We start from the raw sequence: 135,488 nt of genomic DNA on the forward strand, positions 1-135,488 counted from the left end.
CCCAGCCTCGTGTGCAGCTAGTGGCTCCGCTGGGCGTCCTGGCCAGACAGGCGTAAGCACACGCACAGCGCGGGTTCTGACCGTGGGACGTGCGCTCGGCCGGATCCACGGCTGGTGGAGGTTGCTGGTGGCTTCGGGGAGGGCTGGCTCGCTCATTTGCCAGGCTAGAATTTAGTCAACCAGGATGCAGCTAAGCACCGCACCCGCACCCGGGCTGGCTCCTCTGTGTCGCTGGCTATGGAACAACTTGTCTTAGTCAAGGGGGCAGGCGTGGGCCGAGACCCCAGAGGCTTTGCTCTGTCTGACTCCTGAGCGCCTCTGGTTCTGCTTTGGCCCTGGCGTGCTCGCCTGGCACGCGCAGGGGGGACGGGAGGAGGAGCAGGAGGGCTCTGGGAACAGCCGTCAGCCGGAGCGTTTACCGGAGCCGCCTTTCTGTGCGTGAGTGAAACACCCCGGGCCAGACCTCCGGACCGGAGTGTCAATCGGCAAAGGCCCGCGACGGTCAGAGGAGCGGTGCGGATTGACACCCGCCGAGGGCTGGCCATGACCCGACCTGGGCCTGCAGGCTGCTCTCCCGTAGGGGGATGCGGAGACACAGGAACTGAGCCAGTGTACGGCAGAGGGGTGGGCCCGGGAATGGGCTCTGTGGCCGCTTGCGTCTGCAAACAGGGAAGACACGCTGGGCTTGGTAGCGCCAGTCTCACATCACAGCCATCCCCACGGGCACTGGGCTGCACAGCGCCCCGGCACGGCCAGCCCAGGGCCGGCTAGCTCAGGCGGGCGAAGGAGACACACAAAGATGCTGGCCCTGGCATTAACCTTCTTGGCTTCTCAGACTGGGCTCTGGCGTGTCCAGTGCCCCTGCCACCCACCGGCTCGTCCGTCCGGAACAGCCCTCCTGCTGCCCAGGCCGCCCCCGCCCTGGCTACCAAACCTCCTGCCAGAGGCTGCTGGGGCTGGCCGGGGTCCCCAAACGGGTCTGCTCCCTCGCGGAGCCGTCCCCTGGCATCCCCGGGAACCTCCTGCCTGCTGCCGAAGGGAGGGGCGAGCGGAGCTGGGCACCTGCCCTGGGTAGCCCTGCGCTCCTGCCGGGCCGGCCTCTGCTGAAGCCTCCGCCCTGGGTCCCTGCTCCAAAGCGGCGCGGGGTTCCCCAGTGGCCCGCCGTGCCAGCAAGGAGGTTCAGCTCTCCTGCTGGCCCTGGGATGGCGGGAGAGGCCGGCCTTCCTCCCCTCCCCTCCGCCTGCCTCCTCCTGCTTGTCTTTCCGTTTCGCACGCTCCGGGCTCCGCGGAGAGCCGGGGCCTTTGCAGCTGCTGCTGCCGGCGCTGGACTGGAGCGTCCTGGCTCGCTGGCGGCATGCTGGGCGCGGAGGGAGGGGAAGGCAGGGCCCCTAGCCTGGACTGGGCCCCCACAATGCCTGTGCCTCGCCAGGGCTCGAGCCGCACTGGGAGCAGGGACCCTCCGTCACCTGCTCCCGGAGCCGGGGCTGAGCAGGCGAGTCGGAGCGGGAGCCGGGCGCTGGCATCGCTCGAGGCTGGGGGCAGGGTCCAGCAAGGAGGCGAGGGCGAGCCCCGAGATGCGGGGTTCCCCAGTCTGCCTGCCCGCTCCGGCCAGGGCCCAGCTGCTGCGCTGGCTGGGGCAGGGTGCAGGGCAGAGGGGCTGGATGGCTGGTCCCAGGCAGGGGTGGGCACGGGGTGGATCCTGCTGCGGAGGGCCCCAGGCAGGGGCTGGGAGGCGGCTGCAGGGCCCAGGGTGCTGCAGAATTTCAGGTGTCCCCCGCACTCAGGCCGCTCTCTCTCTTCCAGGTCAGTGAATAATTTCCTGATGACCGGCCCCAAGGTAAGAGAAATCCCTTTGGTCTGCACGCGGGACCCACTCGGCCCTGCTCTCTCCTGGCCGCCCAGCCAGCCTGCCCCGGGCACGGGCCGCGGGGGCAGGGGGGCGGCAGCTTGTGCGGTGCCCATCGCTGCCGGCCTGCGCCCAGTTCTGCTGGGAACCCCGGCAGCCGTCCAGGGGCAGATCCGGTGCCTCTAGCTCCCCGTAACCCAGGTCGGCTGCCTGCTCCCCCAGCCCCCAGCAGCAGGGGGGCCCGCTTGCCCAGGGCTGCCCTGCAGAGCCCAAGGCCGTCAGGCACAGGCCCCGGCAGTCAGCAGGGGTGTGCACCAAGCAGGCGTGGAAGGGTCCCATGGGAGCTCTCCACTCACTGGGACAGGGGTAGCGTTTCACACTCCTTGTGCACGGACGTGCTAACACGAGGCTGTGGCACCAGCATGAGTTCGAGCCCGTGGGGACGGGCAGCGTGGTGATTTACACGTCTGCCACACGCCGCACGGCTGTCTTGTCACCCCCTTTGCACCTTGCAAGTTACAATAATACCTAGCTCTTTTCGTCTGCAGATCTCGAAGCACGTTACAAAGGAGGTCGGTATCATGATCCCCCATGTCCCACAGGGGGAAACTGAGGCACAGGGAGGGGACGTGACTTGCCCGAGATCATATAGCCCCTGCTGGGAATAGAAGCCTAGCCTTCCAAGTCTCTGTGCTTGCTCTAGCCACTAGGCCGCATGGCACTAGTGACTACACGTGCCGGCAGGCTGGCTTTCTAGGTATGTCTGCACTGCCACGTAAGCCCAGGGTTCAAACGCTACCCCCCCTCCCGTGCTGGACCAGGGCCCACGCCTGTGCCCTATTGCCGTGCAGTGTAGACGCAGCCCCCCGGACTGGTGGGAATGGGCCCCACAGGCCGACTCCCTTTGTGCACGGGGCCGTCGGGATTCCCCGCCTTGCGCTAGGAGCAAAGGGCCACGGTGGGAGGGGGGCGCTCGGACGGGGCCTGCACAGGCAAGGGAGAGGGTGGAGCCCAGCTCGGGAACCGGGTTCAAACAGGCGCTAACCTGGGGTCCCCGAGCAGCGTCGACCCTGGAGCCCTGCAGCCTGGGGGCTGCTCAGCTGAGCGGGGAGACCCCAGGGCCGCGCTGCCCTCTGCGCCTGCACCCGGGGAGGCGGGAGAGGCAGGTGCCTGTGGATCCCATTCGGGGGCCCATGGGGGACCGTCCCGGGCTGCTCAGGGACAACACCCCGCACCGCGCTGTGCGTGCAACTGAGCCGGTGCCAGGCAGAGCTCCTGGCCCCGGCAGCGCCCCTCGGAGAGCTGCGCCAGAGCCCGACCTGTGGGGGGGCAGGCCGGGGCGGGGGTGCCGCTGCGGGAGGGCGCGTGGTGACTCGCTGCCCTCCCGGCAGGCGTACCTCATCTACTCCAGCAGCGTGGCGGCCGGGGCCCAGAGCGGCATCGAGGAGTGCAAGTTCCAGTTCGCGTGGGACCGCTGGAACTGCCCCGAGCGAGCGCTGCAGCTCTCCAGCCACGGCGGCCTGCGCAGCGGTAAGGAAAGCCTGGGCCACGGCTCCTGGGACCCCTTCGCCACAGGTTAGCGCCCGCGGCCCAGCTCTGCCTGGCAGCCCTTCCCTTTCCTCTCTGGGCACACCTTCCCTGCACCTGCCCCAGGCCTGGCCCTGGCCCTGGCACGGCTCGGGGGCTGCATCCGGACCCTGGCCTGCGCCACGGCGTGGCAGCCGTCGCCCACGGGGCTGCGTCCGGACCACGGCCTGCGCCACGGCGTGGCAGCCGTCGCCCACGGGCTGCGTCCGGATCCGGGCCTGCGCCACGGCGTGGCAGCCGTCGCCCACGGGCTGCGTCCGGATCCGGGCCAGCGCCACAGCGTGGCAGCCGTCGCCCACGGGCTGCGTCCGGATCCGGGGTTGCGCCACGGCGTGGCAGCCGTCGCCCACGGGGCTGCGTCTGGACCCTGGCCTGCGCCACGGCGTGGCAGCCGTCACCCACGGGCTGCGTCCGGATCCGGGCCTGTGCCACGGCGTGGCAGCCGTTGCCCACGGGCTGCGTTCGGATCCGGGGTTGCGCCACGGCGTGGCAGCCGTCGCCCACGGGGCTGCGTCCGGACCACGGCCTGCGCCACGGCGTGGCAGCCGTCGCCCACGGGCTGCGTCCGGATCCGGGCCTGCCCCACGGCGTGGCAGCCGTTGCCCACGGGGCTGCGTCCGGACCACGGCCTGCACCGCTGTGTGCGGCTGAGTCCCCAGTGGCTCTGGGCACCTATGCACACGCCTGGGGCTGGAAGCCCGGCAGGAGGAGCTGGCTCTGCCCTTGGGACACGGCGGGGCGGGCGGGGACGAGAGAACGGGCTGACGAGACACGTCACCAGGGCTCTGCTCAGGCCAGTGGCCGCCAGGGGCTGAGGTGCTGTTGCTGCCCGGCCCTGCTCTCCTGCCGCTGCGTGTGGGCAGGGTGCTGGGGCCTGCCAGGGTGGGCGTGGATAGGGCTCCGCCCTCCCCCGGCAAGCAGCGGCAAGACTGGGCTCCCACGGCTACCCAGGCTCACTCCGGCCCAGGGGGCTGGGACGGGGCGGTCGAGCTGGCTCCAGGGGATTGGCGCTCGGTGCCAGGGCAGGGGAGGGGAGCTGGCAAAGAACTCGCAGGCCTTTCACCCCCCGCGGATCCAGCCCCGCTGGGCCCGGAGACCCCCACCGGCTAGCTCACAGCTGAGACACTGGCGAGGCCAGGGCCGAGACACCCCCAGCTGGCGCCCCTTTGTCCCCGCCCGGCCCGGCCCAACGCCCCTTTGTCCCCGCCCGGCCCGGAGCCCCTTTGTCCCCACGTGGCTCGGCCCAACGCCCCTTCTGTGCCCGCCCGGGCTGGATGGCATTTTGCCAGCTCTCCGCCCTCCGCGTGCGGTCGCCAGTGGCGGGGCGGGGCAGGGCAGGGCGGGGCGGGGGCTGGCTGTGCTCCCAGGCGCCCGGAGCGAGGCCCCTAGCGCTCTCCCCTGTGCTTTGCCTGGCAGCCAACCGGGAGGCGGCCTTTGTCCACGCCATCAGCTCGGCCGGCGTCATGTACACGCTGACGCGCAACTGCAGCCTCGGCGACTTCGACAACTGTGGCTGCGACGACTCCCGCAACGGGCAGCTGGGTGAGCGGCCGGGACGTCGCGCGGGCCCCGGGGCAAGCCCTGAGTGTGCAGCACTGCCCCGCCCGGGCTCAGGCGCCTCCCCCAGGGCTGGTGGGAGTCAGGCGTCCTGGGGGACCGGCGGCTGATCCCGAGCAGGATTGCGGGGCCCCGGGGGGTTCGACTGCTCACTGGGGTGAGTGTGGCTTTTGAAAAGCCAAAGAGCCACAAGGCAGCAGGCAGCCAGACCCCTCCCCCCCAGCGCCGCCACTGAGCTTAGCGGGGGGGTCTCCAGACTCCCACCCGGAGCTCCCACGCCCGGGAACTTTGTGGTCAGCCCCGGGTGGGGTCCAGACACGGCTAGCCCTGGGACAGCCCAAGGGGTGACCAACGCCTGCTGGCTAGTGCACTGAGCTGGCTCACCTAACTGCACCATGGCCCTTGCTGGGTGGACTCAGAACTGCCCACGTATGTGTCATAGCCCCAGCACTGCTAATGGCGATTCTCCCTTAGTCCAGGTGACGGGAGGGGCTGTGCTTTCGCATGACCCCACAGCGGCTCTTCCCTTGTTGCTCTAGGCCTGCCCAAGGCCAGGAACCCTGCAGGAGGCAGCTAAGGTGGCTCCTTCAGACGGGCCACTGTTAGCCTGGGCCTCTTCCTACCTCGAAGCGCAGGTGCTGCTTCCTGCCACCCGTGCTCCACGCGCCTTGCCTCCAGCTCCCAGCTGCCGGCTCCTTCCTTCCCTGCAGGCAGGCCAGCCGCCCGGGACTGCCTCTGTGCACCGGTCCCCGCGGGGCCATCTTCAGCCTGCCCGCGAGGCCCTGAGCCACCCGCCGCGCTCCGCTGGCTTCTGGCAGGGAGACGCTCCGGTGCCCCCAGCCCGGACCCCGCCGCACTCCGCTGGCTTCTGGCAGGGAGACGCTCCAGTGCCCCCAGCCTGGACCCCGCCCGCCGCGCTCCGCTGGCTTCTGGCAGGGAGACGCTCCAGTGCCCCCAGCCCGGACCCCGCCGCGCTCCGCTGGCTTCTGGCAGGGAGACGCTCCAGTGCCCCCAGTCTGGACCCCGCCCGCCGCGCTCCGCTGGCTTCTGGCAGGGAGACGCTCCAGTGCCCCCAGTCTGGACCCCGCCCGCCGCGCTCCGCTGGCTTCTGGCAGGGAGACGCTCCAGTGCCCCCAGCCCGGACCCCGCCGCGCTCCGCCGGCTTCTGGCAGGGAGACGCTCCAGTGCTCCCAGCCTGGACCCCGCCGCACTCCGCTGGCTTCTGGCAGGGAGACGCTCCAGTGCGCCCAGCCAGGACCCCGCCGCGCTCCGCTGGCTTCTGGCAGGGAGACGCTCCGGTGCCCCCAGCCCGGACCCCGCCGCGCTCCGCTGGCTTCTGGCAGGGAGACGCTCCAGTGCCCCCAGCCCGGACCCCGCCGCGCTCCGCTGGCTTCTGGCAGGGAGACGCTCCAGTGCCCCCAGCCCGGACCCCGCCGCGCTCCGCTGGCTTCTGGCAGGGAGACGCTCCAGTGCCCCCAGCCTGGACCCCTCCCGCCGCGCTCCGCTGGCTTCTGGCAGGGAGACGCTCCAGTGCCCCCAGCCTGGACCCCGCCGCGCTCTGCTGGCTTCTGGCAGGGAGACGCTCCAGTGCCCCCAGCCTGGACCCCGCCCGCCGCGCTCCGCCGGCTTCTGGCAGGGAGACGCTCCGGTGCCCCCAGCCTGGACCCCGCCGCGCTCCGCTGGCTTCTGGCAGGGAGACGCTCCAGTGCCCCCAGCCTGGACCCCGCCGCGCTCCGCCGGCTTCTGGCAGGGAGACGCTCCAGTGCTCCCAGCCTGGACCCCGCCGCACTCCGCTGGCTTCTGGCAGGGAGACGCTCCAGTGCCCCCAGCCCGGACCCCTCCCGCCGCGCTCCGCTGGCTTCTGGCAGGGAGACGCTCCAGTGCCCCCAGCCAGGACCCCGCCGCGCTCCGCTGGCTTCTGGCAGGGAGACGCTCCAGTGCCCCCAGCCAGGACCCCGCCGCGCTCCGCTGGCTTCTGGCAGGGAGACGCTCCAGTGCCCCCAGCCCGGACCCCGCCGCGCTCTGCTGGCTTCTGGCAGGGAGACGCTCCGGTGCCCCCAGCCCGGACCCCGCCGCGCTCCGCCGGCTTCTGGCAGGGAGACGCTCCGGTGCCCCCAGCCCGGACCCCGCCGCGCTCCGCCGGCTTCTGGCAGGGAGACGCTCCGGTGCCCCCAGCCCGGACCCCGCCGCGCTCCGCCGGCTTCTGGCAGGGAGACGCTCCGGTGCCCCCAGCCCGGACCCCGCCGCGCTCCGCTGGCTTCTGGCAGGGAGACGCTCCGGTGCCCCCAGCCAGGACCCCGCCGCGCTCCGCTGGCTTCTGGCAGGGAGACGCTCCGGTGCCCCCAGCCAGGACCCCGCCGCGCTCCGCTGGCTTCTGGCAGGGAGACGCTCCGGTGCCCCCAGCCCGGACCCCGCCGCGCTCCGCTGGCTTCTGGCAGGGAGACGCTCCGGTGCCCCCAGCCCGGACCCCGCCGCGCTCCGCTGGCTTCTGGCAGGGAGACGCTCCGGTGCCCCCAGCCCGGACCCCGCCGCGCTCCGCTGGCTTCTGGCAGGGAGACGCTCCGGTGCCCCCAGCCCGGACCCCGCCGCGCTCCGCTGGCTTCTGGCAGGGAGACGCTCCGGTGCCCCCAGCCCGGACCCCGCCGCGCTCCGCTGGCTTCTGGCAGGGAGACGCTCCGGTGCCCCCAGCCAGGACCCCGCCGCGCTCCGCCGGCTTCTGGCAGGGAGACGCTCCGGTGCCCCCAGCCTGGACCCCGCCGCGCTCCGCCGGCTTCTGGCAGGGAGACGCTCCAGTGCCCCCAGCCCGGACCCCGCCGCGCTCTGCCGGCTTCTGGCAGGGAGACGCTCCAGTGCCCCCAGCCAGGACCCCGCCGCGCTCCGCCGGCTTCTGGCAGGGAGACGCTCCAGTGCCCCCAGCCCGGACCCCGCCGCGCTCTGCCGGCTTCTGGCAGGGAGACGCTCCAGTGCCCCCAGCCCGGACCCCGCCGCGCTCTGCCGGCTTCTGGCAGGGAGACGCTCCAGTGCCCCCAGCCCGGACCCCGCCGCGCTCCGCTGGCTTCTGGCAGGGAGACGCTCCAGTGCCCCCAGCCCGGACCCCGCCGCGCTCCGCCGGCTTCTGGCAGGGAGACGCTCCGGTGCCCCCAGCCTGGACCCCGCCCGGGGCCGACTGACCCTGGCCCCGGACACCCGCGAGGAAAGGGGAGGAGGCGGAGCGCTCACGGGAGCCGTGCCCAAGCCGGTAGCAGCGTCCACTGCGCCCAGGGCCCCTACAGCAGAGCCCCTTGCCCAGGGACCGGGCTGCTGCGGGCGCCCCTGGCACTGCCCCTCTCGCGTCTCTCCGCAGGGGGCCAGGGCTGGCTGTGGGGCGGCTGCAGCGACAACGTGGGCTTTGGGGAGGCCATTTCCAAGCAGTTTGTGGATGCGCTGGAGACGGGGCAGGACGCCCGAGCCGCCATGAACCTGCACAACAACGAAGCTGGCCGGAAGGTGAGTCCCTCCTCGCCGGCGGGGAAAGGGGGGATTGGCCGCTCTGCCCGGCCCCGCCTCTCGCTGCGCTGGAGAATGGCAGGGGAGGAGGGGGGGCAGGGCTGGGCCCGAGGGCCACGAGGGCGGCGGGGGGGGGGACTGTGGGGCCGGGCCCGAGGGGCCACGAGGGCGGCGGGGGGGGGACTGTGGGGCCAGGCCCGAGGGGCCACGAGGGCGGCGGGGGGGGGACTGTGGGGCCAGGCCCGAGGGGCCACGAGGGCGGCGGGGGGGGGGACTGTGGGGCCGGGGCCGAGGGGCCATGAGGGCGGCGGGGGGGGGGGGACTGTGGGGCTGGGCCTGAGGGGCCACGAGGGCGGCGGGGGTGGTTGGACTGTGGAAATGGCTCTTGCTCAGCCCTCAGAGGCCAGGGCTCAAGGCCCCAGCGTCTCCCGGGCCCCCGTGCAGGGAGCCTCGCTGCCATTGCCGCCGCTGCCGGCTGGGCTGGGCTATTCCGGGAGGCAGACGGAGCCCCAGGGCGCCCCGGCTCTGCACCAAGCCACAGCCTGCACTGCGGGGTCCCTGGAGGTGCCGGCACCCCGGGCTCCCTTGGCGGCCCCCAGGGCAGATCTCTTGGCCGGCCTGGGCCTTGCTGCTCCTGGGAAATCCCGACCTCTGACGGGCCGGGTCTGGGCCCCGCTCAGGGCGAATCGCTCAGACCCGGGGCTCCGTACGGCCCCGACTGGAGACCTGCAAACAGGCCACAGCCCGTCCCACCGAACGCTCCAGCCGCCATTCCGGCCAGCCGGAACCTCCCGAGCAAACCCCCCAGCTCTCCCTGCGCCCCCATCAGCCCCAGGCCGAACAGGGGAGGGGTCACCTCCCAGCCCCAAAGAACCAGCCCCAGGTCCCAGTTAATTTACACTCTGCATCATCCCCACAAGAGCTCGGGCCAGTCCCTTCGAATCTGCACTCGAAAGGGTTATTAGCAAAAGCAAGAGTCGGGCTGTTGGGGAGAACACGTCCCATGCACCAGGCGCCCAGTTCTGGCCGCAGGCTCTCGGCAGAGATGCTCCAAGCTGCCCGCTTAGCAGCCTCCGGTGTCCATCCCGTCAGGACGGGTCGGCGACCCTCCCCGGCGCGCTGCCCCTCGCAAGGCTGCATCTGGGAGCAGCAGCAGAACTGGAGCCGCCTCATGGCACTTCTATTCCTCTGGGGTCTCCCAGACTGGAGCTGATCCCACGATTCACATGCCAGCAGCCAGGAGATATGACTGGTCTGCAGGTCTCCAGGTGTGAACTGGCCACCTGGAGCCATGGGCCCTGGGGCTCTGCTAGTTAGCAGAGTCATTGGCTGAACAACCCTTCTGTACAACAGGCGGCCCAGGCCCCGGCCCGGAGCCCGTACCCGTCCCTCCCCGCAGACAGCGCCCAGGCACACGAGTAGCGCACAGGTTACTTGACAACATAGAATCAGTAGGACAGAAGCTTCCATTTGACACCTCACGTGGCCCCTCCGTACAGACTTTGTGCCCTCCCCGTGGGCACAGCAGTGATGTGGCTGCTCCCCCTAAAATCCAATAACGTGACACCCCCCCACCGTCACCGTGGCAGGGTCAGGGCCCGGCCGAGCTGTGGCCACTGAAAACGGCCCCTGCTCCGGAGGGACGCCAGAGGGCGTTTCCTGCCTGCTGGAGCCGTCTCCTGCGCCTAGGAAGGGGCTGTGGGTGACTGAGACCCAGCCCGGAGTGGCGGGCGGGCGGGGTCCAACGCTGATCCATCCAGCAGGGCGCTGGGGTCCTACACGTGGCCCTGCGACCCGCCCTGGCGTGTGGGCCGGAGGGAGGCGCGGGCAGGCCGGACGGTCGCCACCCAACCGGCAGCAGCCCCGGCGACTGGCGCACTTGGTCTCACTCGCTGTGAGCCGGGTGGGGTGGGCTTGCACATGGACACGCGCACACACTCCCACGTGTGTTCACCGCACACCGCTGCAGTGAGACACTGGCCGGCCCCCGGGGGTGAGCGTGTCCCCTGGCGAGAGCCCCCAGCAGCCGCCTCTGGCCGCCAAGGCCCTGGGCCGGCGAGCGCCTGGCTGACCGGCTGCCCTTGCTTTGTCTCCCAGGCGGTGAAGGGGACCATGAAGCGGACCTGCAAGTGCCACGGCGTGTCAGGCAGCTGCACCACACAGACCTGCTGGCTGCAGCTGCCCGAGTTCCGGGAGGTGGGCGCCCACCTGAAGGAGAAGTACCACAAGGCCCTGAAGGTGGATCTGCTGCAGGGGGCCGGCAACAGCGCGGCCAGCCGGGGCGCCATCGCCGAGACCTTCAGCTCCATCTCCACCAAGGAGCTGGTGCACCTGGAGGACTCCCCCGACTACTGCCTGGAGAACAAGACGCTGGGGCTGCTGGGCACGGAGGGCCGGGAGTGCCTGCGGCGGGGCCCGGCGCTGAGCCGCTGGGAGAGGCGGAGCTGCCGGCGGCTGTGCGGGGGCTGCGGCCTGGCTGTGGAGGAGCGGCGGGCCGAGACGGTGTCCAGCTGCAACTGCAAGTTCCACTGGTGCTGCGCCGTGCGGTGCGAGCAGTGCCGCAAGCGGGTCACCAAGCACTTCTGCGTCCGCAAGGAGAAGCGGGAGCGCGCCGGGGCCACGCGCAAGCTCAGGCGGAAGCCCTGAGGCCTCCCCGGCAGCTCCCCCGGCTCAGCCCTGCCCTGGGGCTACCGGCAGGGCCTGTCTGTGCTGGCCGGCGCCCGGTCCCACCGACCCGTGGCCCACAGAGCTGCCCCTCCGGCCTGCGGCGTGGCGGGGTGACCCTGGATTGCATGGGCAGCCCCTGGGCCCCGGGGAGCACAGGGCCCGGCGCTGCTCGGGCAGGTGCAGTGAAAGCCGGGCCCAGCAGGCGAGGGCGGTGGAAAGCCCTGGGCCGAGAAGGGCTCAGTGAGCCGCCTGGCGAGAGCCCTCCAGCCCCCGCCCCCTGGCGCGTGCGGGACAGGGCGCCGCAGCGAGAGCAAGAGCCTTGGCCCCGGGGTGGGGGGGTGGGGTCCAGGTGCTGCTTCTCCTGCCTAATCTGCTGCGGTCTGGCTGCGCCCGCCAGGGGCCCTGCGACCCGCGCGCCTGCTCCTGCCGCACCCCTGGGCCAGCACATCAGGGCTCCGCGTCACGAGGGGCTGCCCCCGGGCTCCTTGACTGGCGCAGAGCGCCCGGGGTACGGACCGGGGGTAGGAGAGTTGAGCACTTTGATGTTTAATTTATTGCACAGGGGCGGGATGGAGCCACACCACTTTGCCTTGACACTGATTGTAGCTCGCGGCGGGCGCCCCCGGACCGGCCTCCGGCGCCATCCCCTGCAGCAGCCGCTGCCGCCCGCGCGCCGCCCTCTCTTGTAGCCGTGCTTGTGAATCACTCGTCATGCAATAAACCAGTAGCCAAGTGCTTGCAAAATGCTGGGGAGTGCGATACCGGGTCCTCTGTCCTTCGCGGCTTCGCACTGCCTGGGCGAGGGCAGCCGTGGGGAGCCAAGCCCCCGCCTGGCGCCGCCCAGCCCGTAACATGCGCAGACAAGCCCGGCGCCAAGGCTCCATGGCACAGGCCGTGACCGCTTGGCGCCAAGCCAGCCGAGGGCAGGTGTGTGCGAGGGGCTACCGGGAGCCGGGCTGAGCCCCGACAGCTCGTTGCATACGTGGGAGCCCTCGGACAGCTGCCTGAGGCGAGCCCTGCCCGTGTGTCTGCCCGCGGCTCCTTCGGGCTCCAGGGCCAGGCTCCCCTGCTGTGTGTGTGTGCCCGTGTGTGTGTGCGTGAGCTGTTGTGTGCCCCCGTGCCGGTGTGTGCGTGAGCCGTTGTGTGCGTGAGCTGTTGTGTGCCAGTGTGTGCGCGAGCCGGTGTGTGTCTGTGCCGTCGCGGGGGGCACAGAGCGGCCGAGCTGCAGCCAGGGCAGGTGATGCCGTGGGAACTGCCAGCCACAGCTGGGAGTCGGAGCCGTGTCCCGAGTGGCTGGGGGAGGGCGGGAGCCGGAGGCCTCGGCCGTCCTGGCGCCACAGCAAGGAGGACTGAGCCCTGGCGGCGGGCAGGGGTCGTGCAGCGCGGGGGACTCCCGAGTCGGCGGGGCCACTGCTGACCGTGTGGCCGCCCAGTGTGGGCAGCGAGACGGACAAGCTGCCCACCGGCTGGCCTGCCCCAGACGCTGGGCATGGCCCTGGGCAGCCAGCAACGGCCACTGCTGCAGCTTCTCCAAGCATGGATCTGAGTGGCCTCTGCCCGGCCCCCTTGCTCCGGGGCTGGGGACGCTCGGTGCCCTGGTAACCATCTCTGAAATGCAAACCCGGCTCGCCCACCGCAAGCCCATCCCCCAGCCGTCAGGCAACTCCGCAAACTGCTCCCCCGCACCCTGTTAGTGCCCAGAGAGAGCACACGGATCAGTGCGAGCACCTTGCACGGGACTCGCTCCCTCTCCCACGTGCACGGGACACTGAGTGTTGCTACCCCTGCACCGTGAGAATAGTGTCGGGAACACCCGGCAGAGCACAGCCACGGCCACAAGCAGGGCGCCCTCCTGACTCTGCCCAGACTCCCCGTGTGGCAAAGCGACCTCCCTCGGCTCCGGTGCCACCCAGGGGCCTGCTGGCCTGGCTCTCCAGCTGTCCCATCCCCGCTCCCGGGCTCAGCCCCTGCCTGGTGTCCCCCTCAGCTCCCTGCCACCAGCTGCGTGCCTGAGACAAGGACCCCTCAGGCCCGGCAGGGCAGCCGGAGCCCCGCGAGTCGTCTTTGGGCCCAGGCTGGGGGCTCGCTGCCTCTGAGGGCGCGGACGGGTGCAGGACCAGGCCGAGACCCTGCGGGCTGCTTCCCCCACACAGCCGGGAGCTCTCTCCTGGCTTCCTCTGCCCAGCGCGGGTCGTGGGGGGGCCCCGCCCCCCCCCCTGCCTTGGCGCGCACGAGGCCCCGGGCCTCTCTTTCACTGGTGCATTATTCCCTGCACAATCGGTGCCTCGGGAGGGGCCTCCAATCAGCAGTGACACCTGTGGGCGAGGGCCGCACACTGCCCCCGCCCCGCCCAGGCCGAGCAGGCGGCCCGCTGGGAGTGCCCCCGCCGGGGGGCCAGCCCCTCCGCCCGGCCTTTCTGTGCGAGGCCAGGCCGGCCCGGCAGCTGCACAGGGCACTGACCCCGCAGCAGGCCGGGGCCACGCCGGGCGCAGGCAGCCCTGCGGCGAGGGCGGCCGGCCATTGTGCTGCGGGATTGGACGCTTCCCCGTATTCATTGCGCTTTAATGAAGGCGCATTCCTGCGAGGAGAAATATTTACGTTCGGCTTCCCAGGTGGCCACCTCTGCCCGGCTGACACACAAACAGCTGCCTTCCAGGCCCGGCCTCGTCCCGGCAGGCTCAGACGGGAACCAAATGCTAATAACGCGCCAGCCAGCCCCTCGGCCGGAGTCAATGGGAAACCCATTTCACATGCTAATCCCCGCCGGCCTCCACACAACCCCTTTTCCGAAAGTGTTTGGGAAAAGTCCTTGTGGGGCGTTTTCAACTCCCCGTCGCGCGGATTCCTTCTTGTCTTAGGCCCCGGCCTCTGTGTGGGTCTCTCACTCCAGCCGGGCTGCTTACAAAAAATCCCAACAAAGACTTTGGAGTTCATCAGCCTCCCACTGAAATTCACAGCTGCTGAACAAACTAATCCCCTCTCCAGGCCTTTCTTCCTTTCAATGGGCTCTTGGCTTCAAAGGCACTTTGGGAACGGACTGTGCAAGGGCTCACACTGCTCCCTCAATAGAAGTTAGTGCAAGTATTATGCTGCGAGCAAGTGGCTTTACAAACAAACCCTGCCTGGCAATCTCGCCCCCCCGCCTCACACAAGCCTCGCCCGCGGCCTGGTCCCTGCTCTTCGGGGAGACGCTGCGGCACAGCCAGCGGCCTGGGCGCCCACCAGCAGCTGCCAGCCCTTGGCCCCTGCCCTGCCATCAGCCAGCCTTGTGGGGGAAGGGGAAGACTAGACTGGGACTAGTTTATGAGCGGCAGTGCAGCCCAGTGGCTAGAGCACACGGCTGGGATTCCAGAACACGGGGCTCTCATACTGGCCTGCTCGGCCTGACCCCTGGGATCCATGGGAGGAAGGGAAACGCTAAGCGTAATATGGGGGAATCCCTGAGCCTGGGGGTGCTGGGCTGGGGCCGAGCCTTCGCAGGAAGGCCCAGGCAGCTCAGAGAGCCCCCAGGTGCCTCATGCTACCCCAGGGAACCGCCAGGCAGGCCTTGGCCATCGTTTCAGAGCTGGGCAGGGCCCGGAGCCGCTGTGCGTGTTCAGGCACGGGGGGGCACTGGCCCCTGGGCGAGCCGAGCTGGGAGCTGAAATATTTGCATGGATGTAGGAGCCAGAGGCCTGGAGCCAGGGCCCCGGCGCACACGGAACCCCACCCACACGTGGGGAGAGGGGCCTGCGCTGAAGCGCATCCAGGCTGAGGCAGGCGTATTCTGGTGGCAGAGGGACTAAATGACTTGCCCAGGGTCACATGGGGCAGCGGCGCCAGAGCCAGCAATGGCCCCTAGCTCTCCCAGGTGCCGTCCCCACTTGGTGCCCCCTGCAGAACCCTCCTCCGTGGCCCGCGGGACAAGGGCAGACACACCAGCCGCACACAGCATGACGACAGACTGCAAACCCTGCCAGCCCTTTTCGGGCCCCAGGGGAGCCTGGCTCCCCCCGCCGAGAGGCAGAGGCCCGAAGCGCCGGGGGAAGCGTCCGTTTGCAGCGGTGCCGGCCGCAGAGGCTGGCTCTGCCCTTCGCCCCCGAGCGCTGCGGAGACGGCAGCTGCCCCCAGGCCCCCCCAGAGCCAGGGAGACACCGCAGCCAAGGAACGAGATGCCCGTTTCCCAAGAAGCATCTTTATTGAGGCACTTGGTGCTGAGAGACGCCCGAGGGGCCCGGCCAGCAGCCGTCTCCCGTGTGCCGGACCGGCAAGGTACACGTGCCCCGCAATACCCGCCTGCCACGCGCCGCCCCGGGGCTCCACTAGAGCCTGCCGGGCGCAGGGGAGACGTGGCCAGACGTGGCTGGGAGGGACGCTCAGGGCCTCCTGTGGCGACCCCCGGCCAGCTCGGAAATCCCAGCCCTGGCCGGGTGGGGTGGGGGGCAGCCCAACCCAGCAAAGGGAAGCAGGGCTGAGCAGAGGCCGGTGCCCCCGTTTACTGGTGGCCGCAGGGGTAGGGGGCAGAGCCAGGGGTCTCCCCCTTCCCAGAGGGAGCCCAGGAGGCCCCTCGCTTTGCCTGGTGCAGGTGCCGGGCTGGAGCGCAGCCGCCTCCTCTGGCGGCAGGATGGGGAGGAGCAGGCGCAGCTGCTCGGGGGTCTCAGTGCAGGCTGAGCGGCCCGGCCACACGCCGAGCGGGCCCCGAGCCACGGGACGGACGGCCAGTGCCTGCAGGGGCCCGGCCACACGCCGAGCGGGCCCCGAGCCACGGGACGGCCGGCCAGTGCCTGCAGGGGCCCAGCCACACGCCGAGCGGGCCCCGAGCCACGGGACGGCCGGCCAGTGCCTGCAGGGGCCCGGCCACACGCCGAGCGGGCCCCGAGCCACGGGACGGACGGCCAGTGCCTGCAGGGGCCCGGCCACACGCCGAGCGGGCCCCAAGCCACGGGACGGCCGGCCAGTGCCTGCAGGGGCCCGGCCACACGCCGAGCGGGCCCCGAGCCACGGGACGGCCGGCCAGTGCCTGCAGGGGCCCAGCCACACGCCGAGCGGGCCCCGAGCCACGGGACGGACGGCCAGTGCCTGCAGGGGCCCAGCCACACGCCGAGCGGGCCCCAAGCCACGGGACGGACGGCCAGTGCCTGCAGGGGCCCAGCCACACGCCGAGCGGGCCCCGAGCCACGGGACGGACGGCCAGTGCCTGCAGGGGCCCAGCCACACGCCGAGCGGGCCCCGAGCCACGGGACGGCCGGCCAGTGCCTGCAGGGGCCTGGCCACACGCCGAGCGGGCCCCGAGCCACGGGACGGACGGCCAGTGCCTGCAGGGGCCCGGCCACACGCCGAGCGGGCCCCGAGCCACGGGACGGACGGCCAGTGCCTGCAGGGGCCCAGCCACACGCCGAGCGGGCCCCGAGCCACGGGACGGCCGGCCAGTGCCTGCAGGGGCCTGGCCACACGCCGAGCGGGCCCCAAGCCACGGGACGGACGGCCAGTGCCTGCAGGGGCCCAGCCACACGCCGAGCGGGCCCCGAGCCACGGGACGGACGGCCAGTGCCTGCAGGGGCCCGGCCACACGCCGAGCGGGCCCCAAGCCACGGGACGGCCGGCCAGTGCCTGCAGGGGCCCAGCCACACGCCGAGCGGGCCCCGAGCCACGGGACGGACGGCCAGTGCCTGCAGGGGCCCGGCCCGGCCGGATTCACCGGCGCTCCCCCGCTAGACCCCCAGCCGGCTGGCGAGGGTCATGAGGACTTTCAGGATGGGCATGAAGCCAGACACCTCGCTGAAGCTGCTGTTGCCGACCACCTGGGTGTGCACCTGCAGGCCCTGCTGGTAGCGGCGCGCCTCCATGCAGCGCGCCATCTCGTGCAGCCCCGCCAGGATGGGAGGGGAGAGCTGTGGAGAGAGAGCAGGGCCGCTTTAGGCCCCCAGCGGCTCCCCAGCCTCCCCCGCCAGCTGCCTGACCCCCCCGCCCCTTTTACCGGCTGACGGACCCCCCGCTCCCCTCCCCCGAAACCCCCAACAGGCTGCCTGACCCCCGCCCCCCTCTGCCGGCTGATCCCCCCGCCCTCCCTCCACCGAACCCCCCGCCAGGCTGCCTGACCCCCGCCCCCCTCTGCCGGCTGACGAACCCCCCACCCTCCCTCCACCGAACCCCCCGCCAGGCTGCCTAACCCCCGCCCCCCTCTGCCGGCTGATCCCCCCGCCCTCCCTCCACCGAACCCCCCGCCACGCTGCCTGACCCCCCCCCATTCCCTCTGCCGGCTAACGAACCCCCCACCCTCCACCGAACCCCCCGCCACGCTGCCTGACCCCCCCCCATTCCCTCTGCCGGCTAACGAACCCCCCACCCTCCACTGAACCCCCGACAGGCTGCCTGACCCCGCCGCCCCCTCTGCTGGACCGAGGGTTGCCAGGGGTCCAGTACTGAACCGGACAGTCCAGTATTGGAACTTTCTGTTCTGGAAACAAATTGAGCCAATAGAACTGTTCGGTATTTTCCGATCAGACGCGATGTCGATTGCGCCGTAATGGCAAGCGTGTCCGGTATTTGTTGAAGCCGTCTGGCAACCCTAGCTGGCCCCCGTCTCCCCTGCCGGCTGCTGGCCCCCTCCCCGCCCTCTTGCCTGGCGGGTGCTGCCAGTGGCAGCAGGTGCTGCTCTGTGATGGGGCTGTCCCCACCCAGACCCCAGGGCCCAGCCTAGCGCACCCTGCAGGCAGTCTGCGTCCTGCCGGGAGGAGAGGGGCCCGCTGCCTCAGGCACGCCCGCTGGCCCCTCTCCTGCCGCACAGCGCCGGCCAGAGCTGGGAGGAGGGGAGCTCGGCTGGGCCCAGCTCTCAGCCAAGAGGGGCAGGGGCAGCTTCGCGCACTCACGGCCTGCTCCCGGAGCTTCTGGTACAAGCACTCCAGCCGCTGCCCCGCCTCCTCCAGCTTCCGCCTGGTTTTCTGGAAGGGAGAGCGCGTCTCAGCATGGGCCTCCCGGCGCCGCCGGCCTCAGCCCCGAGCGCTCCCGCCCCCGCCCAGCGCCCCGGGCGCATCCAGAGCGCTGCACCACGAGCCGGCCTGCCCCCCAGTGCCCCGGGCGCATCCAGAGAGCTGCACCACGAGCCGGCCTGCCCCCCAGCGCCCCGGCACATCCAGAGCGCTGCACCACGAGCCGGCCCGCGCCCCAGCGCCCCGGGCGCATCCAGAGCGCTGCACCACGAGCCAGCCCGCCCCCCAGCGCCCCGGCACATCCAGAGCACTGCACCACGAGCCGGCCCGCGCCCCAGCGCCCGAGGTACCACCCGGCCGGCCGGCCCGCCCCCAGCGCCCCAGGCACATCCAGAGCGCTGCACCACGAGCCGGCCCATGCCCCAGCGCCCGAGGTACCACCCGGCTGGCCCGCCCCCCAGCGCCCAGCTCCGGGGCCTGCGCGCTCGCTGCCAGGCCGGCCCAGGAGGAAAAGCAGCTGCGGAGACGACTCACGGGGTCGGTGGCGACGGCAGCGCAGCGCTGCACCAGCCCTTCGAAGCTGCTCTTCAGCCCCTGGTGCTGTGGGGGCAGCTCCTTCCTCTCCAGCCTCTCCGTGGGCAGCTGGCACCAAACGAAAAGCAGCCATGGAGCCGAGCCCAGGGCAGGTGAACTCCCGGCCCTGCACCCCAAGCAGCCCGAGCCTCCGCCTTTGGGCGCCACCACCCCGTAGCCCGGGGCGGGGCTCAGAACGCGCTACAGGCTGGCCGGGGCGTTTGGCGAGGTGGGGGCTCAAAGGCAGAATCCCCCCATTGCGCTCTGAAAGCATCCACCGCCAACCATGACTGGTGTAGAGAAAGGAGATCAGACAGTGCTATTTACTCAAACACAAGAACTAGGGGTGACCCAATAGGCAGCAGGTTTAAAACGAACCAAAGGAAATTTTTCTTCACACAGCGCAGTCAACCTGTGGAACTCCTCGCCAGAGGGTGTGGTGAAGGCCAGGACTTGACCAGGGTTCAAGAAGGAACGAGATACATTCAGGGAGCACCTTCTGTTAGCCAGGATGGGGGGGGGGGGGTGTCCCTGGCCTCTGTCAGGGGCTGGGAATGGGAGACAGGGGAGGGGTCACGTGAGGGTTCCCTGTTCTGTTCACTCCCCCGGGGCACCTGGCACCGGCCACCGTGGGCAGGAGCCTTGGTCTGACCCACTCTGGCCGGCCCGATGGCCTCCTGCCGTGCTCACACAACACGGCTCCCCCTCCTCCCCAAGGGCCTGCGGAGGGGCAGGCTGGGACGGGGCCATGCTACGCTGGGGAAGCGGCACCAGGGCGCCACCAGGCCAGCTTCCTCTCAGCCCTGCGAGGCGCCAGGGATGCCCCGGGTTACCTGCATGCTGCCTTCTCCGGGTGCTCCCGGCGGGGCCTGGCCGGGCTCCTGGGCTCTGGGACCCAGGGGAAGCGGGGCCTGCGGCTCTGTGCACAGACTCATTACCGGAGCTGTGATGGGAGCTGGAGGGGTGAACCTCTCTGCCGCCTGCCGGGGAAGAGAGCACAGCGACGCGGCGTCAGCGCTGCTACTGAGCAACCTCAGACCTGCACCTTCCCTGGCCAGTCAGCAGCCTCGCCGGCTCGGGAGCCCCGGCCCATCCCAGAGCAGGCACACTCGGGCCCGCGGCCGAGAGCCAGGCCACGGGGGGAAGCCCCGCGGCTCGGACACCGGTCACGTGGGCACCGCTGCCTCCCAGAAAGCCGGGGCGGCTCTGCCGCGGCACGGGGCCTGGATGCGGAGATGGCCCACGGGCGCACGGCTGGGGCCAAAGCGCCAGGGCGAGTCCCAGGGTGTGGGGAAGTGTCTCGGGCAAACCCTTCACCCGCCCCAGGCAGCCTGGACTCCAGACAGAGATCAAAGGGAGCGGCTTTAACGAGAGGCTAATCCCGCTGGAGTGAGCACGGCCTGGAGCAGGTTCCCAGCCAGGCTGCCAGACAGCGCCGGGGTCTGCTCTGCACAAGAGGGGCGGGGGAAGGGTGACAGAGGGCTGCCCATTGGCCTGGCTGGGAATGGGGGGGGCGCTGGGCCCAGGAGCGCACGGGTCCTCCAGCAGGGGGCGCTGCGGGGAACGGCACAGGCAGCTGTGGGGGCGCACGGCTCCTCCAGCAGGAGGCGCTGCGGGGAACGGCACAGGCAGCTGTGCGGGCGCACGGCTCCTCCAGCAGGGGGCGCTGCGGGGAACGGCACGGGCGGCTGTGGGAGCGCACGGCTCCTCCAGCAGGGGGCGCTGCGGGGAACGGCACGGGCAGCTGTGGGGGCGCACGGCTCCTCCAGCAGGGGGCGCTGCGGGGAACGGCACCGGCAGCTGTGGGAGTGCACGGCTCCTCCAGCAGGGGGCACTGCGGGGAACGGCACGGGCAGCTGTGGGGGCGCACGGCTCCTCCAGCAGGGGGCGCTGCGGGGAACGGCACGGGCGGCTGTGGGAGCGCACGGCTCCTCCAGCAGGGGGCGCTGTGGGGAACGGCACGGGCAGCTGTGGGGGCGCACGGCTCCTCCAGCAGGGGGCGCTGCGGGGAACGGCACCGGCAGCTGTGGGAGTGCACGGCTCCTCCAGCAGGGGGCACTGCGGGGAACGGCACGGGCAGCTGTGGGGGCGCACGGCTCCTCCAGCAGGGGGCGCTGCGGGGAACGGCACGGGCGGCTGTGGGGGCGCACGGCTCCTCCAGCAGGGGGCGCTGCAGGGATGGCGCCGGGGCACAGACACATGCATTTCAATCCGGCGGCGTGAGCAGGACCCCAGCCTGGTTTCTCTCCCTGCTGTGCGGGAGGAGGGCTCGGTCTGAAAACTGTTTTCACTGTGGCGCCACCCTCGGGGACAGAGCCCTGCTCCGTGGGCCGGGAGACGCGCTAGCAGCCCCCGGCGGTGCCAGCGGGGAGAGGGCCAGTGTGCGGGGTGGGGCCCCAGGTGCTGCGGTAGGGAAAGGCCACACACTGGGCCTGGCACGCCCACTGGCCATTCAGTCCCGCCAGCTCTGGCTGCTCCCTCCCAGCGACGGGGCCGCTCCGTGCTGGCTGGCGGCACAGCCGGGCTGCGCGCGGGCCAGCACTTACCGCTTTCCTCTGAAGGCCTCCCCGGAAAGCTGAGGGCTCGCTCCAGGACTCCTGGCCTGTGGGGGGAAGGGCAAGACAGAGGCGTGAGCCCTAGAGAACTCCAGGGCACTGGGCTCCATCTCTTACTAGGCCTGGGCCTAGCCCCACCCCCACTGTGTGGGTCAGTCCACACCACGGCCCTACATTGGCACACCGCCCCGCCGCAAACTTCTCCATCCAGACCCACCCGGCACACGAGGCTCCACGTGCTACACAAGTGCAGAGCACGGCTGCTGCAGCCCCAGAACCACCACTGGGGGGATGGGGACACGCACCTCTCTGTGCCCTGGAAGGACCCCCCGCAGCACGGCCGGAAGGGAGGCAGGCGGGGTGGGGGCCCCCCCGCAGCACGGCCGGAAGGGAGGCAGGCGGGGTGGGGGAAGAGACTCTCCCTTTGCCATAGCCGGCTCAGGCCCAGCCTCGGGGAAGTGCCCCCGTTCCCTTTCAATGCAGATTCCCCCCGGGCAGAGCCTCGTGCCAGCCCCCGTGTGGTTTTTACGTTACAGACTAGCACGGCCACTGCTGTGAAGTTCCCCGGGCGCCCCCGGCCTCCTGCAGCCGAGGACAGACGGGCCCTGGCAGGACGGTCTCCGGGCCCCTCCCCTGTTGCTCGCCACATGGAGGGCAGGCTCACGGCCTTGGCCTGGCGAGCAGGGAGCGTCACATGCTCAGGCAGGCCAGGCTGGGGGGAGCCAATGGAGCCCCCGGGCCAGACGTCGGGCTCAGGAGAGCGGGTGTGTACGTGGGCTGTGCACAGCCAGCCCCATCTTCCACCCAGCCCCGGGGCTTTCAGCCAGCAGATCTAAGGCAGCCACCCCAGGCCTGGCCTCCCTCCTTACTGGGCGCCCCAGGCTGGTCGTGCCTCTGCTCCTGGGCTGGCCGGACCCCAGAGCCCACACCCGGGTGCTGCTCCACTCCAGGGCGTGGCCCCTTTGGGTCCCAGGGCACCGGGCAGACCCGCTCCCCACGGCAAGGGAGCAGCCAAGGGCCCTGCTGTGCCACGGGGGCAGGGGCCACGGGGTGGCTCCCTGGAGAGCAAGCCCGTCGCTCCAGGCCTGCTCCAGGGCTGCCGGGGGCTGGCGACCCTGCACTGGGCTCTGAGTGCGGGGGGTGCCCACGGAAACGCAGCCCCTTCTATACATACTGCCACGGAAGCCACGGCCCCCAGCTCCTCCCACGGGCACGGGGGTTGGGTGGAACCACGGGGGCCGCCCTGAGTCAGTCTCCTTAACAGTGTTTCACCCAACCTGGGGGGGGGGAAGCGGGGAGGGCTCAGCCCTTTGACAACCCCCCCCCACAACGCCACGGCACGCGCTCCCTTTGCCCCCCCAGGCTGCCCCACAGCACTCACCGGTGGGAGGGGGAGGGGTGCTGGGTGCCCCAGGCCCCCCCTGGGGGTAGCCCAGTCCCGGGGGGCAGCTGAAGGGAGCGGAAGGGGGACGTGGGGGGGGCGGGCCGGCTGCAGGCGGCTGCGCAGGGACCAAGGCTGGTGGGAAGAAGGCTGAACCCAGCGGCGGGGGCCCTGGCTGGCAGGGGAAGGCAGCGGCTCTGGTGAGCCTGGCTCCTGGCAGGCTGAAGGCTGAAATGGAACCACAGAGAAGTGTCAGCTGGCGCCCCCCAGTCCCGGTGCACGTGGCCCTGCCACAGCAAGCCCCACGGCACTGACGTGGCCGAAGCGCGCCCGCCCCTGCCCTGTACTCACCGGGCCCTGGAGCTGTGGCCGGGGCCAAGCCAGCGGCGTACGGGCAGTAGGGGCGCCAGGCTTCCGCTCCGGGGTACAGGCCGGCAGGGGGGCCGGCGCTGGGCTGGGGAGGAGCCGTGGCCACCGCTGGCGCAGGCGGGACGGGCGAAGGCCTGGACACCGGCGGGTACGCGGGCTGCAACGACAGCCACCGCCTGCGGTGAGCCCCCGGCTGGCGGCCCCCTGGGCCCAGAGCAGCGCCCAGCCCCCAGCCCCGGGCCTGACGCAGCTCCACCGGGCCGGCGCCGTGCCCACTGGCCAGGAGTGGTTCCAGAGGGCCTGGCTGCCACGAGGTCGTATTTCCAGAGCCTCCCTGCTGCAGCCCCCCGGAGGCCACGGGGTGTGCAGGAAGGAGCCGTGGCAGCCGCAGCCGTGCATGCTGGGTGCACCCGGGGCCCTGTGCGCTGGTCACTCCGGTGCCCCGGAGGCGTGAGCCCTTCCCCAAACTCTTCATGGAGAGAGCAGCCCTGGGCTCACATGGCTCACACCCAGGTCATCGGCCAGCCCTGCCGCCTCCTGGCACCGTCTCTGCCCTCCCCGGATGTGTGGCTGCCCTGGGCACGGGCCCCCGGCTCCAAGACCTACCTGCTCTGGCCGCCAGGGACCTGGCCTGCCGGCTGAGCCTCCCGGAGCCGCGCTGCTCCTGCCTGCGGCAGGCGGCTGGCTGACGGGCCCCACGTGGACACGCGTGTAGGGGAAAGGAGGCGGCTCCTGATCACCCACGCGCTCCCCCAGGGCATGGAAGAGACGGTCTCGGAGCTGCTGGATCCGGAGCTGAAGAAGGGAGGCTCAAGGAAGTGCCTTGGGAACCGTGGACGGCAGGTTCCAGAGGGCTGGGGGTAACCCCGCCGCCCCGGCAGCACCCGAGCGCCAGCCCAGGGGCCCAACGGGAACGCGCCGGCTGCCACGACCCCAGCCTGAACCAGCTGTGCCCGCGACCCCCGACACTGGGACACCCCCATTCTGTCCCCTTCCCCCAAGGGGGGCAGACACGGCCACACGGACCCCCAGAGACCCGGCCTGCCGCAGCCCCACGGGGACGCCCTCCCCTCCCCCGGCCCCCAGCGGAGACGCGCAGGCCGAGGGTGCCCTGCAGGAGAACACAGAGCACCACTCGCCAGGCAAGGACCCAATGGACAGCGGCCTGGTGCACCTGGGTCTCCGCCCCCTGCCGAGGCGCCGGTCACCCACCTCCTCCGAGCTGCGGGGCAGGCAGGTCAGTGCCGCCGCCAGGCACCCCTGCGAGGCCAAGAGGCTGGCGTAGCGCGTGATCCGCCCCGCCAGGACTGGGCCCAGGGCCGGCCCGGCGCCACCGCGGAGCAGCTCCACGGACCTGCTCAGCACCATGGCCTTCTCCACCAGCGCCTGCCAGGGCGGGAGAGACAGGCTCAGCGCGCCCACGCCGGGCTCCGGCCACGCCAGCCCGTGGGAGACACGCAAGGAGCAGCCTCGGCCGAGCCCCCCCCCGCCCCCGGGTCCGGAGCCCCCCCCAGAGCAGCAGCACCAGGCTGGGCGTCAGACTGGGCTGGGAAGAGGAGCGGGCCTTTCCCCGGGGAGCCTCCCTGAGCCCGGCACTCCTGGCGGGAGGGGAAGGGTTGAGCTGGGCTGGGGGCCGACAGCGCGAGGGGCCTGGCTGGTTCTGGACAGGACCGGAGGTGGCATTGCAGACACGTGCACCATGGCCTGGGGCCGCGGCCGCCTCCCTGCGTGGCCCAAAGACGCCGGTGGGAAGGGCAGCGCAGGGGACGGGCACTGGGCTGGGGCGCAGGCCCGGGAAAGGGGGACAGCGCCCCCGCAGGGCGCGAGGAGGGTGAGCAGAGGGCGCAGACCTCGGCACAGCACACCCCAATCACGGCCCCTCGTGCCCACAGCAGGCTTAACGCCAAGCTCCTTCAGCTGTCCCAGCACGGAGGCGAGGGGAGCCCAGCCCCGCTGCGGCCTCTTGGGGGGCCTGCTGGCGGACCCCAGCTGACGGAGGCCCCTGCCCACGGCGAAGACACACCTGCAGGGCGAGGGGCGAGGCGGTCTCGTGGCTCTTCACCCAGCACCCAGCCAGCCTCTCCGCGTTGCCGGAGGAGACGTAGCACAGGCAGGCCTCGTGGGACAGCGCCGCCACGCCGGCCGCCTCCAGGCGGGCCCCCAGCACATCTACGGGGAGACGGAAGGGGGCAGTTCCCAGGCACTCCCCCGCGGGCAGCGTCTTCTCCCTGCCCGGCCCCGTGGGGCTACAGCTACACGGCCCAGCAGAGCAGACTCGCTGGGGCCAGAGCAGCTCCTCCGGCTGATAGCAGCTCTGGCTGCCTGCCGCCAAGGCCGGGCGCCCTCCCGGTGGGACCCCCAGGGCTCTGTGCGACGGAGCTGTGAGCGCACTACAGCGCGCTGGCATTCAGCTCCTGGGCCCCACCAGGGCCAAGCGCGGGAGGAGTGACAGCAGCAGGAAGAGCCGCTTGCAGGGGGGCCCCTCTCCAAGGAGCCCCGCCCCCTTCCCAGAGGAGCCCCGCCCCCTGCTTTGGGCTTAGCCCAGGCAGCAGCAGAAAGCGCTGGCCAAAGGGGACACCGGCACAGCCTTGCCCATCCCCGGGGACTGCCGCTCACAGGACGGCTCGGGAACGCCCTGGCCCGCTTTGCAAGCCGGCTCCCCGCAGACAGCCCTCCCGCCCCCAGCAGCAGCCCCCTACCGCAGAGCTGGGCATATTCCTCGGCCTTGCAGTAGGTTAGCAAGACGGCCAGCGCCTCCTTCCAGCTCTGCAGCTCGCAGGTGCCAGCCACGGCTCGCCAGTTCTGCTGCACGACGCAGGAGAGCAGCTGCAGGGGAGCAGTGCCCAGGCTCAGCGGCAGCGGGGGGCCGGCTGCGCTCGGGTTCACAGGGCCGCAGAGCGCCCACAGGCCCCGCCTCGCCACGTCAGCACAGGCTGGCACAAGCGCTCGCTGTGCGGCATCGGGCGCCGACTGGGCCGGAGACACGGAGCGCGCCCAGAGCTCTGCACGCGGGCCGGAAACGCCTTCCTGCAGCCTGCCCTCGGCAGAGAAACCTGCCTTTCCCTGTGCGCGGCGCGGCAACAGGCACACGGAGGGCTACGGCTCTGCCCTGGCTCCTGGCTCCTGTGTCTGGAGCAATAACCCTTCTACTCTGCTGGCCGGAGGAGAGTCCCCTCCGGCTGCAGCTGGGGGCTCCCTGACGCGCTGTCACGGGGGGGGGGGGGATCCGGGAGACCCCTAGCCCGAGGGCGCCCGGGCCAGAGGCGTGAGGAGCGCAGGGTACAGAGCCTCCGCCCAGCCGCACCGCCTACACACAGTGCCCCCGTCGGCCCGCTCCTGCCCCCCGCTCTGCCTGGACACAGACCCCGGCCACGCACCTGGGACACCTTGCTTTTCCGTGTGGCAAAGTACCGCGCCTGGGTCTCCCGCAGCAGCTGCTGCCCCCCGGCCACCGCCAGAAGGATGGCCTCGGCAAAGCGGCCGGCCCGCACGCACAGCTCCACGGCGCTGGCCAGGTCCCCCAGCAGCAGCGCCTGGCTGACCAGCCCGTCCGTGTCTGCCGAGGGGAAAGGAGCTGAGCTACCGGGGCTGTGAGGACCAGCGCTGGCAGCCAGCCGCCGCCCGGCACCACAGCCCTTCCCCGTGCGCCGGAGCCAGCACTCGGGCGCCGACGGCCGGGCCGCTCCCCGGGGCACCGTGCCGTACCTGGCGTGACCGGGATGGCCAGCGGGCTCGCGTCCTGGGGGAGGAGGCTGTCGAAGAAGGACGAGGCGGACGCTGCGCCCACTTGGGCCGTCTTGCTCCCGGAGCCCTGAGCAAACAGCAGACGTGAGCCCGGCCAGAAGCACGCGCCTGACTGGCGCATTCACACGCGGAGCTGGGCGAGGGCGCTGCAGCCGGCTGGGCGACTCCAGCAGGGGAGCTGCCGGCCGCCCCCCCCTCACCCTGCCGTACCGCCAGCAGCCACGCGGTGCCCACAGCCCATTCCCCTCCCCGCCGCCCAGCACGGCCTACCTCAGCAGGCGAGGCCGCCCGAGCCACACCGTCTGCCTCGGGCACGGGCTGGCTCTCTGGCAGGCCGTTCCCCAGAAGGGCCGTGACCTGCAAGCAAAGGGAGCCACGGCGTCAGGCCTGGTTACAAATGGCCAGAGCCGGCTCCTCTCCCCTGGCCTGCGCCCTGTTATCCCCAGACCGCCACCCCGGCCCCCCCTCGGCCAGCGCCGGCTCCTCTGCCCCTGGCCTGCGCCCTGCGTTATCCCCAGACCGCCACCCCGGCCCCCCTCGGCCAGAGCCGGCTCCTCTCCCCTGGCCTGCGCCCTGCGTTATCCCCAGACCGCCACCCCGGCCCCCCTCGGCCAGCGCCGGCTCCTCTGCCCTTGGCCTGCGCCCTGTTATCCCCAGACCGCCACCCCGGCCCCCCTCGGCCAGCGCCGGCTCCTCTGCCCCTGGCCTGCGCCCTGTTATCCCCAGACCACCACCCCGGCCCCCCTCGGCCAGCGCCGGCTCCTCTGCCCCTGGCCTGTGCCCTGCGTTATCCCCAGACCGCCACCCCGGCACCCCTCGGCCAGCGCTGGCTCCTCTGCCCCTGGCCTGCGCCCTGTTATCCCCAGACCGCCACCCCGGCTCCCCTCGGCCAGCGCCGGCTCCTCTGCCCTGGCCTGCGCCCTGTTATCCCCAGACCACCACCCCAGCCCCCCTCGGCCAGCGCCGGCTCCTCTGCCCCTGGCCTGCGCCCTGTTATCCCCAGACCGCCACCCCGGCTCCCCTCGGCCAGCGCCGGCTCCTCTCCCCTGGCCTGCGCCCTGTTATCCCCAGACCGCCACCCCGGCCCCCCTCGGCCAGCGCCGGCTCCTCTGCCCCTGGCCTGCGCCCTGCGTTATCCCCAGACCGCCACCCCGGCCCCCCTCGGCCAGCGCCGGCTCCTCTGCCCCTGGCCTGCGCCCTGCGTTATCCCCAGACCGCCACCCCGGCCCCCCTCGGCCAGCGCCGGCTCCTCTGCCCCTGGCCTGCGCCCTGCGTTATCCCCAGACCGCCACCCCGGCCCCCCTCGGCCAGCGCCGGCTCCTCTGCCCCTGGCCTGCGCCCTGCGTTATCCCCAGACCGCCACCCCGGCCCCCCTCGTCCAGCGCCGGCTCCTCTGCCCCTGGCCTGCGCCCTGCGTTATCCCCAGACCGCCACCCCGGCCCCCCTCGGCCAGCGCCGGCTCCTCTCCCCTGGCCTGCGCCCTGCGTTATCCCCAGACCACCACCCCGGCCCCCCTCGGCCAGCGCCGGCTCCTCTGCCCCGGCCTGCGCCCTGTTATCCCCAGACCGCCACCCCGGCCCCCCTCGGCCAGCGCCGGCTCCTCTGCCCCGGGCCTGCGCCCTGTTATCCCCAGACCACCACCCCGGCCCCCCTCGGCCAGCGCCGGCTCCTCTGCCCCTGGCCTGCGCCCTGTTATCCCCAGACCACCACCCCGGCCCCCCTCGGCCAGCGCCGGCTCCTCTCCCCCTGGCCTGCGCCCTGTTATCCCCAGACCACCACCCCGGCCCCCCTCGGCCAGCGCCGGCTCCTCTGCCCCAGGCCTGCGCCCTGCGTTAACCTGACTGCCCCTCGGCAGCTCACCCTGCACCCACTGGCCAAGAGCCCTCTGTGCTGCAGCTCTCGGTGCCACCTGGCGCCTATGACCCTACCCGACTCGCTCTCACTTTCGAGTGTTAACAGGAGCTACGAGCCCAGGGCTGGCCCAAGCCGCACTGCAGCGACGCCCCAGCTCCAGCATCTCCCTGTGAACGGCAGGCACCCCTCGGCACTGAGCTGCTGGCATTGCCAGAGGCCCTCGGTGCTCCCTGCGCGGGTCTCCTTCCGGGGGTGAAGGTGGGACCTGGTACTGCTGCTCCGGGGTGGCTGGGGCCGAGGGACGGACTCCACCCGCTCAGGCTCCCACCCAGCGGCTCCGTGGACTCCGGTATGAACCTTCTACCTGTGGAGACCAGCCCCCCCGTCTCGCTTGGGTCACCAGGGTGGTCTCGTGCCAGCTCCCCGGGAGAGCCGCCAGAGCCTCGTGCGGGCAGCCCGGCGTGGGGGGAGCTGCCCAGGAGTCGGAGGCAGGCAGGGGCGCTGGGAGAGCGAGAGGGCAGGGACTGAAGCCAGCTGGGAGGGGCCCCTGCCCTACGCCCTGCAGCAGGTACCGCGTTCCTGCGCTCCGCCTGTCCTCCAGCCAGGCCCGCGCTTACCTTCCTCTGCAGCTCCTCCGCGCTGTAGCCCAGGAGCCGGAGGAGCTGGGACCTGGACTCTGGCTCCATGTTGGCCTGGCCCCGCGGGGAGGGGAGACAAAGTCGCGTCAGGCCGGGCGCCTGCGGAGAACACCCAGCTGCCGATGCAGCGCCAGGCGCGGAGCTGGAACAAGCTGCCCTTTGGAAGATGGAGACTGAGCCTCTGCCAGCCTCTTGCGTCTACCCCAGCAGGGCCACGAGGCCTGGCCCCGGCGCGGTGTCACATGGACCGCACGCAGGGCCCCGCTTGCTGCAGCTCTGCAAGCTGCAGCGCGTCGGCCAGGTCCGTGCCCCCCAGCAGAGCGTACGGGGCTGGGGGTCGGGAGCGGTGTCGCTACACGTGGGCAAGTCTCTGCTCTGCCTGCCTCCGTCTGGCCACGTGGGCCCCACCGCTGGACAGCTCAGAGCGCGAAGGGCTGGCGCTGCTCACGGACGCCCCCGCAGCCTGGGCCACGGCGCCGCACTGCTCTCTGGCGGGAGCCTGGGGCTGCCTCGGGCCCAATGCAGGGTGCATGGGCGGGATGCCCAGGCCGGCCGCCCAGCTAAGCGGAGGCTAAAGCAAGCGGGCGACTCGGCCAGATTCCTGCGCGCTTGCGCGTGGTGAGCGGCGCCTCCCTGAAGCCAAAGGGCCTGGCTGCGGAGCGCAGGCCCCCACGCGCGAGGAGGGGCCCTCGAAGGCACGGCTCCGGGGCAGGGCGCGGACAGAGGGCTCAGCCGGCCCCGGCCAAGCGAGGGAGCAGACCCGGCTCCCGCGGGCCTGGCTGCAGAGCGCGGTGCCCCCTCTGGCTGTGCGTGCAGGGCAGCTGGGTCGGCCAGGCAAGGTAACACGAGGCAAGGGCAGACGGATTCACCGTCCCGAGAGCCCAAGGCTTGCCCCAGCGGGGTCGGGCGTGCTGGCGGCTTAGCGCCCAGGGGCTGGGATACCCCCGGGACGGGCACGCCAAAGCCAGGCCAGGGCCGCACTGGCAGCGGAAGGAGGCCTCTGCCCTGCCTGGCCCCTCACCTTCAGGAAGCGCCAGAGGGTCTCTTCAGACGGCAGCTGGGCGGCTTGGATCCTGCGCTGGCAATAGGCCGGGAGGTTTCCCGACTGCAGGGCAGCCCGCAGCTCTCGCGCTCGCTCCAGGAACTCTGCCTCCGTAACCACCTGGCTGACGAACACCTGGCGCGGGGGGCTCTGCGGCGCTGGCTGTGCTGGGGCCGGGGCGAGCCCAAATGTGACCAGCTTGCCCCCAAACTGAGGAGAGAGGGAGGAGGCAAGTGGCCACGCGGGGACGGTGCAAACCAGCCCGGGCAGCCCCCAGCGCCCTGAGCCCAGGCGGCCCGTCGCAGCGCGTCACCGCGGGGCCCCTCGCCCGGCCCGGATGAGCACAAACCCACAGCGGTGCCAGGCCCCACAGCGCACGGCAGCAGGACGGTGCCACGTGGAACGACCCTTCCCGGCAAGGGGGCCGACTGCCCACAGCCCCAAGGGGAGCCACGAGCGAGAACAGCCAGGGGGCCTTGCCCATGGCACCCAGCCAGGGGCCAGACAGCGGCCGGCCTGCCCGGCTTGCCCATGGCCGCGGCTCGGCGCGTGCTGGCCAGAAGGAACGGTGCAGGGCCGGGGAGAGTGAGCGCAGAGGACGCTCCTTGGCTCCAGGAGCGCTTCCGAGGCTGGGCCAGCGACCCTGACTCCACTGGAGGGACGTGGGCGCCCAATAGGAGCCAAGGGCTCGCTGCCCGCAGAGCCGCACCGCCCCTCTACCGGCATCGCCCCAGGTAGCACGGCCGCCTCCAGCAAGGGAGCCGGGGTAACCGCTCGGGCCCGGGCCAGGACGCGCCGCACGCTTACCACAAACGAGGCCCCCACCGGCCTGCGAATCCACCTGGGGGGCTTCCGCAGTGGCGGGATCAAGGTGGTCTGAGCCGCCCCCTCTGGCACCCGAAGAGGGGGAAGGGCCTGTCCCGAGCCGAAGGGCTCCAGGGTGTTAAAGGAGGAGGAGATCTGAGAGCAGAGGAGGCAATGAGCTCATCCCCCAGCCCAGCTGGCAGCCCTCCCTCCCTTTATCGGGGGGAGCAGCACGTCCCCGGGGCAGTGCCGGACCCACAGGCCGAGCTGCAGGGCTCCTCGCCCCAAGACGACCCCGGGGCAAGGCCGAGAAGCCTCACCTCTACGGTCTCCCAGGCAGCCGCGGGAAGACTGGCCCTGAGACCCCCCGAGCGGATCACCCCCACACCTGCTGCCGGCCTGGACCAGTCTCCCTCCCCTGCGGCGAGAGGCGTGCAGCACCAGGACTCTGGCGCCCAGACGGCCGTTCTCTCAGAGCGGCCCAGGAGAGCTGGGGAGCGCCGGTCCCTTTGCTGCATGAAGCGGCAGGCACCCCGGACCGGCTTGGCCTCTAGCTTTGAGGGGCCGGCTCCACGTGCCCGTGAGCGCGCACCAGGGATGAACCGCGGAGTCGGTTAACCGACTAAGCAATGAGCAAGAGCTGTAGGTTAACGGTACAGGCCACACGCGTCCCCCTGCCCCTACATCTCGGAGCAGGCTGGCCAGCAGCCCGGCTCGGTCCTGGCTCCGGACCTGCCCCCGCTGCAGCTCCGCATTTCAAGTGGAGGAGGAGGCAGGTGGGCAGGCAGCCCGGCTCACGCCAGGTCCAGGAGCTCAGGCCCCCGCCCCTGGACAGGGCTGCTGCCTCCCTGCGCTGCTGCCTCAATCACAGGCATCTGCGCAGGGCGACAGGCCCCTGGCTAGAAACCAGCTCCCACCTGGCACCCCCACTGATCCAGAGGCAGCAGCGCGGAGTGGCGGGGGTCCTCGGGGATGGAGCGCACCGGTCGCCGAGTAACCGATCAGCCTCCCGAGGCTGCTCCGCTACGCGTGGACGGAGATTTCACACCCCTAGTGTGCACTGGCCACACCCACCCAAGGAAAGTGCCGGAAAGTTCACCGAGTTCCAAGAGCTCCTGCCAGCATCGTGGAGATGCTCCTTGGAGCCTGGCCTGCCTCGGACGAGCCTACCACGGCTGAGCTGCCTGCTACAGCAGCGGGCCCGGGCGGGTTTCACAGCACTCGAGGCCCACGGGGCAGGCAGACCGGGCGCGCGAGGAGGAAGCGTTGGGCCTGGCTCACAGGCCGCGCTGCCGGCAGCGGAGGGGAGTTTGGGTTTAGCACCCAACACTGACCCTGCTCCAAGGACACACTGGGCTGCCCTGGGTAAAGCTCTTCGGTCGGGGTTCCAGCCGCCTCCTCAGAGCCTGGCCCAGCATTCGTAAGAGCTGCTGAGCGACTGAGGCACACACGCATGGCTTCAGCACCGAACGCCAACCCGCCCCTCGGGGCCGGACCCCGGTGCTAGCTGACCTGCAACCTCGGGGCTCCATTTTATTTTGTGACACCGCTAAGATACCGAGTCACGTTTCTGTCCGTCAGCGGCGGGGCCCCAGGACAAGGGGCAGGCTGGACACGAGCCAGGCAGCCTAGAAGCTGGCCAGCCCCTTTCATCTTGGGTTCACAAGCCCCTCGTGGTCCTGAGAGCCCCGCTCAGACGAGCTCGCTGCAGCCTCCGCAGCCAAGCGCAACAGCTCCCAGTGCCCCCCAGCACCCGCTCTCCGCCCACGGGGCTACCTTGTCAGCCTGCGTCTGCTGCTGCGCGGCCAGGCTCCCGCCCATCACGGAGTAAACGCTGACCCAGCCGTCGAACGAGGCAGCGGAGAAGACGGACGGATTGCGCGGGCACCACTGGACGTCAAAGCACCACTGGCTCTGGATGGGCAGCTCGTAAACCACCTGGCCCAGGTGGGGGAGAGCGTTAGAAGGAGCAGTCGCCTGCGCACGGCGGGCCTGTCGCACTCACTGCCTGTGCCCGGGCCACGCTGGCGCCGCGATCGCTCACAGCAGCCGGCCCCAGAGAGCGCAGCGGGAAATCCGTCTGGACGTGCACCCGCAGCGTCACTGTTTTCACTGGTCGTAGGGCGGCCCCACGCCTGCAGCGCCTCGCCGCGCACTCGCCGCACAGCCAGGGCGGACGCGGGAGCATGGCTGGGCACGCAGCGAGCCCAGGCAGGGATCCAGCGAGGGGTCAGGCCTAGGGCACTCTCCTCGCCTACACGGCCACACTGCTCCTTCACCCGCCGCCCCAAGGGAGGGAGACACCCCAGAAGAGATAAGCCTGGGGGAGGCCGGTCAGAGCCGCGAGGCGGGTGGCATGCGACACTCGAACCCGCACGCACCTCGCCAGCACAGGGGTTCCAGCACAGGATGCGGTTGTCCTTGGCACTGCTGAGGAGGAGCTCGGGGTCAGGCTGGCACCAGGACACAGACAGGACTCCCCTGCAACAGAGCGGAGAGAAGCCCTCACCCCAGGAACGCAGGAGGGCCCCGCCCCGCGCCAGCCCTGCTCCGTCACTCCCCTGCCTGGCTCCGACCCGACCCCTCCGGCTCCTACCGCGTGTGGCCCTCCAGCTGGCTCAAAGGGGCCGCGGCGAAGCGCAGGTCCCATATCTGGATCACCGGCATGTGGTCGTCCTCCGAGGAAAGGACCAGCTGGGTAGCGACTTCTGGGTGCCAGGCCATGTCCGAGCAGTGCATCTGGGGACACAGGGCAGAGCTGGCTGGCAAGCGAGGTCGGGCCTGCACGTGCAGTCAGGCCGACGGGAGGCAGCTTCCTGCGGCCCCGCCCACCCCAGCGGCACTGCTCCACCCCACGAGGGGCGCAGCGCTTCCGCCGGTAGCGCCTGGGGAGGCTGCTGGCGGGCTCGGCCGTCAGGGCCTGGCTGGAACCGTGAAACTGGCAAGAGAGCCCAGTGCCCCGGGGGGCTGGCTCCAAGCCAGGCGCCACCTAGGCCCCCTGCCACCCCCGGGGGCTCCACTCCCAGCCAGGCGCCACCTAGGCCCCCTGCCGCCCCCCGGGGGCTCCACTCCCAGCCAGGCGCCACCTAGGCCCCCTGCCACCCCCGGGGGGCTGGATCCCAGCCAGGCGCCACCTAGGCCCCCTGCCACCCCCGGGGGCTCCACTCCCAGCCAGGCGCCACCTAGGCCCCCTGCCACCCCCCGGGGGCTCCACTCCCAGCCAGGCGCCACCTAGGCCCCCTGCCGCCCCCCGGGGGGCTGGCTCCAAGCCAGGGGCCACCTAGGCCCCCTGCCACCCCCGGGGGCTCCACTCCCAGCCAGGCGCCACCTAGGCCCCCTGCCACCCCCGGGGGCTCCACTCCCAGCCAGGCGCCACCTAGGCCCCCTGCCGCCCCCGGGGGGCTGGATCCCAGCCAGGCGCCACCTAGGCCCCCTGCCACCCCCCGGGGGGCTGGATCCCAGCCAGGCGCCACCTAGGCCCCCTGCCGCCCCCCGGGGGCTCCACTCCCAGCCAGGCGCCACCTAGGCCCCCTGCCACCCCCGGGGGCTCCACTCCCAGCCAGGCGCCACCTAGGCCCCCTGCCACCCCCGGGGGGCTGGATCCCAGCCAGGCGCCACCTAGGCCCCCTGCCACCCCCGGGGGCTCCACTCCCAGCCAGGCGCCACCTAGGCCCCCTGCCACCCCCGGGGGCTCCACTCCCAGCCAGGCGCCACCTAGGCCCCCTGCCACCCCCGGGGGCTCCACTCCCAGCCAGGCGCCACCTAGGCCCCCTGCCACCCCCGGGGGCTCCACTCCCAGCCAGGCGCCACCTAGGCCCCCTGCCGCCCCCCGGGGGCTCCACTCCCAGCCAGGCGCCACCTAGGCCCCCTGCCACCCCCGGGGGGCTGGATCCCAGCCAGGCGCCACCTAGGCCCCCTGCCACCCCCGGGGGCTCCACTCCCAGCCAGGCGCCACCTAGGCCCCCTGCCGCCCCCCGGGGGCTCCACTCCCAGCCAGGCGCCACCTAGGCCCCCTGCCACCCCCCGGGGGCTCCACTCCCAGCCAGGCGCCACCTAGGCCCCCTGCCACCCCCGGGGGGCTGGATCCCAGCCAGGCGCCACCTAGGCCCCCTGCCGCCCCCCGGGGGCTCCACTCCCAGCCAGGCGCCACCTAGGCCCCCTGCCACCCCCCGGGGGCTCCACTCCCAGCCAGGCGCCACCTAGGCCCCCTGCCACCCCCGGGGGGCTGGATCCCAGCCAGGCGCCACCTAGGCCCCCTGCCACCCCCGGGGGCTCCACTCCCAGCCAGGCGCCACCTAGGCCCCCTGCCGCCCCCCGGGGGGCTGGATCCCAGCCAGGCGCCACCTAGGCCCCCTGCCACCCCCCGGGGGCTCCACTCCCAGCCAGGCGCCACCTAGGCCCCCTGCCACCCCCGGGGGGCTGGATCCCAGCCAGGCGCCACCTAGGCCCCCTGCCGCCCCCCGGGGGGCTGGATCCCAGCCAGGCGCCACCTAGGCCCCCTGCCACCTCCCGGGGGCTCCACTCCCAGCCAGGGGCCCCCTAGGCCCCCTGCCGCCCCCGGGGGGCTGGATCCCAGCCAGGCGCCACCTAGGCCCCCTGCCACCTCCCGGGGGCTCCACTCCCAGCCAGGGGCCCCCTAGGCCCCCTGCCGCCCCCCGGGGGGCTGGATCCCAGCCAGGGGCCACCTAGGCCCCCTGCCGCCCCCCGGGGGGCTGGATCCATGGTGGGGAGCCCTGCTGCCTCCCTGCCCAGACTCTTCGCTCCCCTTCAGTGATCACGTCAGCCAGCCGGCCTCTGGGCATGGGCCTCGCTGCGGAGGGGGAGAAGCCTGGGGGCAGCCGGGCTCCCAGCGGGGAGCCGAGAGCTCAGCCCCCCGGCTCCCCTTAGGAAGGAGCTAGGACTCCAGGGCCTGGCACACCCAGGCTCTCGTTTCTCACGGGCCTAGCGAGCCGGTCGGTGTCTCTCTCCTTCCCCCTTCGAACCCGAGCCCGGCCCCGGGACCAGGTTCCTCCTCTGCCTCGGAGAGGAGACCCCACGGCGCACAGCTCAGCCCAGCAAGGTCACAGAGCTGGGCCGGATGCAGCGAGCCTGGCTCTGCCTCCCCAGAGACGCTGGGAACAGCAAGGGGGGAGGACACAGCAGACGCTCGGCTGCACCTCCTCTGCGCCGACAGACTGGGCCTCGACGGCCTTCCCTGGCACACCCCATCCCCCCGCAAGGGTGCCTCCCCGGGAAGGGCGGGTGCTGCAGCTCGCTTGCTGTGGGGCTACCCCCCAGCATCCCCGGCTGGTGCCCCACAGCCCGCGGCCCTGCCCCACTCACTCTGCCGCTGTGGTCGCTGACTTTGATGATGGGCTCGTTCTTACGGAGGTCCCACACCACGGCCTTCCCGCTGGGGTGCGCGGAGGACAGGATGTGCTGCACCTGGCGGTTCCAGGACACCGCGCTCACGTCCTCCTGGGGCTGGCGAGGAAGGGAGGCCACGGCCCCGTTACGGCCACGCGGGGCAAGGCAGCCCGGGTCCCCATGGCTGGAGGGCAGGAGTCCCGGGCCGGTCGCCCGCAGGCACCGATTCGTGCTCCAGGCTGTCCCGGCCACGTGCGTCATGACCCACTAAGCGGGCAGACCCCCAGCAGATCCCTCAGCGCCCCAGAAAGGCCCCAGGGGCGTGGCAGGGAGCTCGGCGGACCAGCCTGGCCGGTCACCTAGTGCGACTGCCCCCGTGCAAAGCCCCCGCCGTCGAGCCGCCCAGCAAAGCCCTTGCCCACGCTGCAGCACCCCGGCGGCTCCCAGAGCAGGCTCGCCGGGAGGGTGGGGCTGTCCCCAGTGACTGACGGGCAGCGCCAGGCCCAGCTTGCGGTGGGAGCGGGCTCACGCACGGAAGCAGCACTCCTAGCGGCGAGGGCCTGCCCAGAGACAAGCCCCGGTACCTGAGATTTAGCCCCCGGCGTCATCGGCACGCTGAAGTTATTCAAGTCCCAGATGTAAACTTCCGAATCGTTGGCCCCGGAGGCCAGGAGGTGCGACTGCGGGGAAAGCAGGCACCGTTACCACGGCTCCCGGCGCCCCGGGAGGGCACAGACCACAAAGCGAGAGGCTGCCTTAGCTGCGGGCTCGCACGGCCCCGAACGCAGCCCTGCTGGAGAGCTGGGCCCCGGCCGGGGAAGGTGCCCGGAGCACAAAGCGGGAGGGAGACGGAACCCCAGGGGCACCTCGGGGATGGGGTCAGGGAGGAGAAGGCTGCTACTGCCTCCTCTTCCGCGGCACCTGCCGCCCCGTCGGAACCCGAACGCTGAGCCGCCGGGAGGGGAACTGCAGCCGCTTCACAGAGCGCAGTGCCGCAGGCTGGGGTAGACACGTCCGCAGGGGAGCCCTGCGCGGCTGGTCATGGTCCCGGGCTCCTTCGAGCCTCCTCCCTGGCTGCGGGTCGCACCGGTTTTGCCTAGAGAGCTGCATGTTCAGCCCGACCCCCCGGCACGCCCTGCCTGCGGGCAGGTACACAGCGAGCCGGCCGCAGGCCTTCCACGCACGGCCCCGGGAGGCACAGAGCTCCACGTGGCTCTCGGACTCGGCCGTCAGGCCCGGGCTCGGGCGCTGGGCTTACAGCAGCGCCTAGGCTCTCCAGCCAAGACGCAAGCCTGGCTGTGCTAGGTGCCCCACGCACACCCAGAGCCTGCTCCCCAGGCAGGGCCCCGCGGCACAGAAACGCCACCTCCGCGCTCCTGCTCAAGAGCCTTCGAAGCAGCCCTGCCCCGCCCCGGCTCCCAGGCTGTCCGCTTTCGAGTTCGGCGCCCGGCGGAGCGGGAGCCGGGCTGGCTGCCCAAGGCCACGCGACGGAAGCTTGGTGCTGGAACACGGCCCGGCCTGTGCACCTGGAAGGGGTTAAAGTCGAGAGCCCGAACTGGGCCCGTGTGCTTCTCCCGCCGTCCGAGCACGGGCTCCGTCCCTGAGGTCAGGACCTGAGCCGCACTGAAGAGCGTGAGCACCCCGTTATCCCCTCCGCCGACGAGCACCCCGGCCGCAGCCGGCCCGCTTCCAAAGCTGCCCCAGATCAGCTTGTGAAACCTAAGGAGAGACGGGAGACCTGCCCATCAGGCGGAGCCGGCACCGGGCAGGAGGCAGCTCATGCTAACTTCGGACACGCAGCTTGGCTGAGAATCCCCGGGGACAACCCTGCCGGCCCACCCCCCCCAACACCGCCAGGGACAACCCTGCCGGCCCACCCCCCCCCAACCCTGCCGGGGACAACCCTGCCGCCCCCCCCCACACCGCCGGGGACAACCCTTCCGGCCCACCCCCCCCCCAACCCTGCCGGCCCCCCCAACCCTGCCGGCCCCCCCCAACACCGCCGGGGACAACCCTTCCGGCCCACCCCCCCTCCCAACCCTGCCGGCCCACCCCCCCCAACACCGCCGGAGACAACCCTGCCGGCCCACCCCCCCCCCCAACCCTGCCGTCCCACCCCCCCCAACACCACCGGGGACAACCCTTCCAGCCCCCCCCCCCAACACCGCCGGAGACAACCCTGCCGGCCCACCCCCCCCCCCAACCCTGCCGGGGACAACCCTGCCGGCTCACACCCTCCCAACCCTGCCGCCCCCCCCCCCAACACCGCCGGGGACAACCCTGCCGGCCCACGCGCCCCCAACCCTGCCGGCCCCCCCCCCCCCCCAACCCTGCCGGGGACAACCCTGCCAGCCCACGCCCCCCCAACCCTGCCGGGGACAACCCTGCCGGCCCACACCCCCCAAATATCCCTGGGGACAACCCTTCCGGCCCACGCCCCCCAACACCACCGGGGACAACCCTGTCGGCCCACGCCCCCCAAATATCCCTGGGGACAACCCTTCCGGCCCACGCCCCCCAACACCACCGGGGACAACCCTGTCGGCCCACGCCCCCCAAATATCCCTGGGGGCAACCCTGCCGGCCCACGCTCCCCAAATATCCCCGGGGACAAGCCTGCCAGCCCACACCCCCCAACACCGCTGGGGACAACCCTGCCGGCTCACCGACCGCGAGCCCGTCACCCGCGAGACTGCCTCCCCTCAACAGGCAGAGGGGTGCCAAGCCAGCCCAGCATGTGCTCGGCTCCAGTCGGCGTTCTGCACGGATGCGGCTGCCGGCTCTAGCCCGTGTAAACGCTGCTGGACTGGGTGTGGGGCGAGCAGGCGGCCTGCGTCAGACAGCAGGTCAGTAGAGGGACAGAACTGGGCCTGGGGCCCTGGAGATCTGGGCAAGTGGGGCTTGCCCCAGGGTAATACAGCCCGGGTGGGCCCAGGGCCCAGCACCCCGCCACACGCCTGCCCTCGAGCAGTGGGGCACGACGAGGCTGGCCGCCCCCAGGGGTCTGCCCCCCATTGCTACATTGCCTGGCGAGTAGGGAGATCTCCCATCAGCCCCTACGCGCCCGGCTTTACTAACCCATCTCAGGGCCTCCTCAAGAGCGGGCCGTGGACCAGCCGGCAGCACTCGCCCCGCCAGGCACCTTCTGAGCCCCCGGATCAACGTGGATGCACCACGGCCCTGCCTCACCAGCCGGTTCCCCCGTGCCAGGCCGGGCAGTGCTCATGCACGGGAGGATGGCTGCCAGGCAGGGAGCTTCCCAGGCCCCGAGATGGGACCAGCGGGGACCCCCCATCTCACTGTGGCCGCTCCCCCAACCCAGCCCCTGGCTGGAGGCCGCGGTACCTGCTGGCTGCAGGAAGGGTCCCTCGGCACTGCATGTCCAGGGAAGGGTCCCTGAAGTCAATCTCGAAGATTTCCAGGGCGGCATTTGTGCTGAAGGAGGCGTCCAGCTGCTGAGCAGACGTTCCTAGGCAAAGAGATGCAGAGAGGGGACCAGGTGAGCGCCCGCCATGGGCCCGGGACCCAGGAAGAACAAGGCTTTGGCTCTGCAAAGTAAGGCAGCTCTTTAAAGCTGGCCAGTAGTAGCATGGCCCCGCGGCACCCTCCTGCCTGCTTGTACGGCTCAGACACAGGCTCCAAGAAAGGCCAGATCTTCCTCAAGAAACCCCGAGAGCGGGGGTCACGTCTCTTTCCCTTGGAGCCCCCGGGCCTGCTCCCTGGAACACTCCAGCCTCACCCACAAAGGTCCTGTCTTCAGCACTAAGGCAGCTATCTCAAGGGCGTGGACTGCAGTCTGTACTGGAGACTGGACCTCAGCCGTGTTCACAGCGCTTGGTCAGACCATCCAGACGTAACCCACGCCAGCAGTGCCGTCACTGGGCATCTCACACCCTCGCCGGCACCCCAGACAGTCGGCTGCTCATGCCGTGCTAGTAATTTCCTTGTGTAGCGTTCCCGTGCAAGCACAAGGACGTCCTGCTATTGCTAGGGCCCTCCTCGTGCAGCGTTCCCGTGCAAGCACAAGGACGTCCTGCTATTGCTAGGGCCCTCCTCGTGTAGCGTTCCTGTGCAAGCACAAGGACGTCCTGCTATTGCTAGGGCCCTCCTCGTGTAGCGTTCCCGTGCAAGCACAAGGATGTTCTATTGCTAGGGCCCTCCTCGTGTAGCGTTCCCGTGCAAGCACAAGGATGTTCTATTGCTAGGCCCTCCTCGTGCAGCGTTCCCGTGCAAGCACAAGGAAGTCCTGCTATTGCTAGGGCCCTCCTCGTGCAGCGTTCCCGTGCAAGCACAAGGATGTTCTATTGCTAGGCCCTCCTCGTGTAGCGTTCCCGTGCAAGCACAAGGATGTTCTATTGCTAGGCCCTCCTCGTGTAGCGTTCCCGTGCAAGCACAAGGATGTTCTATTGCTAGGCCCTCCTCGTGCAGCGTTCCCGTGCAAGCACAAGGAAGTCCTGCTATTGCTAGGGCCCTCCTCGTGCAGCGTTCCCGTGCAAGCACAAGGATGTTCTATTGCTAGGCCCTCCTCGTGTAGCGTTCCCGTGCAAGCACAAGGATGTTCTATTGCTAGGCCCTCCTCGTGTAGCGTTCCCGTGCAAGCACAAGGATGTTCTATTGCTAGGCCCTCCTCGTGCAGCGTTCCCGTGCAAGCACAAGGACGTCCTGCTATTGCTAGGGCCCTCCTCGTGTAGCGTTCCCGTGCAAGCACAAGGATGTTCTATTGCTAGGCCCTCCTCGTGCAGCGTTCCCGTGCAAGCACAAGGATGTTCTATTGCTAGGCCCTCCTCGTGTAGCGTTCCCGTGCAAGCACAAGGACGTCCTGCTATTGCTAGGGCCCTCCTCGTGCAGCGTTCCCGTGCAAGCACAAGGACGTCCTGCTATTGCTAGGGCCCTCCTCGTGCAGCGTTCCCGTGCAAGCACAAGGACGTCCTGCTATTGCTAGGGCCCTCCTCGTGCAGCGTTCCCGTGCAAGCACAAGGACGTCCTGCTATTGCTAGGGCCCTCCTCGTGTAGCGTTCCCGTGCAAGCACAAGGACGTCCTGCTATTGCTAGGGCCCTCCTCGTGTAGCGTTCCCGTGCAAGCACAAGGATGTTCTATTGCTAGGCCCTCCTCGTGCAGCGTTCCCGTGCAAGCACAAGGACGTCCTGCTATTGCTAGGGCCCTCCTCGTGTAGCGTTCCCGTGCAAGCACAAGGATGTTCTATTGCTAGGCCCTCCTCGTGCAGCGTTCCCGTGCAAGCACAAGGATGTTCTATTGCTAGGCCCTCCTCGTGTAGCGTTCCCGTGCAAGCACAAGGACGTCCTGCTATTGCTAGGCCCTCCTCGTGCAGCGTTCCCGTGCAAGCACAAGGATGTTCTATTGCTAGGCCCTCCTCGTGTAGCGTTCCCGTGCAAGCACAAGGACGTCCTGCTATTGCTAGGGCCCTCCTCGTGTAGCGTTCCCGTGCAAGCACAAGGATGTTCTATTGCTAGGCCCTCCTCGTGCAGCGTTCCCGTGCAAGCACAAGGATGTTCTATTGCTAGGCCCTACTAAATTCACGCTCATGAAAAACGTGCCCCAGACTGGGAGACCTGGTCTTTCGTGTGCTTGCCCCTACCCGATACGGACGTCCTAGGGGAGACCAGTGGTGCTCCTGACCCAAAGGGGGGTGCAGGGGTCAGAAGGTTATTGTAGGGGGTTGCAGCATCGCCACCCTTACTTCCGTGCTGCCCTCAGTGCTGAGGGGCTGCTTGGCACCCAGCTCGGAAGGCTGCGTCCGGCCAGACCACGCCTGCCACCCTTACGCCTGCACCGCTGCCTTCAGAGCTGGTGGCCAGAGCGGAAGGCAGCGTGTGCCAGCGAGCGGGCAGAAAGCAGGACAGAATGGGTGCCCAGCACTGCTCTAGACAGGGGGCAGTTTGCCTAGTGCGGTCAGGTCATCAGCTCCCCATTTCCACGAGCCCACACCTCTGCTAATCCCCGGAATTTGCAAACTCTGCCATTCAGCTATTAAAGGGATGTTGCTAAGTGTTAAATGGAGCCGACGTTTGGGGGCGGAACGAAGCCAACGGAACCAGCTGGAAATTCCATTGCCAACAGCTTCCTGCTGATCGCTGGCCGTGCAGTGTTGGGAACCCAAAGGCAAGGGGCTGAAGAGCAAGTGAAGGTGACCGTACTGAAAGGGGTCCCGCCCACGGCGTCTCGCGCCCTGGTGAAAAGCAAGCCCTGAGGCCTAGCGCCCGATCACACTGCACCGCCGGCAGTGCTCAGACTGCCAGCGCGTTTCCAGGCATGCGGCACTACAGCTCTAACACGCGGTCAGCCGTGCACATAAGAACGGTCAGACCAATGGTCCATGTAGCCCAGGATCCTCCTTCCAACAGCGGCCGCCGCCAGGGGCCTTTACACTGCAAAGGGCTGAGAATCTACCCTCCTTCGAGGTGGGCCTGCGTCTCTGCACCTACTGGCTGGTTACGCCCCCACGTGGCTCACTCCTCCATTCTCCAGTGACTCCCACGGCTACGAGGCGCTGTACCTGTTGCTAGGTAGATGGGGTGGTGGCTTGCTGGACTCCACACCTGAACAGCAGTTCGCTCAATTTCCTTTAGCTTCATTTTCTGGCCCCTAGAAGAGAGTGATACGGGGGTAGCAGAGACACTCAGCAGCCCGCTGCCCACTCCACTTGCCCACCTGCACCACGACCCGGGGCATTCTGGTGGGGGGCGGAGCTTAGCCGGCCCGAACTGGGGTCTTTGTGAACTCATTAAAACCCCAGAGCAAGCCCAGGTTCCAGGGCGTGACTCTCCTTGGGGGGCTCTTTCCCAGCCCTCATTACAGTGGGCCCGCAGGCACGGGCCAGGGTGTCGATTGTACACTCACCTCGTCAGCCAGCCCCGCCTGTGAGCTCACTGAACACACTGACGGGAGGGAGCCACGGCTACCGGAGCTCATTGAGCGCATGCATGTTATGTGGGTGATCGTGACTGGCTGGGCAGCCGCCTACGCGATGAGCCCGAAGGCTCCTACTACATTTAAAAGGCAGAGGCACAGCGGGGCTAGCTCCTGGGGGCAGTGCGAGCAGGCCTGGGGTGGCGCACACCCCGCTGTGGCTCTCCAGTTTGAACGTAGTAAGAACTGGGTGGCAGTCCAGCTCCTACTGCATTTTAGCACCCTTCGCACGTTATTCTCCCCCGGCTCATTCAGAGGCCCCTGGGAATTCTGTGACCCTGAGCGCTCATGTGGTTCAACGCCCAGACCTGCTGAGTTCTACTCCCATTCCGACACCGACTCCCTCAGCGGCCCCAGGCAATTCATTTGGCATCTCGATTGAGTTGGCCCTGCTTGCAAAATGGAAATAAAGCTTCCCAATTCCCAGGAAGCGGGAACAGACGCTAGTACAACGCGCATAATGCAGCAAAGTCCCGACTGGCCTGTAGCCCACTGTCAATTGGGACACAGCTAAGAACGAGCCGGAGGCCTCGAGGCCCTGGCACACTGGCAGTGCCTCCCAGGCCGCCTACACCACAAGTTTCTGCTGAACAGACATTCATGGGCCTGACAGGGGAAGTTTCTGCGTGTGGTGATCTGCCCTACCCCGGGGAGAATCGGAAGAGCTATTCCTCGCAGAGCTCAGTCAGGAAGCATGCCGATTTCAGGGGCCCGCCCCGCTGGGCAGGCAAAGCGTATTGGAGATCGGGCGTGACCCATTTCCGGCCTTAGCATGCCCCCTGCGTAACCAGGGCCAGTGACGGGCAGAGGTCTGTGCAGAGGGGCGCTGCCGGTGACCCGGGACCTAGCAAGCGATAAGTCTGGGTCTGGCACCCTTCTTATCGCTGCCCCCAGGGTGTCAGACCATAAAGCCCCTCCCCCCACCCTTCTCCACTGCAGGGCAGGCGGCTTGATGAGAATTTCTTCAGCGCTGTTAGTGTTAATCTGCTGTGGAATCTACTGACGCTCATGGTATCTGCTGCCTTCTCCTGCTAAGCTCACCCGAAGTTACCAGAGGCCCCGGGGTCAGAGCAGAGGCTGCACAGCACAGATCCCATGACCTGGGGCTCTGGGCTGGAAAGATGCCCCCAGTAGCAGCCTCAGGCAAAGAGGGTCCGTGGACACGTTTGTTCTCATGCCCTGAAGCACCCGGTCTGCCCTCTTCCCCCAGGCTCTTTCAGACTGTCAGGTGCCCTCTCTGCCACGGCACCAGCTCCTCAGGGGAGTTAAACCGACAGGTCACGGTCTCCTCCTGGCACAAGAGAGGGAAGCAGCCAGCACCAGCAGGAGGCAGAGATGCCAACACCCCAATGCATGGAGCACTCGTGGGCCACACTGTTAGACATTGGGACAGCAGCTCAGGGCTTCTTTGACCCCCCCAGCCCGCCCCTTAGCTGGCTCTCAGGAGTCAACAGAGGAGGTGCACACTGTATGCATGGTGCTCCCAGTCTCCTAGCCTACCAAAGCACCAGGACACCTCTACCCCATGAACTAGACCTCTGGAAAGGTGGGCATGGGGACCACAACCATCAGGAGGTGAAAGGGGCCAAGGGCCACCAGCAGGAAAGCAGCTGGGGTAGGTGGCACTTGGATACTATTTTTCAAGGTCTTCCCTGTGTTGATTGCTGTTGCTTGGCATTTCACAGGCAGACGCACCGAAGGCCCCTCCGAGGGGCCTACAATCTGAATTGGAGCAATGCAGCACAAATAACCTGTAGCGAACAGGAAGCTCCTGGCTTGACTCTAGCCAGGGAGGACATAACGTGCCTGTCGGGGAAGGTTTTGCATCCAGCCTTCAGAGAGCACGCCCACTAGCCAGGACAGTCGGTATCCCCACCTCACTCAAGACACAGCACACCAAAGAGCGCACTGTTAGCAGGGGCGGCTGGCGTCTATAGAGGGGTTTGGAGGTGGGGGCGCCGATTGGATGGGGCGCCGGGGGCGCCAGTTGCTGGCAGCTCGTCTAGGGCCGCCCCGGCTGGTTAGCAAGACTGCTGCAGAGACCCTTTCCTTAGGTCATCCCTCTCCGGGAATCCCTGGCTGTCCCTTCTGCAGGGCAGCACACACGAGCTGCTGGCGTTCACTTTCAAGGCTCTTCTCCGGCAGTCCCTACCCTGCCTAGCAGCTCTCGCTCGCCGTGGCTCGCCTTAGATCAGTCCCCCCATCCCGGAACCCACCGCCCGCTTGTTACACGTTCAAACCCTGTGTGCTTTCTCTCGCGCTGCCCCGCCGGCGTGGGAGGTTGGCAGCACACAAAACGATGCCTTCTCCTTCAGATCCCTCCTCAGAGCGCGCCTCCGCCATGCTGCCTACAAACCACTCCACCCAGGGTGCTGGACAACGGGCTCCTGACCCGCATCCCCCGGGTCTGCATCCACCTGTTCTCTCGCGTTACGCTTCACCCCCAACGCCGGGGGCAAGGGTGCTTCTGGGTTGTGCACAGAGCACAGTGATGCCCACGCCTGAGCGCCGAGGTGCTAAGGTAACACAAATGAGAACAGTTCGGAGTGCACCACATGGACCAGCAACAGGGAGAGACACTTCGGGAAAGGGCAGCCAGGCATGCCGGGTCTCAGGCCGGTGGAGGAGTCATGCCACCCTGTGCGCTGGCAGCAGAACAAAGGCAAACCCAGTAAGATGGATTCGAGCCAGCCAAGTGGGCACGATCCCTCAGGCCCCTTCCTTCACTTTGGCTGAGGAACCAGTTCAATCGCAGTCCCTGCAGCGGGGCCTTTTGGGGACCACACAATCTCGCCCTGCAACAGGAGAGTTTTCAGGGCACCACTCCGCTGCGTCAGGCTCGCAGGCTGGGCCCTAGGCCCGCGGAGGAGACCGAGGATCAGCAGCAGCCAATTGCATGGTTTCTGCACAGGGCGTCAGGGACGGGAAGAGTCTCCTCGCTACCTCTCCCCGCAGCCGTGGGGAGAGCCAGGGAGAGGAGAGCTGGGGCATCAGTCCATACGATGGCAGGAATCACAGGGCGAGTGCTCCATCTGGTGTTCTGCCTCTGGCCACTGACAAAGTTCAGGCTTCTGTTCTCTCACTCAGAGCCATTCCCACATGAGCTGCAGGAGGGGGCCGGTTGACAGACCCAGGGAGTCAGTGTCCCCAAAAGGAAGCAGTGCTCTCGCATTGGGGGGAGCTACCTAGCAGGCCAGACACGCCCTTCTCCCAGGGACACGAGGGAAGAGAAGAAAGCCAGCTGTCAACATTCAACAGCCCTCTCCTCCTCTCTACTGTGGGCGGCTCAGACAGACATCGCAGAAGGAGGCAGCAATGTGTCATCAAGCCAGGCAATAGCGCACCCAGCTACCGCAAGCATTATAAACAGCGACAGCGACCGGCACCCACGACCTGGCCGGCTGAAAACCATTCCCAACCCCCTGCAAGGAACACAACTCCCCTTTCACAGCCCCAGCACTGCTAGCCTGACATTCCTCCCTACGACCGCCGCACCCCCAAACCTCCGCTCTCTGCCTGGCACGAGCCACCTGGCTCCCGGAAACCTGGCTCAGAGAAAAGCGCCCAGCAACAGCGGCAGGTCAGGACACAGCCCAGAGCCCGAGTGCTGGTGCAGCGCCCCACGCGTCGGGGTCAGGGGTCCGCTCTCCTGGGCTTCGGCCTTTCATTCCGGGGGGCCATTTCTAGCGATTTCGACTTCTAGGGAGATGGCCAAACCCAGAGGTCTCTGCGCAAACCCAGCGCCGTGTCTGGGCGTGCACCGCGGGCGCTACTGGCGCTGGCCAGCGGAACCCTAAAACCGGGCATCCGGGGGGTGCTGCTGCCCCTCCCCCGCGCCCCCGCCTGCACCCCCGGGCCCCCTCCCGCGCCCCCACCTGCACCCCCGGGCCCCCCCCGCGCCTCCCCCCGCGCCCCCACCTGCACCCCCGGGCCCTCCCCCCGCCTGCACCCCCCGGGCCCTCCCCCCGCCTGCACCCCCCGGGCCCCCTCCCCCCGCGCCTCCCCCCGCGCCCCCACCTGCACCCCCGGGCCCTCCCCCCGCCTGCACCCCCCGGGCCCTCCCCCCGCGCCTCCCCCCGCGCCCCCACCTGCACCCCCGGGCCCTCCCCCCCGCGCCCCCGCCTGCACCCCCCGGCCCTCCCCCCGCCTGCACCCCCCGCGCCCCCACCTGCACCCCCGGGCCCCCCCCGCGCCCCCACCTGCACCCCCGGGCCTCCCCCCCCGGGCCCTCCCCCCGCGCCCCCACATGCACCCCCGCGCCCTCCCCCCGCCTGCACCCCCCGGGCCCTTCCCCCTCCTGCACGCCCCTCCCCCCGCACCGCCCGGCCCCGGACTCAGCCCCACACTCTGCAGCAGGGAGGGGCCCGAACTCCCAGCCGGGTGGGAGGCGGGGCTGGCACGCGGGGGGGCTCTTACCAGCTCCGGGACCGTCCCAAGCGCGACTCCGCGGCGCCCCCCCCCCGCGCTACGGCGGCCGCCAGCAGCCCCAAGAGCTCCGCCCGCGCAGCCTGTCAGCCCGAGGCCCCGCCCCCTGCCGCTAGCCCCGCCCCCATCTACCTCCACTGGGACACGAACCCATTCTAACCCCATCTGCACTATCCCCCCTCCTAGCCCCGCCCCCTGCCGCTAGCCCCGCCCCATCTACCTCCACTGGGACACCAACCCATTCTTACCCCATCTGCACTATCCCCCCCTCCTAGCCCCGCCCCCTGCCGCTAGCCCCGCCCCATCTACCTCCACTGGGACACGAACCCATTCTTACCCCATCTGCACTATCCCCCCTCCTAGCCCCGCCCCCTGCCGCTAGCCCCGCCCCATCTACCTCCACTGGGACACGAACCCATTCTTACCCCATCTGCACTATCCCCCCTCCTAGCCCCGCCCCCTGCCGCTAGCCCCGCCCCATCTACCTCCACTGGGACACGAACCCATTCTAACCCCATCTGCACTATCCCCCCTCCTAGCCCCGCCCCCTGCCGCTAGCCCCGCCCCATCTACCTCCACTGGGACACGAACCCATTCTTACCCCATCTGCACTATCCCCCCTCCTAGCCCCGCCCCCTGCCGCTAGCCCCGCCCCATCTACCTCCACTGGGACACGAACCCATTCTAACCCCATCTGCACTATCCCCCCTCCTAGCCCCGCCCCCTGCCGCTAGCCCCGCCCCATCTACCTCCACTGGGACACGAACCCATTCTTACCCCATCTGCACTATCCCCCCTCCTAGCCCCGCCCCCTGCCGCTAGCCCCGCCCCATCTACCTCCACTGGGACACGAACCCATTCTTACCCCATCTGCACTATCCCCCCTCCTAGCCCCGCCCCCTGCCGCTAGCCCCGTCCCATCTACCTCCACTGGGACACGAACCCATTCTAACCCCATCTGCACTATCCCCCCTCCTAGCCCCGCCCCCTGCCGCTAGCCCCGCCCCATCTACCTCCACTGGGACACGAACCCATTCTAACCCCATCTGCACTATCCCCCCTCCTAGCCCCGCCCCCTGCCGCTAGCCCCGCCCCATCTACCTCCACTGGGACATGAACCCATTCTTACCCCATCTGCACTATCCCCCCTCCTAGTCCCGCCCCCTGCCGCTAGCCCCGCCCCATCTACCTCCACTGGGACACGAACCCATTCTTACCCCATCTGCACTATCCCCCCTCCTAGCCCCGCCCCCTGCCGCTAGCCCCGCCCCCGTCTACCTCCACTGGGACACGAACCCATTCTAACCCCATCTGCACTATCCCCCCCTCCTAGCCCCGCCCCACGTCCAGGACCCTGCTGTACCCCAGCAGCTGGAGCATTCATTTACCGTGCAGGGGCCCGGACACGCCTTGCCCCAGATTGGCTATGCCTGTATGTCTCAGCCATTCCATGCACCCCCAACTGTCCTGTGTGCTTCCCCAGACTCCACTGGCCCATCCCCTCCATTGAGATGCTACCCTGTTCCACCCTCCCTGTTCCACCGCTGTTGGGCACTCACTACCACGGCAGATCAGTCACATCTAATCTTAACAGCCCAGAGGAGTCGATACCCCAGCACCATTTAGGCAAGTCAGGCTGGACCAAGGCTCTGGAGCCTAGTGACCTGACTTCGCTTTTTTCCCTGCATTGGAGCAAAGGGAGGCTGTCAGCGCCATCAGACAGGACACAAAGCAGGCAACTTCTGCCATTCTGTTCTGCCTTTATCACTGCCTGTAAGAATTGGTTGTGCTTTTACTTAATCTATGAAAATTAAGCATGTGATATTGCAGCTGCAGTCCAGAGTCATGTGAAACCTCAGGGCCCAAGTAGAAATGGCCCTTGAAAATAGAGAATGAGAAACTCTCCTGGGAAAAGTGGTTCTGGCCACGCAGTAATAGACAGTGCAGCATCAGAGCTTGTTCAGAATCGGTGAGGGGATAGAACACAATGCCTACAGCTTTGCAAGCTTTTGGCTGATGCGCAAAGTCCAGAGCACCTTCATGTACCTTCAGGATAAACCTTGGACCTGCAAGAATAAGGCTATTACCCCCACTTTCCTGGCTACTTCACTTTTAGTTCCTGTAGCTTTGTCTTCTTCGGTCATATTATTTGCCACTTTGCCTCTTAAAACGTTCTATTGCATCATTAGCAGAAGAGACGCCATGTTCCACCCAAGGGCGTGGCGGCATTTCAAGAGCAAGTGAAGCAACTTCTCTCTGGCTGTACCTCCTTCATGGCTTACAAATCCTACACGTGAGAATGTCCACAGTAGGCCACAGCTCTGAGCTCTCTCTTCAGATGGGAGCTATTCCGTGCCCCCTCATTTTTGGTGTCCTGCTCTGTATGATTCCCAATTGCAACGTATCTTTCTTGAGATGGGGCAATCAGAACCGTATGCAGGATTTAAGGTGTGGGCATACCATACACTGAAATAATGGTGCTGTATTTGGTCTCATTGTTCTCAACTATTTATGAGCATTTTTGACTGCTACTGCACGCTGAGCCGACATTTTCAGAGAACCGTCTCCAATATCTCTTTGAGTGGCAACAGTTCATTTTAACCCCATGTAGAGCTGAGATTGTTTTCCAGAGTGCATTACTTTGCAGTTATGTTCACCCTCATCCGCCATTTTGTTGTCCAGCCACCCAGTTTAGGGAGACCCCCCCCCCCATCGGCAGTTTGCTTTGGACTTAACCTAGCTTGAGTAATTTTATATTGCCTACAAACTTCGTCACCTCATTGTTTTACCCCTTTTCTAAATGATCTATGATTATGTGGATCAGCACTGATCCCTGAGGAGAATCCTGGTTGACTTTTCCACGGTGAAACCAGCCCATTTATTCCTATCCTTTCTTCCCTACTTTTTCAATCAGGGTGAGCTCGAGCCCACCACGCTGTGCTCCAGAGACTGATGCCTTCGCCCCGAGTTCACTAGAGAGCACTGGCAAGGCACGATTCCCCTTTACAAATGCTATGTTGACTTTTCTCACACTTGGTGCTCGTTGAGGTTTCTGATGGGTCTGTTCTTTACTAGTTTCAAACACATGCTGAACGCCTACTGCACCTTGGAGGGCTAGGAACTTTAGAAAAAGCTTATGTTTTACTTCCAGGTCAAAGGCAGCACACTGACATTAGGTAAGGAAAGTAGCACACAGTGCTACTACATACACTCCTTAAACCCTTCACAGCATTGGAGAAGAATTGTTGAACTCAGAATAACACAGCTAGAGGAAGTGGGGCACTCCTGAATTCAAGTGGCAGACTGGGAGAAGCTGCACTACAGTTCACAACCAGGTATAAGAAGATTAGAGGTAGGTTTTGCCCTGGGTGAGGGATAAACTATCTAACCTGAGGTATATTCCTTCAAAGGCTAGGTTCTTCTGTGATCCCAAGCCACAAGTACATAAGGCAACTCACACTTTTATTGTGGTTGTAACCTGGGGAAAGGCGGCAACCCAATGAGAAAGTACATTGAAATATATAGGTGGATCATGACAGAGCTGAATAACCCAAAGGAGTCGAGTCTATCCTTGAACACACAGCAGAATTCTATTTTACTTTCTTCTCCTTCCAGCAACTGCAAGGATGAGCTTGGTGGCTGGCACTGTGGCCCACACAAATCACAATCAGATTTACATAAGAATTCCAGTGCCCACAATACACAGATGCATAAATATCAACACCCTGGAACTTCTTCCTGAAGTGCCATCACGTACTCGAAGGAATTCTGCCCCTGCTCAGTAACTTCACCGCCCCCTTTATAGCCCCTCCAAAGAAAGGAAATTCACCACATGTGTTTTCACAATATATTTCATGAAGAGTAAATGCCTAAGAGAAGTGGCCAGTGCATCCTGCACGGAACACTGCGGAGGGCCCCCAAGAGAAGTGTCTCAGGAGAGGAGCTCTATTTCCACGTGCCTTTCAGATTTCATAGTTCTTCACCTCGGGGGGCTCTTTGCTGGGATCGCCCCCTCGCTCCAGGTAGAGGTTATTATAAGGGTACTGCTTCGGTCCCTGCAGAGGAACACAGCTGTGAGAGGCAGCAAACTCAGCACATTCAAACAAATACCTTGGAAAATCGGTGGGCAAACACTCCCCATTCAGATTGTTTCATGCCTTCAGTGTCCTGTGCAATCCTCACAGCACCACCACGAAGCAAACGTTCTCCCACTATTACAGAAGGGGGCACTGAGATATTGAGGCCAACAGCTCAAAAGGTATTTTAGCATCCAATTCGCATGGACTTCTACAGGAGCTTTGTGCGCAAGTACTGTGGAGGCCCTGGGCCTAAGTGACTTGCCCACAGTCACACCACTTGCGCAGTAGGGGATTCACATCTCAAGAGGTCATTGCTCTTGGCATGTGGCAGGGGCATGCAGCAACAGCCCTCTTCCCCAGCCCCCACGTCTTTACTCACCACAGGCATGTAAGACGGGTATATTTCTCCCATACCAAACATGAACAGCATGAAGCCAAGAAAGAGGAGGAAGTGATTGCGCATGGTGTGCCAGGAGATCATAGTGGGGGATGTGTCAACACGGGTCCGGAGATACATGTCATGATGCCAGTGCATCTAAATAACACAAGGAGAGGCTTGGCGAGATCATCCCAGAAGCGCTCTAGAATCCCCTGGCTCCTCGTCTACACAACGTAATGCAGTTTGCAGCCAGGCACCATGTTACCACAAGGAAAATTGTATCCCATTTCACACACGAGGATACAATCACAGAGAAGTTCAGTGACTGGTCCAAGGGTCATGGGGAGCTGGTGGGGTCAAGGACAGAACTCAGGAGCTTGCTAGTCAAACATTTTACTTCATATTTGTCTATTTTTTAAAAACACCAGGAAACCAACTTTGTCCACCCCCACGCATTTTAACTGCAGCTCAGACCCTCTTCTGTTCTCACGGTGCTTCACAGAAGGCACAGTAGGAATTGGTACAGTGGTTTGTGGGGAGATCCTGGCATCCCGGGAACCTGCTGATGCGTGGAGTTAGAACACCAAGTGATTCCCTGCTTCTTGGGAACAGGTCCCTTACCTGCACGCGTGTCTATTAAGCTCTTGGCACCGTTATTTGGCTTTAACAGATTAAGGATGGGATGGGAGTTATCCTGTGATCTCTACAGATTGAATACATCTGCTTGAACAGATGCATTTTGGTGTCTCGTTCACAAGGGACTCACCTCAGAAGCTACAAGTCAAGCATCCTAAGCATGAGCAGCTAAGAAGAATACATAACCAAAATGCAGGGGACTCGATGTTTCTGATCATACATGCTCTTTACTTTTCAGTTCCTTCCTGCCCATGGCGGCTGATGGTGTGCTGGACTGCATAGCTCTCTGTTCTAAAAGCAGGGGATCCAGACTCTCTCCATTACAAACAAATCCCTCTCTTATGAGCAAAGAGGGCAGTTTTGACCGTTTTCAACACTTCTCACTGAAAGTACTTGTGCTGCACTGTGACGAAGAGGCAGTACGTGCAACGGGAAATTACCACAACCGCACCTCACCTCAGGGATAACAAACATCAATACAAAGCTCCTCAGCTGTAGAGAGCGCCAAGCTACAACCTTTTCATGCACCATTGTTTTTACAAGCTTAAAAGCTAAGCTGACACTCCCAAGTCTTCCCATACAGCACCTATGCTCCTTGCCACAAGAGAGCCTACTGAGACAGATTAGGTCACTACTCAATATAAATTCAAGATGCAGCTTTCCTACAGGGCACAAACACTGAGTTGAGTTACTTTTGGTCATCCCTCCGCTGTAAGCAGTTTTTTCAGCCAGGCACCCTCCAATGCACACATAAAAGTTTGTTTTCCCTCTAGTTCTATTGCCAAGGGACAACTGTGTCACCAACCAAGGGAAATAATTATGGTTTGGTGTCAATCACCTACAGAAACCCCACATTCTTACCGGAAAGCGTTATTAGTCATTGGCACTCTGTAAATATCTTTTTTGACACTAAAAAAGCAGGTTTCAAGCAGTTTTAAGGGAAAAGGCCACTCAGCACCTATTCTATTGAAAAACAACCTCAGAATCGGAGCTAGCAGTGGCCACACTCCCTGGCTAAAAGGATGCGTGTGAATGTCTGTGATCAAGCAGAAAAGATGATGTAGACATCAGAGCAGACGCCATTAGGCTTTCTGATATATGTTCAAATCCCAGCATGGTTGACTCAGCCCTTCACCTTCCTATGGAAGATACTATAGAGTTCCTTGTGGTATGCGTGCATGAAGCTTTAAGATAGCAACAGCCCTATCTCATCTGCAGAGACACTGAAAATCTTTTGGCCTATTTTTGGAAGGAAGGAATGGGCAGAATAGGGATTTACCCTGATTTCCTTGCCCTAAGATTCCCTTTGCAAGGTGTGAGGGGGTAAAGCATGACATAAATATTATTCTAGTTGAACATTTAATGCTCAGTAGAAACAGCACTAAAATAGCAGGTTACATGCAAAAAGAGCCACAATCCCTACCGTCTCTCCCCAGTTTCGTCTTGCACCCGGGTAGTCCCACTGATACCAGGGGTCTTTCTCATGAGAAGATCGGTCAGGAAGTTTGGGATAATCACCATACCTATTGGAAAGATGCAAATACAATACAAAAATCAAACAAAATTATTTCTATCCATTGCGTGGTATGGTACAGATCATTAGGAAAATCTACTAAAATGGAATAGCAGAGCTACAGTAAGCTCTAGAATCGACAGTGTTTTGTAAATACACTTTAAAAGCCCCATGTGAACGTACATGGCAGTACTTGCCTTCATACTAGTGACCTTGCTTATGTTATTTGTTTCATCTTTACAGAGGTGAACTGCAAGTGCTTCTGGAACACGACTTGCTTCTCCTTGTGACTCTCTCAATCATTTCCTCCCCACATTTGAACTCCTCTGAAAGCTTTTAACTCAAAAGACATTTTGAATGTTGGATCACCGTTCACACCATATTCCTCGTATTTGTGTCCCTATTGTCATAAGGACTGAGCCCTTCACAAATGTTAGTTTAGCTACGCTGTGAGGAAGGGACATATTATCCCCACTTCACAGCCAGGGAACCAAGGCACGGAGAATGAGTTGCTCTAGGAGGTCACATAGTCCGTCATAAAACCAAGTACTGGAACCCAGATATTCAGAGCCCCTGTCCAGTCTCCCCCATAATGTGCTGCCCACTCAGCTCCAGTGACTTGTAGAGAACATTACCTTTCTGGAGTGTGGAGAGGTACATCAAAATTAAAATATGTTCAGCAGGACGCCTCAAACACTTCAGTGATGTTTTAAATATAATATTAAATTAAACAGATCCTCCCTGCAACCAGATACCAGCTGCTACCTGCTCTTGCCTTTCTTCAAGGGTCCAGTAGTCTTACTGTAGCTCACCCCATGCCATCATCGGGATATGGCTCATAGTCCTCCACTCTCATGTTGTATTTCTTAGCAGCAGCTGCCCGTTCCTCTGCGGTCTTGGGGTAAGGTCCAGGCATCAAGCTCTTGGGCAAGTCCGAAGCTGAAGGCAGAAAACACAAGTCATAGCACTTGGGGCATTTCCTCGTAACTGGAACGGGACAGACAGCAGCTGCGGACGATGGCTCAACCCAATGCATGCCAGACAGTGAAAGGAGAGCCTGTTTCACAGGATCAGCCCCACCCCCCCAGTTGGGGGCAGTTCACTTGCGCTGGGGCATCAGACACAAGAATCCAGGTCTGTGTGCGGGGGAAGGGAGGGGCAGAAAGGGACTCCTCTTCCTCACAGGATTCTGCCATTACTGAATCACTGAAGTGCCCCTCCCCCATAAGTCCCAACCCCCCCTCACCCCGCCAGCCAGAGCCTCCCGCCCCCCCGGGCGCCCAGACCCCTCCCCCATGGGTCCCCGCCCCCCCCCCCGGGCGCCCAGAGCCCCTCCCCCATGGGTCCCCGCCCCCCCCGGCGCCCAGAGCCCCTCCCCCATGGGTCCCCGCCCCCCCCCGGGCGCCCAGACCCCTCCCCCATGGGTCCCCGCCCCCCCCCGGGCGCCCAGGCCCCTCCCCCATGGGTCCCCGCCCCCCCCCCCCCCCGGCGCCCAGAGCCCCTCCCCCATGGGTCCCCGCCCCGCCCAGACCCCTCCCCCATGGGTCCCCGCCCCCCCCCGGCGCCCAGAGCCCCTCCCCCATGGGTCCCCGCCCCCCCCGGGCGCCCAGACCCCTCCCCCATGGGTCCCCGCCCCCCCGTTGCCCAGCCCAAGGACACGGGCCGACGCCGCCGCCCCTCGCCGACCTGCTCGCGCCCCGGGCGGGGCTGCCCGGCCCCCCGCCGCCCGGAGCAGGAGCCCCGCCCGCAGCCAGCCGGCCCCGCGCACCCCCGCCATCAGCGACCTCTGCGCGCACTGCGCATGCGCTACGGACGGCGGCCGGGCAGGACCAGGAGCGTTCAGGGGCGGAGCGGGACGAGTAGGAGGTGGCGGGGGCGGGGCTAGAAGGGTCTGGGGCGGGGGAACGGGGGGGTTGAGGGGTCTGGGGGGGGAACACAGGGGGGGTTGAGGGGTCTGGGGGGGGAACACGGGGGGGTTGAGGGTCTGGGGAGGTGGGGGAACGGGGGGGTTGAGGGGTCTGGGGGGGGAACACAGGGGGGGTTGAGGGGTCTGGGGGGGGGAACACAGGGGGGGTTGAGGGTCTGGGGAGGTGGGGGAACGGGGGGGTTGAGGGTCTGGGGAGGGGGAACGGGGGGGTTGAGGGTCTGGGGAGGTGGGGGAACGGGGGGGTTGAGGGTCTGGGGAGGGGGAACACGGGGGGGTTGAGGGTCTGGGGAGGTGGGGGAACAGGGGGGTTGAGGGTCTGGGGAGGTGGGGGAACACAGGGGTTGAGGGTCTGGGGAGGTGGGGGAACGGGGGTTGAGGGGTTGGGGGAACGGGGGGGGGTTGAGGGGTCCGGGGATGTGAGGGAACGGGGGGGTTGAGGGGTCCGGGGAGGTGGGGGAACATGGAGGTTGAGAGGTCTGGAGACAGAAGACGTTGGATAAAACATTCCTTCTGGTAGCGTTGTGATGTTTAATGTCTGCAGACTGTATTGGAATGGTGGGGCCTAGCGGGTCTGGAGGACAGGATGGGTAAGACCTCTGGGAGGTCAAAGGGCTCTGAGGGGATGGGTTAGGTCAGGGAGGTGAAGGTGGGATGGGGCAGGGAACTCAGGTGATTTGAGGGGAGCTCGAGATTTAGGTGAGGGGTTAAAGAGGTGGGGGGCGCTGAGAGGGGATTTAAGTGGTGTGGGTGAACTGATAGCTTTTGAGGGGCTATCAGAAATGGGTTGGGCAATACGTACTGTCTTTTTGTTTTAACTTGTTCATAGGCTTCTCCAAAACATTCCAAGTGGTCTGTATCAGTGTTTGCAATTTCTGCCAAGATTGTTTTTCTTTACTAGTGAATCTCACAAATGGATAGAAATGCCTTAGACCTAGGCTGCGCTACAAAGTTTTCCTGGAATGGCTCCTATTGGTTGGGTGAGTGAAAGAAGCTATTCCAGCAAGAGCACTTGTATGCCAGTGTAAGCACTGGAAATAGGGCTTTGCTACATAGAAATATTGCACACAAAAATCACACATGTAACTGCCATTGGAATGCTGGCAGAGTGACTAGCATAAACCTGGTCTTAGCTTCTCATTTGACAAGTATAGCAAAGGGAAAGAAATTAGGTGTCAACCCTTTTGTTTCTGAGGGGAAACCTGCCCATTCTGTCACTCAGCGATGCAACATTCACACTCTTGCAACTTGAGAGAATTTCATTTTCATCAAAAACCTCCTCTCAGGAAACAAAACCTCACATCTAAAAAGATTATTGAATCAACCACTGTTATTATAAATATTGACTTAAAAGCTAATACATGGAAAGGGCATGGATGTGATATTTCACTCTGGATGTCATCATCTGAAATGTGTTAATGAGAATGTATTACAGATATTATCTTTCAAATACACGGCAGCATCTTATGGAAAACTAGGATCAATACTAAATAAGATCAATTCTGCAGCTGGGTCTATTATGCAAATTGCCTTTTCTGTATCCGTATCAATATTATTTAAGTTCACACAGGAATCTAATTGTCTTATCTTAGTACAGCCAGGAACATATGAACAGCTAAAACTGTATGTTAATTTACTGACGTTATTTTTCAAATGTAGGCCATATATTATTGTAGATAAGATCAATATTAACATTAAGGGATTCTACAGTTTACATTAACGAAGTAAACTCTGTGGTAGTTGAACTCATTTTCCTTCAGTTATTCACATCAGCCATAACGGTAATGTCTCTATAACGATCTACATTATAAACCTTTGCAGATCAAAGCTGATCACAGATAATTTGTCATTAAACTCATTTGTTCTAATAACAACATTAATTATAAACCTACTAATTTAATGAAGACAGTGATAAACTGTACAGATGCATCTGAAATATAATGCAAGTGTGTGGAGGGGTGGGAGTGGGGGGTTTGAAGCTTGAGCCCATGTATGGGTTTTCAAAATGTCTTGTTAATTAGATGTTGGTAACTGAGCTCTGCAGCGCCTTTGTTTATAGTTAACAAACAAGCATGCAGTGAAGCTACTAAGTCACTTTGGCACCGGTCCAGAAAGGTATTTAGGCTGCTAGGTTCCATTTATCTCAATGGAAGTTAGGAATCAAAATACCTCAAATCTGGACCTAATTATTTAGTACAATTAATAATTTAGGGCCCAATCCTGCACTACTGAAGTCTTGCCATTGACTTTAATGTGAGCCGGATCAAACCCTATGTCTCAGTTCTGAAAACATTAAGGCCCAGATCCTCAGAGGTAACTAGATGCCTTACTCCTACTGAAGTCCTTGGGCACTAGGCGCCTAAAGACCTTTGAGGATTGGGCTGTCAGGGTGCGTCTCGCTATAAGGTAGTCAATTTGCATAGCTCAAATTGTGTATCTTACTTCATCATTTGGCGCTGTCTACACAAGGCCACATTTCGAAACAAAGTGCCATTCTGAAACGCCCCTTACTCCTCGTAGGATGAGGGTTGCAGGGACGTCGTAATCGTGAGCCTGAAATAGCAGGCTTGCCGTGACGATGCGGGAGAGCTACTTCAGGACACTAGTGTAGACGTACCTAAGTGTATGCTTTCTGTGGCCAATAGGACTCGTGTGTGGTGCAGCCTCGCTTCCTTGTGTGTGGCCCCCAATCAAAACCCCAGATCCTGGAAGATGTTCAGGAGGTTGGAGCATGTTTCAACCCTGGTGTGCTCTCCACTCCACACCACACCACATTATAATCAAGGCTCCTGTCCTGATCTTCAAAGCCTTCTGCAGAAATGGCTCATGCTTCCAAGGGCCCCCGTCCTGCAAACACTCACATACACGCTGTACGTTAAGTATATGAGAGCAGTCCCATTGACTGAAGGACTAGGGCAGACTAGCAACCCCTGCACAAACGTTCTGGATTTAAGGTAAAGTGGTCTCTTCAGTGAAGTTACACTTCACTGCGTTAGGTTTAATACCTTTGGGGTCCATTGTATTACAATTGTAACTGTGGATGAAAAATTCCTCCAGGAGTAAGGGGGTGCTAATAGTCTCCAGTTATCCTCTTTTGAAGCTGGAGAGATGTGCATAAACTAGTTCAAACTGGAGTCTCCAGGAGCCAGCAGACAAAGGTTATTTAGTTGTATAGATTGGTTTAAAATAAGTTCAGGACCTTCTTCCAGAGCCAACACATGGATGGGAATCCTGGTCCGCACAGGGCCCCAATCCTGAGAGAAAGGTTGGAAGGACGAGCCCTATTGAGGCTTCTTTAGACCCGTTTGCTTGTTCTAAGCTAAAGCTATGATGGACTTGAAGCCATAAGGAAAAACTCTGGAATGGGATGCCCAGGGTATGAATACACTGTGGCGCTATTTCAGGATACTTCCCGTATCCCTGACTAGCTATTCTGCATCTTTGAAACGAGCCCGTTATTTTGAAATATATCTATATATGCTGGGGCAGGGGTTGGACAGTGAGCTTGAGGGCTGGGTGAGGGTGTGAAGACTGTCTGGAAGTGTGGGCTGTAGGGTGGGGCTAGGGAGGACGGTGTGGGATGCAGGCTGCCCCGGGGAGAGAGGGGCTTCCCCCGCCTCGCCGCTAGGGGGCGCCGCACCCATCCCGCAGGGCGCTTCCCCCGCCCCGCCGCTAGGGGGCGTCGCACCCATCCCGCAAGGCGCTTCCCCCGCCCCGCCGCTAGGGGGCGCCGCACCCATCCCGCAGGGCGCTTCCCCCGCCTCGCCGCTAGGGGGCGCCGCACCCATCCCGCAGGGCGCTTCCCCCGCCTCGCCGCTAGGGGGCGCCGCACCCATCCCGCAGGGCGCTTCCCCCGCCTCGCCGCTAGGGGGCGCCGCACCCATCCCGCAGGGCGCTTCCCCCGCCCCGCCGCTAGGGGGCGCTGCACCGTCTCGTTCCTTCCTCGGACCCGCGCGCCGCTTCTCTCCCTGGCTTCCCGCCCCTTCCGGCGTCGCTGCGGCGCGCGCATTTCCGGTTCCGGGCTCCGTTCCGGGCAGGCTGCGATGGCGGCGGCCTCCTCCTCGTCCGCGGAGGCGGCGGGGCCGGGCTGGAGCGAGGCGCAGTTCCGCCGGTACCCCTTCCGCACGCGGCCCGTGCCGCGCCTCAGCCACAGCGACCCGCGCGCCGAGCAGCTCATCGACAGCGAGGTGCTGGGGGGCGGGGCGCGGGAGGGGGGCTGGGGGGCGGGGGCGGGAGGGGGCTGGGGGGCGGGGCGCTGGAGGGGGGTGCCGGGGTCGCAGCTTGCACCGTGGGGTCGCTGAGCCCCTGAGCAGCAGCCGGGGTCTCCCTGGCTGCGATGCGGCGCCGGGCGAGGCGGCTGTGCCAGACGCTGCGCTTACACAGCTGTCGGGCTGGGACACGCCCAGCTGAGTTTCGGGGATGTTTCTCCCAGAGCTCATGAATCAACAGCAGACTGCTCCAGCCAGTTCCCCAGCCCAGCCTCAGAACTGCCCCGTCTTGCCCTGAGAGCAACCCAGCCGTGTAACCTCTGCTGTCTCTGCTGTGCTTCAGCCTGGTTTTTCTGTTGGAGGAGGCTGAGGGGGAGACTGGATCCTTTCTGATCCCAGCTCTGCTCCTTGGCTTACCAAAGGGGACCCGAAGGGTCAATGTCCAAGCACATAGGTACTGTTGCCTATGGGCTTGGACTGAGCACTCTGTTTCCGCATAACTCCCAGACTCATCAATCCAGGAATCAAACCCAAGACCGCTACGAGGGGTGGGAGGATTCGTGTTCTGTCTCATACGCTGTGTATTACGAGGGTGTCTGTCTTCTAGCACTAGTTAAATAAAATAAAATTAATGGAGATTGCCTATCTCCTAGAACTGGAAGGGACCTTGAAAGGTCATCGAGTCCAGTCCCCTGCCTTCACAGCAGGACCAAGTACCATCCCTGACAAGTTGCTGTTAGAACGACCGTGTGGTATAACCAATAAAGTGATTTCTGTATCCTTCCCCGAGATTCTACTGCAGCTGGTTTATAGAGTTGATTAGTGGCATCTAGCACTCCTTTGTGAGCCTGTCACAGAAAATAGCCACTAGTTGCTATTTTTTCTTGTATTTTTGGAGTTGGTTTATTTGGGACTTTCTTCATCCTCCTTCCCAGATGCTGTTGCCTGATTTCCCTCCCTCCCCCCACTTCTCTCTTGCTGCTGCTTCAGATGGGAAACTGTCTGGGTGGGATAAAGAGTTACTTATCTCCCAGTTTCTCCAGAAAGCCTTGAACCAATGTGCTTTCTTTTGCTATCTAGGAGCCAGTGGTCCTGACAGATACAAACTTGGTGTATCCTGCCCTGAAGTGGGACTTGGACTACCTCCAAGAGAACATTGGCAGTGGGGACTTCTCAGTGTATAGTGCCAGCACATACAAGTTCTTGTACTATGATGAGAAGAAAATGACCAATTTCAAGAACTTCAAGCCCAAGTCAAACAGGCAGGAGATGAAGTTTAGTGAGTTTGTGGAGAGACTCCAGGAAATACAGCAGAAAGGCAGCGGTGAGAGGTAGGTGACTCTTGGAAAGCGCGCCAGTTGTAGAGGTTTAATTGGGTAATAGATTGAGGTTTGGGGACTGAAAATGATTTGAGACAGCACTTGCACCTGCTTTTTTTTTATCCTCACTTCACAGTCTCCTCCTTGGATACAGTGTTTTGAGTGTTCTCAAGTGCCTGGGATTGGTTATCCATTCAGTTGCTGTTTGAAAGATGTCTGTCTATATTTATCACAGAATTGTTCCGATTTTCCCTGTGTGAACATTCACGTTCTTTGGCGGGAATGCAGTGCTGGCGAAAGATGCTGTGCTTGAAAGCACTGAAGGCTATGGGCCGTGACCCTTAGAAAAGTCAGACACTGGCAGTCCAGGTGTTCCCATGCTGCCTTACGCTGTATGCCAGCTCTGACTCGGGCAGATGGGAATGCTGCTCCATCTCTATTGTCCGTTGTATGGCTGCTCTCCTGAGCCTGCTAGCAACCTCATCAATTAGCGGCAGTTGTGCAGGCAATATTTGTGGATGCTTCTCCATTAGCAGCTACTCTCAACAGGCCGCCGAGCAGTTGCTGGCTGTTAACTATTTCTGGATGCTATTACCCTTTGCTGAATTTGAACCAACACTGTGTCTCCCAGCGGCACTGTGGCGCCTTTCAGTTCCTCCTCGGGTTCTGGCACACTGTCTGTCACAGAACTCAAGTAGCGCTGCTGGTGACTATGGGTACCGAGCGTCTCATGCACGTGCTGCTGAGATTGCAGTGACTGAGGTCTCCTGTGACTGAAGGCACCTTGGTGCCTGACCAGCTGAGAGGTTGATACACTGTATTGCCTGGCAGGCATTCTGCCCACGGTTAATCAGAGAGGTCCCTGTGGCGGTTAATGACATAAAGGAAGTGGAAAAGTTAATTTGGGGATATTAACGTTGCTTGACAGCCCTGTGGCTTGTTTTGGTGATGGATTGGGCTTTAAGCTTCTCGTCTGCTGCACATGCCGGTTGGTGTTTCTCTAGCCGTTCCTCTGAGACCTCATTTTGGATTGTTCCGAAGTTCCACTCGGCCCGAGATCTTTACTCAACAGAGTACTCTTTGATTTGAATTAGATGCGCTTTCCTCCTGGGGTGGGAAATTCTGCAAGTGAAGTTTGACCCTGGGCGTTCTGGAATTTTTTCTCTCCACAGATACCTACATTTCTTGTTGTGTTCCTTGCCACTGTGGCTGGTGGCAGAGTAGAGTTTCTAAAAGAACTGGGTTTCCCTCTTCTGCACACAGAGCCGACATGTAATTCTCCAGGCAGTTCCTGATGGGGGGTATGTTTAGACTACAGGTTTTTTTTTAAAAAAAAGTGGCCCTTTTTTTTGAAAAAACTTCCTCTCCATCTAGACTACTGCCGCATTCTTTTGAAAGTAAATTGAAAGAACACGGCAGTTTTTTCAGCCGCGGAAAACCTCATTTTACGAGAAATAATGCCTTTTCCCGAAAGTGCTATGTAATGCAAACTGTGCTTTTTCGACAAAGAGCATCCAGACTGCCTGGGCGCTCTTTCAAAAAAGCGGCTCACCTTTTCAAAAGTACTGGCTGTAGTCTAGATGCTCTCTTTCGAAAGAGGCTTGTAGTCTAGACATACCCTGGGATATGTAATTCTCCAGGCAGTTCCTGAGGTTAACTTGTGATATTGGTCTCCTCTTTGCACGCTCTACATACCTGGAATCGCCTGTCTCTGTTACTATGGAAGGTGTCTGTACCTGGGGAGGCAAGGAAAGACACCTCTCTAAGGCTACATCTACACTACGGGTCTTCAAATATGCTAACGAGTCCCTCATTAGCATGAGTTGCAATCTCATTTTCATATTTTCTGCTGCTCTGTTTTTGCACACAAACAAGCAGTGTGACGGCTTCTTTTTGCACAAAACCCCCTTTTTCTGCAAGATCCTTATGCCCCAAAAAAGGAGGTCTAGCAATCTTGCGGGAAAAGGGGATTTTGCACAAAAAGAAAATGTCCACACTGCTTGTTTTTGCGCAAAAACCCCAGCACAAAAACTGATCTGCAGAAAATATGCAAATGAGATTGCAACTCATGCAAATTAGTCCCTCATTAGCATATTTTTGCCGAGAAGACTCGTAGTGTAGACATAGCCTAAGAGTAGATGGGAAGATGCCTGTATATCCATATGGATGCTTCACACTCATTTTTCTCCTGGGAAATGCAGGTTGTATTTGCAGCAGACACTGAATGACACAGTCGGAAGAAAGATTGTGGTGGATTTCCTGGGCTTTAACTGGAACTGGATCAACAAGCAGCAGGGGAAGCGTGGCTGGGGGCAACTGACTTCAAACTTGCTGCTTATTGGCATGGAAGGTAAGTGGCCAGTGTTGATGCTGAAGGGCAGGAGGGTGACTTGGACTATTTTGGTGTTTTTCAACTCTGGGGGATCATTTCCAGCTGAACTTACCACTTGTCTGCGGGGTATCTGAAGCAGCAGAGCGTGCTTGACTGGGCACTCAGTGTACACGCCATTTTTAATGTGTTGCCTAGAGAAAGGGTTAGGAGAGGGTCTTTTCAGAGGGGCATATTTTGGCCAGATGAATTCCAGTGCATCAGGACAGTCGGGGGCAGCAAAGGATCAGGTTGGGCCGGTTTGCCATTTTGAAATAGGCCAGGTTTCTGGAGCCTGCCGCCTTGAGGTTCAAAACTTACAGTTTCAGTTAATTTCCTTTGTGTCTGGCCATTGCATTCACTCAGACACATTTCCTTTACATTTGCAAGGTAAGCCAGGGCAGTGATCTCTGAATGTTCGGACGCAGTAGCTCAGAGTGGGGTCCAGGGCTTGTTAACTCTCAAACCTAACCAGAGCCTCAGTCCTGCTAACCGTGTCGCTGCTGGTCGAAGTCTGAGCAAAAGCAGATGGACAGTCCTGTTAGAGTCCTACTGTCCATTGACATCTCCTGGGAGTGGAGCGAGATCTGTGAGCAAAGCCTGCAACCAGCCCTCTTTTCCCGAAGTCAGTCCCCTTGAGGCCCTGTTCCGAGAGGGTCGTGCCGGCTCATCTTCCTCCCTTCACACTCAAGTTTCTTCAGATGCTGGATTTGCTCAAAGCAGGTTCTTCCCTGTTCTTGTACTCAGACAGCTGAGCAGGCTTTCTTAACCTGTTCCATAAACGTTGCCCTCCACCTGCACGCTGAGACCGAGCTGAGCAGTGGGTGCTGGGAGCCACGGAGTTAAATGGGCGCTGCTCTGCGAGGTTCCCTAGCAGCTGCTGGCCCTGCTGTGGTGCTTGGCGTGGAACGTGCTGCAGCGAGTTCTGTAGGCGTGTGCAGCAGTTTGGTGGTGTTGCCCTGGGGAGGCTTGTAACCTGTTCCTTTGCCCCCGCCGTTAAGCACATGTCAGAGTCTGTCAGTCTCCTTTGTGCCACTAGGGAACGTGACACCAGCCCACTACGACGAGCAGCAGAACTTCTTCGCTCAGATTAAGGGCCACAAGCGGTGTATCCTGTTCCCTCCAGATCAGTTTGAATGCCTCTACCCGTACCCCGTGCACCATCCGTGCGACAGGCAGAGCCAGGTGAGAATCAGATCTCTAGCAAACTGGGCCAGTTTCCTGCTGACTCAGGAAAGCACATGCCTACAAAGCATGAACACCGAGGGGGCTGTCCTCGCCAGTGCAGTGCACCAGGGTGCATCACGCGGGCGGGCACCTTCGGTATCGCTGTGCGGGGCTGGAGAATGGGACTGTGTGGTGCATCAGAGCGCGCGTTTGTCAGCCGCCGGGCAGAACTCCTCCAGGACAGTCCCACCCAGTGTTCTGACTCTGTTTGACCAAAGCAGGCAACTTTCTCTTGGAGTCAGAAGTGTTCCCTGCTGAGGGCAAGTAGCAGGGACGTTGCTTCCTCCCCCCGCGCAACAATTAACAAGGCCCATGTGCTGAGAGATAGCTGCACCTAGCAGCTGCCCTGGCTGTGCTGCTGGAGTTGGCAGTGGGCATGGCGTGAGAGGCTACGGGGGGGAATGGGGCACTGTCTAGGACTGGAGCTGAGGGAGGACTTGCTGTGGGTGAGAGTGCACACCTGAATTGCCTGCTGGTCTCTCTCGGTCTGCTAGGTGGACTTTGACAACCCTGACTATGAGAAGTTTCCCCGTTTCCAGACCGTGGTAGGCTATGAGGCCGTGGTGGGCCCGGGTGATGTGCTCTACATCCCTATGTACTGGTAAGGAGGATCCGATGAGCAGGGAGAATGGGGTAGGAGCATGCCGTCGGGCGCACTGAGCAGGGCAGAAAGGGTGGGCTTTCAGTTCAAGCATTACTCTGGGATTCAGCAGAGCTCTGCTCCTCTCCTCCCCAAGCTACAGATTTGTAGTGAGATCTTGGGCGAGTCCTAAGCACACTGTGCCTCAGTTCCCCTCTGTGAAATGGGAGGAGTCAGAGCTGCTGCCTCTGAATGCTGAGGAGAACTCTGTTGCTGTGCGTGAGGCATTTGCACGCTGCCGTGCACTGTGCTGTGGACACACGCGTTGAAATAACTGAGCCGAGTTGTGCGAGGGCTGGTGCTGGTGATTGTGACGTGCCACGGTACCCTCTCACGCTCTGGCCTGCATTTGGGTCTGGGTGGCTCATTTGTTCCATAGCAACTCTCCCATTTCCGCGCAGGTGGCATCACATTGAGTCTCTGCTGAATGGGGGAACCACCATCACTGTGAACTTCTGGTACAAGGTGAGCACATGCCCACCCGCGCTCCTGGGCAGCCCCTTAGTCACAGAATTCCCCGTGTCTCTGTGGTGCCCCGGCACGAAGACAGGAGGCCAGACTTGGCCAAACCAGGGCCTGAACTTTCCTGCATGAATTGTGGAAAGAGAGACCGGGGGGACCTCAACGGATTCTCTAGCCCACCCCTGTGCTGAGGCAGGATTGTGGGTGTTTAGACTGGGCCATCCTTGACATGTAGTCTTCTAACCTGTTCTTAGTCTGGTGTGTAAGGACTTGTTGCTCGCAAAAGGCCTGTCCCTTCCCCTGGCTGCATGGGGGATAGGAGTTGAGTAGCCAGGGTGCTTTGGGGTGAGGGGCATTGTCTGCTGAGAGGGGGGGAGGGCCAAGGCTTTGAGGAAGCACACGATGAGGTGTTCCCTCTATTTGCAGGGTGCGCCCACCCCAAAGAGAATTGAGTACCCATTAAAGGCTCATCAGAAAGTGGCAATAATGAGGAACATTGAGAAGATGCTGGGAGAGGCCCTGGGAGATCCGCAAGAGGTAAAGTAAAAGCTAGAGTTCTTGCTGCCACCTTTGAAATGCCCAGGTGTGACCTGGGGAGTGTGGGTCCCAGCAGGCCCTGGGACGTTACTGGGGACGGGCGACAGCATGAGTGGCAGTTCTTCATCCTTTGCCCTCCGAAAAGGCAGAGCCCCTCAAGTGACTGTGTTTGGGCTGATGAGAGGACACGGGCATGGTGCGAACCTGGGAACCAGGCTCTGCTGTCCCTCGCTGGCGGCGTTGGGAGGGGCACACTGGCAGAAAAGCCAGCTGGCCAGGGCACTAGTGACAGCACTCAGTGTGACGTCTCAGGAGCAGTCGGGGATAAACGAGCGCCAGAGTCCGTTTTTCAGCGGGGTGCACCATTTTTTTTTCTTGCTCTACCAGCCCGAGAGAGACTTGACCTCAGAGCTGAGTTATTTTGAATCCCATGTTGCTTTTTCCCCCTGCTGGAGTTCAGACAGGAATTATTCCAGCTGGCCTCTCGTGACCCGGTGGATTCAGTGAGGAATCAAACCTGGTTTTGAAGGGCTGTCTGGAGGTTGAAATGCTGGGTGCTGAATACAAATGTTTTTGTGGCCAGTAGCCATGGCCACTGGTTAGTGCAAGGACCCTTCAGTCCCTGTGGAATGGGCCAGAGTTGCGTGCTATCTGGGTGGGCCCGAGAGAATCGCCTTCCTCAGCCATGCTGGGAGGTTCCCTCTCGGGGAGCGTTGAGGAATGGGAGCAGCCGTGCCTGCAGCCCAGCCCTTAGGACTGAGGGGAGTGTTGTCCCCTGAGCCTGAGTGCCTTCCTGGGGCTGCTCCTTCCCAAGCAGCTGCCTGCAGTGTGGTAGAGGATCAGAACCGGGGGGAGCAGGACTGTTGCGGGTGGGCTTGTGTGTAGGAAAGTCGGCAGGAGCCTGTGGCGAGCTCTTGTGGAGGATGCCAGGGAATCGTTAATAACGATAAACGATCAAGACTGGTTTGACATCTCCTCCTAAAGAGGGACCGGTGATCTGCTGACAGCGGGCCTGGTTCGCTACTAATGCGGCAGAATAGTCAGCGCCACTTCTGCCCCGTCTGTGGCCTGGCCCGCCCAGCTTTGCGCGTGGGGGTTGACGAGAGCATCCTGAGGCTGCAGGCTGTGCAGTCCTTGTTGCCGGGCACTTGCCTTGGCTAACAATCTGTTTTTGCCTTGAACAGGTGGGTCCCCTGTTGAACATGATGATTAAGGGTCGGTATGACTAGTCCCTGGCCACCTGGGTGACCAATGGTGGAGCTGCTTCATTCGCGAGTAATGGAAGATACTGAGCGCTAGTATTGCACGCAGCACTTAAGACTCATGGGCTGCTGGCCCATCCCTGGCCCACTTCACAACAAAGAAGGGGACTACTGGAACTGCAAACCCATTAGCCCACCTCCTTCCCTCTTCCTCACTGTCCTGCAACTGAATCTCCTAAGACAGATCCTTCCCGTAGTGAGCAGGAATCCAGCTTCCACGATGTGTGTTTCCCCTGGCTGCCGGGAGGAGCGGGCGCCTGGCACTCGATGGCTTTCCTCTTCAGGTGGGAAGGGAGCCGGGAGTAGCTTGGTTTCCTCAGGCCCGCTGGCTGGGTTTCTGTGAGGGTGCCGGCATGAGATGGGACAGTCGGTCTGGATAGGAAGAAGCCTTAGGTTCCATGACCTGTTGGGTTCGAGGGCTTGGCCTTGCTGGGTCCTGGCGCTGTCAGACAGCGAGCATGAGCATGTGGTGACTTGTTTGAGGAGATGCTGCACAGAAGGCTTGGAACCCAGCCTGTGGTGGTGCGCGGGGTGTTGGGAGCTTGGTACCCTAGCAAGCTGTTCAAGTTGACCCTCTCCAGTGCGTGTGCACATAACGCCACCCTTTGAGTCCTGCGTCCGTCAGACGGCTCGCAGGGAGCCGCCTCTCTTGTTCACAGCAGCGCTCTCTGCAGAGTGACAGTCTCCTGCCTCCCAAAAGTGTTTCGGACGCGGTGAGGGAGACAGAAGCGAGGGCACTCACCAGCTCTGTCACGAGGAAGCCGTCAGTATTGCTCTCATGGGGCTTGAAGCTGATGAACGCCCAGTTACTCTCACACACAGCTTCCCTCTTCTCCGGCAGGGGGTGCCGGCTTCCTGGCCCTTTGCTGATGAACTCTGCGTGTTCTGTGGTGTGGCCCCCTTCCTTGCCGTCACGTGGGGGGGAGTTCCTGTCTCGTGTGTCCATTTGTTTGAATCCTTAGTGTGCTGCTTGGCACGGCAGCTCTCAGAATGAGAAGACGGCATAGGAGCAGCAGAGCTTCCTGGTAGCGTCCTGGCAATCCCTCTGAAAGCCGACTTGCCTTCCTAGTCCTTTCCCTGCAGAGCCTTCCAAACTCCCATGGTGCCTGGCCTGGGCTTGCACTGCGCTGCTGTTTGGGAGAAACTTGGGGACTGCCCATGGTTCTAGCTGATCATGGAGGTGAGAGCAGCTGGCTTGGATCCCATCCAGTCACCTCTCTGGCAGGAAGGGTGTTCCTGTTCCTGGTTCCGAGTGTTTTGCCTCCGCTAGTGTTGAGGGGGTGACTGACGTTTGGGTTTCTGTGAAGTGTGTAGCCCAGGGAGGAGATGTTGCTTGGGAATCAGCATTCTCTCCATGGCTTGCAGTCCCGTTTCGTGGACCGTTCGCTGTGCCCTCTTATGCTGGAGCAGAAGAAAGACTTGAGCAAAGCCGCATTGCTGGGCAGCATGTGGCCGGAGCGTCGGTGTCACTGTGTGTGGTGCTCATATCAAGAGAGGTGCCACGGGGCAAGCAGGAGTCCTGTTACCAAACCCCCCGTGTCCCTGACTTCGCAGTCGGTAACCAGGCTCGAAGAGGGACCAGGAGGTAAACGTCCTCTCCGGAGCACTGTCAGTCAGAGGGACGGGACGCTCTTCTGCCTCGGGCTGGCAGCGATGCCTTGCCAGAGTCGCTGGGTGTGCAGTCCTGCCCAAGTGGGCTGGAATCGCCTGCGGGCCACTCGGGAGCCCAGCGGTCCTGGCCTGTGTTCCGAACAGCCTGTTGGGCGGCTCCGGAAGCCCAGATCCCGGGGCTCACGAAGGGAGAGGAGGAAAAATCTCGGGATCCGTTTTTCTTTGTTTGCCAAAGGTTTAACTGTCAAGTGCCGGAGCTGCTTTCGCGGCACTTGGCTGGCCTGAAAGCTCAGTTTACAATGCACTGATGGACGTTTCTCTCTCCCCACCCTGCGTTGTCAGTGCCCCTGCCATGGTCTCCGGAAGCTCTGTGTGTGTGTGTGTGTGTGTGTGTGTGTGTGTGTGCGCGCGTGTGCGTGTGTGCGAAAAACACATGGTACCTTCTGAAATGTAGTTCTTAAATACAACCAATGTTGAACAACAGCCGCGTGTGGCTTTGATTGTGTCGAGAGCTGCTCCCTAAGGAGACTGTCCCCCGGCAGGCATCAGGACGAACACGGAGCTGCCCCCGGCCAGTTGCCGATGGAGCTTAGAATTCTTTCCCTTTCCGCTGGTTGGACTCAGCGCAGGTGCTGGAGTGGCAGCCCTCGGCTCTCACGCTTCACCCCTAAGGCAGGTATAGCGGGTAATAGCAGTGCGAGCGCCTCCGCAAGCAGCCATCACCTCCTCCGGCGGGACCGTGCCTCTACCGGTGAGAAGGGTAGTCCCAAGTCAGTCTGCCGCCGCCGCGAGCACTGCTGAGTGTGCATGCCCTTTGACTTACGGCCTGTCCTCTGTAACTAGTGAGAGCTGTGCAGAGAGCGCCCAGTGGCTGTCAGGTCGTCGTGCCTCAGCCAGCGCCCACATGCGCAGCGTGGCCATGAAACGTGGCCAGTCCCTTTACCGGGCCCGAGCCACCATGTCCCTGCTGCTCACTCAGCCAACTCCACTTCCGTACAAAGCCACAGATCTGCAGGTCCACGTGGGCCCTTGCTTCAGTGCCTGTGGGCATCCAGGCCGTCGGTGGCACATTAGGAACAGTTGTGCATTCAGCCATCTGCGAGGGTGCGGGGAAGCAATGTAGGGAGCTAGCAGGCAGGGACCGTCCCTCGCCCAGCGTTTGGGGGCATTCTCGTGTTTTACCTGCGCAGCAGGCTGTGGAATGGGGCTGTGAGGGGGCGACCGCTCCCAGGGCTCTTGGCGTTCATTTGAATGACAGGAAAGGCAAATGAGGGGTGGGGAGGTGGGCCGCTGGGAGGCCAGTGGATTACTTGCCCTGTCAGGCTGTGGCTGTGTGAGGGCCTGGCCTCTGTGGGAGTCATTCACCTTGGAGACTGCTCCCTGTAAGGCGGCCCCCAGAAGAGATTCAAATGCTGCCCAACTGCCAGCCTGTGTTTCTACTGGTGGTGCACATCTACACCTGCCTTGATGCACAGAACTCAATTTATTCTGCACATAGGTGGAAAATATAAGAGGGAATGTTGCTTGGTGACAGGCCACAATGCATGAATGTCCTTTCACACGATTCACAACAGACCTGGGAGGAGGAATGAGCCCATTTTTTCCAAGTGGGGAAACTGAGGCACGTATGCGCCGTGACTCAGTGAGTGTATCCCAGTGGAGATGTACCCCAGAGCTGGGTCCTGTTTAATTTACCTCCTTCCTGTCTCTTCTCAGATTGGTCTCTTGCTTGTCTATCTTTCCCCTTGCCTGCATCACACCTCCCCTTGCCCGCCCCCAGTTCTTTCGAAGGCAGATTCGCCTAGGGAGGCAGCAGGCATCCTTGTGGCCATGGGTTCCAGGCTGCGTGTGCTTTCGTGGCCGAGCAGTGTCCAGGCTGCTCCGGGCCTTGTAAGGATGAACTGCCCGGTGGTGGGCTGCCTGAAGAGACATTGAGGGAGCAGGATGGGCGGCAGTAGCTTTCTAGACTTGGTATGCGGTCCGTGATCACGCGGCTGTCCCCGCTGCCATGGCTGTGGCCGCCTGTTTCACAGCCCTTTATTAAACCTTGCAGCCCTCGCACGAGGTAGGAAATCAGCTTTCCTGCCACCAGGCTTTCCAACAGCTCTGCTTCCTCTGCCTCTTTCCCTCCTTTGCGGAAGGAGGACCGGGTGCATGTCAGTTGTGACCTACGGGGGCTCACCTCCCTCCAGCTGGAGAGCGTGGCACCTGGTGCCTTGGGAGGGCTGAGGGGGTGAGGGGTCACACCTCCATGCACGGTTTTGCTCTGCTGCGTGGGATGGGTTGCGAGCGGAGCAGGCCGCGGGAGGAGGGGACGCCCTGGCTGTGGTGAGCGCATGCAACGTAAGTTCTAATTACTGCCTCGCAAGTCAAATATTTGTTGCGAGCGGAGGATTAATGGGTGCGGGAGGGAGCGGAAGTGGAGGCTCTCGGAGTGTAAGTGGAACAGATGCCCGGACGCCTTGGGGAAACGCAGCTTTCCTCTACAAATCAGAGCTTTAAATTACCAGCCTTTTACCAACGAGAACAGTTGTGGGAAGTCGTCTGCTCTCATTTGCGTAATGGCTTCTGTCACTGGTGATTAGACACAGGATGAAGGAAAAGGAATTTGACAATTAGGAATGAGCGATCATTAATCAGAATCTTTGTTAGGCGAATGCGAGGAGGGAGGAGAATAGCCCACAGACAATGGAAGCTGCCGTGGTGGCTCCCCCAGTGCTAGGTGCGCCGCAGCACGGCAGTGCCCGTATTGCCCCACAGCGCCTCCCCTGCCCAGGTCGGGTATTGCACGGTGGGGCGGGGAAGGGGAGCGGAGGCCTGCGTCTGCCTGGCCACCTAGCTCGGAATCGCAGCCTGGGGTGTGCTCCGGGAGGCGACCCCATCGCGGATGTGTCTCCCTGCCCCCCTCGGGCACTGGGGGTAAGTTCTCAGTGCCCTGCGGCGAGCCTCCGGCAATAGGTGTGTGGCCAGCTATGGGTGTTCTCGGCTCAGTGCCTCACCAGGCGGAAAGGGGCCAGGCCGGTGAGTGAGGTTGGACGGGCAGAGGGCGTGTCAGGCGCCCTTCCTGGCGGTGTGGCAGCAGGTGGTGTAGGGAGGCGCTTGACGGCTGCGTGACAGGCAAGGAAGGAAGTGGCAGCTACTCAGCCTGTAGCCCGGCGATGGGCGACCTAGGCTAGCGAGTGGCCCCCTTCCCTCTGGCCACAAGGCTGCTGTAGCCCAGGGAGGCTCCCGATGTGGGCGGACTAGATCCCACAGGCTGTGCCCAGGGAACCACCGCAGCGCGGGACTGGCTGCCCAAGGAGCGCCCAGCTCTGTCAGCCCCTCCTCGCTGCGCGGGTACAGCATTCCGTGAAACCGACGTGGACGGCGACCAGCGGAATCTGGCTACCCTGTGGGTGGCAGTGACAAACCATGTCTCACCGGCCACGCACAGGGCCCCGATGGGCTGCAGGTTCCCCCTGCTGCTGTAGCTTCTCATGCACTAGCGCAGGCCTCATCTGCTCACAGGGCAGCAGCGACTAATGGGACCAGCGCTCACTAAATTGCCCAGTTGTTGGCATCTTCTGCAGCCACCTCCTCTGCCAGCCTGCCTCTTCCGTGGCTACGTCAGGTCTCTGCAGGCTCCCTCAGGTCTCTCTGGACTCAGCCCTTGGCCACGCGGAGGACGGGGAGGGGCCGTGGCATTTGGGTCTAGCTAATAGGTGCGTATTTGTGAAAGTACCTTATCCCCGTTTGTACACGGGGCTGCTCTTCTGCCTGTGTGCAAGCGTGCTCTCTCTCTGCAGCTTCCTCTGCACGGACAAGTCCAGGCACGGCTGGGCTGCGGCCAGCTACAAGCACTGCCTGAAATTCTGGAGGTGAAAAACAAAGGCTCTCCAAGCTCCTGTGTCAGCACGGCCCAGGGAGGCGTCCTCTCCAGCCGCACAGGAGTACACAACAGGTTTTAGCCTCCAGCGCAGCCAGGGCCCAGGAGCCTTGCCTTCCCTGTGGGTGGGGGGTGAGCAGGTACAGCAGGGAGCCCAGAAACTGACACAACAGCCCGTGTAAATAACTGTGTCTGTGTAGACACACGACCCCTTTCCGGCGCCCAGGAGAGGCATGGGGCTTGTCAGTGTTGTCATGTGGGTGTAGTATGGCACTTGGATGGGTGGGACAAGGCCATAGTGTAGACACGGACACAATTAGGCAACACAACTGTCGTACTGTAGTGTAGCTCACGCCCATGTCCCTGCCCCTCCCACACTGGGGGGTGGAGCCCCTGGGGGCTACTGGGCTAGAAATCCTGCCCTGACTCTGAACCCAATTCCCCCAGCATCGTCCAAAGGGGGTGGCTGTGCAGTCCCTTGGCCTGGGCGCCTCTGGCTTTCAGCAGAACGTGGCAATGGCCCCCCTGGGCCGGACCAAAGATTCCTCTAGCCCAGCAGTGGCCGGTGCCAGGGGCCCCCAGGGAATGAACAGAGCCGGGAACCATTGAGCGATCCGTTCCTGTTGTCTTGTCCCGGCATCTGGCAATCGGGGCATGGGGCTGCTACTGGGCTCGCTGATCTGTCCTCCGGGCACTTACCTCATTCTCTGCAGGAGTCAGGTGTAGCCTGGGCCACCCCAGCAGCCTTTGGGCGAAGCAAAACGCCACCTGGCCTGTCTTCCTGCACTGAGGTCGGCACCGCTCTAAGGAGCCTTTGTCCTTCCCTTCTGCCTCTTGGCTGTGGGATGCCTACCACTTAGCTGGCCCGTGTAGCGGCGTGTCGGGTACACCCCGCTCCTGTACCCCGATCCACAGCGAAACGAGACCCGGCCAGCCAGTAGAACTGGGGGTTTATTGCTTCTCTGGGACACAGCCCAGCACAGACGTGACGCGGCTGCAGGAGTCAGGGGCTGGCAGCCCAAGACCCCTTGGGGTGGGGCCCACTGGCCCCTGACTCCCAGTACTCAGCTTAGTCTCTTCTCCATGTTTTCCCAGCCAAAAACTGCCCAGCTCCCAGGCCCTGCCCCCCGCCAGGTGGCCAATCCGCCTCCCTCCCTTTGTCTCTCCCCCTGGGAAGAGCCTTGTTCTCTGAGACCGGTGTCTGGCCAATCCACATGTGGGGGAGTCAGTGGGAATCGCAGCCCAGCCAGGGGGCCCCGGGTCACAGAGCAGACCGCCCCCCCCACTGCGTCACATCTCCCCCCTCCGAGAGCGAACTGCGCAGGGTCACTCCCCCTGGGAGCTGGGGAAGTTCGGGCCGCGTCAGGCGGTGACACTGGCGCCCCCCTTGGCTTGGGCCTGCCATGCGCTGCCCTGCAGGAGCCGGCTCCCCCGGTTCGGCTGCTGCACGGCGTTGAGGGGCCGGCGCGGGCCCGCTCCCTGCGGCCGGACCAGCCCTTCCACTGCCCTGGGGCTCTGCCCAGGGTCTCTCTGGCCGGGCCCATGAGCTCAGCGAGCCTTTCCCGGGAAGCCAGGATGTCCCCCGCCCCCACTCTCCATTCAGGGGGGTCTCCCCCTCCCATAACTCTCTCAGCAGGCCCCTCCCCCTTCTGCACCCTGGCTCGGTCAGAGAGAACCTGAAGACCCTCGGGGGGCCTCCCCCTGTGCAGACAGTAGGGGGCAGGTACTCGTCCCAGTCCTGCAGGTCCCGGGGCATAAAGGCCTCCAGCACCTGCTTCAGGGTCCCCTGGCACCTCCCCCCAGCCCGCGGGGCCGGGCGCCGTATGCTGGGGCCCAGGTGAGCCGGCCCCGTGCGTCTCCCACAAGCACCGGAGCGGGGCTGACATGAAGTGGGGTCTCTGGTCCGTGAGGACTCCTGGGGGAACCCCCCCCACTGAAGATGGCCAGCAGCGTGTCTGCCACCGTGTCTGCTCGCTAGAGGGCAGAGCCACGGCCCCGGGGCAGTGAGTAGCCATATCCACGGCTACCAGGATGTATTTGTTCCCCGTCCAGGTGGCCTGGCCCACCGGCCCCACTGTCTCTATTGCTGCCCTCCAGAACCGCTCCTCTATGGTGGGCCGGCGCCTCAAGGCAGCTTCCCTCCATCTCGGGCCTTCCGTGCCCCCTGGCAGGAGTCGCAGGCCCGGCAGTGCCGCTGCACGGCACAAACAGCCCCGGCCAGTAAAAGGCCTGAAGCAGCCTCAGCCGGGTGCACCAGATCCCCTGGTGCCCTGCAAATGGGACGTCATGGGCCAGATACCGCAGCCTGGGGTGATATTTTTGGGGAACCACCAGCTGCCGCTGGGCCCCCCATGTCCCCATCTTCCCTGGGGGAAGCCATTCCTGGCACAGGCATCCCCGCTCCCACAGGAATCTCTCCTGGCCGCCTCCCAGGGGCTGAGCTGCGCCGAGGCCAGTCCGGTCCCTCAGCCTCTGCAAGGAGGGGTCTGCCTGCACCTCTGCCTGGAATTCCACAGCTGGGGCAGGGACCTGGCCCCCCCTTGCCTGGGGCCGGGGCTCTAGCCCTGCTGGGCCCCGTGTCTGCTGGAATGGGGCCCTGAGCCCCCTGCAGGGATCCCTTCCCTGGGCCAGGGTCGCCAGCCCCTCGCTGGCTCTGGCTATGGGCGATGACCATGGCCCGGTGGGGTCCATCTGGCCACTCCTCTAGGTCAGTCACCCCCCATCAGCACCTCCATGGGCAAGTGCCAGTGCACCCCACTTCCCTGGGCCCCTCGGCCCCCATTTCAGATGCACCCGGGCTACAGGCACCTTAAACGGGGACCCGTCTGTGCCCCTCAGGGTCAGCTGAGTGTTGGGCACCATGTGGTCTGGGGCTACGACCTCGGGCCGGGCCAGCGTCACCTCCGCCCCCAGGGCCCGGTAGCCCGTCACCTCCCTGCCATCCACCTGCAGGGGTACGAGGCAGTCCCTCCACAGGGGCCGCCCTCCCCCACCCGGTACACAGAAATCCACCTCCCGAGGGTCGGACCTCCCGGGGGAGGTGCCCTGAGCATCCTTCCCCACACTTTGAGCTGGGGTTTGCCTGCCGGCCCCTGCCTCTGGGGCAGCCTGCCCTTCCCCCAGCCCCAGCCAGTTAACCCTGGAAAGTCTTGGGTTGTGGGACCTCCCTCTCTGGAGATATTTAAGAACAGGTTAGATAGACATCTGTCAGGGATGGTGTAGACGGAGCTTGGTCCTGCCTTGAGGGCGGGGGGCTGGACTCGATGACCTCTCGAGGTCCCTTCCAGTCCTATTATTATTCTATGATTCTATGACCTGCCCTGGTGCCTGGTGCACTGAGCCCTCTTATGGCCTCTTTGCCTGCAGCGATGGCCGGTTAGGTCCTGCAGGTCCTTTCGGGCTGGCTCCGTCCAGGCCCTGGCTGTCTCCCTGGGGGGCAGACGGCTGGTCCTTGTCTCTTGGGCTCACCTTGTAGGTGACTCCCTCCGTCGCTCAGCTGAGATCCGGTCTCTGCGCGGTTCCCTCTCTCTCCAGGACTCCTGTTCACAACCAGACCGGCTCTCTGTGAACTCGTCCGCCAGCCTCCCAGCCTCCTGGGGGTCCTCTGGCCTCCGGCCTTGAGCCACAGCCTCAGGCTGGGCCAACACGCTTCATAGAACTGTTCCAGGATCATCAGCTTATGCAGGTCCTCTGCGCTCTGGACCCCCCCCCCCCGCACACCCACCTGCGGCAGGATTGCGCCAGGCGGGAGGCCAGATCCACGTAGGTCTCCCTTGGCCCCTTCCGCACCCCCCGGAACCTCTTCCTGTATGTCTCCAGGGTCAGCCCGAACTTGTGCAGCAGGGCTTCTTTGACCCATTTGTAGTCGCCCGGCTGGGATTCTCCAGCTGGCTGAGCCCCCCTGTGGCCTCCTGAGCCAGCAAGGGGGTGAGTTGTTGCTGCCAGTCCGCTGGGGGATCTGGTGCAGCTCACAGGCCCGCTCAGAGGGGCTAAGGAACCGTCCATGTCCCCCACGTCTTTACATTGGGCCAACACGAGCTTCTCCAAGTGTCTGGCCACCTCGGGCCCCCTGGGGCCCTCCCCACTCACCGCAGCCGGGGCCCCTCGGCTTCTCCGCTCCACCATGGCCAGCTCATGCTGCCGCTGCCTCTCTCGGTCTGGCGCTCCTCCCTGCGGTCCTGCCGCTCCTCTTGTGACTCCAATTCCTTTAGCCGCAGCTCGATCTCCAGCCGGCGCAGCTCTGCCGGGATGGACCCCGCCCTGGATGAACCACGGCTGGCGGAGCATGGCCTGGTGGGCACCGCGTGCATCTGGTTGACTCCAGCCCACCGTCCGGTCTGGGAGCCTGAAACGTTCTCAGGGGGTGTCTGGCTGCTCCCCGCTGGGACAGGATCCAGGCCCCGTGACTGGTCATTCTCTTCCAGCCGGGCAATCAGCTGGGCCTCGGTCAATCTCCCCATGGGCAGGCCCCTCTTTCTGCACAGCTCCACCAGCTCTGCCTTCAGGAGTCGGGCGTAGGCCATCTCCCCGCCGATCCCCGGGGTGCAGACTCACCGACCGAGTGCTGCAGCGCCCCACGACTCCCAGGAATCGCTTCGCTCTGCCTCCAGCACGTCTGGCTCTTGCAAGCCCCGTCCTCTACTGCTCCCTGTCAGGTGCTGCTGGAAGCTCCATCCACGGGGTGCAGTGGATCCCACTGCTGACACCAGTGTAGCGGCGTGTCGGGTATCCCCCCAATCCTGCACCCCCGTCCGCAGCAAGATGAGACCCCGCCAGCCAGTAGAACAGAGAGGGGTTTATTGCTTCTCCAGGATAGACGTGATGTGGCTACAGGAATCCTGGCCAGTCAGCCTCAGACCCCTTGGGGTAGGGGGTCCACAGGCCCCCGAACCCTCAGCTCTTAGCTAAGTCTCTTCTCTTCATGTCATCCCAGCCAAAAACTGCCCAGCTCCCAGGCCCTGCCCCCCAGCCAGGTGCCCGTCTCCGCCTCCCTCCCTTTGTGCCTCCCCCTGGGAAGAGCCTTGTTCTCTGCTCACGCTGGGCCTGGGTATCTGGGCCAATCCACATGTGGGGGAGTCAGTGGGAATCGCACAGCCCAGCGCAGGGGGCCCCGGGTCACAGAGCAGACAGCCCCCCCCCCCCCAGTCTCAGCCTGTCAGCCCAGGGCCTGCCACTGACTGAGCGACGCTGCTGCCCTGCAGGTGAGCCGAAACCAGCGATTGCCCTTTGCCACAGGCAGCTCAAGGAACTTGCCAAAGGCACCACGGCACCTCAGTATCAGAGCACGGCTGAGGTGGGCTGGCCAGGTAGCAAGTGTGAAAAATCAGGACACTCTTTTGGGAGGTTGGGGGGTTATAACTGCCTAGCGAAGACAAGGCCCCGCTACTGGGATGTCTGATGGCAGCCTGAGATCTCCCTGCCTGGGCTTCATGGCCCCCTTTCCAGGCCGTGCCCCACGGTACAGTAGAGCGGCCTCAGGGAGCCATTCTCCCGCCCCCCGGAGCAAGGCGGCAGTGGTCGGCCCCCCACACTTGTGGGTGAGCCCCAGGCTGGGATCACTGTTAATGGAGCCAAATAAGCTACGACCCGGCCATGCGGATGCTGAGCTCAGGCCTGCAGCGGGGGTCTTAGTAACAAGGGGAAACCAGACGATTCCGAGTTCAACTCTCCTCTGTTCCCTGAACTTCCCGCTGCCGCTTTGGAGCAATGGGAGTGACACAGGCCAGGGCGGGGGGGCCATTCGGATACCCCGTCGCAGCGGCTCGCAAAGTGACGGGTTCTGCGTGGCTGGTAACGCTTGAGATGGGAAGGACCTTTCGTCTCTAGGTCAGACAGGTTCATCCTGGGGAGACTGGGACGTGGGCCAGTCTCAAAGAAATAGCAAAAGGGAAGAAGTCGGGATTACTTCCTGCCAGCCGCCTTTCAGCTTTTCCGTTGGCTCTGGCCATTCCCTGGCCTGTGGCAAGCTGGCCAACTAGTGGGACGGTCCCACCGTCTCTGACTGGCTCTTTAGCTCTGTGTTTGGCCTAATCCTTCAATGAGATCAAACCAGACTTCTGCTGAGACTGCACAGCATCAGCCCGGCGCCTGTGGAGCCCTTCGGAAGCCACCTGCACTTGCTTCTGCAAACGCAGGGTCTGGCAGCTGGATACCAACGCGGACACACAGTGCAGAGGAGCAGGACTCTTAAGGACCACTCGGATCATTTTCTGGCCCCTCACATGGATTCTCCCCCGTGATCCCTGCAGCCAGCCCGTGACTCGGGGCGGAGCTAGAGAATCTTTTAGACAGAGATCCCGTCTCGATGTAACAGCGAGAAGTCCTGTGGCACTTTGCGTTGGTTTTGCAGATTCAGACTAACACGGCTAGTCTGATATCGTGATGTAAAGCGCCCAAGTGAGGGAGAATCCACCGCGCCCAGGTGAGTCCTTCGAGGGCTGATTACTCTTGCGGTCAGAAACATTTGGCCTTGTTTGAAGCTGGTCTGTTACTTCTCGTCTCCCAGAGTGTCCCAGCCACTGCCAGTGGGGGGCTGGGCCACCGATCCGCTTTCACATCGATGCAGCCAATTACGAGGCCCCCACCTTCTTCTAACTTACGAACGCTCGGGGAAGGAGGAAACCGTTACCCAGAAATTCAGCCAGCGGCGGAGAAGAGCATGGGGCTGGACATCTTCCTCCCTCCTGCCTGGCTGGGTGTTTGCCCCAGTTCCCCCTCCACTCCTGCCCTGCATGCTTCCCTTTTGCCCCAGAGCCCCCCTCCCTGAGGTCCCTTTCAGCGAGCATCCTCTCACCAACGCCCTGCCCCTCAGTTGAGAAAAGCCGCCAGAGAACCCGGCACTACCCGACACATGCAGATGATCCCGTTCTGCTCGCACGTCGCATCCCTTCCCCCGGCTTTGGTCTGGTCTGTTGGGGCTGTAAACGCTCCTGGGCAGGGTCTGTCTTGTCCTGGGTGTGTGCACGTCCCCTAGCATGGGGCCCCGATCTCCATGGGGGGGCTCAGCATGGCCACAATTCAGATCTTCTATCTACTGGAGAGAGTCTGTCTGTTTAAGAGAAGCAGTCAACAGGCAGGTGAAAGGGTCGGTTTGGGGGTGCCCCCCGGCCAGCCCTGAGCCCCAGCCCTGAGCCTCCCCCCCAGGCACTCTTTAGGGGGTGACGCCTCCCCCCATTCACATGGGAACATTCCTGTGTTCCCCTTCTGTGACAGGCCGGGTCTGGGCACGGCTGAGGGCGTCCACTCAGGGCGAATCGCTCAGACCTGGGGCTCCTTACGGCCCGACTGGAGACCTTCAAACAGGCCACAACCCATCCCACTGAGCGCTCCAGCCGCCAGCCTAGCCAGCCAGAAGCCTCATGAGCAAAACCCCTCCGGCACCCCGGTTCTCCCTGCGCCCCAATCAGCCCCAGGCGTAACACAGGGGAGGGGTTATAGAACCTGATCCCACCTACCCCGGACGGGTCCTTCCCTGTCCCAAGAAACCAGCCACAGGCTCCAGCCAGTTTACCCTCTGGATCTTACCTACAAGACCACGCCGAGCCAAACCTTTAGAATCTACAGTCGAAAGGTTTATTACTAAAGGAAAGGAAAGCCTGAGAGTGAGGTTGTTAAGGAGAATACAGCACATGCATCCAGTCTTCCAGGCCTCAATACAGGCTCTTCGCAGAGGTGTTACAGCTGCTATCTTATAAGTCTCTGGTGCACATCCTATGTCAGGACGGGTCCACGGTTCTTCCTGGCTCGTGGTTCCCTGCAAGGCTGCCTCTGGGATCAGGAGCTGAACTCAAGCCACAATGGAGGGTGCCACATGGCACTTATATACCTCTCCTGGCATCTTCCTGGCCAGAGCAGGTCACGGCAGGTCACATGGTCCAGTGACGTATCCCTGTGTCCCAACTCAGCAACCGTTATCCTGGCCGGCTTGCAGGTCTCCAGACGTTCCCTGGGTGTGTCCCTGGCACCTAGAGAGCTATTGTCCCTGGAGCCCTGCTAATCAGCATAGCCATTGGCTGAGCCTTCCTCGCCCATTGCCCTGCCCCAGACAGAACGCGCAGCGCACAGTTCTCACGCCACACACAGGTCTCATGCAAGTACACAAATAGCACACTCGGCATCAGTAGAACACAAGCTCTCACTGGACACCTCACATGGCCCCTTTTACCAACTTTTGGGGCAACCCCCCCCCGGGTGCAGCAGTGACGTGTCTGATCCCCTTAAAATCCAGTAACGTGACACCTTGTGACAGCGCGTTGGGGTTTCCCCGTCTCCTGCACCCCCGTAGTGGCACGAACAGACTCCCCCAGCCAGTAGACTAGAGGGAGTTTATTGCTTCTCCAGGATACAGCACAGCACAGATGTAATCTGGCTACAGGGCAGGCCTAGGATGCTTCAGCCCCCCTTGAGATGGGGGAGACTGGGCCCCTAAATTCCAGCCCCTTTCCTTAGACTATCTCCTCCATGATCCCAGACAGCCCCTAACCAACCATCCCTTCCAGCCCTGCCCTCAGCTAGGGGCGGCATTCCCCCTTCCTTTGTTCCTCTCCCGGGGAGGGACCGGTCGAACAGGCACCTCCCTGTCCCATCAGCTACTTGGCTGGGCCGTGCTACAGACAGCAGCCAGTGGGGGTCCCCCACAGCCCAAGCCCAGTAACCAGCAAGGTACCCCCACGACAGCACACACCTTCATCAGGGCGCGAGGGGATGGTGCCCAGTTTGCTGCATCCCTCCCTCTGGCTGGGGAGGTGAACCTGGACATGCGCCCCGCCCCCGGCTGTGCCCGCTGGAGCTGCGGCTGCCATGGAGACGCGCTTCTCACCTGACCCCAGGCTGCTGCGGGGAGAGTGCTGGGGCTGTCCCCACTCCCCGGGGCAGCCTGCGCCCCTCTGCCCCAGCCCCGCCCCAGAGCAGGGACTGAAATGACAGAGGGACATTTTCCTTTCATTTTTCAAAGCGCAATGAAGTGGGTTAAGAACCAGAGCGACGCCGGCCAGCTCGTCTATACTAGAGGCATTTGCCACCCTGACATGTCAGTCTGAACGGTGCCACCGGACGCCTCGCTTTTGCTGAAACAGACAAATGTGGCTCTTTCTGAACCCCGCTTTGGCTGGGATGGGGTTAGGTCTTTCTCAGCCAGCTGCCAGGCAGGAGCGGGGAGCTCACACGGCAGCCAGGTTGGATAGCTGCACCCGAGGAGTTTGCTCAGGGAGTGAAAAGGAAAAGTTGAGAGAGTGGCTAAAAGTTCCGTGCTGTGTGTATTTTTCCTGCGTTCTTTGATGGGTGTCTGCAGCAGCTGGAATACAATACTCTGCTCTTCCATTTCAACAAGCCAAGTTTCAGTCAGTGGCTCAATTGATCTTGAAGAGGCTGAAGAAACCGATTTTCTGCTCACTTTGAGGTAAGCAGGAATCTGTTCTGTCTTGCTACTTAACAACTCTTGACAATGTTTATGCCTTACTTCAGAAGAATTATCTGTTTCCATTACCGCATTCTTTCACTGGCTCGTTTCGTACCACGTCCTTCAACTCTAGGTGCCGGATACATTCATGCACGGACGTCTGGTAATCACTAAGGCCTAATTGCCTTTTTGCACTATCCATCAGCAGTTTTCACACTTGCTGTGGATTTAGAATGAGAAACAACCATTTACAAGGCTCTAAGACCTCTCCACCCTGCCTTCCCCCAAGTCTCCTCTGCCTTTTTGGGCAGTGTCTTGCCTGTAGACCAGTGTGGTCTGGAGCCACCAGGCAGGAGGTTCACTTGCTCCAGGAAGGCGGGAGCTGGTTTCCGTTTGAAAGGCTCAGTGGGGCAGGGAGGGGTGAGCAGAACGTGCCAGCGCCCACAGTGCCGGGTGAGACCGCTGAGCGAAGGCCGGTGAGCTGCGGTAGGGCACTTGTGCAGCTCTTCCAGCAGGCCAGCCTTCCCGGGGCTGTTCATATGCACCTGGGCCTGGGCGGGGCTCCCCGAGGGCCTGCTGCTCCCAAGGCACCAGTCACAGGCGGAACTGGTGGTCCTGGGGGAGTGGGCCAGGGGCCGGACTTGGGATGGGCCCGGGGCTGCATCTTGCTCTGATTCTTGTCTGAGCGCCCCACTTCCTGCCCGCTCGTCTCCCGGCTTTCCCCGCTCCCGCACGCGGCCACGAGCCCCCCCGGCGTGTTCCCGCCGCCTCTCCAGGCATGGCGGCGACACTGCATTTATTCAGATCTCCTGTTCTCCCCGTGTATTTGCAGAGCTCCCCGCCCCATCTGTCTTCTCACCCCCCCCACCCGCCAGTGAGCTATTAATCATTTTGACAGGCTCAACGATGGCCTTTATTTCCTCCAGGCAGCCAAGAAATGTCTGCGAGCACCTTCCTGACACCCTCACGCTGGCTCGCCAGGCAGCCCCGCCGGCTCTGCTGGAGCCACACGGCTGCAAACTGGGGGCCCCGTCACTGCCAGCTGGGGCATGGGCAGCAGGACGCCAGCCAGTCTGGGCCAGGCTGGAGCTGTCGTCCCCTGCAACTGGACCGTGCTGCTTCTCCAGTCCTGGTTTCCCTGCCAAGCTGGGCAGGAAGAAATCGGGGGGGGGGGGGGGTGTGACAGGGCCCAGCCTAGCGCTGGAGGGAAGAGATGTGGGAACACTTGCAAGAGAGGGGCCAGGCGCCGGAGCCAGAAGAGCGGTGTCTGGGGAGGTTAGCAGCGATGGCCAGAACTGCCCTTTCCGGCTTTGACAATCCGTTCCCCAGCTCTTGCGAATCTCCCCCGTGGCCTGCCCTGGGACCACTAGTGCGCCTGTGGCCATGGCGCCTGGCTGGCGGGCCATCCCCGAATCCCTCCCCAGAGCTCCTTGGCCCTGTGCGGGCGCAGGCTGCCTCTGGGCATCGGCTTCATTCCCGTCTGGGTGCCACGTGCTCCCGGAGCTGGGGTGTGACGTAGTGGGGGGTACCTTGTTGGTGGCTATGCTGGGCAGTGGGTAATGAGTGACCTCCACTGGCTGCTGGCTGCAGCCCGGCCCAGCAGGGCAGGGGATGAGTCATTATGCAAGGGGGCTCCGAACCTGTCTGACCAGTTATCTCCCAGGGAGCGGAACAATGGGAAGAAGGGGAGTGGAGCCCTGGATGGGGGCAGGGCTGGAAGAGAGTAGTAGTGGCTGTCTGGGATCATGGAGGAGACAGCCTAGGGAAGGGGGCTGGAATTTAGGGGCCCCGTCTCCCCCATCTCAAGAGGGGCTGAGGCATCCTAGGCCTGCCCTGTAACCAGATCACATCTGTGCTGTGCTGTATCCTGGAGAAGCAATAAACTCCCTCTATTCTACTGGCTGGTGGAGTCTGTCTGTGCCATTACGGGGGTGCAGGAGATGGGGAAACCCCAACGCACCGTCACACTGGTGTCAGAAGTGGGATGCGCTGCAGCCCGTGGATGGAGCTTCCAGCAGCAAGCGACAAGGTGCAGTAGAAGCAAGAGCCCGGTAGCCAGGCGTGCTGGAGACAGAGCGAAGCGGTTCCTGGGAATCGTGGGGCACTGCAGCACTAGACTGGTGAGTCTGCACCGAGGGGACCAGGGGGCCGATGGCCTACGCCCGACTCTTGAAGGCAGAGCTGGTGGGGCTGTGCAGAGAGAGGGGCTTGCGGAAAGCAACCAAGGCCCAGCTAATTGCCCGGCTGGAAGAGAATGACCAGCAACAGGGCTGGGATCCTGTCCCCGTGGGGAGCAGCCAGACCCCCCCTGGGAGTGTGTCAGGCTCTGAGGGTGGGCGGAGCACTGGAACCCACTGGAGAGATGGGACAGCCTCCCAGGGGAACCCTGCAAGCTGTTGTCCGCTCACGGAGCTGCGGCAGCTAGAAATCCAGCTGCAGATGAAGGAATTAGAAGTCCAGGACCGAGAGAGGCAGCGACAGCATGAGCTGGCCATGGCAGAGCGGAGAACCAGCGTGGCCCCGGCTGCGCAGAGTGTGGATGGGCCCCAGGGTCCCAGAGCTTCCAGGCGCTTGGAGAGGCTCGCGGTGGCCCAATTGAAGGACATGGGTGACATAGACGGGTTCCTCAGCTCCTTTGAGAGGGCCTGTGGACTGCAACGGGTCCCCCCAGCTGACTGGCTGCAGGAGCTCGTCCCCGCACTGAGCCAGGAGGCGGCCGGAGTGCTCAGTCAGCTGGAGGACCTACAGCCAGGGGCTTACAACCGAGTCAAGGAGGCCCTGCTGCACAAGTTCGGGCTGACCCCCGAGATGTACAGGAAGAAGTTCCGGGGGGTGCAGAAGGAGCCACGGGAGACCTATGTGGATCTGGCCTCCTGCCTGGTGCAATACGGCCGCAAGTGGGTGTCTGGAGTCGGAGCCCAGACCACAGAGCAGTTCTATGAAGTCATGATGGTCATCATGGAGCAGTTCTATGAAGTGTGCCCACCCAAACTGAGGCTGTGGCTCAAAGACTGAAGACCGGAGAACCCCCAGGAGGCCGGGAGACTGGCGGATGAGTTCACAGAGAGCCGGTCCGGGTGTGAACGAGAGTCCCGGAGAGAAAGGGAATCGCGCAGAGACCGGATCTCGGCTGAGCGACGGAGGGAGTCAACTACGGGGCGAGACCAAGGAACAGGTCGTCTGTGCCCCAGAGAACCAGCCAGGGCCTGGACAGAGACAGCCCAAAGCCTAACTTGCCAGCGCTGTGGGCAAAAAGGCCACAAGAGGGCTCAGTGCACCAGGTCCCAGGACCGGGGACTTTCCAGGGTTAACTGGCTGGGGCGGGAGGAAGGGCAGGCTGCCCCAGAGGCAGGGGCTGGCAGGCAAACCTCAGCTCAGAGAGAGGGGAAGGATGCTCAGTGCACCTCCCCTGGGAGGTCTGATTCTCAGGAGGCGGATTTCTCCGTGTACCGGGTGGGGGCAGGACGGCCCCTGCGGAGCGAGTGCCTCATACCCCTGGAGGTGGATGGTAGGAAGGTGACGGGCTTCTGGGACACGGGGGCGGAGGTGACTCTGGCCCGATCCGATATAGTGGCCCAGGAGCGGATACTACCCCACGCGCAGCTGACCCTGAAGGGCATAGACGGGTCCCCGTTTAAGGTGCCTGTAGCCAGGGTGCATCTGAAATGGGGGGCCAAGGAGGGCCTCAAGGAAGTGGGGGTGCACCCGCACTTGCCCACCGAGGTGCTGATGGGGAATGACCTAGAGGAGTGGCCCCATGGATCCCAGCGGGCTCTAGTCCCTAGCCGGAGCCAGAGCCAGCGGGGGGCCGACAACGTGGGTCCAGGGAAGGACTCCTGGCAGCGTCCTCAGGGTCCCATCCCAGTGGACACGGGGTCCAGCCAGGCTGGGACTCCGGACCTAGGCAGAGGTGGGGGACAGGTCCCGATCCCTGCCCCAGCAGCTGAATTCCAGGCTGAGGTGCAGGCAGACCCCTCCTTGCAGAGGCTGAGGGACCAGGCTGGCCTCCATGCAGCTCAGCCCCGGGGGAGAGGTGGCCAGGAGAGATTCCTGCGGGAGCGTGGGCTCCTGTTCCGTGAGTGGCTCCCCCCCAGGAAGGCGAGGGCATGGGGTGTCCAGCGGCAGCTGGTCGTCCCCCGAAAGTATCGCCTCAAGCTGCTGTATTTGGCCCACGATGTCCCCGTTGGGGGCCACCGGGGGATCCGGAGCACCCGGCTGAGGCTGCTCCAGCACTTCTATTGGCCGGGAATCTTTACAGCCGTGCAGCGGTACTGCCGGTCCTGCGACTCCTGCCAGAGGGGCGGGAAGGCCCAAGACAGGAGGAAAGCGGCTTGGGGGTCTCTACCCCAGATAGAGGACCCTCTGGGCTTGCTGAGAGAGTTATGGGAGGGGAAGACCTCCCTGGATGGAGCGTTGGGTGTGGAAGCCGCCCTGGCTGTCCAGAGAAGGCTCGCTGGGCTCATGGCCCCGGCCCGAGAGACCCCGGCCAGAGATCAAGGCCAGCGGAAGGGTGGGTGTGACCCCCGAGGACAGGCCTGTGCCAGTCGCCCTGGAGCGGGGCGGCGAGTGGACAGAGGGAAGCCAGCTCATGTGGGGCCTCGCCGCGGCCGGCCTGAGTCAAGGGGAGCACCCATGTCCCCAGGGCGGGTTCCCACGCAGAGGACCCGAACTTCCCTAGGTCACGAGCGGAGTGACCCTGCTCAGTTCGCTCTCGGAGGGGGGAGAACTGTGACGTAGTGTGGGTACCTTGCTGGTTGCTATGCTGGGCAGTGGGCTGTGAGTGACCTCCGCTGGCTGCTGTCTGCAGCACGGCCCAGCAGGGCAGGGGATGAGTCATTATGCAAGGGGGCTCCGAACCTGTCTGACCAGTTATCACCCAGGAAGCGGAACAATGGGAAGAAGAGGAGTGGAGCCCTGGCTGGGGCAAACACCACCGCCCAGCGTCTGTCACCCGACTTACCCTCTCAGGAGCAGGCGGGGCTGGGGGGGTCTCCCCAGGAGCTCAGACGGGCGGGGGGGGATGGTTGCCCCATTTCCAGCAGGGGCGGACGTGCCTTGGCGTGTGCACACGCAAGGCCACAGGTGATGGCTCAGGCACGTGTCCCACCTGCAGGGTGGCAGCTCCCTTGCTGGGCGTGGTGGGGGGGATGGTTCACTGCAGACTGGGAGGGGGAGCATGGCCTGCTTCTGGCCGTACCCCAGGATTTCCCCAGGCCAGTCTCAACCCTGCATGAGCTGACACTCACAAGGGGTGCGGCCCCGCGCCAGGGCCTCCCTTGTCCCTCGGCACCGGAGACGTTGCGACTTCCAGGGGGCGTGGCACGTGGCGGGGAGGGGCCCACTCTGTGGCCACGGCTCTAACGGCAGCACTCTCCCGGGCACAGGCCTGGCCTTTGGGGGTTGCCTTGGGCCCTGCACCTTCAGGGCCCTGCACTGCCCGGCTCCCGCCCCCCGGCTGGGAGCCGCCCGGCCACGCGGCGCAGCCAACCACAACGTGTGACCCAACGGCTCTGCGCCAGCCCTCCCCCGTCAACCTGTGGCATTCTGTCGTTGAACCGGTCAGCGTTTGGAATGGGCATTTCCGGCCCCCCTGCGGGATGCCCCCTCCCTCCGCCGGCTCGGGGAGGGGAGCTCTGGGGACTCCCGCCCATTCATGACGTTCCATTGCTGCTCTCGCTTGCAAAGTCGGTTTTATTGTTGTTTGCTTAAAAAGGGAATTGCTGTGGCTCCCATCGCCTCATGCAAAAGGCGGCTGACCTGATGGAAGCCCTGAGGTGAACTAGTGACACAGGTTATCTCCCTGTGGTGTGAAACAGTGAAAGGGGTTACCTCGCCCTGAGGTGAAATAGTGACGCGGGTCACCTCACCAGGGTGTGAAATAGTGACGCGGGTCACCTCACCGGGGTGTGAAATAGTGAGGTGGGTCACCTCACCAAAGTGTGAAATAGTGACGTGGGTCACCTCACCGGGGTGTGAAATAGTGACGCGGGTCACCTCACTAGGGTGTGAAATAGTGATGCGGGTCACCTCACCAGGGTGTGAAATAGTGACACGAGTCACCTCACCGGGGTGTGAAATAGTGACGCGGATCACCTCACCAGGGTGTGAAATAGTGACACGGGTCACCTCACCGGGGTGTGAAATAGTGACGCGGGTCACCTCACTGGGGTGTGAAATAGTGACACGAGTCACCTCACTGGGGTGTGAAATAGTGACGCGAGTGACCTCGCTGCCCTGCTGCTGGGAGGCTCAAAGTGGCCAGTGACTGGAGGCGCCCGCGGGAGGCTCTACGGGGCTGGGTGTTCTGAGGGTGGATGTGCAGGACTCGAGAGCTGGCAGGGGAAGTCCGAGTGTTGCTAACCCTCCGTGGCTTTATCCCGAGTGCTCTGGCGCGATGCCGGATTGACCCCCGGCGTGTGGCCTGCTTGTGAGCGGGCTCAGTAACAGTCGCCTCCCCAGCAATTGAAACTGGGGGGTGCAGGGCCGATGAGGGGTGAGACCGTGAGGGTGAAGGTGGGCTGTATGGCACCATAGTTCACAAGACTGGAGGGGTGATGGGGAAATTCAGGGGGTATACGCCCCCGTGGGGGTGTAGGGAAATCCCTGGGCTCAGACGGCCTGGGGCTGCGCAGCGCGGGGAAGGAGCCGTTCCCGGACGAGGCCCCTGGCTGGAGCGTTCGCGCAGGTGTCCCTACCCGCGGGGAGCCCCGTGCTGCAGCCTCTGTTCCCCGGGGCAGGGTGCACAGAAGGGGACGCGCTGCCTTCTCTCCCGGGCCCTGCTTGTGGAGCGGGGACCTCGCTGGCTCTGGATGCTCCCACGGCCCCCTCAGCTTGCCGGCGGCCTTGTTTCCGAGCAGGAGCCACCTGCGGACCTGGCGGTCGCCGAGGGGCCGAGCCACGGGCCAGGGCGGTTGACGGGCGTGTCCCGGGCCAGCGGTGGGCGTTGCTGCCAGGCTGCCGGCCTGGTGCAATGGCACGGGACTGCCCGGGAGAAGACCTCTGCCCTAGAGCGGGCCTGGGGGAAGGCCCTGTCCAGAGATGGCTGAGAGGCCGGGCCGGACTAGGCACACGGAGGGACGGTCTGGGACCCAGGGACAGAGGACGGAGCCAGCTGCTCTTGGCTTGCCGTGGCGCTACCGTCTGTCCGGCCCAGGTGCTCAGGAGTGCTCTGGGGAGTGTCGCGGGGTAGCTGGCTGGCGCCCGTCCCTCTTCCAGGTGCAGGAGCCTCTCAAGCAGCCAGGTGCTCCCGGGACGAGCGGGGGAGGCGGGTAAGCGTGCGCCCCATCGAGGGCTGGGGGCCCTGCGGCGTGGTGCCGGGGGGTCCGGGCTGCGGGCGCGCGGCGGGCGGCTCTGCGCGGGATGGATGTGCGGCGGCTGTCTTTGCGGAGTGGATGGAACTGTTTGTGGTAAAACGTAATCAAGTGGAAAATTGCAGTGCATATAAACACATACGGCATTCGGGGACTGGGCATTAGGCACCGTGACTGCAGGCAAAAAATTATCTGTAAACGCTTCCCAGCAAGTTTCTGAATCTTAGCGAACAATCAGACATTAGCACTGTAATGGGTGCTCCGGAGAGCAGCCAGCCTTGCGCCGGGAGGGGGGCTCAGCCATGCCCAACAAGCCCTGTCCTGCCGTGCCAGGCCGCTGCCGGAGGCGAGTCCCGGGCCAGGAGGCTGTGGCTAGCTGAGGGAGCCTGCAGGCCCAACCCCCTGCTCCGGGAAGAGCCTGGCCGGCTGCTGCCAGGGCTTGCAGGGGTTGGGTGTAGACACGGCTCAGACCCGTCCTGCACACGGAATGGTCCTGGGATCCAGCGGGCCCCACAGTGCATCAATGGCTCTGGGGGTCTCAGTTCAGTCCCCCGTGGGGATCCCTCCAAGCAACGTCCCCACCAGCACTCGCTGGCTGGGACGCTCGACCCAGGTTCACGGTGGCTCAGCTCCCCAGGAAAGCCACTGCCTGGCTGGGGCGTCTGTGGGGCTCGAACCTGGGTCCTCGGGGCCTAAAACCACAGGCCCGTAGACGCAGGGCAGCCTGGAGGGGGGCGCCGCTGGGCCAGTGTGTGCCGGTGGGCTCAGCCGAACCCAGAGCCAGTCCGCCCCAGAGGCTGCTCTCGTCCTGCGTGGCCGGTGGGGTCTGGGAGGGCCGAGTGACCGTGCCCCTTCTGTGGGCCGGGGAGGGGAGCCATGGCCCTGGAATGCTCTGCTGCCCAGCCCTGGTTGCAGGGTGGCTCAGCCCTTCATCCACTGGGGTTTGGGCTCTCCCCGGGCAGCCCCGGCAGAGCTCTGTGCCCCGCAGCGGGCAGAGCCGGGCAGCCTGGGCCACGCGCCTGCACTGCTCTGGGCTGGGAGGTGCCGGGCCGGGCCCCGGGCCGATCCTGACGCACGTGGGGCTGCGGGCGTTCAGCAGCTTCCCCCGCAGACTCTGAATCTGGGGCGCTTCTGCACCGCTCCTCAGTGTGCGCGGGATCAAGGGCTAGGCCCTGGCCCGGGGCCCTTGGGCTCCGTGTGGACGGGCCGTTCGCAGAGTAGCCAACCACCAAACACCCTCGCCCGTCCCCTGCTCTTCACTCCCCTCCCTCGCTCTCTCTGGGCTGGGAGGGGGCCAGAAATGGGAGGTTCAGGGAGCAGGAGGAGGCTCCAGGCTGGGGGGTGGGGCCGAGGGATTCGGCGTGCGGAGGTGGTTGCAGGTTGAGGCAGAGGATGGGGTGCAGGAGGGGATGAGAACTCCAGCTGGGGGGCTGCAGGCTCTGGGGAGGGGCCAGCCGGTTTGGGGCGCTGGGGGAGCTCAGGGCTGGGGTAAGAGGTTGAGGCTGGGGCCTACCTTGGGCAGCTCTTGGTCAGCGGGGCACTGGGACCGAGGCAGGCTCAGTCAGAGGGGGCCAAGCACGTCGCTCCCTTTTATCGTCACCCACTTCCGTTTGGATAAACCCGCCCGAGGGCCCGGCGGGGCGGAGGTCGCCCCTTAAACAGACCACGGTCCTGGGGCGATGAAGCGAGGTGCTGGAGGGGCACATGGCCCAGCGCTCCCGAGTCCGAGCCATGGGCCTTACCCACTAGACCACCTGGCCTTGCTCGGGGGCCCTCTGCGTCACTGTCAGTCCCTGCGCGGGGCAGCTCTCCGGCAGGGGCAGCCGCTGATTCACAGCCAGCGCGGGCGCGGACACGGCTCAGGATGAATGCTGGGTGTGCGGGCCGCTGCACAATAGGCCCTTGGTTGCAAGCTTAGTGCTTTGCTCACCCTCTGCTGCTGGGACGCACTGACCAGCCTGCGTCCTGCTGCCAGGAGGAGGCCAGCCCCGAGCTGGCGTTCAGGGTGCCTCTCGCAGTCCCACAGCATCCGGGCACCAGGCTTGGCTCTTGCTGCTGCCCACCAGGCCCCTGCTGGCTGGTGCCCTGCCAGTGCCACTGCGGGAGGCTGGGTACTGTGCCCTTTGGTTACGGCCCCTCCCGCCGGCTCAGCGGTGTTGCCCAGAGGTGCCCGGGGCTGTTGTGCCGTAGGCTGGCATCTGCCTGCTCCCCAGGCCTGGATCCGGCCGGCTCCTGCTCCTGGAAATGGAGGCGTTTCCCCAGTGAAATCGAGAGCTGGGGGGCGAGGTGCCGGGGCCTGGTCGGTGCCGTCTGCAGCCGCCCCTGGGCCGTGGCAGTGCGGGGCCGGCAGAGGTGTGTGGGGCGAGCCGGCTGCTCCGACAGCTTGCCCGGGGCGGGCGACGTGACTCGAAGCGGGGCATTGGCGGGGGCAGGCTGGGGCTGAGCAATAAGCATGGGGGCAGGAAGTGTCTGCTCAGATCAGCGGGGTGGAAACACCCCGGGGGTGTCAGGCGGCCGAGCCCGCGTCCTGCTGCGGTGGGTGGGGCCGCCGGAACCTACCTGCGATCTGAATGCAGCCACCTGCAGCCCCCTGGGCCGACCCACACTCAGGTCTGGGGGGTTGTCTTCACAACCCCTGGAGAACCCACAGCTGCCGTCCCGCCCCCCGAGAAGGCTGTGCGGCCGGAGGAGCGCGGGAGGCGGGAGGTGCCATGCCAGCCTTTGACCTCTGGGCACGGCCCAGGCGGCTGTGCTCCCTCCCAGAGGCGAAGGAGGCCTGTCATTCTTGGAGTGACTGTACTGCAGTCAGATAGTTGCAGGCCCCCTTCCCAGCTACTGGGTTTGCCTTGCTCACAACGGGCAGCTGGGAAGCTGTTACATCCCCGCCTGTCACTTCTGCCGCGGCTGTGCACTTGCAGTGCTGATTACCTGTCCCTCCCGGAGTGGCTGCACAGTTCTGCGATGATTACCTGTCACCTCTGGAGTGGCTGTGCAGCTGTCAGATTGTTGCCTGCCACCCCAGGAATGGCTGTGCTGTGGCTGCCTGACACCTCCGGAGTGCTGGTGTGTTTGCACAGTGCTGACTACCTGTCTCTCCTGGAGAGGCTGCACAGGGGGCGGCATGGGGACTGCCGAGCTGTATGGCGAGGCGGCTGTCGTCCGTGGCTTCCAGGCAACTTTTCAGCCCGGAGCACGTGCCAGGTCCCCGGGTCGCCCTGGGAGCTGTTGTACAGCTGTCAGGCAATGGCACGTGGCACAGCTGGCAAGGTGCTGGCATCGGAGTGGCTGGCGGCCGGCGCAAGGGCCAGTTGCCAGTGGCAGCTCTGGCCCGGCGTGGGGCGGCAGAGCTCGGTACACCCGAGCCCGGGGTAGCTGGGAGGGCTCCGTGGAGAAAGGTGGGCTCCAGACAGCCTGCGGACGAGGGAGCTCGGGGCCCCGCGCTGATTGTTGGACGCAGGCCTAGGAGGAAACAAGTGAAGGAACTGGGGTGGCTCTCAGGTGCCTGGGCTGGGCCCCCAGTGCCTCAGGGGAGCCCCGGGCGCTCTAGCCAGGAGCAGGGAGCCTCCCGGGACGTCTCGTTCCCTGGGCAGCCGGCCCCCGGGAAAGTCCTGTGGCTGGTGCCGTGGCCGAGTGCCCGGCCAGTGGGAATGTGCCGCCGCGGCCGCGCTGCAGGTACCCTGGGGCGTGTGGTCACCCACCGTCCAGCCACTGAGCCCGGTGAAGGTGAAGTTCTGCCATCTGGCCACTGAGTGGCGCCCTTGTTCCACGTGGGCTCACCAGGGCCGGTTGTGGGGCAGGTGGGCGCTAAAGGTGCCTGCTCCCTGGGGGGCGGTTTCTCCGGGCGTGGAGCGTGCGGCTGTAGCTCTGGGCTGGGGGGTAGCGACAGGCGGAGCGGCCGTGGGATTTACCTGTCGTGCGTGGGGAGGGTGTCCAGGCTCGGCCTGGCTCACGTGTCCCCACAGGCTGAATGCAAGACTGACCTTCGGCTCCCTTGGATTTCGGGGGGGGGGAGCCCTGAAATCCAGCTGGCTCCAAACCACCCTGGAGTTCCAGCTCAGAGACTGATCAGCAGGCTGCTGCCCCGGGGATGCCCCTGGACTCTGGCAGGTACAGCTGCCCCCCGGGGCCGAGCTGTGGGGGGCCGGCGTGAGAGCTCAGGGCCCCGTGCTCTCCAGGCCTCCTCGCAGGCCCAGTGCTAGCCCGGAGCGAGCCCTGAGAGGGTGCTGGGCACCGGCCCTGCCTCCAGCTGGCAGCGCCACGGAGCTGGGAACGCAGGGAACGCGCACAAGGAAGCGCGCTGTGCACTGATTTGCACGGCAGTGGTGCCCGGCAGGCCCGTTCCGCTGGGTGCTGCACGTTCACCACTAGCAGCCGTCCCCTGGGAGCTGAGCCCAGCACGCTCGCTGCCTGCCGGAGCGTCTGGAGGTCAGGCCCATCCGTGGCTATAGCCAGGGTGGCAGGGTTGGTGTCCCTGGGTTCTGGCTGGCTGGGAACAGGTGACGGGGGCAGGACCGTGCGAGGGTTCCCTGCTGTGTTCCCTCCCCTGGGGCACCGGGCCCTGGCCGCTTTGGGCAGCCAGGATGCTGGGCGGGAGGGGCCTTTGGGCCGCCCTGATGTTCCTATCTGCCCCCCCGGCTGCCCGCGTGGCTCTGACCCCTGGGCTCTGCCCCACGCCCCGGCGTGCGCGACCTGCTGCTTTGCTGTCTTGGGGGGCGGGTGCCCCTGGAAGCGGGCGGGACGCAGTACCCCTGCTGGCCCCAAAGGGGCAGCAACACACCGCGGGAAACGGCTCCGTCCTGCCGCTCAGGCCCAGGGGCTGCGTCTCCCCCAGACGCCCGGGCGGGTGCCCATGAGGCCTTAAGGCCGTGCACTGCGGCCTGCTCCCTGCCCCAGCGCTTACAGAGCCCCGCCCGGGGGCTGCAGGAGACGAGGGGCGTGCCTGCCCACGCGGAGCCGTGCTGAGAAGGCCTGGGAGCATCAGGCTGGACCTGGCTCCTGGTGGCCCCGGGGTGACTGCACTGAGCCGGGCACCACAGGGTGCTCCCTGGCGGACGAGGCTTTACTGGCGCTGGCCATTCACACGTGCGCACCCCCACCCGATTCTGGCTTGCCGGGCAGCCTGCTCCCCTCCTCGCTGCCACGGGCCACGGCCTGCGAGGCAGGATTGCCCCCGCGGTGCAGGCTGGCTGGGGGGCCGGTTTCCGTACAGCGGTAAAGAGTGCAGCCGGCGGGAGGGGGCTGGAGGTCCGGGTGACGGGAAAGCTGGGGGGGAGGGGTTGGGAGGGGGTTCCAGTGGTGTGGGATTAGAGCTGGGAGGCAGGAGACTCAGGTCAGTGCCCAGGCTTGCTGTGTCTCTTGGGCCGCCCCCTGCCTCAGTTTCCCATCTGTAAAATGGGGAGGGCCCTCCTGAGGGTGAGGCGGGAGGGCTGGGCTGAGCAGTGCTGGGAGCCCAAAGAGGGACTCGGCACTGGCGGGCTGCAGCGAGCGGAACGTAAGCAAGGGGGGTGTAAACGTCCCGTTCCCTGGGGCGGCTGCCTGCACCCAGCTGCTCCCTGACGTGGGGAGCGACCTGGCGCCAGCCTGGTGAGCCCCACCCCCGTGCCGCTGGCTTGGCAGAGGCAGCGGCTGTTGTCCCAGCACCTTGGGCACCCTTGTGATAGCCGGTAATGTATGTAAATCCCCCAGGAGCGGGAGCCTGGGATCAGGGCGGAGGGGGTGTGAGGGGCGAGAGTAACGTGTATCGTCCCCTCCCGAGAGAGGCGGGCCGGTCGGCACCAGGCTCGGCCCAGCCCCAAAAGGGCCCCGGGCCCCCGGCTGTGAACGGGGGAGAGGCCCCAGGACGCTGCCCCCTGAGCTGGATCTGGGCAGGAGAGCACAGGGATGGGATAGCCTAGTGGTGGGTGAGCAGGGTTGCTGGGTAGGGGGAGCTGGCTCCAGTTTGCTCCCCTCTCTGCTCTGCCCAAACCCAGAGGACTCGGAGGGCTGCGACGTGCGTCAGCTGCTGTCTCCTCTGAGTGTCGGCGTCTCCGGGAGCCGGCTGGGCCCCGCGCCTGTGTTCTCCCTCTCCCTGGCCAGCCGGACACAGGGAAGGGCTGGAGACCTCCTGGGCACGTCCCTTCTCCCGAGAGTCCCACCAAGCTTTGCAGGGACAAGCTTAGACCAAATCAGCTCCCCCTTTGGCCAGCGAAAGGCCAGGAGAGGGGCTTGGCGTTCCCTGCCCAGCGTGGCCCTTCTGCCAGCGTGGCACCTTAGAGACGAACAGGTTTAGCAGGACACGGCGGAGGGACCGGCGCGGAACTTACCAAGGAGCGGGGTGTGGAAGGGCGGCACAAGCTATTGGCCACGCGTGGAAAGGAGGCTAATGGAGCGAGGGGGGACGTGGCTCAGTCCCAGCAGTGGATGTGGATGTGGAGAGGGGGAATTGCCTTTGCACTGCGTTCCCCAGCTGAGAGCCTCACTCCGTCCTGAGCCGATCACGTTAGATTTGCAAACGAATTCCAGTGCAGCTGGCGCCCTTTGGAACGGGCTTTTGACATTCTGTTGCGGAGGGAAGGCTGCCCAGGGAGGTTAAAGGGTCCCCTGCTACAGGTCTCTGTGTGCTCCCATTCCTGGTGCCTGACTTGTCCCTTTATCCTTTGGCGCAGAGACTGTCCGGTCTGGTCCATGTCCATGGCGGAGGGGCAGTGCTGCCACTTGGTGGCATCGACCATGTTAGTGGCTGTGCAGGTGGGTGAGCCCCTGTGGTTGTGGCTGGTGTGGTTAGGTGATGGTGTTGCTTGTGCAGATGTGGGGACAGTAGGCGATGGGGTGGGTTATCCGTGGGGTGTGACTGCGGGTGAGGATTTGCTTGAGGTGGGGGCTGTCTGTAGGCGAGGACTGGCCTGTCTCCCGTGGCCTGTGAGCGGGAGGGACTGGCTGTAGATTGTGCTGAGGCGCTGGAGGGGTGTGCGCTGGGGGCGGTAGGTGATGGCCAGCGGGGTTCTGTTATTTTCCTGGAGCAGAGAGCCGGCCCCAGCAGGTGTTGGCGGGAGTGAGAGAGTGGATCTGGCTGGGGTCTCGGTACGAATCCGGGGGAGACTCCGCAGAGAGTGGGGTGGGGGAGCCCAGTGTAGGGACAGGGCGCGGGAGCAGGAGGCGGCTGTATCTGCCCCTTTCCCATTAGTCGCTTTCTCTTGCGTGCCCCCTTGTCCGCTCCACCCCGGCTCTCGGCCGGGACTCCTGGGCGGCCGGGCCCGTGGCCTAGTGCCAACCTGCCCCCAACGTCCTGTGGAACTAGCCCAGCCCACCTGGGGATCTCATTGGGAAAGAGCGATTCCATTGGGTCCCCCCGTCCACCTGCCCCCTCGCACTCGGGCCTAGTCCCGCACACGCAGCCAGGGGGCAGACGCTCTCCCGATGGCCCGATCGGGCCACCGAGGCCAGAGGCCTCCCGCCGCGCAGGCTGGGTGCAGCCGCCTCCCGTGCTGGTGGCCAGCGGCTCTGTGCGGGCCAGGCGAGAACGGCTGCTGGGCTCCGTGGGGAGCGGCGAGGCTGCTGGGGGGCAGGGGTTGTGGCCTGATTCAGATGTTCTTGGAGCGCCTGTTCCTCCCCGACATTTAGCACCAGGATCTGGCTGGCGCCGTCATCTCTCCTGCGGTGCCGGGGGCGCGGGGAGCGAAAGGTCAGGTGTGCGGGGCACTGCCGAGGGCTCTTTGCAGCGCCTGTTTCTGATAAACTGGCCGGGAGGGACCTGCTTCGGTGTGCGGCTGTTTGCAGCTCTTCGGAGCCGGCTGGGTTTTGGGTTTTGGCCCGGGAAGCCTATTGTGGTCTCTGTGCCCAGAAAACGGGTGTTGGCGTCAGACGGGGGAGGCCGTTGCACAAGCCGGAGCACTCACACTGGCTCTGCAGAAAGAAAAGAACGGTCCGATTTTATCCAGAAATGGGATCTCTCCCAACCCTTCCCAGGCCCTAGAGACGGGCCCTGCTGGAGGGCAGGAGGTGACCCTGGAGCGGGCAGTCTAAACGGCACTGGTTCTCCCACACCGGTGTGTGTCTCGGCCTGAAACCAGCCGGGAACATGCGCGTGGAGGCTGGAAATCCCCAGGAGAGCTCTGAAGCCCTGGCTCTGTGCTCCGGGGGTGGGCAGCCCGTAGCGGTGCCCTAGCTCTGCTGCCCTTTTCACACCTGCCCGGCATTTTTAATCCCAAACATTTTCCTGATAAAAATGGCTTTAAAAATAGGATTTTCCCCTCCTGATGTTTCTATTCTTTTGATGGGGGAACCCCATTTTCTGAGAGTCGCTGGTTTTCCCTTCGTACATTTTAAGGGAGCATTACACCCTCTAAGTCTGACTTGTACATCACCGGCCAGAGCCTTTCTCCCATTTACCTTCGTGACAAGCCCTTAATTTGTGAGCGACTAAAGCATTGCTCCCTGACAGGCATCCAGGCCAGGTCTGAAGGCCGAGAGCGAGAGCGAGAGCGAGCATTTACCACCTTCCTCTGTAGTCCGTGCCAGTGGGCAATCACCCTCGCCCTCAAAAACGTGTCTCTCATTTCTGACTTGAATTTGTCTGGCTTCCGATTCCAGCCGTTCTTGTTTCTGCCTTTTCCCCTTGGTTAAGGATACGGGGCGTTTTCTCTCTGTGAAGGCCCATAAACACTGCAATCAAGTCGCCTCTTGATCTTTCTGATAAGCTCCTTCAGCGTTGCATGGAAAGCCCCCCCCCCCCAGCTTTTGAATAACATTTTGTGGCTCTTGCACCCGGCTGCTGGGGGGAGGAGGAAGGGGCGATAAGGGGGGGGCCTCAAAACCTCCCCAAAATTCAGTTTATTTTTAAAGGCGTCAACAAAAATATGCAAAATGTTGCGCAAAGTGTAGTTCCCATTTCTGGAGGGCTGGGTGCTAGGGGCTGGACCAGGCAGGCTTCCGCCACTTGACTGAAGGGGTTAAAAATGCCACCCGATCTGCACCTGTCAGCCCGGTGCCAAGGATCTAGCGAGGCTGGGAACTGCTCTTCAGAAAGCTCCATGGACTGGTACCTTCTCGCCAGGGAGGCCCCCCCGGCTGCGGCCTGCCCGCCCCCCAGCCCCTCCGGACGGATGGCCCGACGAGGCCGGGTTTGTGCGTGCAGCCTGCGGCGCTGACGTGCAGAGGGTGACAGCCAGGGTGCGATGGGCAAGGAGGTCGGGGCAGAGGTAACGGCACCGATGGCTCCAGGGCTTTGTCCAGCACTTTGGTGTGGGGCGCCTGGGTTCTCTCCTGGGCTCGTGCTCACTGTGGCTGTCATCTGGCTGCTATGTCCCCTGCTCTGCCCCAGCCCGCCAGCGAGGGGGGAGGTTTGCCCCGTGCTAGATCAAATGGGCCAGCCCTTTTGCCACTGCCCGTCTTGCAAATGCACCCAGTCATGCCAGCGGGTTTCACTGGACACAGCCGAGGGGACTCCTGCCCTGCCCTTCCCTGTGGACTCCTCCGGTTCACGGTCCCTCTCTAGAGAAGCCGCTTAGCTTCCTCTTGCCAAACCTGCCCTGCCCCGGCCCACCTGAGGGTTTTCATCCGCCACCTTGTGGCTGGTGCCTGAGGATTCACGATTAAATCCAGCAGCCTGTGGTATTGGTAGCTGCTGCCAGCTCTCCGTCTGTCCTGTCCAAGGGGCTCGGCACAGCCCTTGAGCATGGTTTTAACTTGAAGTCCATGCTTGAGTCCCACCACAAGCAAGTGGACTTAACCCAGCCGGTTAGAATTACATTCTTGCCTGATTTTTTCCTGGCAATATGAATAAACACCAAAATATCACTGGTCACAATTCTGTGACTGTATTTATTAGCTCTATTTCTGCCAGGCCACTGTGAACGGGACAGTGGAAATGGCTCCGTGTAGGGCTCAAATTTAGGTCTTTAGGTTGAAGACATTAAATACATTTCTATATTTTTTAGAAAATATTGTAGCAAGAAATGTTTTTTGGGGATGTTTCTTCAAAAATTTCAATGAAAAATCCCCCCATTCCCCGTCTGGCCAACCCCAAACATTCACAAATCATAGATCAGATGCTAAAAGTCCTGATCATTGAAAAATGCTGTCATATATTTAAGGTTAATTTTATTTGCCTTCTAATATTGGAGCCTTTAGGAGTCACACGTTTGAGTTTTTCTCTGCCACTAGGAAGCTAGAAAGGTTTAAAAAATACCCGAAAGCTGAGAATCTCAGATAATAACCAGATTCCAGCTGCTGGGGGCGATAAGAAAAAACAGTAACAACCTAAACTGTGAAACCCCCGCTACAATCACAAGAACCAACACCCCCACGTTCACACAGAGGCATTGTGGTGCTAGTTATTAGAGTCACTTGGAGAAATTTCAGTGGAACCGGATTCCATCAAAACTGAAACACTCTGGAATCAGGTTGATTTTTCTGGAATTTCACAGCTAAGAAAATGGGGGAAATGGCAAAAAGCACATTTTGACATTTTTGGACCAAAATGTTTTGATTTGTTTTCCTTTTGACATGACTTTTCATTTGATTTTAGTTTGTATTTGCTTACATATAATAGCACAACGTTCAAAAAAGGCAAAATTGCAATGACATATTTTGGTCACCTTGAAACAATTTTCTTTCATGGAGAATTTTGAAATTTTCAGTTTTCATTCCAGTTTAGAAGGAAGCCAAATTATGAAATCATTCACAAACTGGGACTTCTGTCTTTCACCTAGTTCATGTTCTCACTCCAGATGCAACAGAAATCATGGTAGGCTGGAGGAATCAAGAAGTGAATCTGACCAAGCTGAACCTAGACCCATGTGGCTAAGCCTGAGGGAAGTTCAGAAACTATGAGCCAGGGTCCCCATAATTATGAGATTTGTTTAAAAAGTCACAAGATCAAAAAACAACCAATAATAAATGATGGGTTGCTTTTCTTTGCACTCTGGTGTTGTAGCCCTTAGGGCAGACTGCAGTGATGTTTTGCGATCAAGATACCCTCTACACGAGGATTAGAAATGTTATTTTTTAATTAATGAAAGCTGCGATTCTCTGCTAATCTCATGATTCCAGGAGCCGGCACTTTTACACCAAAGATACTCACATTTGTGATTAAAAATCATGAGAGTTGTTGATACTGGCTCAAGGTAACCCAGCAGCAAAATATTGGTGTTTTATCCCTAGACCCTGTGCCAAGAGCCAATGGGCATAAGGGATATCCTTATACAGCCCCTCTCCTCTAAGTGTCATGCAGAGGTGGGTGAGTATCACTCCCCCTTTAGAGAGGGAGAAACTGAGGCCCTGAGTGAATGTCAGTGGTTTGACTAAGGCCATCACCCTGACCTCCAACGCCCAGGCTTCTGCCCCGACTTGTTTTGATCGCGTCACCACATTTTTCTGAATGGGGGCAAAGTAAATTACATTTCAAACTTCGTTCAGTTTTCCTCTCCTAAGCGACCGATCCTTCGGCTGCTCCTGGACGTGCTTCTTAATCTCCACGCCTGCTCCCGGATGCGTTGGAGCCACCAGCGGGAACTGGGGCTTGCAGAGCCAGTGGAAATCCCAGGCCCACTCGCTCTGAACAAATAGAGAAACTTTTGCCCAGCTTCACTGCTGCTCTTTCCAGGCACAAACCCTTCTGCGGCTTCACTGCCTGATCTCTTTTCTCGCTAGCTGCTCGCTCTTGCACAAAGTGCCACCTGCTGTACCAGACCCAAGCAGGGAGAGCGGAGAGGATAGGAGCTAAACAAACAGTAGATGGGGCTTTGTGGAGAGCTCAGAAGATTGAAGGTTAGTGGTGTTTTGTTTTCATAAACTATTAGAGCAGAAAGAGCTAGACACAGACTCTTTCCCCCTGCTTAATAATGAGGCTAGCGCCTGTTTAGCATTCACGTGACCACCCATATGTAGGAAAGTGAAATGAAAAAGTCAATGTACCATGAGGTTCAGACTCGAGGCCCTGATCCTGTAAACCATCTAAGCATATGCTTACTTGAAATCATGGGACTATTTGCAGGCTTAACTGGGTTGGACTTGAGGGCCAGTTATTGCGACAGATGCCCTTTTGCTTATCAGTGAAACAACCCCATAATCAATAAAGGAAACCCAAGTTTTCCTCACCTGTTTAACAGCACTGCTCTATGCTGCTGTAAGGTCTGTGAGCAAGCTGATGTTTAGAGTTAAAAGAAAAAGAAAAAATAACATGTATCTTTATAAATTGCACAGCGCATTTGTAAAGATCTGCATCTGTGCCTAGGTATATATATATTGCTGCAGAATCTGCCAAGAGATGGATGGGTATGGTCAATGTCTCCTCTGCTTTGCAGCAATTCAAAAGTTTAAAGGGATGTCGCCTTGATCTATTTTTTAAGTGCTACATCAAAAGACATTCGCGTTCTTACAGAGATCCCTTTTAAACCTTATCTCCCAACTTGCTGTGTCAAAACAGCCTTTAAAAACATGGGGCATTTTTTCCGGTGCCCGTCCTTATATTTCTAAGGATTTTTGCAAGGCATGGGGAACCCACTGTAGATGAGAAACCATGAAATTGACGCCACACAGATGAAACAAACGAAACCAACTCGGGGCCTGATCCAAAGCCCACAGGAGTCAAGTGGAGGACTCCTTTGGGTGGATGCATTGGCCAGCGGGTGGGATACAGGATGGGGGTTCAAGAGAGGTGGGTTTACTGCTACCTGAGGCTCTCCCCGTAATGATTGTGAGACCCTCAGATGGTGGTGTGACGAGGGCCAGATAAGTATGTGGATGGACAGGCCGCTAGAGCCATGCGCGATCATGGGCGTTACCTGTAGCGAGAACAGGCACAATGTGATTGGGCGAAGGTGGAAGTCAGGCTGAGGCCTAGTGCTGCTGGGTGTTTGGTCCTGGCTGCCAGGGATTTTGGGGGGTTTGCAGCCCCTTCGAACTGGCCCGCAGGCCTAGACTGGGCCAAGGAGCGTTTTGCTGGGTTTGCACCCCCCTCGGGGGTGGGCAGGGTGGCTGCCCTGAGACGCTCTAGTGCAGCCCTTGTGCAGGGGTGGGTAGGGAGCCTCCTGCGGGCCCTATGGGCTCACCTGGGGTCTTGCTCCTTCGGCCAGCGGCGCCGTGCGCCTGGGAGCAAATCCACACGCCCATGGGCCCTTGAATGTTTACACGGGGGCCGTGTTCCAGGCTGGTGGCTCACCTTCCCGGGCAGCCCCTCCCCCGCGGATCTCACCCCGGCGCGGTTTCCCTCCCATCACCTTCTTCTGCCGAAACGGACCCTGTCTGAATGGGTGGGGCTTGTGCCCCCCACACCACTGAACCCGGACTTCAGACTTTAACTCTGCGGCCTGCCCCACCCAGCGCTCTCCCGCCTGCCCGCTACGGTACGTCCAGTCGTTACCCCCAGCGGTGGATACCTGGCCTCTCCCCCTGCCTGAACCTGCGTGTGTGTGTGTGCACGTGTGTAGTAAAGGAACAAAATAAAACTGGGTCCAGCAGTAAATTCTTGCTCCATCTCCTGGCATCTTCAATTGCCCAAGGAAGGCTCCGATTTTCCTTTTCTTTCAGCGGGATGAGATACTGAGCGGAGGGGGAGGGGGAAGCAGTCTTTGCCTTGATGCTGTGCAGGGAAAGTTCAAGGCTGCGGCAGGGCCCCGCACCCCCAGCCCAGGGCGACAGCAGCGGGTGGTGCCAGGGGCCTGGGTGTGGGCCGTGACCCTACTTAATGAAGGAGCAGAGCGCGGGGGGCGGGGGAGGCGAGGAGGAGGCTGCGGTGACCTGGGCCAGGAGGAGGCTATCACAAGATGAAAGTGGCCCTTCTCCCATTCCTCCCCCCTCGCTGCTGTCAGCACTTTTTAATGTCAAATGCTGTGAGTGATCGTCGGGTGAGTTTCTGTCCAAACTTTCCCAGGCCCCAGCCTGCTGGATTCATTGCTTGGCGGGGAGGGCGGGGGCCGGTGCGGGTGGGCTCAGTGACTCTCGTCTCACCGGGGGCCTTTCAGATCCTTCCCTTTTGGATCAAGCGTGTATCATCTCCCCACCCCCGCCCTGTCTCAAGAACTGCCCCTGCCCTGCCAGGACAGCTGGGTACCAGGCAGAGAACCGCACTGGGCACTTGACGACTCCCTCCGCATGGCTATTAGCACTGGACTGGCATGCAGTAGACCAGGCCTCCTCCCGTAGCCTTGGGAAAATCACTGCCTGGCTCCGTGCCTCAGTTTCCCCCCACGATGGGCTGACGTCCCCTTGCTCCTGCTGACGGCAGCGGTTTGCAAGAGCTGGGCATCGCCCTCCCAACGCTGAAGCGCTGGTTCGTTTCTGGCTAGAGCACGCTGCTGGGGGCAGGGTTAGCGCAAGGCGTGGGAAGCCGGCGTAGGGAATTGCTTGTCGCACGGTAGCAGCCCCCAGGCCCAGCCATGGCGGAGGGCCCCGGGGCGCAAGGCGCTGTACAAACCCAGAGCCACGAGATGGTCCCTGCCCCAGGGAGCTTCCATTCGGGATCGATCTGCACGCGCCTCCTCGCTGAGCGTCAGAGCTGCCGAAGCAGCAGAGACCGGCGTGTCTGCCAGGGAAAACAGCCAGAGCCCTGAGGCCGCCTGTGGCTCCGAGACCGTCTGTTGCCGCTGCCCACGGGCTCTGTGGTGTTTTCCTACTGCTTTGACTAAGGCTTTGGGCCCGTAGAGCCAGGGCCTGGGCAGCAACGGGGGGGGGGGGAACGACACTGACCACCCAGCGCTGGCTGAGAGCCGGGCGCTCCCTGGGCACCAGTCCAGCGCTGCTGCGGGGCCGTCGCCCCCCCCACGTTCTAGGCCCTGTCCCGGGGGGGCGCCTGGGTTACGACAACGTGCGTCCCCGGGAGATGAAGGACACTCACGGGCCCACGCACTGGCCGAGGTTGCTCCTGGCTGCACTAGGAGCGGGCTCCGCACGGCGGGTGCAAGGCTGTGTGAATACCCCCCCACGGGCTCCCCATGTGTACGGGCCCCGGGTGGGCCCTGTGTGTGTGCGTGGCCCCGGGAGGTCTGACGGGGAGGGGGAAGAGCTTGGATTGGGGGGTGCTGCGGTGGGAGGGGCTGGGCAGCTTGAAATCTGCTCTCTCACCCACAGATGTTAGTGCTGTAAAAGATCTCACCGCTCCCACCGTGTGTGCGTGTGTGTGTGTGTGTGTGGTCTCAGGTGTGCATGTCTCTGTTGCGTCTAAGCTGGGGTGTGGGTGTGTGGTATGTATGTGCAGCAATGGGTGCAGGTGTTGTGGGTGTGGGTGTGCACCTCGCAGTGGGCATACGTGATCTGATCCATATACTCAGGGGTAGGTGTGTGTGTGCTGTGTATGCACTCAGTGGCAGAGGTGTGCGTACTCAGTGGTGGGATGTGCGTGCTGTGTGCGTGTGCTCGGTGGCAGGTGTGTGTGTGCTGTGTGTGTACTATGTGTGCATTGTGTGTGCACTCAGCAGTGGGGTGTGCGTGCTGTGTGCGTGCGCTCGGTGGCAGGTGTGTGTGCCGTGTGTGCGCGCTCAGTGGAGGGTGTGTGTGCTGTGTGTGTACTATGTGTGCATTGTGTGTGCACTCAGCAGTGGGGTGTGTGTGCTGTGTGTGTGTTCGTGCTGTGAGTGTGCTGTGTGTGCGCTGTGTGTGCATGCGCACTATGTGTGTACTGTGCGTGTGTGCTCAGCGGCAGGGTGCGCGCGCTGTGTGTATGTGCCATGTGTGTGTGCTCAATGGCGGGATGTGCGCACTGTGTGTGTGCTGTGTGTGCATGTGCACTGTGCGTGTGTGCTCAGTGGCAGGGTGTGTGCGCTGTGTATGTGTTCTGTGTGTGTGCACTGTGCGTGTGTGCTCAGTGGCGGGGTGTGCGTGCTGTGTGTGTTCCGTGCGTGTGTGCTCAGTGGCGGGGTGTGCGTGCTGTGTGTGTGCACTGTGCGTGTGTGCTCAGTGGCGGGGTGTGCGTGCTGTGTGTGTTCTGTGCGTGTGTGCTCAGTGGCGGGGTGTGCGTGCTGTGTGCGCGCTGTGCGTGTGTGCTCAGTGGCGGGGTGTGCGTGCTGTGTGTGTTCTGTGAGTGTGTGCTCAGTGGCGGGGTGTGCGTGCTGTGTGTGTTCTGTGCGTGTGTGCTCAGTGGCGGGGTGTGCGTGCTGTGTGCGCGCTGTGCGTGTGTGCTCAGTGGCGGCTGTGCAGCATGCCGGCGGGTGTGATGCGTGCAGGGGGATGTCCCCGGGTGCTGGCTGCGGGGCGTATGCTCTCCAGGGGCGTGCGTGTGAGTGTGCAGGGACGGGGCCTGGGCGCGCCGTGTCGCAGCTGGTGTCGCTGTGCGTGGTCGCTGCGGTCGTGCAGTCTATGGCAAGGGGCGTGAGCGTGCAGGGCGCACGGGAGGGAGGGCGATGCCAGGGGGGCTCCTTTGGCGGCAGTGAAACCCGTTCTCTGTGCTGATGGGCGTGCGAGGCGTGTGCATGGCAGGGGCAGGCCCTGGCTCCGGAGGGCAGGGCCCTCGCGTGTTCTCCGGTGTCTCCTGGGTGCGGGGTTTGTGCTGAGGCCGGGGGGTTGCCGTTTGCAGTGGGAGGGGTGCGTGCCGCCTGGCTGTGCTGTTTCTCGGCTGGGGATGCTGCTGAGTCCCTGCGCCTGGCTTAAGCACCTTGCGAATACATTGGGCGCACCTCATTGAACCCTTTAACAACCTGGAGCCCGGCTCCCTCTTTCCCGTTCCACAGCCCGTTTCTCTCCTAGGAAGCAGGGAACACGCAGCCCCTCCCCCCAGGGCGCCCCAGCGCCCGACCGTCAGCCCCGCTGGGGAACAGGGCTGGGGGCTGTTAATGTGCTTGGCGTTCGATGGTTTCCCAGCACTCAGCAACTCCCAGCCCCCTACCCCTGGCATGGAGAGAGCTAGTGAATGGGCCATTAAGCAGAAGGAGGGGAGCGAAGCAGCAGCTGCATGCACAAAGAACCGCACCGCACCACAGGCGGACGGGCCGGGGACAGCCCTGGAGATGCGGCTGCAAAGAGGCAGGGCCAGGAGCGGGCCCCTCAGTTCCAGGGAAATGCATCTGGCGCTGAGCCTCTCGCCCCCGGCGTGGTCCTGCCTGCCTGGCCGCCGGTGGCTCCTCGTGCGCACACGAGCTCCCCCTTTGCCCTGCAGAGCACTCGGCTCTCGTGGGGCTGGTGCGTGCTCGTGCGCCCTGGTGGAGGGGGCCGGTGCTGCAGCACGGGAGGTTGCCAGGTCTTCGAGGCACCGGCTGTGGGTGCCCCTGTATTTGCCAAGCACCCCGTGCCCTATAACACCCGACTGTAATGGGCTGCTGCAGCCGGGCCTAGCCCTGGGCCATGCATCCCCCTCCACCTCCACTAGGCCTGACGCTCAGTGCTCGTCACACGAGGGAGGGGCGCCGATCTCCCACCCCGACTGCTCTGCACAGGGGCCGGGGGTGGCCCGGGGAGGGGGGGGGTCTGTCTGCTTTCCTCTGGAATGCTCCATTTTGCCAGGGCCCCCCCAGCCCATTTTTGGAGGAAAAGTCAGAATCCGCAGCTGAAACGATCCCAGTTAGTTATTCTCAACCGCTTGCCGGGAGGGGGAAGCGCCGTTCTCTGTCGATTGGTCGTAAGATCTGTAGGGACAATACTGACCGCTTCCTACCCAAACCCATCGGCCCTGCAGTGACTTAGGGTGGTGACAGTCAGAGAGACGGGGCCAGTTAAGGCCAGCGCCTGAGAGAGGTCATGGGGATCTCTTCGGCATCAAACACTGAGCTGGGAAAGGACGGGGCTGTGTTCTAGGGCACGGATCGAGACCAGGGGGCTGCCCCAGAGGCCCTGGACACAGTCTGGAAGCTCACGGCAGGGAAGGTTGTGGGGTGCGTTCGTCAACGCTGCTGCCCGCTTTGAGATCCGTGGGCGGAACAGCGGGAAAGCGCAGGGTGTTCACCAGCCCTTTCCGAAGGAGGCGTTTGTAGCTGCCAGCCGCCGCAGAAGCCCACTCATGCCGCACATCAGCCAAAGCCCGAGAGCGGCTCTTATGGAATCTCAGGTCGCGTCCTGCCAGAGCTAGCCCTGCCCCTTGCCTGATCCCAACTCCGCCGGCGTCCCAAAGAATACAGGGTAATAACAGGCCAGTGCTTGCAATCTTGCCTGTCGCATTCTAGCGTGTGGTGCGCACGTCGGTGTGTGCGCCGCACATTCCAGGAGCCTGTGTGCGTGTGGGGGGAGTACACACTAACCACTGCCCCGCGTACAGCCAGCGACGAGCACCAAAGAACGGCCCAAAGGTGCTGACATTAACTGGGTCTGAAGCTAAACTACAGTGCTGGCCGTCACTAGATCTCGCTGGTTCCCCGTCTAGGGACTGGGAATTCTCCCTGCTGCCCATGGCCCGGGCCCATCTTGTCTGTAAGTTCTCCGGGGCTGGGACCGGGGCTGGGTCTCTCACCAGTGACATGTACACTCCGTGTCTAGCACAATGAATTTCCACGCCGTTGCATTGCTGTCATATGAACGGGGTAATAGTGGCTCCTTCAGTCACTACATGTAACGTGGCTTGTTGCAAATTCATATAATCCAGGCAGCTCTGTTTTACAGGAAGCACAGCCAAGGCCTTGAGAAAATAATATTTGAAATGTTGGTCAGTTTGACTCTAAGTCATGTGAAAAATATAAATGATTTACCCATCGATGTGAAAGCATCACATAAGAACTGATTGAAACGTTCTTGTTAAAACAGCTCTGTAGGTATTTCTCTGGGATACAATCATACATTAGCATTCAGAGGTGTATCGGTCTGTGGAATTCAAAATAATCTGGTCCAAAATCTATAGTGTTTAGGTGCAGAGGAAAGGTGTAAAACACATCCTGTAGAGAGAAGAGAATTTACCATAGCAAATGTGTCGATAAAGATACACTGGGTCATAATGATGTTGGGATTAAATGGATCTCATAGAAATATACAAAATCAGTTTGATGAAAAGTTTTGAAAATGTAAAGTTGGGTTCAAAGGGTAGGACCTTGAACAACTTTCTGTTTATTCTTTAAATGGTGATTCTTTATTCAATACTTTATTTTCAATGTTTTAATTTAAACCATTTTAAGGAAAATTTTTCTTGACTGAAAACTTTTTTTTTCTGTAAACCAAAATTTTCAGTGCATAAGAGTGTGAAAGTGTACAGAAAAAGACATGGAATTTTTCATAAAAATGAAATGTTTTGACAATTTGTCATGAAAAAATTCATTTTCAAAGAAAGGCCATTTTTAGTGGACAAATGGCGTTTGAAATTATTTCTAGAATTAAGCAGACAATAATGAAAAAACAGAAGAGGCATACGTGTATCTGATGTTGTGAAAGAAATTGTGTATTGTATTGTATTGGATGTATAAAATGTGACCATGCAGCTAAAGAGGTGATGTATAAATCCAAAGGGGGCAGAGTTGAGGTTAACTTAACTTTAAGGTTAATTTTAACTTTAGCATTTCCTGAGTTTTGGATGGCTGAATGTTTGTGCAATAGACTCCATTGTGGCTGATACATCAAACACTGAACTGAGGAACCTCTAGAGCTAAAAGCAGGAGCTACTGCAGCCTTAGCTAAAGAGCCACGATTAGGGATTATTACAACTCCTTTGAAAAGAAGGAAGAACAAAGACAAACTCAAGGGAAGGAGCTGAGGGGTTGTGATGTCTGGTTGGAAGAAATGCCGATATGGACTAGCTATTGGGCTTTTAGGTGCAGCCTGGGACCCAGGAAGGTACTAAGCACGTGCACAACTTGAACGTACATGAGAGGTCCTGAGAACTGCGACTCGCGGCGGAGGGGGCGGGCCAGCAGACATTCTGCGTGCTTTCTGCGGTTTCTCGGAGATGGGGATAGCCATGCCGCTCTCTGCCGCGTGTGCGTGGGCATGAGTCTAGCCTCTCCGGCAGGTGCATTCGTTGTCCAATTGACACTCACGGGTCTGATGCTGAACGCACTGTACAAATCCAGCTGTGGGCTTCAACCATGCACAGCTCCCATTCACTTCAGTTCCATGGGCTTTGGAGGTCTGAGCCTGTGGGCGACGGTGTTACAGACTCACACCTGCATGCTGCGTTCTGTGTTTGTGTGCAACGGCGCTGTTGGCTTGTCGCTCCGCTCCTAGGTGACGTGGCGTATCTGCTCTGGTTGTGGTACAGGGTGTTGCCCACACTTTGCCTTTAGCACAGCCGTTCAGCTGCGCCTCTAGCTAGAGCATGGTGGTGACATGCTTGGCATGGGTGTAGTTGTGTCCTGGAGGTTGTAGCTCCTGCGTGGTTGCATGCCTGTTGTGTTTGTGCAGTTGTGTCGCTGTGCACGGAGCTGTGGCGTGCGAGTTGCACACTTGGTGAATTTACAGAGCTTGCCCAGCAGCTTACGCAGGCCGTTGTGTTACAAAGTGTGCAGGTACAGTAGGTTTGTTGCCCAATCAGTGGGTTTTATAGACTCTGTGAGCGCGCCGTTCTGAGCACAGCGTGGAGACTACAGCCAGCTGCCGAACTCCAGTGGTAACAAACAGCCCCATTAAGACAGTGTCACAGATTTCATTAGGGCATCAGACCCAGCCAACATGGCCATAAATCAGGGAGATTGTACAAGGGCTGGTAGGGCCCTGGGTTCAAGGGCCACATGGCCAGAGACGCCGACTGCTCGGGAGGAAACGATCATGAATATTATTTAAAAAATCAGAAATGTATATGAGAAAACCTCGGAGCTTATCAGATGGAGCGCGGCTGGGTAATAGCTGTTATTTATACTGCTTGTGCAGAGTGATAAAGTGGTGCTTTATGACCTGTGGTTTATCACTTAGAATAAGAGTCATGTGACTCCATTAAAGGTTCCTTCTGTAGGAATGAAAAGGGGGTAAATTAATGTGTTTTTTTATTGTTAAATATTTGCACTCTCCTAAGCCCAGCTCTGATTCCCTGCCTAAGCCCCAGCGCGCAGGCCAGCGACGTTTCAATGTGGATGGATGTGGAGGTGGGGAGAGAGCGCCCGTTATGGGCGAGGCTCCGGCGGGCACCGGCCTCCGCCGAGGCCCAGAGAGCAGGAAAGGCGACGCGCTCGGCAGAGCTGCACCCGCCGGTCGGGCTCCTCCGTGGCCCCGCCGATCTGTCTGCCGGGTCCGCGCCGTGGCTGGGGGGGACGGGATTCCAGGAGAGCCTGGCCTAGGAGTCAGAGCTCTTGCTGGCAGTGCAGGGGGCGCTGCGCTAGGAGCTGGGAGGGGATGTGCGGTGAGGCAGGGCGAGCATGCTGGGGGCCCCAGAGACAGAGGAGTCCCCGCAGGCGCACGGGGAGCCTGGCAGCGTGGTGGGCTTGGGGTGTGCACTGAGCAAAGGTGAACGGAGCCGAGGCCCGGGTAAGAAAATGGCCTGCTGGGAGTGGGGCTCTGATCCAGCCCCTCACCCCGTCCTCCCGGCTCCTCCCTGCCCAGAGCTGAGGCCAGGAGCAAAGCCCCAGGCGTGCGGGGCCAGCGGCAGCCAGGATCCCAGCTGGGCCAGGAGCCAGCAGCACCCCCGCACTCCTAGTTCCACAGCTCCCATTTGGCCGGGAACAGGGTCACCAACCGGGACCGCCCCCGCCCCAAGCTCCTTCTTCCTGCACTGCCCCCACCCCGCTGCCCTGACTCCCCCAACCTCCCACTTCCACCCTGAGCCCCACCCCTCCAGCTCCTGCCCTGAGCCCCACCCCTCCAGCTCCTGCCCTGAGCCCCACCCCTCCAGCTCCTGCCGTGAGCCCCACCCCTCCAGCTCCTGCCCTGAGTCCCACCCCTCCAGCTCCTGCCGTGAGCCCCACCCCTCCAGCTCCTGCCCTGAACCCCTCACCCCTCCAGCTCCTGCCCTGAGCCCCACCCCTCCAGCTCCTGCCCTGAGCCCCACCCCTCCAGCTCCTGCCCTGAGTCCCACCCCTCCAGCTCCTGCCGTGAGCCCCACCCCTCCAGCTCCTGCCCTGAGTCCCACCCCTCCAGCTCCTGCCGTGAGCCCCACCCCTCCAGCTCCTGCCCTGAGTCCCACCCCTCCAGCTCCTGCCGTGAGCCCCACCCCTCCAGCTCCTGCCCTGAACCCCTAACCCCTCCAGCTCCCGCCGTGAGCCCCACCCCTCCAGCTCCTGCCCTGAGCCCCTCACCCCTCCAGCTCCTGCCCTGAGTCCCACCCCTCCAGCTCCTACCCTGAACCCCCATCTTCCACCCCCTGCCCTGAGCCCCACCCCTCCAGCTCCTGCCCTGAGTCCCACCCCTCCAGCTCCTGCCCTGAACCCCCATCTTCCACCCCCTGCTCTGAGCCCTGCACCCCCTGCCCTGAGCCCCACCCCTCCAGCTCCTGCCCTGAACCCCCATCTTCCACCCCCTGCTCTGAGCCCTGCACCCCCTGCCCTGAGTCCCACCCCTCCAGCTCCTGCCCTGAGCCCCACCCCTCCAGCTCCTGCCCTGAGCCCCCGACCCCTCCAGTCCCTGCCACAAGAGTGGGGAATGGGGGTTCTCGGGACACGGTGAGCCAGGGCGGCACTGGGTGACAGAGCAGAGCTGGCTGAGCTGTTCCAAGGGAAAAGGCTCTGTCTTGGACAGTGGCCTATAAAAAAGGCCCCCGTTAGCCCCAACATCTCTGTTGTTGAATTTTTTCATGAATTTTTCTCAACTTTTCTCTGCATTTTTAGTTTTTCATGTTTATTTCCTCCTTTTTTGTTCTTATTTCCTCTTTTTTCCATCCCCCCAGCTCCTTTCAAAAGTTGAGAGACAGATTTTCCAAGGGGGAGGACAGAGCTGAGGAGGAAAAGGCAAGAGAAAGGGGAGAGCTGGAAAGAGGGACCGAAACGGAGTGAGAAACCAGACCCCGGCGCCGGCCCTTTGGAAGCGACTCGGAGGCTCTGAGGTTCTTGTAACGCGGCCGCTTCGTTTTGAGCTGCCCTGGGCCGGGGGTTCGATCCTGTAGCCGCGATCTCCAAGGCAAGGGCCCCGGTCGCTAACCCTGCAGGAGGTCTGTGTTCCGCTGAGCAGCGTTTCAAGGGGGGCCGCTCTGGGAAGGGCCCTGATCCCGGGTGTGTGTCGCAGCGTCTTGGGGCACTGGCCAGGGGTCCAGCCATCTAGGGGTCGGGAGCAGGGCCTGCTTTGGGGAGTACCCAGGCCATTATTTTTCTTCCACCTTAATGAACTCCTCTCATGTCCACCTCTGATCAGTGAGGCGTGACGGCGGGTGATTGAAGGCCAGTCTCCCAGGAAATGAAGTTTGTTCACACACTCCAAGTATGCTGGCCTTACCGCTCCCCGCCTCTGATTTATAGGACCAAAAATTCCTTCCCCGGGTAACAATAACGCTCTGCAACGCCAGACCCTCTCCCTCCCAGAGCCTCCAGACAGGGCCGGCCGGCCCGGAGCCCGCCGGGGCAGGGAGGCACCCAGCGGGAAGATCCATCACCCAGCTCAGGTTTCAAAGGGTGGGGAGTGTGCGGGCGCTGGGAGGGGGCCGCCCGCCGGCTCTCCCTCTGCCGACGCGCCTCCCGAGGGCGCCTCCTGCTGGGAGACGGTGGGAACAGCTCAGACCTCTCCCCACTGCCAGGGCTTTGCGCCACTCCCCACCCACCTCCCGCTGGGAAGCAGCTGCCAGCCCTGGCGCCCTGGCGTGTCACACCCCGCCCTGGGGGCCTTGGGCAGCACCCGAGAGCCCTGGCGTGTCACACCCAGCCCTGGGGGCCTTGGGCAGCACCCCAGAGCCCTGGCGTGTCACACCCTGCCCTGGGGGCCTTGGGCAGCACCCCAGAGCCCTGGCGTGTCACACCCTGCCCTGGGGGCCTTGGGCAGCACCCCAGAGCCCTGGCGTGTCACACCCTGCCCTGGGGGCCTTGGGCAGCACCCGAGAGCCCTGGCGTGTCACACCCAGCCCTGGGGGCCTTGGGCAGCACCCCAGAGCCCTGGCGTGTCACACCCTGCCCTGGGGGCCTTGGGCAGCACCCGAGAGCCCTGGCGTGTCACACCCAGCCCTGGGGGCCTTGGGCAGCACCCCAGAGCCCTGGCGTGTCACACCCCGCCCTGGGGGCCTTGGGCAGCACCCGAGAGCCCTGGCGTGTCACACCCTGCCCTGGGGGCCTTGGGCAGCACCCCAGAGCCCTGGCGTGTCACACCCTGCCCTGGGGGCCTTGGGCAGCGCCCCAGAGCCCTGGCGTGTCACACCCCGCCCTGGGGGCCTTGGGCAGCACCCGAGAGCCCTGGCACCCTGGCGCGTCACACCCTGCCCTGGGGGCCTTGGGCAGCGCCCCAGAGCCCTGGCGTGTCACACCCTGCCCTAGGGGCCTTGGGCAGCGCCCCAGAGCCCTGGCACCCTGGCGCGTCACACCCTGCCCTGGGGGCCTTGTGCAGCACCCCAGAGCGCCCCCACACCCGCTGCGTGGCACTCGGTCCCTGCCAACGGGCGGCTCATGCGGCGGGTTGGGCCTTCGCAGCCTCACAGCCACCCCAGCCGGGTCCTGCAGCTGGGGGCAGGGCAGGTTCTGTGGTCTCCACAGGCCCTCAGGCCAGGGCGAGGGTCAAAGGCCGATTATCTGAGCAGGGCGGGGCGGGGGGACAGTTGGTCCCATTGGTCCTCTGTAGATCTCCCTGCTCCACGTCCGGCCCTTTCTTCCTGTGCAAGGCCATCAGCAGGGAGCCCCCAGAGGCCAGGGGAGGCCCGGTGAGGGCACCAGTGCTGGGCGAGGGGCAGGGAGAGTGTGCCGGCCGGTATGGGGATGCCCAGCAAGCTCCCCCCCAGCAGCACCTCCCCAGAGTCCCTCCATGGCTGCTGGGGAAGGTGGCCTCTGGGGAGGGGGTTCCACAGGGGCGCAAGGGGCAGGCTCCCGCGCCTGCTCCCGGGGTGGTTGCAGCTGAGACGCGTCCGTGGCTCTTGCAGGGCATCTCTGGTAGTTTCCTCATCCCAGCTACGCCCCCCTGCAGCTCGGCCAAAGCCTGCTCTCCGTGCAAATCGGCCCGGCTCCAGAGAAGGGCCGGGCTCTGCGCTACCTGTGTCCTCGTCCTACTTCTGCTCTGGCAGGGACAAGTCTTTGTGCCTCAGTTTACCCCCCCGCAGCCTCTGTCTGTGAGTCCTGTGGGACACTTACTGCAAGTGCCTAGCACAGGGGCCCTGGTCACAGCTAGGACCTGCATGTGCTGCTGTAATGCAAATCCTCCATCACCTTCTGGGGAGTGGCCCTGGATTTCCAGGGCGCTCTGAGCTCAGAATCGGGTCCGCCTGTGAACGCAGCCACGCCGCTCCTGCTCAGCCGGGCTTGGACATCCCCCGCTTTCTCCATGGAGGTCACACTGGCTGCGAAACTGAAGGGTAACTCACCGACAACCCGGTTCTTTTTGCAGAGCTTTCGAATGAGGCGATGTGGTGAGCTGGGCTGTGCCAGGGGCTGGGCTTTGGGGCCTGCCCTGGTGCACGCGAGGCTCAGGAAGCGGCTCGTGTGCCTGCGTGCTGTGCTGGATCGGGCCCACACGGCTCAGGAACTTGCAGGATTGAGACCAGATGGATGTGACAACACGGGAGCATCGGAAAGCAGCCGAACCCTTTCCACGCCTGCACCTTCCCCTCAAAGCAAGATTAGTTTCTTTGGGCTCCGCGGCCGAGGGATTCCGCTGCTGACCGGATGCTGTTGGCAGGAGTATTTGTGGAACCAGTGAAAGTGAAAGTTAGTGAACGCTCAGGGAAAGTGAATTGTTTTTCACGTGCGTATTTTCACCACAGACCTAACCTGAAAAGGGATGTGCATCCAAACGGGAGGGGATGAGAGTAGATGACCTCTGACCCCAGTGCAAGCTAATCAACACAATTTGGATGAGTGCCAAATCTTTTCCAGCAGATCATTTCTGATGACAAAGGGTTGTGAGGGATTGTCTGCTAATCGCAGGAGGGGAGAGGCTAACTGTGGGTAGAATGATCCTTGTGGTGTTGTCGGGGCAGCAATTAAAGAGACTAGCAGGCCCGCCTGCCATGCACAGCCCTGATTTCAGGAAGTGAAAGTGACCATAAACAGAAAGTGAAACTGAGTTACATTGTTTCAAGTCTAGGGAAGTGCAAAAAGGAAACAAACAGTGTCACTGGTGAAAGGTGAGTTTGATTTCTGCCCTCCACCCCGATGCTTGCCGGGTGTTAACGTGCAGGTGGGGAGGGAGAAGATGGTCGTTTAAGGAAGGGGGCTGTGCCCACGAAAGCTCAGGACAGTGCCTGTCTGTGTTTATGAGTCTCCCCGGTGCCACAGGCCCGCTCGTTGTGTTTGAAGACGAGCTGGCATGGCCGGCAGGGGTTGGGTAAGAGATCTGCTTGGGAGAAGCTCTGCTCGACGCCGGAAGCGCAGCGTTTGCTCTCTCGGCGCCGCACGCACGCCAGTCCGGCAGTGTGACAGGAGACCCAAGAGCTGGAAAAGGCTGGTCAGATTCCAGGCTCAGAGAGTGACGGAGAGGTGGGGCTGGAGGGACCGCGAGAAGGCCCCAGCCACGACTTTTAATTGAAGTCCCTCCCGGCGCATTGGCCGCGGGGCTACGAGCCTAATGAGGACAAAGATCCAGGCATGGCTCACCCTGCTGCAGAGATCGGCACAAATGGGTTTGGAAAAGGGGTGGGGGCGTCCTCGGGGAGCTCAGCTGAGGTTTGGGACATCAGAGCAGGGCAGCGTCTGGCCCAGGGAAAGGGTGGCCGGTCGGCCCCACGCAGCGGCAGCAGCAAGGGGAGCGGAGGCTGCGCGGAGCAGCAAGTGGAGGGAGGTGGGAAGGAGGAGAGGCCTCCAGGGAAAATAAATGAGCCTCCCTAGAAATGAATTGGCTGAAGGGAGCGCCCTGCGCGGCGGTGAATCCGGCAATGATTATTGGATTGCGGCAGAGGGAGCAGGCTGGGCCGGGGGCAGGATTAATAGCTTATCGATAGCGGATCATGAGCGCGAGATCAAATCTTTAGCGGGGAGAAGATGCAGTTTATCAATTTGTCACAAAAATGTAACAGTCAGAAGCGGAGAACATCGGGGTTGGCCAGCAGATCGATTGGTGTCAGCGCGTCCCAGAGCAGCCCCACAGACAGCCAGAGTCCCCTGGTACTCACAGGGCTGATGGTGGAAGCAGGCCGGGGACGCAGAGAACTCTGGGACGTGGGGCGGGACAGGGACACGGGGACGCAGGGAACTCTGGGACGTGGGGCGGGACAGGGACACGGGGACGCAGGGAACTCTGGGACGTGGGGCGGGACAGGGACACGGGGACGCAGGGAACTCTGGGACGTGGGGCGGGACGGACACGGGGACGCAGGGAACTCTGGGACGTGGGGCGGGGCAGGGACACGGGGACGCAGGGAACTCTGGGATGTGGGGCGGGGCAGAGACACGGGGACGCAGGGAACTCTGGGACGTGGGGCGGTACAGGGACACGGGGACGCAGGGAACTCTGGGACGTGGGGCGGGACAGGGACACGGGGACGCAGGGAACTCTGGGACGTGGGGCGGGACAGGGACACGGGGACGCAGGGAACTCTGGGACGTGGGGCGGGGCAGGGACACGGGGACGCAGGGAACTCTGGGATGTGGGGCGGGGCAGAGACACGGGGACGCAGGGAACTCTGGGACGTGGGGCGGGACAGGGACACGGGGACGCAGGGAACTCTGGGACGTGGGGCGGGACAGGGACACGGGGACGCAGAGAACTCTGGGATGTGGGGCGGGGCAGGGACACGGGGACGCAGGGAACTCTGGGACGGGGGGCGGGGCAGGGACACGGGGACGCAGGGAACTCTGGGACGTGGGGCGGTACAGGGACACGGGGACGCAGAGAACTCTGGGATGTGGGGCGGGGCAGGGACACGGGGACGCAGAGAACTCTGGGACGTGGGGCGGGGCAGGGACACAGGGACGCAGGGAACTCTGGGACGTGGGGCGGGGCAGGGACACGGGGACGCAGGGAACTCTGGGACGTGGGGCGGGGCAGGGACACGGGGACGCAGGGAACTCTGGGACGTGGGGCGGGGCAGGGACACGGGGACGCAGGGAACTCTGGGACGTGGGGCGGGGCAGAGACACGGGGACGCAGAGAACTCTGGGACGTGGGGCGGGGCAGGGACACAGGGACGCAGGGAACTCTGGGACGTGGGGCGGGGCAGGGACACGGGGACGCAGGGAAGTCTGGGACGTGGGGCGGGGCAGGGACACGGGGACGCAGGGAACTCTGGGACGTGGGGCGGGGCAGGGACACGGGGACGCAGGGAACTCTGGGACGTGGGGCGGGGCAGGGACACGGGGACGCAGAGAACTCTGGGAAGTGGGGCGGGGCAGGGACACGGGGATGCAGGGAACTCTGGGACGTGGGGCGGGGCAGGGACACGGGGACGCAGGGAACTCTGGGACGTGGGGCGGGGCAGGGACACGGGGACGCAGGGAACTCTGGGACGTGGGGCGGGGCAGGGACACGGGGACGCAGGGAACTCTGGGACGTGGGGCGGGGCAGGGACACGGGGACGCAGGGAACTCTGGGACGTGGGGCGGGGCAGGGACACGGGGACGCAGGGAACTCTGGGACGTGGGGCGGGGCAGGGACACGGGGACGCAGAGAACTCTGGGACGTGGGGCGGGGCAGGGACACGGGGACACAGAGAACTGTGGGACGTGGGGCGGGGCAGGTGGAGGGAAGAGGGGCGTGCTGAGCGAGGGGTTAGGGGCAGGTGGAGGGAAGAGGGGGCAGGTGGAGGGAAGAGGGGCGCTGAGCGAGTGGGGAAGGGGCAGGTGGAGGGAAGAGGGGGCAGGTGGAGGGAAGAGGCGTGCCGAGCGAGGGGGAAGGGGCAGGTGGAGGGGAGAGGGGCGCCGAGCGAGGGGGGAAGGGTGGAAGCCGGCGAGGAGGCCAGAGGCGGGGAGGGGGAGCCCTGCCGATGACACTTTGATGTTCTTTCTATGCACTATTGTGTAAACACACTGAAAGCCATAGAGGGCCTTTGTTTTGGCAAGAGCCCCAAATTAATTCTGGTGTAGGAAGCTGCCCTTCAACAAGCTCTGGGCCTTTTATCGTCTCCCCTCCCAGAGAGACCAGGACCCCGGCCCCTCCCGTCCTGCAGCCCCAGATCAAAGGCAACAGCTCCCAGCAGACGGGGCTGGAGGAGCCCCCGAAGCCAGCGGGACCCTCCCCTCCGGAGAGAACCGCCCGCCAGGGCCAGCGCTGGAGGAATGTGGCCTCCCCCCACGGAGCCCGGCTGCGGGGCTCTCGTCTGACTCGGCAGCGCGGGTGGCTAATTAGCACATTCAGGGGCCCTGCCGGAGTGGAAGGTCCGGGGGCCTGGGGCCTGTCTGGCCACACAGACAGCGGCGCTGACCCAAAGGGCTTGGTCCCCCCCGCGTGCCCCTTGTCAGCCATCTTGTTCTTTGGTGCTGCCGTCGGCCCCCCGGCCCGGGCAGCGTCCGTTCCCCTGACCCCTGGCATCGCGCCGGGCACAGGGAGTCTAACTGGGGGGATCGAGCGGGGGAGAGACCACAATGTGCTTTGCCAGTCGCCTGCTGCGTTGTGATCCTCCGTCCCCAGGCACCGTCTCCCGGCTCTGGGGGCGCGCAGGCCGGCCGGGCCTCTCCCATGCCGGGTGCTGCCCTATGCCTTTCATCCCCTGCCGGTTCTGCTCCACAGACCCTCCCATTGTCAGCCCTGAATGGCAGAGTTTGCTGCTGTTAATTGGGGCTTCCGCCCCCGCACGGCCCTCGCTGCTTTTCTCTCCGGCTCGCCCCCCTTTCCATTCTTTCCCACAACTCCCCCATCCCCGCGCCGGCAGGGAAGGGCGAAAGGCAGCCTCCAGGCAGGCCGCACCGGGCGGATCCGGGAGCTCCTGGTGCCGGGGTGCGGAGAGCTGTGCTGCTCAGCGAGCGGCTGGAAACGCCTCCCGCACTCAGCGCTGCTGGATCTGGCGGCTGGCCCCGTCTGCCACACGCTGCACGGGACGTGGTGCTTAAGGCGCCAGCTCCAGGAGTCACGGGATCGGGCCATGCTGGCTGCTCCGACTTCCGGCAAGACGCGTTCCTGCCCCGGCGAAGCCAGCGCGTGGGCTGCCGGACAGGCAAAAAGAACCATAACCCCACGGCTGGTATTTTCCTCTGCCCCAGGAGTTCGAGTGCTGGCATTGGTCCAGCCAGGCGGGAAGGCAGGAGTCCTGTGAGTCTCCTCCGATAATCACGCCCCTCACTGCCCCTTTCCTGCTGCAGGGGCATGTGCAGGGGCCTTTGCTCCAGGCAGCTGGTGCCTTCCACGCCTCGCCGCTAGCCCCCCGCTGCTGCCTTCTGCTGGTGCACGCTGCGTCCTGAGAGGGGTGCGCCTCACGCGGCTGCCTGCCCGAGGTTTTCCTGGGGGGCGTGAGGCAGTGGCGGGGCTCCCCTGGGCAGGAGACCACAGCCCCTGGCAGCGCGTTCCCTGGGAGCCAGTCTCTCGCGGGGCAGGGGGATGGGACTAGCTAGGAGCCCAGGCCCTGAGCAGCAGGACCCAGAAGCCCCGGAGCCGTCTCGCAGGAGCAGTGGGGGGCGCTGAGTCCGTGCGCCCGGGACCCTCGCTCAGGCGGGGCAGCCCCTGCATAGAGCTGTGGTCTGAGCTCACGCGGAGTGGGAAGTGGGGCGCCGGGAGGGGCCACGGGCGGCTCGCTCAGCAGAGCAATTCCCCTGGCCCATGCCTGGCTCCCTGGGGCTCACGCCGGCTCGGGGGCTTGGACTGGTTGAGTCATGGCCCCTCTCCCCCAGCTCTGCTCAGCCCCGTTTGCTCTGTGGGGCTCTGGGACAGCGGGTGGCCGGAGGGGATTCTGGTGGGGGAGGAAAGAGAGCAGCCCTGGGCCAGGAATGGATTTGGGGGATTTGGGGGAGGGAGGAGAGAGAGAGTAGCCCTGGGCCCTGAGTGGATTGGGAGGGGGGGAGGACAGCGAGAGCAGCCCTGGGCCAGGATTGGATGGGGGTGTGTGTGTTGGGAGTGGCAGGAAGAGCCGTGGGGCGGGAGAGGATCTGGGGGTGGTGCTGGGAGCGGCAGGAAGAGCCGTGGGGCGGGAGAGGCTCTGGGGGTGGTGCTGGGAGCGGCAGGAAGAGCCGTGGGGCGGGAGAGGCTCTGGGGGTGGTGCTGGGAGCGGCAGGAAGAGCCGTGGGGCGGGAGAGGATCTGGGGGTGGTGCTGGGAGCGGCAGGAAGAGCCGTGGGGCGGGAGAGGCTCTGGGGGTGGTGCTGGGAGCGGCAGGAAGAGCCGTGGGGCGGGAGAGGATCTGGGGGTGGTGCTGGGAGCGGCAGGAAGAGCCGTGGGGCGGGAGAGGCTCTGGGGGTGGTGCTGGGAACCGCAGGAAGAGCCGTGGGGCGGGAGAGGCTCTGGGGGTGGTGCTGGGAGCGGCAGGAAGAGCCGTGGGGCGGGAGAGGATCTGGGGGTGGTGCTGGGAGCGGCAGGAAGAGCCGTGGGGCGGGAGAGGCTCTGGGGGTGGTGCTGGGAGCGGCAGGAAGAGCCGTGGGGCGGGAGAGGATCTGGGGGTGGTGCTGGGAGCGGCAGGAAGAGCCGTGGGGCGGGAGAGGCTCTGGGGGTGGTGCTGGGAGCGGCAGGAAGAGCCGTGGGGCAGGAGAGGACCCTGTACTGACGTGGCGTCGGGTGCAGTGGGGGACGCGTAGGTATTGCCGGCTAAGCAGGGCCTCCCAGCCAGCTGGGACGTGCCGGTCGCCATGTGGCCTAGGTGGCTTGGGCCGCCCCGGATGCGCCCCGGTGTGGGGGGCACAGTTCGGCTGTTTCCAGCTCTCGGCTCGCGCCCGCCGGGGAGCCGGCTCCGTAGGAGTGACCCGTGATGCCAGGTTAATTCTGTTTACCAAAGAATAAATATTATAGCAGTGTCTCGTAAGAGGGAATCAATAGCTTCCTTTTGCTGGGTGATCCCTTCATGTCTTCGAAATCGATTGGCCGCCCCCTCCGCCCCCCACTGCGCAGCTCGCTGGGTTTTGGGGTGACGGGGGGGTCAGGCAGCTAGTGAAGTGTATCTGAATGTACAATATTAACGACGCGCTCCGGTGTGGCCGCAGGTTCACGGTGAATTAATTATCTGTTTAAGAAGCCATGAAGAAATCAATCCATGAAAATTTCTCACTCTTTTAAGAGCAAGGGAGCTTGTCAGTTGTTTTGTTTCCAGCGCACCACATTTAAAGGGCCAGGCGCGGCGTGGCCGAGGGCGGCGCCGGGAACGTGGCCGGCGTGCGGCGTGTGCAGCCAGGTGATGGCTGGCAAGGGGCTCTCCCTGGACTCTGCTCTAGGGCCGGTTCGAAGGCGGGGCCTTGCCTCCAGGCGGATCGAGAGGCGCGGGGATTGTGCCCGTCACCCTAGCGCTGTGTCTTCAGTAGAGTTCATCCCGGTTACAGCCCGAGTCCCGTCCACACCTAACTCCCCTGAGCTCGGGCGGGGGGGGGCTTCTGACCCCAGGCGGCTGGCCCGCTGCAGGGTGTCAGCCACAGGCGGCGTCACCCCCACGCCCCCATGCTGCAGTCACTCTGGGGGAGAAGCCAGTCGCCTCCCGGGGTCTCGCAGCCTGGGATTCGCGCTCCGGCGGGGCTCACGCCAGCGGCCAGGACACAGCCTGAGTTGTGACGCGCGGGCAGGTAGCGCGGAGCCTGGGACTCTGCCAGCCCAGCCTCGCCCACCTGCACGTGCTGGACTGGCCTCCTGCAACAGCTCTGCCGGCACGACCCAGCGCCACCCCTCCGTCCCGGCTAGGCAAGGCCACACACGCGTCTAGCCCCCCGCGCCGGCAGGGTTAGAGGGAACCCCGCAGGAGCCCCTGCCTCACGCGGCCTCGCCCCAGGGCCCGTGCAGCGAGCGATGCCCATGCTGTACAGCCGCAGCACAGCTCTGGCTGGCGAGGCCCGGCGGCGTTTTGCCCTCTGGCTGTAGGGTGCCAAATGCAGCCCCCCTGCATCTCCACAGGTACCCCACTGTGGGGGGCTGTGCCGATAGCCGAGACCCCCCGTATCTCCATGGGTACCCCACTGTGGGGGGCTGTGCCGATAGCCGAGACCCCCCTGCATCTCCACAGGTACCCCACTGTGGGGGGCTGTGCCGATAGCCGAGACCCCCCTGTATCTCCGCGGGTACCCCACTGTGGGGGGCTGTGCCGATAGCCGAGACCCCCCTGTATCTCCGCGGGTACCCCACTCCCTCTATTCTACTGGCTGGTGGAGTCTGTGCCTCTACGGGGTGCAGGAGTCGGGGGAACAGGGAGAGTGGGGCCCATATTGACACAGGAGCATCTGTGCAGTAATTGTCAGGCAGCCCGGCGCATTGCCGAGTGTGCGAGCGGCTCCAGTCCCATGCACGGCAGCCGCTGGCCAGGCCTGCCCATGCCAGGGTGCTCAGCAGCCCTGCGGGAGGCCGGGCATCCAGGCTGGGGGGCATCCACGTGTCTGTGCTCTCCCCTCCTGGCACGGCCTGGCAAAAGGCCGCAGCACGAGTTACACCAGGGTTGGGTATGTTGTACCCCCCCCCCCGCCTCCAGCCTGGGTTCAGACTGTCTCTCTGGCCTGTGGGCCTACCCCCTTCTCCTCTAGCCTGGGTCCAGGCTGCACCCCGGGGCTAACCCATCCCCCAGCTGGGCTCTCTACTGTCCCTGAGAAGAATGTGGCACCCCCATCTGGAGACAAGGCAGCACTGCTCTGCTCTGTGGGGCAGCCCGGGTTTTAGTTTGGTGCTAGAAGGTGCCATTCTGCGGCCCATGAAACCTCAGCCGGACACCGGAGTTCATTGGTCAACCCTCGGCGCTTTTAACCCCAGGGCTCTTGGGAAGGTCAGCTCGGTTCATTCTGTGTACCCACTCTTGCTGTGTGTACCTGTGTACCCACTCTTGCTGTGTGTACCCGCTCTTGCTGTGTGTACCCACTCTTGCTGTGTGTACCTGTGTACCTACTATGCACCTGTGTACCTGTGTACCCACTCTTGCTGTGTGTACCTGTGTACCTACTATGCACCTGTGTACCTGTGTACCCACTCTTGCTGTGTGTACCTGTGTACCCACTCTTGCTCTGTGTACCCCTCTTGCTGTGTGTACCCACTCTTGCTGTGTGTACCTGTGTACCTACTATGCACCTGTGTACCTGTGTACCCACTCTTGCTGTGTGTACCTGTGTACCTACTATGCACCTGTGTACCTGTGTACCCACTCTTGCTGTGTGTACCCACTCTTGCTGTGTGTACCTGTGTACCCACTCTTGCTGTGTGTACCCACTCTTGCTGTGTGTACCTGTGTACCTACTATGCACCTGTGTACCCACTCTTGCTGTGTGTACCTGTGTACCCACTCTTGCTGTGTGTACCCACTCTTGCTGTGTGTACCTGTGTACCTACTATGCACCTGTGTACCCACTCTTGCTCTGCGTACCTGTGTACCCACTCTTGCTGTGTGTACCTACTATGCACCTGTGTACCCACTCTTGCTGTATGTACCCACTCTTGCTCTGTGTACCTACTATTGCTCTGTGTACCTACTATGCACCTGTGTACCCACTCTTGCTGTGTGTACCCACCCTTGCTCTGTGTATCCACCCTTTCTATGTGTACCCACTCTTGCTGTGTGTACCTACTATGCACCTGTGTACCCACTCTTGCTGTGTGTACCTACTCTTGCTCTGCGTACCTGTGTACCCACTCTTGCTGTGTGTTTTATGGCAAAGCATCTGCACCACATCCTGGTGTCACTCCGCCCCCCTGACCTCTGCCCACCTGCTGAGCTGGCCCCATGTTCTTTGCTTCTCTGCAGAATGTGGGAGGAGCACGTCTGTGTGTGAGTAGAGAGCAGTGACTGTCCGGCCCAGAGATGCTGCACGACAGCCCTGGGTGCAGTGATCCCTTAGCTCAGGGCTACTCAACATGTGGCCCACGGGCTGCATGCGGCCCCCAGCCCATTTGTTTGTGGCCTGTGGTGCGGTTTGGGTTTCCACAGGGCTCAACACGTGGCCCGCAGGTGGGATCCATTGAACGTGGCCTCTGCTGGGAACACGCTCCACAACGGCAGGTCACTAGAACGGTTGTCGGTTGAGATGCGTTTTAGTAGTTACATTCCTGGACTGGCATTGCTCATTCCAAGTGCTGTCCTGGGGTGGAAATCAGGGAGCTGTTGCATTTTATTGATATCAGCAGAACGGACTTAAATGGGGCCTGCGTGTTGCGTAGTTTTGCCTTCATCTTTGTATCACGCCCGTCAGTGTGAAAGAAGCTATTTGCATATATATTTGCATGTCTATGCAACCACACTTAAGTTGCGGCCCTTGGCATGTGCTGTGAGTATCACTGTGACCCCCGGGGCTTCCAAAGTGGAGTAGCCCTGGCTTAGCTACTGGGACATCCAGACTCGCCAGGCCTGACCATTCAAATTGCAGTGACGCTCCACATTCAGAAAGACACTGAAACCAGATTTTGTATAAACCTAGATCATCGGATGCTTTCAACTGGAATATAATACAATAGAATATTTGCTCGCAAAGTGCCTTGGGATTGTGCTCTATCAAAAGTGCCCTGTAAAATATTGATGTTATGAGTTGTTGATACCACACCGGTGTCTTGAGCGGCCTAGGAGGCATTCCCTCGAGCCCTCCCCGAGCTGGCTTGCCCCATGTCATAAGAACAGAACGGCCACACTGGGTCAGACCAAAGATCCATCCAGCCCAGTCCCCTGTCTGCCCACAGTGCCCAATGCCAGGTGCCCCCGAGGGAGTGAACCGAACAGGTAATGATCAAGCCATCTCTCCCCTGCCGTCCATCTCCACCCTCTGACAAACAGAGGCTGGGGACACCAATTCTTACTCATCCTAATAGCCATTAATGGACTTAACCTCCATGAATTTATCTAGTTCTCTTTTAAACCCTGTTCTAGTCCTAGCCTTCACAACCTCCTCAGGCAAGGAGTTCCACAGATTGACTCTGCGCTGTGTGAAGAAGAACTTCTTTTTATTTCTTTTAAACCTGCTGCCCATTAATTTCATTTGGTGGCCTCTATATGATGGGGACAAGTAAATAACTTTTCCTTATTCACTTTCTCCACATCACTCCTGATTTCCTAGACCTCCATCCTATCCCCCCTCGGTCTCCTCTTTTCCAAGCTCAACAGTCCCAGTCTCTTTAATCTCTCCTCATATGGGACCCGTTCCAAACCCCTCAGCATTTTAGTTGCCCTTCTCTGAACCTTTTCTAATGCCAGTCTATCTTTTTTGAGGTGAGGCGCCCACATCTGCACGCAGTGTCCCAGAGGTGGGTGTCCCATGGCCTTAGAGAAGGGCAATAGGATATTCTCCGTCTTATTCTCTCTCCCTTTTGGAATGATTCCCAACACCCTGTGTCGGATGGGAAGAGTCCCAGGGACCCTCAGCTCAGGACCCACTTGGGGGCAGGGCTGTTTTTGGCAGCACTCCCAGGACAGTCCTTCCCCCACCCCGGGCAGCCCGGCGGTGGCCTTCTCGCACCCTTTGCCCCGCACACATGAAGATCTCAGGCCCCACTGGTGTCAAAGCCCATTGCGGAGGAAGGAGCGGCCCAGATTGCCCCTGCGTGCGGCAGAGAGCAGGAGCGACCCCGGGGGCTCCGGGGGCCCCTCGCCGCCTGTGCCCGCTCTCGCTGCCCGCTGAGGTGGCTACGCCCTGCCAGCTGGTGCTGGGAAGCTCTGTGCTAAAAGGCGGCCCTCGCCCTTCCAGCCTGGGTGCGTGGTGGCCGTGTGTGTGGAGGCGGGGGGGGGGGGGGCGCAGGTCACGGTGGCCGAGCTCCCGTCTCACCCCCCCCCCGGGACCCCTGACACTCAGGGGGAGGGGGAGATGGGACAGGCAGCCCGGGCTGGTTTGTGCGGCGCTAACGGGTTCCAGGCTGTCATTATCTCTGGGCGAGGAGCTGTAAATTGGATTAAGGCGCCGCGTCGCAGCTGAGCGAGCGCCCTCCATTGCCCCACCTGGTGGGCCGCTGGGCGATAACAGAAAGTGCCGAGAAATCGGATTTGGCTCCCGCGTCGCACTCATGGCTTCCTCCTGGAAAAAATGCCATTTTTCCGGCAGACAGGGCTGGCACGGGCGCGCTGGCAGTATCAGCGCCGGGCGCGTCTCATCTGCTGGCGCTCTTCCGGAAACGCGCTCCCCGCCCTCATCAGCGGGAAAGAAAGAAAGAAGCAGCCGGCCTTGTTTTGGCAAGGAGGCAGGGAGCGCAGGGAGAGGTGCGCAGCCGCCACACGGGCCTGCAGCCCGCCGGGGGGACAGACCCGGGCAGGCAGAGGGAAGAATTTTGAATTCCCCTCCCCGCAGCCGAAAGAACCCCCCGTTTTAGCAGCATGCCAAGCACAAGAGCCAACCGAAGCCAAGCAGAAAGCCAGGCCTGTGCTTGCTAAAGCCGCCTGTGCCCGGCCTCCCCTGCCGACACGCGCACCCCAAAGAGCCCCCCGCCCCAGCAAGCCCTCCCCACAGCCCACGTGCCCTGTGCCGCTTTCACCCCACAGGGCTTCTCAGCCGGGGGCACGGGGGAGACTCAGAGCCAGGGCGGGACCCTGAGCTGGGTTCAGAATGTGGCCCGCACGGTGCGGAGAAAGATGCTCAAGAAATCTCTCATGTAACGAGCTAGCCCGTTTACCTGCTCCTCAAGGAGGGGCTCAGGGCAGGGTGGGGTGCAAGACTCAGGGCGGGTGTGTGGGGTGCAGGACTCAGGGTGGGTGTGTGGGGTGCAGGACTCAGGGTGGGGGTGGGGGGCAGGAGTCAGGGCAGGGGATTGGGAGGTGGGGGCAGGCTTCGGGCAGGGAGTGGGGGTTGCAGGGTCCCCTTTCCCTGGCAGAACCAAACCCCGACCCTGCTAGGAGGAAGCTGCCTGACAGGTTTGGTCCTAGCTCCTTCCGTGTAGGAGTTTTGATCTGACTTGCAGCCAGACACCCAGACTCAAATAGACAGGAGATGAACGGCCCGAGAAGCTGAATTGCAGCTGCATCTGGGGAGGAGGCAGCAGGTAGCCAGGCGGGAAGAGGACTGTTGGTCCAACCCTCTTGTCTTACACCCAGTACCACGAGCGCTCTGGGGAGAGCCGCACGACTGCCCCGAAGCGAACCTGCGTGGGAGCCGGTCCCGTCCGCGGGCGCCAGAGGGGCAGGCTATGGCTCCCTGTTTGTCCCGTGCTGTTGAGAGCGGAGTGTGTCTGCCCAGCACCGTGGCCCTGGGCCCTGGGCCGACAGCAGGGCTCCCAGGCACCGGCCATGCAAATGAAGAATAATGAATGTTGCCCAGGTCCAGCACCGCCCCCTCTCCAGATAAAATCACTGGCCGAGATCATGACCAGCCCTGCGTGGCCGGAGCGCTGCCCCTCCTGCCACCCCGGACACGGCACCCGCCCGGGCCCCCAGCCAGAAGGAAGGGCCCCAGAGCCACACCCTGCGGGTGCCAGAGAGAGCCCATCAGCACCAGGCTGGATCGCGCCCGGCGGGCTGCAAGCAGGACTGCCCTGGTCTGTCGTACCTCGCGCCTTGCTGCCCTCGGGGCAGACGTGTGGGCAGGCAGCCGTAACCCGGGCCCCTCCCCTGCTCACAGCAACGGCTCCGGCCCTCCTGGCCGAGGGGCACTGGGAACCGCAGCTTCCCTGCCTGCGGAGGTGTCACCGCCAGCCGCCTCCTCTGCCCACCGCGCCCCTGCCAGCTGGCCAGGAGACAGCCATTGGCACGGGTGTGAGGGCAGCCCTGGCGTGCTCTGCTGAAGGAGACGAGCAGTGTGATAAAGGGGCACACACACACGCACACGCACGTGCACACACAAACACCCACCCACGTGCACACGCACACACGTGCACACATGCACACGCACGTGCACACAAACACACACCCACGTGCACACGCACACACGTGCACACATGCACACGCACGTGCACACACACGCACACACACATGCACACGCACATGCACACGCACATGCACACACAAACACACACCCACGTGCACATGTACACACATGCACACGCACATGCACACACACATGCACACGCACGTGCACACACAAACACACACCCACGTGCACATGCACACACGTGCACACATGCACACGCACGTGCACACACACATGCACACGCACGTGCACAAACACACACCCACGTGCACACGTACACACATGCACACGCACATGCACACCCACATGCACACGCACGTGCACACACCCACACCCACGTGCACACGTACACACATGCACACGCACATGCACACCCACATGCACACGCACGTGCACACATCCACACCCACGTGCACACGTACACACATGCACACCCACATGCACACGCACGTGCACACACAAACACACACCCACGTGCACACGCACACGCACACACACACACACACACACGCACACACACACACACGCAGACTGACACCGCCCCATCCTCCAAAAGCTCTACCGCCTCCCTTTCCAGCTCAGGGTCTGGCCCAGGAAGCCCCCTGTTGGCCAACACGCCAAGGCCTTGTTTTGGCTGGGGATGGGCCTTGCCGGTCTCTGTCTTCCCCCTGTCCCCTGCCACCCCCGCTGCCTCCACCACGTCTCATCCTTCAGCGCAGGAGCCAGAGCCGCTGCCCCACTCCACCACCTAGCCCGGGTGCTCCACCGCCCGCCGCAGCCGCTCTCCGCCTCGCTTCAAAGGCCACCTGGCCCCAGCGCCCGGCAAGGAGAGAGGAGAAAGACTCTGCCTGTCCAGGCTGGAGCAGACACAGCCAAGGGGCCTGGCCGCGGCTGGTGCGGAGCGAGCGAACAGACAAGTGTTGCTCACCCTTTTGCAACATGAAAACCGGGGGCCCCTGGTGAACAGACGGGGCCGCGGACGCGCACAATTCGCTGGTGGAACTCGCGGCAGCACAATGGCCAAAGAATGAGGTAAGAGCACGGCGGACAGGTCCACCAGTGGCTGTTAGCCAGGCAGTCAGGGATCCCGTGCTCAGGGCGGGAAGGGGAAACTGAGGCAGAGCTCTCCAAAATTGCCACAATCTGTACAATGCCCCTGACTCTCTGGCCTCGGCTACTGTCAGAGACAGGACTGAGAGCTACATGGACCCTTGCTCAGACCCAGGATCCCCGCCACGCAGAACTAACCATCGAAGACAAGAAACAACAGCTGGAGCCAGAGAGGGGAGTACCAGGAAATAATGCGACAGGACTGGCCAGCATGATAGGCCTGCATCAGCGTGGCAACGCACGTTCCCTGCCCACATTTCCCTCTTTAAAGATTTGGGCCAAACATAACGCGATTAGGTAATAATACTAATAATCAATTAATCATGTTTCATTAATAGCTGGGTTGAGCTGGAAGCCTGTTTCAGAGCCTGCCCTGAGAGTTTGAAAACTTTCCCTGATAAACATAGTCTATTGTTATCAGGGTCCCCCCTCCTGCCTCAGTTTTCTTTTCTCAAATAGGCTTCCAGGAAGGTTATGGAATCCCTGTCACTGGATTTCTTTTCTTTTCTTTTCTTTTCTTTTTGTCAAATAAAAAGACTTAATGTCAAGTTTTTTTGTAAGTGAGGGAATACCTTTTATTGGACCAACCTCTATTGGTGTGGACAAGCTTACACAGAGCTACGGCTAACCACAGCTTTGCATAAACTGTTTTTTGGAGATTTTATTTTGTACATTTGCATTTTTAAATATTTTCCTTTCAGCTACTATGCAACTTTTCAGAACTTTTTCAACATCTGATAAGTTCAGAGAGGCAAAAGGAAAAATTCAACCGTGTGTTTCTGTCACTTTTCTGCACTTTCTTGGGAAAGTTACAGTGCGGCGAAAGGAAAAACGAAAAGGGGAACAAACATGTCATTCCCCCTTTTGGCTGACTAAATGAAAAGGGGACAGCGGTGGGGGATGCCAACCGGCCAACACTGGAGATTTTGTAATTTTGCAAATTTTCAAAATTGCAGGTTTTGACAAGAAGCTCAGAACATTTCGAAACCTCAAAAGTTTCAAGGTAAGTTTTTCTGATTTTTTAAAAGCCCTTGTTAATCTAAAAAAAGGTTCAAGTTAATTTTGTTAAGACCTCTTGGAGAAAAGAGTAGAGTGAAAATTAGAGGTTTCCCCCCCCCCACCAGAAAAACTAGAAAATAGAGGCAAAATCAACAGATTTTCCTTGGAAAATGTTTGATTTTGTGGCAATTGCATTTTCTGTCATAAAACCTGGAGATGGAAAATTCCTGAGGGCTTTAAGAGCAACGCTGGCTCCCTGCAAGTCTTTGTTCCGAATAGAGCGTCCTGCGCAGGAGGTTACGTGGAACAGATGTGGGACTGAGACGTTGGGTTCTGTAGCTTTCCAGAGCAGCTGACAGACCTGCCCATGCTCAGCTATTGAAAGTGGCTTTTCAATGATTCATAGGGCTCCAAGAGGGCGAAGCAGCCGCACCTGTTAACCCTGCGGTGACCTGGGAAGACATGGCGGCTCTGGCTCTCGGTAGGGCTCTTGTTCCCGTGTTGGCCAGTGCGCGCTGGGGAGGGGACACGCCAGCTGGGGAAGGGAGAACAATGGGGAGGGAGAAGAAACACAAAAACAAAGTACCTGTGGGGAGAGGAAGAACGCGCACCGGGAGAGGCTGGAAAGCTGAGAGGGCGCATGGGGAAAAGGAAGGAGAGAGAGAGGGTGAGGGCGCAGGAGGGCAGCCCCCGCCCCACGGGTATTGCGACTACGCCCTTTCCCCAGCTCGAGCGGCTGCAACGGGCGGTGTCGGCCGGTCACGGCAGAAAACCAGACGCCTTCCTCCCAGGAGGATCCCCACCAGGTGAGACGGGGCGACATTCTCCCCAGGCCTGTGGCTACGATGGAGCTGGGCTGCATCTGTTGTCTCAGGCCAGGCGGGAGTTCCCGCCCGCTGCCTGGCAAAGCATCGGATAAGGCCGGTAACCGTCGCACAAGCAGCTTTGTGGGCCGCCTCCTCGGCTGGGAAAAGTCAGCTCCCTCCGCCAGTGCTGATTTGCATCGGGCAGGGGCCTGTCCCTCGCTCTGACCCTGCTAGGCCTTCTTCTAGCCAGTTCATGCAGAGGTGCGTGTTCTGGCGGATGGGCACTGCCATGTGTTCCATGCCGTGGGCAGGAGGGAGGCCCACTGAGATCAGAGCCCCATTCTACGGCTGGGCACAGACCGAAACTGCTTAGGCGAGAGAACGCGCCTTTTATTTCCGAAATGGAACCGTTGTGAGACTCCCCAGGCGTTCCCAGCTAATCGGAGAGGGCGCGAGACTGATGGAGCTGTGGATGGGCCGGTGGAGGGACAGGCTAGTGTCTGAATGGGTCTTCAGGTGGCTAGGCAGGCTGGGTTTGTTGGAGGGGAGCGTGCCTGGGTGGCCGAGCTGGGCGGGGGGTAGGAACAGACGGACGCAGGAGCTGGCCCCATGCAATGATGGATGGATGGCGCGCTGGCCCCGTCAATGCTCCCTAGAGGCACAGACAATGACGCCGTGGCGTTCTTCTGAAAACCAGGCCTGGAATCAGACAGTGCCCCCCCTGCAGAACAGCGCCCCTGCGGCTGGAAGGGCAACCTGCCATCCTGTGCAGCGGCCTGACTTCTCCCCAGCCCAGGCGACGTCCCACGACCTCCACCTGCTGGCAGGAAGCCACGTTCCAGCCCCACTGCGCCCGCAGCTCCTCCAAGGCCCTCCAAGGGCCAGATGCGTAGGGGGTGGTGCAGTGGGTAGAGTGGGCTCAGTCACCCAAAGGAGGCTGTGAAATGGCACCATAGGTAGGTCATTGCCCGCACTGCCGGGGGGACCGATGTGCCCACAGTGGGAGCCAGGGGCAGGAAGAGCAGACCTGCCCCACCCTCGCAGAGGAACCTGCCTTTGCTCATGGTGCAAACGGCGTCTGGAGAAGGCCGCCTGGGTTTCTGAACTCAGAGAGTGACAGGAGGCAGAAATGGCCGGTCTCTCTCTCCCCGCCGCAGCATCAGGATTAGGAGCAATGTCCTAAGAACAGGGTATGTCGGTGGCTTGGCAGAAATGCCTGATGCCTCTACAGGGCCCCAGTGGTGGGTAAAGTGGCAACAGTCACAGTGGGTGGGGCCCCACGTTAGCACTGGCACACGCTTGGCCACGGTTCCACATCACGGTGGGCGGGTAGCACTGGCACGCGCCTTGCCATGGTTCCACGCCGCTGTGGGCAAATCCCCACGTTAACACAGGCATGTGCTTTGCCATGATTCCACACGGCCGTGGGCAAATCCTCACATTAACACAGGCATGCGCTTTGCTATGGTTCCATGCTGCCGTGGGCAGGTCTCCACGTTAGCACTGGCACGCGCTTTGCTAGGGTTCCATGCCACCATGAGCGGGTTCCCCACGATAGCACTGGCACCCGCTTTGCCATGGTTCCACGCCACCGTGGGCGGGTCCCCATGTTAACACAGGCATGCGCTTTGCCACGGTTCCACGCTGCCGTGGCTGGGCTGTGGGAGTGAGTGCTGAGAGGAGAGAGCAAAGGAACAGCTGGCTGTGCGGGAGAGGGGCATGTGCCACGGATTCGATTCGATTCTGGGCTTGAGCCAAAGTCCATTGACCTCCACGGGGGTCTTGCTACTGATTTCAAAGGGTTTTTTGGACTGGGCTCTATGGCACCGTCGGTGCTGGATCCTCATTGGATGGAGATGCCATACAAGCCAGCAGCATCCGTGGAGATACGCAGGGTAGCCTGGAAGCCCAGGCCTCCGGAGAGAGAAGGCCTGAGACTTCCTGACGGACACGGAGGCGCAATTTACGCCCACGGCGGCCTCAGAAGGCCAGTCCCCGGCTGGGCCATGGGCCCACTGCACAGACTTGGACCTCACGTTTCCCACCAGGGTGTGGCCCGCCTTCCCCCTCTTCTCTCAGGCTGCCCCCTCCGTGTCCCAAGGGCCACGGCTCGTGTAGCTCGTACAATTCGATTAGCTCCGTCTCCAGGGAAATGGCCGTCGGCAGCGTGTGAATGCGCTTTTCCTGCCCTCGCAGTCTCCGCCCTGCTCGGTGGCTTGGGGTGGCCCCTCTGTCGTCCCGGCTCCCCGTCGTGCGGCCGGCCTGCGTGGCCATGTGCTACCCTCCACCGGGCTGCCCGCAGAGCCCTGCCGAGCGCCGCGTCTTTGCGAGCAGGAGGGCTGTGAGGGGGGCGACGGGGGAGGAAAACATTTGAAAAAAACCAAGTGCATTCTTTCTGCAACACTCAGGAAAAAGAATGTTTCACAGGGGATTGGAAAGGCGAAATTTTTTCACATCCAAATGGATTGCAATTTCCCTCCATTTAGCACCTGAAGGTAATTAGCTCGAAGAGACTGTCGGCTGAGAAACACGTTCATGGAACATTAACTCTCATACATTCTCCAGTTGCAGGGAATTAATAGGAAAGATTAAAGTTTAAAGAGAGCAAAATGCCATTACCTCGCAAGCCACCTCTCTCAGCGGCAGTAACTAGCCCTCACTAACCTAGAAGCGCCACTGGATCCCCTGCTTCTGCACCAGGCATCCACACCGTAGCTGGGCTCATGTGCCCCCCTTTGCCCCCCCAGTTGCCCAGGCACAGGCCCCGGGTGCCCACCGGCATGGGAGGACGTGGCTGTTTGTGCAGTTCATGGGCAGATGTGCGTGCCCTCTGAAACAGAAGCCCACACGTGCACCCGCCCCTCCCCAGCGTGGCCAACACACGTGTGCAAACACGTGAGCAGGGGCCGAAGGAGCGTGGTGAAGGCTGTCTCAGAGGTCACTAGGAGCGCACGCACCCCGGCAGCCTGCCTAACCCCTGGGCGTGGCAAAGGGGACAGACCCTGCTGTGTACTCGTGTCCTCTGTGGACAGACCTGGCGTCCCCCCCCCCCAAGTGACACACCACCCTCAGTAAGCCGATTCTTGCCGCACAGCGGGCAGATGTAACATCCAGTTTTGACACAAAGAGGCCCCAGCATTTGAATCAACCCTGTACATAACCCTTCCTCCCCAGAGGGGAGACAAAGAGCGTAAAAGTGGGGTGGAGGTGAACCCTGTTTTGTAAAGTTTATTTCAGCATTTGCTCTTTAAAGATTTCCATGTTGCTTTAGCATTTCAGGAAGAGAGAGAGAGAGAGAGAGAGAGATGAAATTGAGACATGGAAGAATTTATTGCCCAGAAAATTCCATTCTGCTATCTGATTCGAAAAGTCCAGTCCCCCCAGCTTCGGAAAATCTATTTTCCACATTT

At 63.1% G+C, this 135,488-nt stretch overlaps 5 protein-coding genes across 13 annotated transcripts; 2 read left to right on the plus strand and 3 right to left on the minus strand.

Annotated features, from left to right (window-relative positions):
- The first annotated feature begins 1,653 nt into the window (after positions 1-1,653).
- WNT8B (Wnt family member 8B) lies at positions 1,654-11,272 on the plus strand. Its single transcript, XM_075934593.2, has 5 exons — positions 1,654-1,837; positions 3,238-3,376; positions 4,850-4,975; positions 8,334-8,476; positions 10,574-11,272. The coding sequence occupies exons 1-5, from the start codon at positions 1,823-1,825 to the stop codon at positions 11,120-11,122; spliced, it is 972 nt and encodes a 323-aa protein (XP_075790708.1). The 5' UTR covers positions 1,654-1,822; the 3' UTR covers positions 11,123-11,272.
- Positions 11,273-15,301: 4,029 nt separating this feature from the next.
- SEC31B (SEC31 homolog B, COPII component) lies at positions 15,302-47,831 on the minus strand. Of its 8 annotated transcripts, XM_089780008.1 has the most exons (27): positions 47,702-47,731; positions 43,576-43,674; positions 42,873-42,961; positions 39,703-39,826; positions 37,884-38,076; positions 36,942-37,037; positions 36,334-36,474; positions 33,608-33,750; positions 33,393-33,492; positions 32,788-32,949; positions 31,015-31,167; positions 30,187-30,417; positions 29,145-29,219; positions 26,944-27,030; positions 26,635-26,740; positions 26,307-26,485; positions 25,629-25,755; positions 24,953-25,098; positions 24,142-24,315; positions 23,536-23,724; positions 22,912-23,086; positions 22,561-22,788; positions 21,171-21,226; positions 19,458-19,604; positions 18,586-18,693; positions 17,992-18,063; positions 15,302-17,013 (listed from the first exon to the last, which is right to left on the minus strand). In XM_089780008.1, the coding sequence occupies exons 3-27, from the start codon at positions 42,949-42,951 to the stop codon at positions 16,834-16,836; spliced, it is 3,471 nt and encodes a 1,156-aa protein (XP_089636134.1). In that variant the 5' UTR covers positions 42,952-42,961; positions 43,576-43,674; positions 47,702-47,731; the 3' UTR covers positions 15,302-16,833. The 8 variants fall into 8 exon arrangements, 7 of the variants coding, with proteins under 7 accessions (XP_089636134.1, XP_089636133.1, XP_075790703.2 ...); XM_089780007.1 differs by lacking the exon at positions 43,576-43,674 and having other exon boundaries at positions 47,702-47,831; XM_075934588.2 differs by lacking the exons at positions 43,576-43,674; positions 47,702-47,731 and adding an exon at positions 46,789-47,127.
- Positions 19,611-21,158, minus strand: LOC149523961 (uncharacterized). Its single transcript, XM_089780009.1, has one exon. The coding sequence runs from the start codon at positions 20,827-20,829 to the stop codon at positions 19,645-19,647; it is 1,185 nt and encodes a 394-aa protein (XP_089636135.1). The 5' UTR covers positions 20,830-21,158; the 3' UTR covers positions 19,611-19,644.
- A 3,712-nt stretch (positions 47,832-51,543) lies between the features above and the next one.
- On the minus strand, positions 51,544-56,161 carry NDUFB8 (NADH:ubiquinone oxidoreductase subunit B8). The gene is made up of 5 exons (XM_075934585.2): positions 56,004-56,161; positions 55,130-55,256; positions 54,228-54,327; positions 52,169-52,324; positions 51,544-51,765 (listed from the first exon to the last, which is right to left on the minus strand). Exons 1-5 carry the CDS (start codon positions 56,092-56,094, stop codon positions 51,673-51,675), a joined length of 567 nt encoding a protein of 188 aa, XP_075790700.2. The 5' UTR covers positions 56,095-56,161; the 3' UTR covers positions 51,544-51,672.
- Positions 56,162-57,136: 975 nt separating this feature from the next.
- HIF1AN (hypoxia inducible factor 1 subunit alpha inhibitor) lies at positions 57,137-70,358 on the plus strand. 2 transcript variants are annotated; one of them, XM_014576273.4, is made up of 8 exons: positions 57,137-57,221; positions 61,530-61,780; positions 63,970-64,118; positions 65,176-65,321; positions 65,858-65,964; positions 66,405-66,468; positions 66,892-67,002; positions 68,187-70,358. In XM_014576273.4, exons 1-8 carry the CDS (start codon positions 57,204-57,206, stop codon positions 68,229-68,231), a joined length of 891 nt encoding a protein of 296 aa, XP_014431759.1. In that variant the 5' UTR covers positions 57,137-57,203; the 3' UTR covers positions 68,232-70,358. The 2 variants fall into 2 exon arrangements, with proteins under 2 accessions (XP_014431759.1, XP_075790698.1); XM_075934583.2 differs by lacking the exon at positions 57,137-57,221 and adding an exon at positions 60,240-60,428.
- The last annotated feature ends 65,130 nt before the right edge of the window (positions 70,359-135,488 follow it).

The sequence above is a fragment of the Pelodiscus sinensis genome, chromosome 8, assembly GCF_052426305.1.
Source record: "Pelodiscus sinensis isolate ZL-2025 chromosome 8, ASM5242630v1, whole genome shotgun sequence".
Taxonomy (NCBI): Eukaryota; Metazoa; Chordata; order Testudines; family Trionychidae; genus Pelodiscus; species Pelodiscus sinensis.

Excerpts from the sequence above, each read along its gene's own strand:
- NDUFB8 (XM_075934585.2), bottom strand. The coding sequence starts at position 56,094 with ATGGCGGGGGTGCGCGGGGCCGGCTGGCTGCGGGCGGGGCTCCTGCTC. Across the intron at positions 54,328-55,129 it reads TATCCCGATGATGGCATGGG|GTATGGTGATTATCCCAAAC; the intron begins GTGAGCTACAGT and ends TCTTTCCAATAG. Across the intron at positions 52,325-54,227 it reads GACGAAACTGGGGAGAGACG|ATGCACTGGCATCATGACAT; the intron begins GTAGGGATTGTG and ends TGTGTTATTTAG.
- WNT8B (XM_075934593.2), top strand. Across the intron at positions 4,976-8,333 it reads CTCCCGCAACGGGCAGCTGG|GGGGCCAGGGCTGGCTGTGG; the intron begins GTGAGCGGCCGG and ends GTCTCTCCGCAG. Across the intron at positions 8,477-10,573 it reads ACAACGAAGCTGGCCGGAAG|GCGGTGAAGGGGACCATGAA; the intron begins GTGAGTCCCTCC and ends TTTGTCTCCCAG.
- SEC31B (XM_089780007.1), bottom strand. The coding sequence starts at position 42,951 with ATGAAGCTAAAGGAAATTGAGCGAACTGCTGTTCAGGTGTGGAGTCCA. Across the intron at positions 27,031-29,144 it reads CGGAGGAGCTGCAGAGGAAG|GTCACGGCCCTTCTGGGGAA; the intron begins GTAAGCGCGGGC and ends CTTTGCTTGCAG. Across the intron at positions 24,316-24,952 it reads CCTCGCCCCTCGCCCTGCAG|GCGCTGGTGGAGAAGGCCAT; the intron begins GTGTGTCTTCGC and ends CCGCCCTGGCAG.
- HIF1AN (XM_075934583.2), top strand. The coding sequence starts at position 60,285 with ATGGCGGCGGCCTCCTCCTCGTCCGCGGAGGCGGCGGGGCCGGGCTGG. Across the intron at positions 65,965-66,404 it reads CTCTACATCCCTATGTACTG|GTGGCATCACATTGAGTCTC; the intron begins GTAAGGAGGATC and ends ATTTCCGCGCAG. Across the intron at positions 67,003-68,186 it reads CCCTGGGAGATCCGCAAGAG|GTGGGTCCCCTGTTGAACAT; the intron begins GTAAAGTAAAAG and ends TGCCTTGAACAG.
- LOC149523961 (XM_089780009.1), bottom strand. The coding sequence starts at position 20,829 with ATGCATGTGTCTGTGCCCCGGCGCCATCCCTGCAGCGCCCCCTGCTGG.